A 118,083-nucleotide genomic window follows, 5' to 3' on the forward strand; every position below is an offset into this window, starting at 1 on the left:
ATGCTGGTGGGAGGGGGACTGTTGGACCAGATGACCTTGGAGGGCTTCCCCAGCCTTAACCATTCTGTGTCTCTGTCACCAGTTTGAAACACTCCAGCAGGTCCCATTTCACCGGAGGCTTACACCAGGAACCCACCCAGCCCTGCAAACAACAGCCTCATATCTTCAGCAGAGCACACCCCCTAAGCTTCCTATTTTTTTTTCCACACTACTTTTAAACTAACCCTTCAGTTTCCTTCCTCCTTAATGGCTCACTGCTCGAGCAAAGCCTGCAGCCAGCGGCTCCCCGGCTGCTCCAGCAGCAGGAGCGGCCGCAGGTGAGTCCCAGCGGGCGGAGCCGTGCGGTGCCGGGCCGCCCCCGGCCTTGTTCCCTCCCCTCTGCTCCGCTCCTTGCCGCTCGGCGGCGGCCGGCACTCGGGCGGCTGCGGGCAGTTGTCCCGCATGGCGGAGCGGCCCGGGCCGGGAGGCGGTGGCACAGGGACCGTGCTGGGGGAAGCGCCGCCGGGATGGCCCGCTGGATCCCCACCAAGCGGGAGAAGTACGGCGTCGGTGAGTGCCAGCCCCAGCTGCTCCCCCCTTTCCCTTTTCCCTTGCTCCCCCCTTTTCCTTGCTCCCCCCTTTCCCTTGCTCCCCCTTCCCAGCTCCCTGTGCCCCCCCCCAAGCCCTCCCCATGCAGCACCTCCCTTCGCTTCCCCTGCTCTGTGCCTTTTCTTCCTCCCCTGCTGCTCAGCCCCGCAGACCCTCGGTTCCTTTCTCCTCCCCACACTTCCTCCACTGCTACCTTCTTTTTTCCCAGTTTCTGCCCTCTTCCACTTTCAAGTTTCAGCCACCGGCATCCACTCTTTGGACCTGTGGGGATGGAGGCTGCGTTCAGCGCCTGCCCTTGGAGCTCTGGATTTGTGGGCTCAGGACTGACCTTTGTAGTTTTGCCTCTGCAGCATGTTTAACAGCACGGAGAGATCTAATGTAGCAGGAGAAATGCCTGCTGTTGTCCCCAAACGGAGCTGTGGATAGGAAAAGTAACGCCAGGATAAGAAGTTTGCAATGTGGGAATTGGGGATTCTGGGGGATGGCTTTGCAGGGGGGTGGAAATCTTGACAGTGATATTTTGAGGTGAGGGGAGGAGCAGAGAAGGCTTAACTGGCACCTTGTGCCTTCTGCCTTGTCCCGATAACAATTAAAAGGAGGGGGTTGGACACTGGCGTGCCTCTCTCTAGGCGGAACATAACCAGTGGTGCTGCCGATAAGTTCCCATTTTCTTGTGAGTGTGACAAATCAAAAACCACACAATTCTGAGGTTGATTGCAAGAATTGGACGGGAACGATATGCAGGAAGCCATGACTGACACACAGCTCCTTACAGTTTATTTTAATGCAGGGCGCTCTTTTGTGCCCTGTGGGTTCCTCGGTGGACTTTTTTTGATGCGAGGCAAATTTCTCATTTCATGCTTGCCAAGTGTCAGTTGCCCCAGCTCCCATGAGGTTGCTTGTTCAAGTTCAGTCCTTGGGCTGAAAAATGAGGGACCTCATCCAGCGCAGCTTTGCGTAGTGACTCTGAAAACCAACTCGATTGCAAAGTGGCTTTGCAGGGAGGCAGCCTCCTCCTTGCAGGACTGTGGCTTAAGTTTGGCTAAATAACTTCAGAGGTACCGTATGCAGCACGGCCTTATCTAGTTCTGCTCTGGTAACCGGGAGGGTGTGGAGTGCTGTACGCCCTGAACTTTGCTTCTTTCTGGGCAGCCAACAGCCCAGGCTGTTTGTACGTGGCAGCCCGTGTGTATGACTTAGTGAGATTACTCCAAGCGTCGGGAATTAAAAATGTTGGGTATTACAACCAAGTAAGCTACATAATCATAATTGAATGGCTGGGCTAGATCGTTGTGTGTTTTTTTTTTTTCTGTGCCCTTTTTTTTTTAAGCACAGCTTTGAGTAAGGCTCTGCTACCTGAAGAATGGCCTTGGGCAGCGGGATGAATCAGAGGCACTCCTCTAGTCAACATTTCATCTTGCTTCCGGGGTGATTTTTGTGTGCTGGCTTCAGCCAACTGCTGATTAGGACATCTCCTTTCCACAAAGGGCACTGGCTTGTGAGTAAGCAGGGTGGAGGAAAAATTATCTCTTCCCTTATGTTGCCGACCAAAAAGTGCTGGTGGGAAGCGTCCTTGTAGGTCTGTGCGTTCAGACAGCTGTGTGAAAAGGATGCTCACTTCCCCTGCCTGCAGACTCATGGACCAAACTGACCTAGAGGCTGTACTGCTTCCACTCTTGCTTTTATTTTGCAACACAGCTGATGGAGTTAATTCCCAGGCAGTAGACAGAATTATTTATGCAGTGACAAATTTTATCAGGCAGTGTCTGATAGGTGGTGTTAATGAATCTTAATTTGGTCAGTTTGATATTCGCAGAGCTGTCAGTTTCCCGTCTGCAGTTGCATCCTGTGCCCTGTTAAAGCTTTGCTCTCAGGTGCCAGTCCTCTCTGCATTCCTGCTTAATGTGACTGTCAGAAACAATAATCAGGCCTACTCGTCATAGGCAGACTAAGCGTGTTCATGGCTGTTTGTAGGATCTCGATTTCAGTCTGTAGGGGTACTAATGCTTAGGACAGAGTGTAGTCTGATCACATGAGATGGAAAAGGTCCACTTCTGTATGGAAAAGCGCAGAGCAGGGGCATTAAGCTTCTTCTCTTGGTGCCTCAGTCTCAAGAAGTTGACGTGGGTTGGAAGGAAATTGTGAGCCTCTTGCGCTGATAATGTCTGCTAGCCAGGGTGCCTGGTGCTACAAAATGTGAAGGTGGCTGCGATGAGGGCAGTGCCACTGGTTCTTGTAGTGTGGGTCCTTGGAGGGTAAGAACTTTACTCACTGGTAGCGTGGGCAATTTGATGGTTCTGAAGTGTAAAGCTAGAAGTTCATTCCTTTTAGAAACAACAAACACACACAGGGTTTGCTAGTAATCTGCAGTTTGGAAACTAACCCAGAGCTGCTTGCTTTTTTATTTATTTTTTAAACATACCCCCGTAAATCATACCAGCACAGTAGGAAATTCCGAGATGTTAACGGTGTGACTCAGTGTCACTTGTCTAATCTTTGCGGTTCGGTTCAGAATGGTTTATCTCCTGGGTTATATTCTACAGATTGAGGTTTCAAATGGATTTGCTGTCTTCCAGGAGTTTTGTTCTCAATTGGTTAAACCTATGAGTGCTACCTTTAGCATGGATACTGCTGATGGCATATGGACTGAGTTTGAAACTGGAAATTACAGCATCCTAAGGGAAACATACGTGAGAGGCAAATGACTTTCAGTTTCTCACTCTCGATGACTTTTCAACCCAGTAACAGATGTGAGTTTGGAACCTTCAGCCTTGTAAAGGGACAGAAACGCTGCTGATCATCTGCTGGGCAACATCATGCCTTTTGAAGCAGCAATTGGGGGCCTCCCTAAGCTTCCTTGCAATACGTTTCACCTCTAGGTTGGGAAGGAAAGATACTGAAGTTGGACGGTCTTTGCTCCAGACTCAATGCTCCTATTCTTGGAGCAGTGCTTTTCTCAAAAAGAAGTTGGCACTTGCAGAATGGCTTTCACACAGACTCTGTTCTGTCAAAAGAGTTTGCACTGGAGAAAAGAATACCTGAATGGCTCCCTGCAGCTTTTAACTTTTACTTTCTGCTTGTTTTAAAATGATTAACTTAGGGAATCCACAGTTATTTATTTTTTTTTTCCTGCTGGCAGTGACACAGGCTTGCATTAACTTTAGCTTAAGTATTCCACTTCAGTTGTAAAAGCAATTCTTTCTTCAGTCATCAACTGCTCTTAACCTGTAAGTGTTCTTTGTGGACTGGAAGAGACCGTGCTCTCGGTGCTTGGCTTCAGCATGAAGTATGAGAGAAATCTGGAGTTTGTGGAATGATAAGATCACAGAGTCACAGAACGCTAGGGATTGGAAGGGACCTTGAAAGATCGTCTAGTCCAATCCCCCTGATAAGATGTTCTGTTGCAGTGTATCCAGGCTGCTATCAGAAGTAGTTGGACCCCATTTTTTTGATTGCTGCCTCATGCAGTCTGAAAAAGCAGCAATGGCAGCGTGGTAAGCCAGGGCGGGGAACTGAGCCAGCCCAAAACCAGTTCAGAAATAAAAAGTGCTGGGTTTCCAGCCAGAGCAGTTTCCAGATGACAGCAGTGATGTGTCAGGTACGCATGCTTTCTATGTCTCCTCTGACTGTGAGCTAACAGGATGAGAAGTGTTTATTTACAGTTCTGTAGGTGATTTGTGTACGTATCTACCCTTCAATCCACAAATCTGGTCTCCCACAATGAGAATTCAACTGGAGTTCTGCTGAAAGAGTTAGAGGCGTGAGGTCCAGAACAGCTCGTGTTCAGGTGAGGTTGGTGGCTTGCACCTGGAGGCACTGCTGTGGTCACCTCTTGAAATGTCTCTTTACCCAGAATTTGGGGATAACAGCTGCTCACAGAGCTTGTGTGCTGGGACTGGGCAGGTTATCGTGCCTGAGCCTCTGCAGTTGAAGGCTGTAATGGAGCATTTGCTCCACACACCACGAAATGCTTCAACCCAACAGCAAACTTAGAGCTTGCAGCAAAAGGCTGAAAGCCACAAATTGCCATGTTCTGCTTGGAAGGAGCAGGAGAAACCAAAGGTATTATTTGTTGCCTATGGTCTTCCGAAATTGTTAGATATATAACTTCATATGTTATTATGAGCCCAGAAAGCTTCACTGGTCAATGAGGTGTATCAATGAATTGTTTGTATTTTAGTAATCTTTATAGACTCAAAGTAAAATCGGTTGTGTTTTGGGTAGAAAGTGTCGTAAAATGTTGGGCTCAAGGGAATCTAATTGAACAAAGCACTTCAAGTAGTTTAGTGGAAAGTATTTTGGTTCTTCTGGTACGTTTTTAAAGAAAAAAGTGGAGAAACTTTTGGGCAGCTCTAATTCCCAAGCTTTCTCTGCCTCTTCACATCCCATTCCAGGGATTTACATGTTGTATTCCAGCTATGCAAATACACGGGTGGCTGTTTGAAAGGGGCTGGCTTGTTTTGATCCAGTTCCAAAAGCAGCGGGGCCATTTGCTAGGGCTGAAATACCTCGGCCATGTTACCAAGAGCAGCTATTTGTTACAGGGGCATGTAGCAGCCCCCAAGTTTTCAATCTATCATCTTTTATTGGGTGGGGGGGGCGTTGAATAGATTTTTATTTTTTTAACAGACAGGTAATTACCCCTAATAGTTATTGGTGACCTTTTAAACCCATTATATTTTTCCCTGCTGGAGGGACCAGCACGTAGGACTATTCTTGTCTCAAAGAAGTATTTACTCTGCTGAAATACCATGTGGTGGTTGAGTTACAATCAGCTGCGTCATGTCTTAGGAATGGCAGTAATTTTTCAAATGTAAACCAGTCCCTGGCAGCTACATTTGTGATTTATGTGAGCAGAAATGCAAAGGATCAGAGAGGAAGAGAGAGTGCTGCAGAATAAGATTTTCTTACTAATGGTTTGATTTGTGATGACTTCTGATACGCTTGGCCATCAGGTCTTGGTTTCATGTTCAGACTTCATATATCTTCTGCAAAGTTGTCTCGAAATCCAGTCTGTGATCAAAGGAGGCTCACAGCACTGATAGCAGTACATCATGTCAAATTAGAGCAAATTTCATATTTGTTTCAACTTGCTGCTTGCCTTGTGCTCCCCTTCCTGCAGGCTGCTGCTAATTGGCAACGTTAAGTGCACTCTGGTGTGCTGCTTTCCTGCCCAGGCTCCAGAAGGATGCAAGAATCTGGCTGCATCTGGATGCAAGAGTACCTGGCTGTACGAGCAGCCCAGATTAAGTAAATTTTTCTTTGTCAGAAGAGTGTGCTTAAGGATATCAAATTAGACATTTAGACCTACATTAGGTTAGCTTCATGGGAGATGTTGCTTAAAAGGGGGGAAAATGGTATGATTATAATATATTTACCTAAATTGGTGCAAAACCCTGCATGAATGTTCTGCATTAGTTTAAGGTGGATTTATGTGGATTGCAGCTAATCAGTTAGGAATAAGTTCAGGGTGGATTGAAGGCCCATGTATTGCCATGTGGCCAGCAACAGATTTTTTTATTTCAGAAGGAAAACCTAAAACTCACTTCACTTCAGTAGACGTTTATGTATAGAAAAGCACTAAGTGGTTTTATGCACCTGGTTTGTCAATGCATTATCTTGTTAAGCATCCTCTTTTTTTTTTTTTCTTCTTTTTAATGTGATTTAACCTTTTCCTTTAAATTAGGGCAAAATACTGTAAGGACTGAAGAAAAAGCCATGTCATTCATGTCTTATTGCATCTTGATTCAGTTTTCATCTCCTGTTTTTATATAATGCTTTCAGCTGCATTAATACATCCTCATCCAAAAAGCACATTGCACTGCTTTTTGCTGACAGGCTGTTCTAAAACATGCACTTAACCTTTTTTCCTGCAAGCTCTCAGATTCAAGATTCCCACTCTCTCCTTGATTTCTAGCAAGTGAAGTTAGTCTCCTAGTGGCTTTCACTCAACACAAAATAAACTGGTCGTGTGCTTCAGAATTTGTTTGTACAAGCTTGCATCCTGTTCTTCTCCTCTGTGTGTTTCTGAAAGGAACTTCATCTGTGCTAAATCGGTAAAAGAGCAGTCCAAATGCATGTGTCCAGTAAGTGGAAAATTCTTTATTTAGAAGAGGCTGTGAGGGAGGGGCAGTGCTGGAGACCACAGAGGGGGAGCTCTCCTGAGCTATCTACCAGATTTTTTGTGCCTGTGTGTGTGTTCGTGCTTTTTTTTTCACTTTTATTTTGGTCAGGGTTGATAGAAATTCTGAGTTTTCACAACAGAACAGCTGAGCTGTGTTACTTTTTTCCAGGAATGGATGGAGAGAAGTACCTCTTAAGTCTTAGTGCAGCTGCTTAGCTTTTTTGTTTGCTTGTTTTTGTTTTCTGTTGTGTAAAGAATTATTGGATACTGCTCATTTCACTTGAAGAATGAGAAAGGAAAAAGAAAAAGAGATCTGATGAAGTGATTGCTTCCCAGCCCTCCTTCCCCTTACAGAAAGGAATGCGGAAAAGTGGCAGTAATGGAGTAATAGAAACAAGAAGCGTGCGGCCTTGAGGTGAAGCTGAATTACTGAACGAAGATGTAACAATGGAAATGGAGCATACGTGATAAAGATGAGCTGTGCCTGGCTGGATTTACGTGTGGGAGCAAATGTTAGGGAGAGGTTTTTTAAGAGCAGCGCTGTGTGTAGCCATTGGAACCAGGAAGGAAGGACCTGTGCCTGCAGCAGCCATGGATTGGGGCTTTTGTACCCGGATTTTAACTGGGAGCCAGGCAGAGTTAACACCCCAAACCAGGGACTGCTGAAAGCTGTATTTCATTCACATCCTTGGAAAATTCCAGTTGTGGCTTCTTATCCAATTTTTAGATGGATCCCAGATCATGCTTAGGCATGCTTTGCTGTACTATTTTCTTCTGACATGTTTCTTTGTCAAAGGTGCAGAAACTTCCAAGTGCTGAGTGTAGCTGCGTTGCTGCAAGGTCTCTTCCCACCCCTGCGTTTCCAGCATTCTTGTGCTCTCTCTCTTCATTCCTATCCATGTTACCAGTTTGTAACTTTCCAATTATTGCTGCCTGGGAACGAAGAGCTGACAGAGATTATTATGGGCAAGATTTGCCCAGTTGAAACTTTAAGGGCAGATAAGCGTTGTTGGGTGGGAACCCTGCCTGCCAAAATTTGCAGCTAGTCTCTCGAGTTACAGCCATTGTCTCGCCGGCAGCAGCTCAGATTTGCAGATCATATCATCATGGCAGAACATTAGGTCAAGCCTGCCAGCTGTTTTATGGGTGCTCTCTGTATGTCAGCAGAGTATAATGCATCCCATTATTAGTCTTCTATAGGATTACTCATTTTTGCAAGTGCCTTAAGTGTTTTTGAAGCTTATAACGCATAGCACAGAAGACCCTGTTGGGACAGCAAAAGAGCAACAACAAAATCAAACAATAAAAGTAAGGGGGGAGATTTAAATGTTTCTTTTAACTATGCATGGCCCAATACATGTTTTATTTGTGTTTACTTGCTGACAGCCAAATAAATCTCAACGTGTTTGGAATCATTATTTTAAATTATATAGAAACAGAAGCAGTGCTGGATTTCAGTTTGCAGCCAGAGAATGAATAAATCAGCAGTCTGCTCTGCAGCTACGAGCAACCCTGGCTTCTTGAAGCTTACTGCCTTCGTAGCCTGCGTTGTAGTAATGAAAGGGAAGGAGGCACAGGTGGGAAAGTTCTACAATCCATACGTAGTTATACTTTGTAGTAGATGTAGTAGATGTAAGATGTTAGCTCTGGGCAAACCTTCCTAAGTCTGTGATAAGGACAGTGAGTTTAGCTTTCAGAATGTAAAGTGAAGATAGAATTAAAAACCTTACCTGTTTGCTAACAACAGTTGTTATAAATCCAAAGTCTAGAATTTAATAGCCTTAGGATTTGCTCTCCACAGAGGCTAAACAGCACTGTCTGACTTTGACTGGAGTGTTTCCCTTACCAGTTTCCTAAAATTAGTTTTCTGATCTTTACTGTGTCTCAGTAAAAACAAAAAGCAACCTGTTGCTCCTTTCTTTCCATGATAGAAAATAAAAATAAAGTTAAATTAACCTCTTAGTTCTCATGTACCTACAGAATTTGTAGTGGAACCAATACAGGGAGATCTTGTAATTACAGAGCAAAATAGTTTGTCTGTTTTTATTTTCCAGAATATCTAGAGCCTTCCCAGCTCTGTTTTGTCCAGGGCAGAGAGAAGCTACCGTGAACCCATTCCTGGTATATAAGCAGCTGTCTTCCTCTCTAGTGCTACGCACATTTTCCATAACTACTCGTGTTCTTCCTCCATTTCCTTTATTATGATTTGTGTTTACCAGTTAATGTTGAAGGTAATAACTGCAAAGCTTTCAACAGGAAAGCTAAAAACCTTGGTGCTGTTGACAGCAAGAAGTTTGAACTCTTCAGAGCAATATATGATGTTTTCTTTCTGAGTTAACGGTGGCATTTATTCTCTAATTAATTCTTTATTTTATTTATTTTTATTCTTAATTATTTAATTAATTCTTTAAGTTTCTCAATTTATTGGCTGTGTCTAAAGTTTATTTGGTGTGTAAGTTGACCGTGCAACTTATTGCTCCCAGAGTCCTTTCTCTTTTTTTGCTAATCCGTATTAGCTTGAGTTTGTCTTCCCTTGCTTTTGGTGCTTACTCTATTTCTTAAGTAGTTCCCTGTGAAACTAATCCTCTGGACTTCAAAGGCACTGCTGACATGCAAAGGACTTGTACCTATTTTGTGGCTTATTCTTACTTTGCAAAGTAGAAGCAGTATTTCTGCAAGTGTCTTGTGACTTTTGGCTGCTTTAGTTCTGGGTATCGAGCTTGAGATGTGACGGTCTTGATTTTCAGGATCTCTCTCACTCCGTCTTCTTAACAGTGAAGCCTCTTTAGCTCTTGTGAAGCATCCAAAACTGCTGCTTGCATTCTGCAGCTTCTGCTGAGCTGTCTCCTGTTAATTAGATACCAGGCTAATTGTTCAGAGGTGTCAACAGGCTGGAAATACCAACCTCACTAGTACCAGCTGTGCCGACTGGTTCTGAATTTCACACTGGCCTCTTGCACATTCCTGTAGTTCTTTTGCCATGGGGTTGTATTTGCTAGCACAAATGCAGCTAGGAGCTATGGAAGTTACTGATGAAAGTTTATAAAAACTGGGAAAACTTCAACCAATTGCAGATTGATCGAGAAAGAATACAGATATAATAATCTCACCCTGTCATTAAAAAGTGGAAAAAATGTACAACAAAAGTTTGTCAGAGTTTCTTTTACATGCTAACAAGGTAAAGACACAAACATGGCCAAGCTTACAACTGTCTTAGTCCCAAATCATAAATGCATTTAGCCCCTTGCTACCAAGTGAGGACTGTGTTTTCTAGTCCAGTGCATTTAATTTGTGGTAGGAGGCCTAAAATATATCATGAATTTAGGTGCATTTGCCAGGAACATAAATAGGAATCACTGGACTGCTTTCTAGGTGGACAGTTCACAGCTGGCTTCAAAGACTGAGGGTGTTAGAGTCCTGGTTGGACCAGTTGCAAATACAATTTAAGTTTCCAGCTTAAATGATTTTAAAAAAAGGTCTTTTTGGTACAGTACAGACTGTACCTCCTAGGAAGATCTCCCAGGAGTAGAGGGGGGAGCATTGTTCAGAGGATGAATTGCTCTGGCAGCCTCTTGAAGCTTTCAGATAGGCGTCTGGCACATTGTCAGGATGTGTCTAAAAACAGTCGTGATGGTTCTGTGGAGAGTCTTTAGCCACTTGCACTCGCATTTTTGGAGGTGTTGCCGCAATAAAAGTGGGCCTTGGCCTGGAAAGTGCTGAATCTGGGCAAAAATTTCCCTGAGATACGAAGGCGGTAGTAATAATTTTTTGTTCTTGGGAAGGGTGCTGCTTTCATCTCCCTGGTAATAAACCAGGTTATAACTTCAGTTAGATAGTTCTAATGCTGTTATAAACTGTCACAGATAAACAGGGGCCAATTTGTTCGGAAAGAGGGTTTGTGTGTGTGTGTGGTTGTATTTATTTATTTATAGGAGCTTAAATATCGGAGGTCTTACTCTTGCAGCACTTACATTTTCAGTGCTTTGACAGTATAATGGGTGCTTCGAGCTGCGTGGAAGTGGAGTTTAATGTACAGGAATAAAATGAAACCACAGACATCCATTATGGAGAGCAATCCATTCCAAAGCCCGTGTGGAATAGGAGGCTCTAAAGGTCCAGAGGCCGACTGAAATCCCTCTGGTTATGCATATTAGAAATGCTACTGGTGTTAGTCCTGCCTGGATGAGTTATCTCAAGGGCGAGCTTCCACGGAGGGGCTGTCTGCTGGCGGCAGAGAAGCTTTTGGCAGCATATCCCGAGTTCCCTGAAATTAGAGTTGGCCAAGCCGTGCTATGGATTCATCTCATGCAAATTGTGAGAGCTCCTCTGTCTCTTTCCAAGCACATCGATGGAAAGGGGAAAGCATTGGAGGCCTGGGAACACTCGTACACAAATTTGTGTCTGTGTTTCTGGTGGGTTGGGGCTGCAGCTGGTGAAATGGGATCCCTTAGCTGTGTTTTCCCTGTGGGTCTGTCAGCTTGAGTTCAGGGTTGCTGCGTGTAGGTGTGATGCTAGCAGGAGACAATGCTGAAGTTTTAACTCAAGTGAACTTGATGGTGAAGACTAGCCTGTAGGCACACTTGGACTGCATGCTCAAGTGTTTTACTCATCAGACCTCCTCTCATCTCTGCCCTCTCTCCCTCTGGAAGCAATGCATACAGTGAAAACTTATTAGATAGTAGCACTCAGTTCTGTACAGTAGTATTTCCAAGTTTTCTTTTAATTTCCTTTGATGTTTTGCCCAGTAAGATCTAGGACAGTAATTTAAAGCCAGTGGCAAATTCACTTAATTCTTTTGAAAGTGCCATGCACTTTCAAGTTGGAAATTAGCTGAGTAGTCCAATTTATCAAGTGATGGCTGCTTTGGTGCGGTTTTTTGTTTTGGTTCGTTCTTTTGTTTCTACAAATCTGCTTGAAAATTTTGTTACAGAAGTTGCTCTTGTGCTATTTCTTTTTAGGCACAGAAAGTACACTTGCAGGATTGGAGGCAAAAGAAAGGGCGATTACACACTTTGTAAAATGCAGTAGTGATTGTGTGTGCTTTGTAAGTGAGCATCTGTTTCTTCACAGGCCATAAAAATGGGAACGTTCAAAATCGGAGGTTACTTTTGTGAAAACTGGATTGAAACCCTCTAATAGGTATGTGCAGTTGTCAACACTGGACTAGAAGCACTGCAGTATTCAGAAGGCTGTAGGTACGGACCCCTGTTCTTTAGGAAATAACCCACAGCGTTCATGTGCCAGTTCTCATCCAAGACTCTCCAAAACAGAAAGTGCAGAGAAGATGCATAATACTTCCAGGGTTTTTGAGTTCTCATGATACCAGTGGGCTAACCTGAATACAAACCAGATTCAGACATGGCTAAAGCCAGTGGTAAAGCTGTTGAATTCTGGGATCATGTGACAGATGAAAGTGTTTTGAGGTTAGAACATTGCTCTAAAGGACAAGGCTGTGATTTAATATATCTTTGGGATAATACTAGTCTTTCAGGCTAGGTGTTACTGCTCAGATTTCAAAGAGGCAAAATAAACCTGCAAGGCGTGGAATATACACACCTTACAATAATATCAGGCACCTATTAACCTAACGAGATCTGTAAGTCACCTGTCATTATGGTATCTAGTTCCTGTAGCCTCGCCAGTAGATGAAAAGGAGCAGTCTTGTGTTGTATCGTGTGTATTGGGAAGGTCGCTGTGTCACAGACAGTTAAATGTATGTCGTGGTGACTGAGTGAAATAATTAACACACCAGATTGATGTGTTTTGTGAAGTTAGAGCTGGTGAAGGATGCAGCTTTGATAGCACCAGGATCTGAGACCTTGCAGATTGCAGTAGTAATAACAACATCGGCAGCTGTTGCGGCACCTTTCCTCCCTGAGCCAGCTTCATGCTGCTCAGAATTGAGTACCACTCCGAATGACAGCTTAGTGTCATTGGTGGCTTTTCTCCTTTATCAACTAAAGGAAGGTTGGCTCGATTAAACAGCAAGATCTTCTGGCAGCTGGACTGTGAACCGTGAAGTCAAGGCAACCTTCCAGACCCAACAAGCAGTGCGTTGTCATCTTTATGGACTTAGGAGCTGCTTGTAGCATGTGAGTGCCAGATTGGCTGCTCCTGCACGTGTTCATTCCCCTTGAACACTGACATTGCACGTTGTTTGGTTTAAATCAACCAGACCTGGAATAGACCATGGCCAAGTGTCTTACACTGACATTAACACATGTAGATTTTATCTTTCCTTTGTACGTTTGCAGTTCGGTGGGCAGCACTATTGACTGCAGGAGGTAGACGGAGGCTGGTAGAGCAACAAGAACAAAGCCAAGGGCATTCCTCTTAAGTACAGTCTAGGTAAGCTTGCAGACATCCTTAAATGGTTGTAGAAAGAAGATGGATCAAGGCGGCCTGAAAAAAAGTTTACAAAAGTGTGAATCTTCAAGAAGAGAGAGGCCAGGCTATTTTCTTTTTCTGTGTATCTGCAAAAGGGAATATTTCATGATGTTCCAAGGAGGCTAGAATTGTATGGCTAGTAGAAGGAAATTCATTTTGATAAATCAAGCTCTGGGATACATTGTCTGTAGTGTAGGAGTTGGCTCCCACACTGGTTCTGATTTATTCCTCCATTGGCTCACAGCATTCCCTCTTACTCCAGACATAAGCTGAGACAGCTAATGTAGATTAATTCTTTATCTGAGCTTAAAACCCCTAAGGGCTCTTTAGAGTGAAAATAACAAAAGGAAGTAGAGAGCCTGGTGAAGAAAATTACACAGCTAACAATTGTGTGTGTATTACCTATATAAATACTACTTCCTACTATGTACTGTGACTCTGCTGTGCATTATTCTGGTACGTATTTCCAGGAAGATAGTTTAGAAAACTACCAGGCATGTAAAAACAGCAGATACACGTCTGTGTGAATGCCCAAGTGTGTTTGGCTAGACTTGGTTTCTGGTGGGTTTCCTACTGTAGGTTTTCTTTGCTGCTGGTTTCCATGGCCTCGTTTGAGGAGGAGGCAGCAAGAGAGGCTAAGACTTCAAGTTTCTTTTGTCTGGGCAAAATGTGGGACTAAGTGGTGAGATTTCAAGGCTTGTCTAAGTGTTGTATCTGCCCATACAGACATTGGTTTAGTATGTCAGTGCTATAACCAAAACGCTCCGTGGCCTTCCTCTGCTAGCCATCGATACAAAAGTAAGCCCAGAAAAGTCACTGCTCATCAGGAAAACTTACTGTACAGTCTTGTCAGCGTAACTGGGGTATCTGTGTGGCTCAGATCACTGAAGCAGCTGCAGTCTGGCTAATTCTACCCCAAGCATGCTTAGGAAGAGGCAGAGCAGTTTATGCTGAGATGATATTACTGATATCAATATTAGCATTATGGTTAGGACATGTATCTCTATCCTTTATTGCAGGATAGATGTACCGTGGGAACAGAATCTCCTTTATTTTCAGGCAGCTGCCACTGTGGTGTAAACGCTTTGCAATAAATAATTGAAGGGAAGATGACTAATGGGAATTCTGTAGGCATGAAAAGATGGAGATTATTTCTTTTTCCTTTATAACCAGTATGTCTTTTGCTTCAATAGTTCTGAATCATCTCAGCTTGCCTGATCCGAATCTACTAAGAATCTCTAATTAAAGCACAGGGGCTAATTTGTCATTGGGACTGCTGCTTGATGCAGAGCATTGTTGTGGAACCGACTGTGGTTTTCGTTGGTAGAGTGCAAAGCCATCAGAGACCATTAGATCATCTAGTTGGAACATTTATGTAATGCTTGTGAAGCCGTCCCTTTTCCCATGGGTGAGGTCGTTAAGTTGGGTTTCTCTAAAGCAATCCAGGCTTGGAGAGATTAAACCATTGATCCTAGCGTATGATCCACAGGCTGTGATGGAGAAGGATGGGAATATCCAAATCTTGGTGGTGGCGTGACTGAAGAGGAAATCTTTCCCAATCCCAAATCTGGCAATCAGAGCATTTGTGCAGGGCAGACTGTAAAACCTTAGATTATGAGCCTGTCCCATCTCCAGGATAGTACTCTGTTATTCAGAGGAAATCAGAAACATCTTAGCATGCTTTTTATCAGCTGGGTCTCTGGAATCACACTTGGCAGGTGAGCAGCTCCCATCCCTGTTTGGATTTGGTTATTGGCATAGTCTTAGGCTGGACTCTGAGCATTAGAAGCATGTTGAGGACAGTGTGAATCCTCCTGCTCTTCTCATGGTTCTTGGAAGGAATTAACCAAAACTGACAATTGTGAAATTCAAATTAGAAAAGCCATACTATATTTTCATGCATAGGCAGATTATCTAATTTCTCAGTTTGTTTTTAATGCTCATTTTTTAAGATAACTATGAATGATTTTAAGGATAAGTAAGAATCCTTCCAAATGTACTCCTGTGCAAGGAGTCTGCCTGAAACAGTAAGTATACAAAATGATCAAGGTCTACCTCTAGCTCATCAAATTATTGACTCTGAAGCTTAATAATGGCTGTTAATTAAGCCTTTTTATCCAAATAATGCCACTATTCTGCTTTACATTCAAAATACTGAGCATTCGCTTGGAAGTTTGTAAAATTGAGGCCGAATGTCAGCCTCAGCCATTTCAGAAGGGGTCATTTTTTGCCTAACGGCATGTATGTTTCCCAGTGTTGAACCACGACTTGCTTTTCTCTGAAGATATCTGCCACACAAATCTTAATTATGCTATTTTCAAATTTTCAGACACAAATTCCTGGGTAGTACAAGACAGTTTTTTGCTCAAACATCAAAAAGCCTTTGTTCCCATTAAGAATTAATTCCTTGGGCAGTTCCTTGTTTTTTAAATAAAGCCACTGTTTTTTTGGTTACGTCTTGGCAGCAGACGGCATACCAGGCTTCTCCGAATGGGCCTGTCCAGCCTAAATGCCATTTCTTAACACAGGGCTGTTGCAGCATGAAGGCACATACTTCTGGTTCCGTACAGAAGTTTTTGACTCCTCGCTTGAAAGATGTAATGAGATGAAGTCTGGTCGTTGCTGCAGCACTGAATGTGATTCTTTGTTCGGAGGAAGCAAGGCGCAGCCCTCTCCTATCAGATAGTGGCGAGGGCAGGCTTCAGAGAAGTGGGACGTGGTATTTGGAAGCTGTTATCGGGTCTCTGGGATGGGTGGAGGGGTGGTTATTTTGAGCCCAGTAAGAAATAGCGGATCTGGCAGTGGCTGTGTTTTCCAGGCTAGTAATCCACTTTTCAAATACGTTTAAGCAAGTTACTCTGCTTTGAATTAAACAGAAAATGGTAGGTGACAGTTTCTGCCTCATTCATTTTAGTTTCAGATGTTTTAGCTAAGCTTCCCTTTTCAAGCTGTCTTGAAAATGAATTACGCTCTTATGGCTAAAATGGCTCAAGGAATTAATATTTAGTTTTCATCTGAGTGTGCTGCCGGTGAAGTCTATGTGCCGTTCAGTTTTTCTGCCTCCAATTTCCCTGCACGTAAGAGAGAACAATCACTACCTTTCTGTCGTGTGTCAGTGCTGTTATGTGAAAGGTGCTGCATTAGTGCAGGAGGTCACTTCTCCAGGGATGTATGTGCTCAGCTGCACTCTGAAGAGCTGATACAAGTGGCACTGAAGCTGGTGGCACTGTCACCTTCCTCCCAAATGAATGGTGCCAATAGGAACTGAAGGAGTAAGCCTGACACTGCTTTCGTTGAAATATTTGCCAAAACTCCCACTGGTTTCACTAAAAGCCAGGTCAGGCTCAGTTTGTTGCTGACAGACCTCTGGTGAATCAGGAACGTGCTGTGATTAATCTTGTCCCTTCGTCCAGCTGGAGATTGACAACGAAAGCTGCTCTTCCCATCAGAACCCTGCCCTGTGCCAGCCTGCATCCAACTCTGCCTTCTCAGAAGCCTCCAGCTCACTGCTAGCTATTGCTCAGCACCCTGGAAAGCCCAGGCTGCCCCGGAGGTGTCCTTTGCCACACATTGCTCGTGGTGCTGACTGCTGGGTGATGCTTCAGACTGAGCCATGCACCCCCTGACATCCCCCTTGCTCACCCAGTTGTGCAATGCCTGGGGAGTTCCTCCGGATCTGTTTGAGGAGTCGCCTTCTGCCCTGAAGCATGAAAATTGCTTCTTATCTTCACCTACGTAACTCTGGCTGCTGTCATCGGCCATAAAGTTATCTGTTGCCCTCTTCAAACCACCTCCAGCGTTTACTTTGCTGACCTTCCCTGCCGGTGAAGTGCTCAGGCTGAATGCACAGCTGAGGAAAATACTTCCTAAACCTACTTGCTGCTAAACAAACTGGGGAGCCTCCTTCAAGCAAATCAAATTATATGACACATCGCCTGTAGTTATGCTTGAAGAATAAGTTCATTAGAACAAACCCAGTATCTCTTAAGGATCGGGGTTTTCTTCTCTGCCTCTTTGTTCAGAATAAATCTGTTAGACTTCAGTGCTGCTTTTCGTTCAGGGCAACAAAAGGAGCAGAAAGGCTGTTCTGAAGTGAATTTCAAAGGACAAAATCTCAATGGAAGTGTAACTTGAAGGGAAAAGACTTAACTTCACATATTCCTACAAATTCTGCGACAAAAGTCTTTATTTTCTTTTTCTTTTTTTCCTTCTTCCCTCCTTGCAGCACTGTCAGGTTTTCATAGGAAGGATTTTTATTTTTTCGTGCCGTGGCCGTGTTTGTTATGTGTGGCTTCCTTTTCCTTTTAAATTGGAAGGAGGTCAGATTAAATACACATGATGAAAAAGAGGCTAAACAGTTCAAATAACTGCGGACGGACAGTTTCAGACGGGGCTGACTTGGAGCAGCAGGAAGCATCGGTTGCAAACAGCAGAGCTCCCAGGGAAAATATGCCAGCAATTTGTCTTTTATAACCTTGCACATAACCGTTGGGTAGGAGACTTTATATACAGTGGCCCTCTGTTCTTGCTTCATTCAGTCTAGCAAAGCAAGATATTAACAAATCTCGCCTGCCTTTGATGTACGGTGGCAGAAGCGTGTGCCTTCAGCTTGTAAGTGCTACATTTTGGGATGAGAAATCTTCCCTATAAAGCAGGGAGGGCGAAAAGGGAGTAGTATAGTAACTTGTTTCTCTTGGGGCTGTTGTGCTTTTGGAGGGGAAGGGAGCTGCGTTCAGTGCTCCCTCTTCTCGGGGCTGTTGTGCTCTTGGCTTTTGAATGAGCTGCCTGTGCTCTCCGAAGAAAGGCTCGTCTGATGCCCGCCCACCTTTCTGTTGGGTGCTTGGTGCTGCTCAAACTGCTTTTGTCCGAAGCTAAAGCAGCAATTTTATGGAAAAATACAGGCTTGTGCTTATAGAATGTCTGTTTGTCCCAAAGAAACCCCAGGCAGCTAGAAATAATGTGTAGGAAACCCTACAGGGATAAGCACAAGTGCGTTCCCACAAGGCAGCCGTTCCTCGCGTCAAGCCCAGCCCTGAAACAATCATTTGAAGGCAGCAAATAAAGCAGGGAGCCTGCAACCACGGGAGGAAACTTTGGAAGACGCAATGTCATCAGCCAAGCTGGGAACAGGCTAAGATGCTGCTGTTTAAATCTCTTAAGTCTGGCAGCGCGATGGGATTAGTCGTGTTCGTCTGCACGCTGCTTGGTGCCTGGCTTCACCCAGGGAGCGACACCTTGTGTGCTGTGTCCCCGTGCTGGCACTCAAAAGGAAGCCCGGATGGTTTTATTGATCCAAACCCCTTCCTGCTCCACCTGGGGGAGATTTGGGGCTGCCCTATCCAAGCAGGGGCTCGCAGTGTCCCCGCTTAACTTCGGGATTTGGCAGGTTTACTGCCGCAGGAGGCACGGCCGCGGGGAGTTTGCTTTCCTTTGGGCCGGGCGCTGCACTTTTCTGCTGACCTCCACAGATCCTGGTGGAATTATTTGCTGCATCCAGCAGAATGGTTTCTTTTTAACCGACTCAAATCCAACATTAACTGGTTCTTCTCCCAGATGAATGCTCCCGGTGCCTGGCAATACACGGCGCTCCTCAGCACAACGCTCTGATTTCTGCGGTCATGTTTGTCTTCCCATAAACATTATACAAGTTTGTCTGCAAAAATATCAATGGAATTTTTTCCCTCTAGGGGCGTTCACAATGTCTGAGCCGACTGTCCAGCTCACCAGTCAGTTTTGAGTATCTTGGCTTAATACATTATGGTTGAATATTGAAGGGTATATATAGGATGCTGAAGCAGTGCCATATAAGCCTGGTACCATCCCTGTAACCTTCTTAAAAGCAGTGCAATAATTGCACACACACCCCATGAGGGTCTCTGCAGGCACTGGAAGTCACAGCAGGCATGAATTAGGGCCACGGCGGACATGCACTGCCCCTGCAGCTTAAAAAAATAAGTGCCTGTTAGCGATCAGGGGTTCCTGCAGATATTGCAGCGAACTGACACAGCCTGCCAGCCTCTGCTGGATTATTTATAGTTACGATATTTTAAAGAAAGTTAGTATATTTGAGATAATTTCCGGTGTGGTAAGCCACAGTCATTTGTTTGCCCTGGATCCTTGCCAGGAGGCGATATACCTCATCTTGCGGAAACGATAGGCATTTGATGCGAATTTCCTGACACAGGAGCTGGAGTTTTTATATTTAATTTTCAGAGTGTTCTTCAAATACAAACCCACTGAAGGCTGAGGAATTTTCCCAAAGCCCTCTGAAAAAGCGTGCCTGATTTATTTGCCTTGTTAAATATAAACATTGTGCTTGCTTCACTAATACATTTTCTTGGGAAAATGCTTTTTAGAGACGTAAATACGATATTTCTATATGAGAAGGTCACACTGCTATATTTAAGATGTGGATTTTATCATCCCTACTTACACCAGTGCTAACCAACTAACTAAGGTCATCTCATTTCGGTAAAGGATTGCTCTATTCTGATTTTGATTTATCAATTCATTGAACCATAGCAAAGCATTTTCCTGGCTGCTTGAGGCAGCTTTTTACTTGAATTGTTTTGAAAGCAAATTCAAAGGGAGCTTTCTCATCCTGCCAGGCAGCTCTGAGGAGGGCTCTGCACCCCAGGAAAGTTGCAGAGACCAGGCAGTTTACAAGTGTGGGCTTCTGGACTTAATCCTATTCCAACTGGAAATCCGATAAGCGTTCAGATTAGCTTTAGGGATTAAATTTGCGGAGAATCTCAAGTTTTCGTGCTAAGTTTGGTTGGTGGCTGGGAAGAGCCTTCAGTAGCAAACAGTCCGAGGCACTTGGTACAGAATAGTGGCATTTTTCTTACGGCAGACAACTGGTACTGTTTTGCGTGTTCTTGTGAATGCTACGGTGTAGTTAGCCCCGTGAAGCACTAATAAAAAAGGCAATTATCTAATTGATTCTCTGCCTGGGGTAGTAGTGACCTTTGCCGGGCAGGCTGTCAGTAAAGTGTGAAGTTGCAGCTTCTTCATCTGGTGTCATGGATCTGTGTTCATAGAGGTGAAAGAATAACTTTGGCTGCTGAGAATAATGTGACTTATCCTTGCAGGAACTGATGGTGGAATCTGGAAATAGATATGCTCCGTACTAAGCTACCTTGCAAATGACACTCTGAAAAAGTAACTTTATCATATTTTCCCAAAATCATATTCTGCCTCTGGCAGGTGACATGTTACTAGATTTCAAACTCTGAGTAGCTCTCAGCTTTTTTGATTGTTTAACTCTCTCTCCTTCCCTCTCCCTCTTTCCTAGCAATCTACAATTACGATGCTGTCCAAGATGTGGAGCTCTCCTTGCAAGTTGGTGATACGGTTCACATTTTGGAGATGTATGAAGGTAGGTTGCAGATCACTTCCAAGTACTTTGCAGTAGAGTTTGAAAGTAAATAAAACAAAGCAAGATTTTTTAAATGTAAACTTCAGATCGAGATTTTCAATTTCTAATAAGTATTCCATGACTAAAGCTTACTATGTCGTGCTTGCTGCATGCACCTGATTTTTTTTTTTAAAGAGTATAAAAATATGTGAAGCAGCAGTCACTTCTATGCTGTTCCTAGCAAAGGTTTGTCAAGGTAAGATTTTGCTGACAACTCAAAGCAGCACTGCTATAGAAAGAAACACTTTTACTTCTGGCTTTTCATTCTTGTTTTTACACCACACATTAACCTCGTGCCAGGCCAAGTAATGAACTGATCCAGATGGGAGGGAAAAAAAAAAAAGAAAAGCTTTTAGCCTGAATTAGTTCTTTGATCTGAGACAACGGAGGCTGTGGTTGAAAGAAAAGGAGGGGGCAGGTCTAATTGTTTAAAAGTAATGCTGGTTTAAGCAGTAATATCAAGAACTGGCATTATGTGCTTTTAAAAGATACCAGTGATGGAGCTTCTATGTGCTTTTTAGGCTGTCTCTCCTAATACTTTCCAGTAAAGATTTTCATAACACATACCTTAATGTAAAACATCAAAATTACTTCTTTACCCAAGATGAAAACGATACATGCTCATGTTTCCTACCTACTTATTAAACTAAACTGTTTAATGAGGATTTCAATATTGGGAATGGAGCACAGCCGTGTAATTATTTTAAAGATTGTACCTATCTATCCCTAGTTCAGTTGGAAGGTTGTGTCTACACTCTTCCAAAGCCTAAATGCTCTTTCCAAAATATAAATGCAATCATTTTCATAAGCAGCATCAGTTTGAAAGAGACTCGGTGTACAGTCTCTTCAGTATCTCTGCTGGGAACGGCACGCTGCTTGTTTAGCAGTTTGTTCTTAGCCAATTGTTCTCTTTCCATTCCTCTTTGGCCTTGACACTGGAAACAGCCAGCCGGTTCCTACATGTCAAAGCAGATTATGTTGCTGATGTGTGTTTTCACACTGATGTGTGCGATAGCAGGGAGTGTTGTTTTTTTGTTGTTTTTTTTTTGAGGGGGGGGGATTAGTGTGTAATACAACTAATTAATGAGCTGCTTTTGTCAGTGATAAAAACTGTCTTTATGAAGAGCATTCATTGCATAAATTCCAAAATGTTGGAGTATTTTATGTTTTTTTACAGCAAGTTTTTTGTTCAGTCCTACTCACTGGTAGCAGTCAGCTGTTTGTAACAGAGTGACAGCCAAGTACACAAAATGAATACCCCAGTGGCATTCCTTTTATTACCTGAAATGTCTCACTTTGGAACTTCAGCCTGAGAGGACTGATTTGTCAATTGTTTGGGAAAGCTAATGTGTTTTACTTGTTTTCATGCGCTGAGCTGTCGGTGTGCATCCTAGCTTGTGACTGAGGACCTAGGAATTACCACAACACAGCTAAGACGTTTTCCTGGAAATACAAGCCAAAAATTTGGGCCAGACATTTGTGAATCTGAAGGAAAAGGTGTAGATGTCTCTGAGATGGTAACTGCTGTGGGTCTAGTCTTGTTTCCCATAAAATATAATTAACCTTAAGAACTCTGATTCTTGCAATGTCTTATTTGGGCTTCAAGTGGGCTTTGAAACAGCATAGTATATTTATTACGTATGAAGTTGTGGAGGATATCAATTTTCTTAGACTCACCTTCCTTTAAAACAAAAATACTTGTGCCTAGGTGTCTTGGTCTTGATACTCTTCACATTTGTAAACTGCAAAGCAAGCTATTTTTCCCTTCTTTCTCTGGTTGGCTGTCTGATTGCTGAAGGGCATGAGGTCTTTGTACAGAATGACTTTTTCCACTCGATAATAAGATAAATGCCACTTATCCAGTTGTTTGCCAAATATTGGCAAAATTGGGCATATGCTGCAAAATCCAAGAGCTAAAAGAAATTTGCTGCCTTCAGAATTTTGAAGAATTCTTCAGTGCAGGCTTTACGTCCTCTCTCTGGGGACCTGTCCTTGAGTGGTGAGCTGGGGAGGATACGTTCCTGTTCAGGGGAATCATCTCTAATCTGCAATACGTGTTATTATTTTTTGCAAGCTGTGGGAAATGGCCACATTGTGGATAGAAGGAATGCGTGCCCACACGCTGGGATTCAGACCAGATTCTTCTCCCGATGCGAATAAGTTTGCATTGAATTTGTTCCTAGTTTGAGTCTTTATAATTCCTCTGACTGCTGCAAGTAAATGAGGCCATCCCTTGCCTTATTTCAGTACAGTGCAGTGGTGTACGTTGTGGCCCTGAGAGATGGGACAGTACCATGGGAAAGGATCAAAGGCCTTGTGGTTAAGCACATGAGCTGGGGCAGTCTCTGTTACTGCATCACTGGGTATAACTTGTAGCTGTCTAAACTACTTTAATTCGAATGCTTTTATTCATATTTCCTGTTGTTTTTTTTTTTTTTTTTCCATTTGGTTTTTGTGTTTTTTTACATGTTGCATAAAAAGATTTAATGAAAGGTAAAATTAAGGACCTGTGTTCCTTTCAAAACAACAACAAAAAGTCTTTATGGTGTTTTGTTGCAAGAGTCAGTCTGCTATCCTTGCTGTTTAGTGAGACTTCAGCTAAGAGACTGTTGTAGTAGCTGAAATTTGCAATGCAATCTTCAACTGAGGAGTTTTTCTCCTTTTAGCACATCTCTGCTTAGAGAAAATAGTTGAGAGAAACTCCTAAATAGTCAGCCATTCCTCTGAAGTTATAGGCAGGTGTTTTTCTTCAAAGAAGAAATCAGCCAGTTGGCCACTGCCAAATGCTTCCATTCTTTTTAAAATGAAGGAGAAGATTACTGAAAATTGGAGCAGAATTCTGACAGAAATGCATGAAATGTTTGCTGAAAGAGTTTTGCAGAATTATACACAACATGCTTCTTATGCAGTGACTGTAAAATATTTTACAGGAATATGGTTAATGGCAGGAGGCCATTTCAGACAGGGAAGCGTTGATATAAGAGGGCTGAGGAACTGTGTCAAAATGGAATTGAAATCACTGGGCAAAGATTTGTGTTAAATTCTGTCAGCTTTGTGTCACACCCTAAACAACTCATACTACACCATTCAATTAATTACCACATAGCTAAAAATAGAATCTAATTCTTCTCATCCCTAATCCAGTACATTACCCGTTGGTACATGATCAATGGATAGCCTTCATCCCGTGGAAGGAAAGGAATTTCTTCTTTCCTCCCGATTTACTGCTGGAATATTGGGGAATATTGACACATTATTGCTTGAGAAGGGGGCTAAATGTGTCTTTTTATAAAACAAAAACCAACACTCACCTAAATGGTAATTTGTGGGTGAGAGCTCTCATATCCATGGCTCTTCATGGAACCTTTGTGGCTGAAATATAGAAATATTGCTATTAAAAATAAATAAATAAAGCCCTTCCTCCCTCTATTCTCTGCCTGATTCTTGTCTTCAATCCCTTTGCCTTCTTGATGCTCCCTCTGCCAGTCAGAGCATAATCATCTTGGATCAGTAATGTTGTCTGCTTGATAGCTCTGAACACCATCCATGTACTGTGGACCATGACATATCCTGCATGTTTGCAGAGAGGTAGGGTCATTGTTTTCATGCAAGGACCTTCAGGAGAGGAGTCAAGAAGTGGTGCTCTGGCAGCGTGGTTGACCAAGACCTGTGGTTGCAGAGACCTTTAGAAGAGTGTTTATAGGGGCTGAATCGGTGCAGGTCTGCATCCTACCCCAGGGCAGCACAAGGCACCTTCCTGGCCGTACATCAGCATTTAAAATGGAACAGATCCTTCTGAAATGTTTAGTGTTGTTATTTCCAGAACATTAACTTCAAGAGGACTGAAGGTGATTGGAGACCATTGGAGAGGACAAGGAACAGGCACCCAGAGGCAAGAGTCCTTGATCACGCACGGCTCTGACACAGCCGAGACAAATGACGAAAGTGAGGGTGGAGAGGAAAAAGCCCTTTGCCTCCTACAGCTTGGAGGCAGCGGAAGAAGAGCCAAGCGACTTTCTCACAGCAGTGCTTCTCTTCTGTCTACTCATTAAGCAGGGCTTGCTGGAGGGCAGAAGGAAATACAGCCGTTCTTTCACACACATTTCAGTGACTTTGAAATCACAGTACTGGTTTAACCCCAGGTGCTGAAGAGTCGTGTACTCTGAAAGAGGCATGTGCTTCTGAGTCTGGGAGGTCACAGTGCAGGCTTTGCATTTTATACTTTGCTTCTTGATATTATCTTGAGGAGATCTAGCGATGTCTGTACCAGGGCAAGCAGATTTCTTTTTCCTTTATCTAACAGAACATTCTCTTTCAGTTTTCCTTTGAAGGAAGGCTTTCTTTTTCTATGACTCAGTCTAAAGAACCTAAATAATGTGAAGCTCAAGCACAATCTTTGTGATGATTTGGGTGAAAACGAACTTCATAGAAGACTTTAAAAGGGGTGAAGTGGAGTTGGACTTGGCATTCTTGAATGTACTTCCTTTTGCCATATACACACTATATGATCTTGGGCCAGTAGTTGTGTGTGCATGCCTGTATTTGACTCAGTCTAAAGAACCTAAATAATGTGAAGCTCAAGCACAATCTTTGTGATGATTTGGGTGACTCAGTCTAAAGAACCTAAATAATGTGAAGCTCAAGCACAATCTTTGTGATGATTTGGGTGAAAACGAACTTCATAGAAGACTTTAAAAGGGGTGAAGTGGAGTTGGACTTGGCATTCTTGAATGTACTTCCTTTTGCCATATACACACTATATGATCTTGGGCCAGTAGTTGTGTGTGCATGCCTGTATTTGCCTCTGTGCTTATCTGTCGGATGATCTGAGCAGTTATTCTTGTGCTGTGCAGATAATTTTTGAGCTTTATGGAACAAGGATTGTCACTCTTACCATGTAGCACGGAACAGCCTGATTTTGGTATTCAGCCCTATCAGTGTAACCCAAATGAACGAGATCAACAGATTTATGCTGTAGAATTGTGGTGGGAATGACAATGTGTACTTAATTTCATGTAGAGAGGAAAAAAAATACTTCTGTTTCTCTTTGACAGGCTGGTACCGAGGATACACACTCCGAAATAAATCTAAGAAGGTATGACCTCACTTCTCACTAATTTTTATTTCACACCTTGCCAGACCCCATGCAGTGCTGGAATTTGGCTATGCTCCTGCTGTATCTCTTGTCTTAATGCTATGCAGGTCTCCTGATCAATATGTCCTTTTCCTTAGTGATAGAAATAAATGCCCTTGAGCTAAACATTGCAGAACCATTAATGGGGTACTTCTCCAATGCAGGCACGCATAATTGCATTTGAACTGGGGGAATTGCCTGTTGTATATCTGCATACACTAGTTTATTGCCTTATTATTAGGGCCTTGGACCTGTACACATCCAACATTAGTTATATATAGTGGTGAGGTTAGGGCTTTGATTTGACTTGGAAAATATTCCAAAAATTATGCATGCATGGATCTCAGCCAGGCCTTCTGAGGTTTGTGAAACCAGTCTGAAAACTCCATGGAAATCTGGTTTCCCGTAGGAATCCTGCCACCTCTCATGTGGTAACATCCTTCACGAGCTCTATTTTTCAGGCCTAAAGGGGGATGAAAAGAAAATAGAAAAAGATTGCAGCATTCCTAGAAGGGTTGTTGCTCCTAAATAATACATAGTTGGGACTGGTGAATTCCTACAAACGCTGTCATGTGTTGTGAGCTTTTCTAGAGAACCGTAGGTCCACAGCATCTGAACAAATTACTCCAGAAAGGTTTTGTAGCGAGGGTGTATGACTGATAGTTTGCAAGGTTTTACGCTGTTTTGTATAGGAAGGTGAGTGTCATTACAGTGAAGCAAGGATTTCAGTTCTGAGATGTAGTAACATCAAATATAGTGTTCAAACATGCAACCTGACTCTCCTTACTTTGTTTTTCTGAGATACACTTACTGGCTGACCAAACACGCTTCTGTTGTGGGTAAACAGTATCGTCAGTCACAGCTACTGTGCTGCTGATCATGCTCTTACCCTCCTTCTCCTGCTTTTGGTTGAATGCACTTTTGTCATGTCATATGCTCTAGTGTGATTTATTTATTTACTCATTCTGTTTATTTATTTTAGGGCATTTTCCCAGAAACATATATCCATTTAAAAGAGGCAACCGTGAAAGACCGAGGGTAGGTTTGATCTTGTTGGGTTGTGTCATTGGTAGCAAAACCAATGATGGAGTCTGTTTCATTTAAAAGACAAACAAAAAACTTTGTGATTATTGTAGTGCGTGCTTCTGGTCTGTGTGTGCACCTGTGCTGGACTTCTGGAGCTGCATAATTTCTCCTTTGTACATCCCAAAACAGTTGTAGGCATAGATGTAAGAGAAATAGTACTTGTAAAAATAAGGAAGGTCTGCTAGACAAGTTAGTAGCAAGGCAGGTCGGTCAAGTTACGTTGAGATCCTCTGGGGAATCCTGTGAATCATAACACATTGCTGATCACAGCCAAGTAGCCAGCAGGAGTGTGGATTCCTTCCTGCCTTGGAAAACACTTTAGAAAATGATTCCTCATTTGATTCTTGCAGTGGATTCTGTGATCATTATGGTGTGAGGGGAAAACAGAAAGACTTGCAATAGAAAGAGACTTTAGAAAGTACTTTTTTTTTTTTTTCATTAAATAACTGTAGCTGAGTTAGCCTTGGAGGGGGATGAATATTCAAAACTTATTTTTCATTCATTTAGCATTGTGTTTCTGGAATGGATCCACTGAGAAGAACAAGGCAAAAAAAAAAACTTGAAACATTTTTGCATTAAAATTATATTTGCATGTTAAAGTTTGCATTAAAAATGGATAAAAATGTGTATGGATGGGTTGGAGAACCAATTGAACAACATAAAAATCATGGTATTGTGAGTGAATTGTATGAAAATCTAGGCTGCTCTTAACTTCTAATTACATATTTATGACAAAAGGAGGTTTTACTACTGGGTTTTGATCTTGAGTATAATGCCCTTTTTCTATTTTCTCCTTTTTTCTTTAGACAACATGAAACAGTGATTCCAGGTGAACTGCCCCTTGGGCAAGAGCTGACTTCCACCCTGAGGGAATGGGCAGTTATCTGGCACAAGCTTTATGTGGTAAGCTTGCTTCAGTGGTTGGTATTTAGCAAAAGAAGTGAGAGAAGGGCTACTTCATTCAGGTTGAAATGCAAACAGTGTGGAAGTCTTTCAAAGGCTCTTATTTCCTTCTGGGCAGCCAGAAATTTGTGTGTACATGGCAAGCAGTAAGGCTTGTTAAGAATGGGAGTTTCCAGAGTCCAGCTACGTTGATAAGAGACTTAGAGCTGCTGTGTTTCAAACCCCACGTTGTTGGGGCGGGGGGATTCGGCAGCAGTCGAGCGTATTTAGAAGCAGAATTATCTTCAGTTATTAAGAAGATAACTGTCTCATGCTTTGTTGTACTCTGTCCTGTAATTTTTTGTTTTGTTTTGTTTCAATTGTCTGGCAAATAAAATGAACAAAACATTAAATGATGTCAGATGAGATAAGACTGGGCCTTTTCCAGAGCACTTTAAGATCTCTAAATAGAACCTGATGCAGAATTGAAAAACTCTTATTCTTGTAAAACTGACCTTACAAGGGGCTAAAAAAGTTCAGCTCTCCTCTAAACAAATGTGCAAGCACAGACAGAGTGGCAGTTTAGCCCGTGCCACAAAGTGTTCGCTGTACTTGAATAATTTGTGATGATAGAGCACTGCTGAAGACTTGACTCTCAGCATCAGCTGCCACAAGTCACACTCAGCATCGTGTCAGCTGGTCGGGGTTGTGAGTGTGACTCACAGTTTGCTGTACGGTGAGGCTTCCTGCTTTGCATCCCTCCTGTGTGAGAGCAGGAGATCTCAGTGAAGTTGTGCGAGAAACCATAAAGCTTTAACAAAACGCTTAGCAAGGGTGAACCCTGTGTTTCTGGACATTGTGTAGGTATTTAGTGGAATGCCTGAGCCTCACCCCTGAGTGCACGTACAGGTCAGGTAGGCAAAGGAGAGGAAAAGAGCTAGGGCTGTGGGTGCTGGTAGGACATTTGACCTACCAAAGTCCCATAATATGTGGCATTCTTAGTAGAGAGAATGACAAAGAAACTCGACAAAGTTACTACAGAAAAATCAGCTCAAGGTAATGCACAGATTCAGTAGTTTTGCTGAAGTTGGTGAAATTCTCGCTCAAAGAAGCACAGCTGGAGTTCACAATGAACTGCCTTCTTTTAAAGGTGATTATTAATGCATGTTAGGAAGAGCCAAGTGATTTCTCTTTGGTCAGTAATGTGTTCAGACTGCGGAGTAGTATGTGCCCTGAGACTTTAATTAAGATGAGAAAATTGTTTTAAATTAGCTCTAACAATTCAGTTTATCCAGAGCAAGTTTTGCTATTGAAAATTTCATGGGGCCACAAATACGTTTTGTTTGTGAGCCACGAAACCACAAAAATTTGTTCCACCCTCTTAACTTAATGAGAAACCGAATGTGACGTTATTGCTGTGTGAAAAGAGAGTTTTATTCCTGACTTTTTTTTTCCTTGCTGAATAATTTTAAGATCATAGCCTCAGAATCTGTTTTTTTTTAAGAGCAAAAGTCTTTCATGTTCCTGTGCTTAACCAACATAACTCTTAAAATAGTCCTGGAAAATGTTGTGGTTTGAAATGGATTTGAGTTTATTTTATTTTCCCCCTGCAGTATGTATTAAAAGAAAAAAATAACAAAGGAGGAAGGAGATATTTGAGAGAAAGGGAATACAGAGGACTTCTTTATTTGGCAGCATTTCATTCCACTTTAATTTCTGTGCTTTCCAGCAGACATTGGGTATATCTCCACTGCAAAATAAATACGAAAATGAGCAGGGTTTTTAACTTGGGCTGGTTAATGGGAGTTAGCTAATGTAAACAGGTGCAGAGATAACTCAGGGTTAGCTCGTGCCAAATTAAGATATGCTCTGAAATTTCCCTGAAAGCTAACCCAAGTTTTCTTCCCTTTTTAACGCAGGTTAAGAGTACATTTATTTTTGCCTTTGTTTACTAAAAATGTCAGCACTATCTGCCTTGTATCAACTATAGGCTCGTCTAGCTTCCGCCAGCCCCTTGACATGGGTCCAAACTGAAGGAAGATGGCTATTTATAGTTCCCTTTACATTGATATTCTCAAGCATGAGTAGTTTTTATCATTCCTGTTCTTTGCAGGGCCCAGAACGGGGCAATAACTGAGGTGAGCCTCTCGTTCTGCCGTGTGGGAGCAGTTGGGGCTTGTGGTTAAACATTAACAGCCCTGATACAGCAAAGTGACACCAGTCAGCTGCCAACTGGATGAAGCAGCAATATGTAGTCGACCAATTCCCACTAGCTGTTGGGTGAGATGTAGTCAAAATTTAAAAAAAGATCATTTTGAAGCTGCATAGCCATCCACTGTGTCCCAGTTGATCAAAGCTATGGCACTTTCCCTCTGGAAATGAACTGCACTTGACTCTCAATGTAAGACAATTGTAGTAACTGGCAAACCATGCAAAGGAAAAAAAGGAATGAGGCCTGAATTCCTTCTTCAGACTTACAGCTGACACTTTTAAGGGCTTACTTACTTATCGAAGCATGTACTGCTGCAAGTATGGTGGCTTACTGCATAGCTAATCCACTTCTGAATTGCAGTGTCAGCCTTGGAATCTGGGGCTCTGTGAAAGAGGTGTACCGGTATGACTAATTTTATTAGGGTGGAACCAGTTAAGAGTATAAAAAATATTTAATTAGAGATGATAACAGTAGAAACAGGAGGAGGAAGCTCTTTAACAAAGCTGGTTTTGATGTCCTGCTCAGTCAGTGCCTTGTAATTACAGATGCTGAGTCCATAGCAAAAGATGAAAATGCAGTGACTGCAGCAGAGCGGAGCGAGGACTGGGGTAGATGAGGCAGATGGTGTCTGGGAAGCCTCCTTCAGCCACGTTATCTTTTAATTGCATGTTTGGACGATTCCTGGCGTGGTGGGTTCTAAACAGCTCCTGTTGGACTGATAAAATGAACTTTCAGGAGCCTCTGTTACCATTTTGCCTGGGTTAGTGCTTGAGAGCATGGAGTGAGTCAGGCCTGGGTTGCGCTAAGGTCTATGCAAATATAAACAAAAACGAGTGCTCTGAAGAGCAGACAAGCTTCAGCCTTATTTACTGATAGGCACCAGCCAGGGAGATGATTGCGTTTCTACAGAGCTGCTCTGATTTCCATGAACTCCTCTCTGGAGGTCAGGCATGGACGTGGCAATCCAGGTGTGAGTTACCATCGGGTACAGCGTGGACCTTGAAATATTATATGCTTATGAGCAGGGAAGTGTATCCCAAATATTGCTGCATTTTGTTACCATTCCTTTTTTTTTTTTTTTTTTTTTTTTTTTTTTACTGTAATGGATTTTGAGTGCCTGTCAGGACAGGATAAGGAGCAGGCAGTGATGAAAATGCATCCATGGACTCAGCTCCCTTAGCATTCTGGTTTTACAACATAGTTGCTAACACTGTAAACAGTGGTGGAGGCAGAATTTCAGTGAGTCAAGTTTTTCATCGTGTTAGCGTTGTATTTTGGTGGTGAGCTCTTTTTCATGTGTACCAAGTAGGTTGAAGAATTACTTTGGCTGGTAACAGCTGCAGGAAGGATAGGTGTGAGGAAAAAGCTTATGGGGACTTCAGTGTCATAAGTAGTTACATTTTGATACCACCTTTAGACTTTTAAAAGCAAATGAAGTGTTTGCTTTAAAGAGTTTTACCATCTAAACAAGCAAAACAAACAGGACATGCATAAAAACATCACACAACATCACACATTCTGAGTGTGGCAGACCCTAAATCTTAAGACACTTAAACCTTGGCAGTGCAAAGTGCTGGAGAATTTTCTCCATGGCCTAATCTTGTCTTGTCATATGGTGCCTCTTTTCTCAGATATTTTTAGTTAAATGCAACTTGTGTGGTAGATGCCGTTGAGTACCTTTCAGGAAGCTTACTGGGCTTATAGTTTTCAGGCTTTCACTGGCTTGAAATTGTCCCTTGTTTTCTGTAGGATAACAAGACAACACAGTTCCGTCATGTCCAGCAAATGACTTACAGTCTGATAGAATGGAGGTCGCAGATCCTGTCTGGGACTCTTCCCAAAGATGAACTGGCTGAACTCAAGAAGAAAGTCACTGCTAAAATTGACTACGGGAACAGGTAAACTACGAACACTGTCCCAGGGGCAGGAGAGAATCCCATATCCCACTGTAAGCTCTGGAACTGTGTTATGAGAATGGATGCAGATGTTTATTAATACAAAATGGTGTAAATAACTACACAAGGAGAACACTGAATCAGGCTCTCCATTTTCTCTTGGAAAGGGGATAATTACAGCCTTCAGTTCCCATCAGAACATGGCTAACCTGGCAGGTGGGCACGTAGCAGTTGGTTCTTCATATGCCAGCATTCTCTTTAACTTGGCAGGAAGCCTTACCTGTCTTAATTCTGCAAAACTGCTGGCACAGGGTGGCATTTCCCATGGAGCACAATTTGTGCCTGGCTATCTGGAGCCAGGATTTGGACACTGCTAATGAACTAAACTGCTTTATCAGCAACTGAGTAATGTGATTCTGTAGGCCACCAAAACTGCACCTTTCATTGGTTTATAAAGAACAGAGATTGTCTCCATAACTCATTTATCTACCTGTCAGACTTGATTCAGGTCAAATTAGTGAATTAAGAAAAAAGCTTATGGCAAAGAGTAATAATCAGCCATAACCCATAAGCTTTATAGTTATACCTACCTGTTTATTTTAAATACATTTAAGTGAGAACAGAGATGATGTCATCTTAGCATAAAGTTACCTAATTATTTTTCCCTTAATGGGAGAACTGCGGGTGGAGGGGGGGAATGAGGGAACAGCATTTCTAGGAAAACAAGCAATGTGATTACTGGAGTGAATTAATATTGGCTGCCTAGAGCTTGGTGAGTGGTTTGTGCTCTTTGTCACCTCTGCTTCCTGTATATTATGTCACTTCTGTCCTCTGATTTGCATGCTGCTCAGGATCCTAGGTTTGGATCTGGTTGTACGAGATGACAATGGGAACATCTTGGACCCTGATGAAACCAGCACGATCTCTCTCTTCAAGGCCCATGAAACCGCATCCAAAAGGATTGATGAAAGAATCCAGGAAGAGAAGGTATGTCCCTTGGTGCTGGCTTTGCCCTCTTCAAGTAACTAGTACCCACTGCATTTGTACATTCCTCTTAAGGATATTGTGCTACTTTTACAGCAGAATTAAATTCTTTTATGTAGATTTTAATGGGAGCACTGTCCTTCTTTGCAGTCCCTGCAACAGAATTTGGACCTCCGAGGGCAGCCGATATTCAACACAACCCACACGTATAGCTTGTATGTAAACTTCAAGAATTTTGTCTGCAATATTGGAGAAGATGCAGAGCTGTTAATGAGCCTCTATGATCCTGACCTCTCCAAATTCATCAGGTAGGCTTCTATTTGTATGTACAGAAGCACTTTAGTGCTTGTAAAAAAAGTCAATGCAAGTTAGAAAGGAAGAGCCAGCAGAGTAGTTTTTTTGGTTGCTGCCTCAGTGGTGATGCAGAAGGGGGTTATTTGACTTCTGATGAGAAGTCAAGGTTCTGAGCACATGCACTCCCCTTCATAAATCTGGGCGTTTCTGTTTTACATTAGTGAAATCCTAGATTGTCTATGTTCTTAAATTTTCCTAATGTTTTCACTAGACTTGAGGCAATGGATTCATTGCTTACCTTTTGCTCATGTATGGGCATGATATTTGCTGTCAAGTCAGTGCAATTTCACACCTAAGAGCTGCTTGTTTAGTACTGGTCAGGGAAGATATGAAGAACTTTATCAAGGAAACATGTAGGTGTCAGGCACCCTCTGTCTCCATCGTTGAGGTTATCGGGTGTGGAGATGCAGTCACAGTTGTAAGAGGCAGGAACTGAGAGTACCCCTTCACTCCATGCCTGGCTTCAGTGAAATGAGTCACCTCAGAATCATGTTGGCATAGAATATTTTGGCAGAGCTTTTCAGATACTCCTAAAAGATCAAAACACTTTTGAGCTTTTTCCCAGATAACGGGAATGTCAGGTTTTCATTTTTTTTATTTTTTTTTGCTTCTTTTATTTGTAGTGAAAATTACCTGGTTCGTTGGGGCAGTAATGGGATGCCTAAAGAAATTGAGAAGCTAAATAACCTTCAAGCAGTCTTCACTGTAAGTTACTGTATTTACATCCTGGAAATTCTTCCCCATGCTGCAGACATGAGTTCTGGATTCTTTCCATTTCCCCTCCTTTCCTTTCCTTCCCACCTCTGGCAGAGAGGAGCCACATGGGGCGTTTTAAGGTGTGGACACTTAAGATCTTAGAGGCAGCCGCAGAGGAACACTTCTGAGAAGTGTTTTGTGATGTGTCAGTCCAAAGCAGTAGTAAAGGTCTATTACTTTGAAATGGCACTGTCAGTGAGTGCTGCTGAATCCTGTTAGGTGCTTCTCTTCCGAAGCCTGTTATGAAAATCTAGGCTTGAGATTAGAATTGTTTTGGTTTTCAGCTCATTGCTCTGCTGATTCTCTTCTGTATTAGAATTTATTTGCCACAAGTTGTTAGTGGAATCATTTCTGACAAGTAGCAAAAGCGGCACAAACTAGCTGCCTTGTCAGTGGATCTAGTGCTGTGGCAGTTAACACTTCTTCCAGTACTGTTACTGGGGTACTCACAGAGTAGTAGGATATTTAGGAATTGCTGTGTGGAAATTACTACAGATACACTAGCATGTTGTTTTCCTTTTTTTAAAAGAGGAGAGTTCCTTTTAAACATATGTACAACCTAAGAAGTCTTTTACCCTCTGTCTTTTTCTCCTCCATTCATAAAGCAGATTGATGTAACTTTATTTTAAATGATTTCTAGGATTTAAGCAGTTCTGACCTGATCAGACCAAAAATCAGCTTGGTGTGTCAGATTGTGAGGGTGGGACATATGGAGCTAAAAGACGGGAAGAAACATACGTGTGGACTTCGGAGACCATTTGGTGTGGCAGGTACGACAAATTCAGTCACAGGACAAAAGAATATGGTCCAGTGGGTGGGACAGTGAGCTAAAAAACATGAGCTGTACACCAGCAAAGCCTATTAACCTCTTTGTGTCAGCATCTCTGTCTTCAGAATGGAGGTTCTGATACTGAGCTGTATATGGTGCTCCTTTGAGATCTTTCAATTAAAGTAGTAAATGAAGATGACATGGTGTCAGCATTCACTTTTTGGTTTGTCACCATCTGAAGAGATAACACACTGCTCTCAGTGCAGTAGACTTTTTCAGATCTTTGCTAAAGAGGGATTTGCTCCTCACAACGAGTAGGATAAAGGTGGATTTTTCCTAAAGGAGCTTTGGTGAATGAGACATCCAGTTCCCGTTCAGTTTGTGTGATCTCTTGTGAAGAGACTCGCTTGAGATTAGTGGGAAAAACAGTTTCAATAATCAGGATTTGAAACCTGGATCTATTTTTTTGCCTTGAAATACCTGAGTCACACCTGTGTTTTTTATCAGCGCGAATATTCACATTCACTACCATGTGCTGACTTCTGCATCAATGAAAAGATGCTTGCTAAAGTTTTAACGATGAGAGTGGCCTTCTGTATTGCTGTCATTAGTGGCACTGGACCAAACTAAGCAACTGTTTTTTTCCATTCTGATAGGGGAAAGCTCTCTGTAATCTCTTTAGCAACTTGGCAGAACTGTGTGTTGAATTTGTGTTGTTGCAGTGATGGACATAACTGATATCATACATGGAAAGGTGGATGATGAAGAAAAGCAACATTTTATTCCGTTTCAGCAGTAAGTACTGGACTTCAAAGTTCATCCCATATCTGGCTCATTTAAGCCAAGCTGTCCTTCAGAGAAGGACAAATTTGTATGGAACCTGGCAGCATACCAAGGGCTCTACAAATAGATTAGCTAATGGCAGTAGTCAGCTTTGTGAAGGAAAAGATTTTTGTCAGTCCTCTGACACTTTTGTTCCCCTTGATTTACATGTCTGTATGATAGGGTAAATTACTTAGGGAGTCTTGGCAATGCAGCTAGATACCCATATCATCTGAAGTAAGAAAGAATACAGTGCAAAATAATATTGTGGGGTTTTGGGGATGTGACCTTAAAAACTGTTATGAGACTGATGCAAGATTTTGAGTAACACCTGAGCACACAGGGAACACAGTCCTCATTGTCACTGCTGTGCAGCACCCAGTGTATTGTCAGCCTCTAACTTTCCAGATTGCCTTGTAAAGGTGGGTCAGAGAAGAATAAGAAAGGAATTTCTCCCTCTGTCTGGGAAAGAAATTCAAGCCCCACTGTCTTTTGAGTTTCTGTAATGCTAGAACTTGTGTGTTCAGCCTGCTCTCTGATTGCTCACTTTGTTAGCGCATTAAATTGCTTATGCTTAATTAAAATTAAGCTTGTTTGGGAAGAATCAGCTTGTTACAGGCCTAAATACAGCAGTCCATTTGGTGTAGCTATATGGTGTTGCAAGGTATTTTCAGGGGAGATTTTTGTATGTTTTTTTGCGTGTCTGTGTTTTTCCCCTACCCTCTCAGGACCTGAAAGGCTGCAAAGAAGGATGTTTTTTCATTTGCAGAATAATGGTAGTCTCCTACTTTTTTTTTTTCTTTCTTTTTTCCTCTATTTTCTAATGAGTTTAGATCCAAATCTGGACACCTCTAATGGGGTGGGGAGTCTGAGGAAATACTTGATTCATTATTGATGATGTTGGAACAGGAGTGAAATCTTGTTCTAGATCCAAGCCCACTAGATGTGTTTGTGATTAAGGACAGGTTCAATATGTTGTTTTTGTAGGACTCGAAGGACTTTGACTTTGTAGGACTCCTTAGAGTCATATTAATTGAAGACCAGCTAATCTACGTAATCTCTTAGGGACAACTCAGAGGCACACCTGAATTCAGGGCTCAATTCACCCGATGGGAGCACAGGGCCCTGCGTAGGGACATGGTGAGCTGTTCCTTCATGGTGACACTCAGCCAGACTTATTCTGCAAGGCAGCCTGTGGATGGAAGGAAGAACAAAAGAGAGCTGCCTGTGTTTATGGTTGTCCTGAAGGCTGCTATTTCAGCCTGATAAAACTGTTCATGGGGTCTTTTAGGAGGCCCATGTTACATATTCTAAGCCAGAGCTAGCACCGACGTAGCTCCTTGTTTGAGAGTTTAGATGTATTTCTATTGAGTTTAGGCAGGTGAAGGAAAAACATTTATTTAAAAATATATATATATATTTGGAAATTAGTCAGCTGTTGGCCAGCCCTTGTCTTGCAGAGCACATGCTTGATGTTGCTTCCATGTCTGCTTCCCAGTCTGTTGTTGTTCTTCGCAGGATTGCCATGGAAACATATATCAGACAGCGACAGCTAATTATGTCCCCACTGATAACTTCCCATGTGATCGGAGAAAATGAGCCCCTCACTTCTGTCTTCAACAAAGTCATCGCTGCAAAGGAAGTGAATCATAAAGGGCAAGGTACAGCAGTCAGGCGAGAAGCTGATGGGAAAACCTGGTGTGGGGAAAGGTTCCCCTTGCTTACAAAGGAAAGTAAATGGCTTATGAAAGTCCAGAGATCAATGCTTACTGGAGATTGCTGCCTACCCTGAGCCAAACCTATGGTCTTGGTAATGACTGCCATCCCAGAACGCTGGGAGTTAAAAATGATTAAAAATGAGCTGTTCTTACTCAGGTGAAAAAAATAAATCATCTTTCTAGCTGATGACTTACTTGCTACAAACGTAGTACTTTTTTTAATATGTGCATACAATATTTGGAAGTGAACATGGCTGATTGCTTATTCCAAATGCTTTCTTCTGGATTCTCCTGCAGTTGCTTGTGTATCTGGCTTTTACTTACTAGTGCGTTTTGATGTTTCATGTTCATATTCAAGAACAAGAAGCATAGTTTCATGTTTTCATACTATTTTTTTTCAGTAAGGTAAACATTACCCTTCTTATCTTAGGTCTTTGGGTCTCCCTGAAACTGCTTCCTGGCGATCTAGCACAGGTTCAGAAGGATTTTTCCCACCTTGTAGACAGATCAACTGCTGTGGCTCGCAAAATGGGATTCCCTGAGATAATTCTGCCTGGTAGGTCCCACGTGCTTCCATACTTCTGTGGGGTAAAAGAGGCGTGAAATTCTGGAATTTCTGCTATGAACAGATTTATTATAAAACTAGCTTAAAAACAATTGTTTTTCACTTTTCATGAAATTTCAAGCTGATCTCTTATTTTTTTGTGAAAAATCTTCCTTTGAGAAGCAAATGAAAAATGAGAGCATTTGTACTCTGGAGGAAAATATCTGTTTAGACAAAAAGATGATTTTTTTTTTTTTTGCATAAAGTTTTGACCCTGCTTTATTTAATCCATTCAAAATGGATTTAGACCTCACTGGTCTAAATGGATAGAGCTCACAGCATTCAAAATTGTTACATGAAGACATGGTACTTTTGTATTACTCGAGGTGAAGATGCAATGATGTTGCAATGATGTGATGTTGAATACTATCAATTAACTGGTATCAGCAAAGGCTATGAAGAAGAAAAGGATGCTGTGGTACCCTAGGATGTCGTCTTCTACAATTGTCCATGCAATGAAAAGAACTCATTTAGTGCTATGAATTTTAGGTGATGTTCGAAATGATATCTACGTCACCCTGGTACAAGGAGAGTTTGACAAAGGCAAGAAGAAGACTCCCAAGAATGTAGAAGTCACCATGTCAGTACATGATGAAGATGGCAATCTCCAAGAGGTATGATGGCTGTTGTGAGATATACCAAGGCTGCTCAGTTTGATAGATGATAGCTCTGCTGGCCAGGACCTTATTTATTCTTCAACTGTATGCAAGAACTGTATGATAATGAACAAGAGATATTATAGGTGACTAAATTTGAAGTCACTTTTTTTTTTTAACGTTAATAACAGAAGTGAGTGAAAAAAGAATCATAGAATGACTTGGGTTGGAAGGAACCTTCAACATATCTAGTTCAAAACCCCTGCCATAGGCAAGGATGCCACCCACTAGACCAGGTTGCACAGGGCCTCATCTGATCTGGTCTTTAACACCTCCAGGGATGAGGCGTCCACAACTTCTCTGGGCAACCTGTTCCAGTGCCTCACCACCCAAAATGGTGACATGGTTTCCTTGATCATGAAGCATAGACTTTGAGCAACTCTGCAAGCTACGTGCTTTGAAAATTTACAACCTAAGATACTTCTTTCTTTCATTCTAGACATTACCTTCTCTTTTTTTTTTTCTCCCCATACCCCTTGTCTTTTTGTCCAAAGAAAGCTATCCATCCTGGTGCTGGTTATGAAGGTGTCTCTGAATATAAGTCTGTTGTTTATTACCAAGTCAAACAACCTTGCTGGTATGAAACTGTAAAGGTAAGTGTGTGCAATTTAGTCTTGCTCTATTGTGTAGAAAAGGAACTAGCTTAACATTAGTAGGTGCATCATAATCTCTCTGGATAGACAGAATGCTGGTGCTGCATTTTTTTCTTTGTATTATCATGTGCAGGTGTCCATTGCAATAGAGGAAGTCAGTCGTTGCCATTTAAGGTTCACTTTTCGTCATCGGTCATCACAGGAATGTGAGTATCAGAAAAGACTGACCGAAGTATTGTACTTCAGCTGCTCATGTTGAGATTTTGAGTATCCACTAAAGGTGTAACACTTGCATTTCTACTTATTTCCAGTGCTGTGGATTTTATTGGAAGCAAAAACAAAACAAAGAAACCTGATGCTTCACAGCCTTAGGAAAGGGTTTGGGGTTGGTTTTGGTCTAAAATTTGTATGAGATAGGGAGCAATGACCCTCCTTAGAAGACAGTTGTCAATGCTTGTTGGTACTTGGCTTCTTAATGTATGGTGTTTTTTTGTTTGTTTTTAATTCCTTTTAAGTCCTTCACAAAATTCAGTGCAAGATTTGGTAGGACTCTAACGATCTTCTTATAGAAAGATTTCTGTTAACTTAATTAAGCAAATGAAAGGTAAATGAGAAAGTTTAGAGCCAGGAGACTTCTTCAGACTTCTTCATAACCCTGTGAAAAGTGATCGATAATGTTAGACTGATCCCTTGAAAGACTAAGGAAAAAAGTCTCTTAAGGCACCTGGAAGATGGAGCGACAAACTTTCACGTCCATAGCTTACAGGTAGATTTGCAAAATCCTAATCAAAATTTTTGTGTACAATTATATACGTCCAACCAGCAGGACAAGTAGCCACTGAAACTGTGTGGAGAGAAGCTTCAGAGAGGAAGTTTTTTTTCTGGGTAATTCCAGATACCTGCTAAAGGGAAGGGAAGAGAGCTCTTTCTGCTGTGGGTCACCAAGTATGCTGCTGCCATTGCATTTTCATGTGATGTTATTAAATAAAGAAGCTGCTGTAGTTACCCAGCTGCACTATGGACAGTATGGACATAAATAAGATAATTACTAATAAAGATATTTTTTTTCTGTTTACAGCTAGGGATAAGTCTGAGAGAGCATTTGGCATGGGCTTTGTGAAGTTGATGAATGCAGATGGAACAACACTCCAGGATGGCAAACACAACTTGATTGTTTATAAGGTAGCTTGGGTATTTGCACTCCTTAACTTCTGTTTAACTAATCAAGACAACTCTGCTGGCTGATATTTTTTTTTTCTTAGCAGTGTAAACACTGTTGTATTATTGCAGAGATTTTTAATAACCTCTTCCAGAGTAATAGGACAGTAACCTTTTTTTGTAAGGTACCACCAGCTCTGCTTTCACTGCTCAGTTTTCTAACTGCAAATCTGGTGCATCCTAGTATGTATCTGTAAATAGTGTTTTTCCTCTAACATCCTTCAGTTAGACAGCATGCAGTAAACAGGCCTGGTGAACACCTGCCTTAGAAGATCAGTGTGTGACAGGAAGAGGGTCCTGGTGCCTTTAATCCCAGTAAAAGGAAAAAGCTAATGCACTGCTATAGAAATCTACAAAGTGTGTGTGGGGGGTGTACCTCATAAATTCTGTGGTTTGTGTCACTCAGAATGGTCTTAGCTCATTGGCAGTGTATGGGCAGCTTCTGTTCCTTAAAGTTAGAAGCCCAAACAATGTAAGTGAACTGTAGGCATGAAAAAATGCTTAAAGCCTCCTGTGGCTGTCACTGTGTTGAGGTGTGTGTGGTGGTACGGTGTCTGCAGATGAGAAAGAGGTCAGATGAGGTGTTCTCAGCGTGTGAAATAACCCATTTCATTCTTGTGGTCAACCAACAGGGTGATAACAAGAAAATGGAAGATGCTAAATGCTATTTAACCCTTCCTTGTACAAAAATGGAGATGGAGGAGAAGGAGGCCCCTTCAGGGAAAAATCTGCACCATCTAGCCAACTTCACACCCACTAAAGATAGCACGAAAGACAGCTTCCAGATTGCCACTTTGATCTGCTCCACCAAACTCACCCAGAATGGTAGGTCTTGACACCACTGGGATACTAATACATGCTTTATATTTGAAATAAAGAAGGTAATTTCTGCAGATTTTTTGGTGTTGCAGCACATGTGAGCATCCTGTTTTACTTTCAATCTTGCTGCTTCATACATCAATGACAGCTTAGTCCCAGCATCAGTATTGCCCATACAAACTACAGAGATGTTTTTGCAGTCCCTAGTGATCATATCATGTGGATATTTCATCTAAATTACCAATGTTAAATCTAGTAGGTTTGTCAGCATATATAGAAATGGTACCTGTTAGTGACAGTGTAAATGTGCATTCAGAATCCTTTGTTAAACGTTAATTATCTTTTTTCTATTGTTTGTCAAAAATGTAGCCATTAAAACTAGTCTCTTCAGCGTGCTGTTGTGCAAAGTAGGCAAAATAAAGGTAGTTGTTTATATGTGAATCAATGCAGTACGTGCTGGTACATGTTGTGAGATTTAAATGAGTTAAGGAAGCTAGTACAGTTGGGGAGGGCTCTTGGTATAATATACTCGCTGACTTTGGGAAGGAGACGTGAAAAGACACCAGCTGTGACTCCATTGAGGTGTACACGAGCAGCTGCTGGGAGGTGGGCATGAGCTGCTCTCATGAGCCACGCCAGTTTGCTTAAGCTAAATGCCATACTGATCCATCCGTGTGCAAGAGGGCCGAATCTGAATTTCATTGTCTAGTTGTTGCTCTAGAGCAAACACAGAGCATTAGCAAGAAAAGTCACACGCTCTAATAAATGTCCTAGCTTGATGGATCTTCTCTTGAGTGAATGAGAAGCCTGCAAATTTGTTTGCCAAATGTTATTGAATTACACCAAGGTTTTCCATTAATAGCAAAATGAACTCTCTTGCCAAGACAGAAGAGCCACCTCAAGGTAATGTTCTGAACGTCAGTGTGAGTTTTCCTTGTAAGCTGATTCTAAAAATAACCTCTGGTACTTTTTCTGTATTGTTCTGCAGCCAGTAAGTCAGCTGTGTTGTTGTAATCTGTTCCTAATTGCTGATGTTTTGCCCTTGCTAGTTGACCTCCTGGGTTTGTTGAACTGGCGTTCCAATTCTCAGAACATAGCCCACAACCTAAGGAAGCTCATGGAAGTGGAAGGAGGAGAAATTGTAAAGGTATGCAAAGGTATATTGCGTTGCATCCAAAAGCTCTCTCTATGTGCTTAGATAGCTGTTTTTTCTAGCTGCTGAGTAACAGCAGAACAAAAATGTATTCTTTCTCCCAAGAGCTCTCATTAGTGGAATTCAGCAGAATTACGGAAGTTAAATGTTAAAAGAATCAAGGAGATGGTGGTGACTTTCTTTTCCCATGTGATGTTGCAAAAGAGAAGATACATGCAAAGCCTAGCTGTTAATTTCCAGTAGCCTAGCTGTTAATTTCCAGTAGTGGCTCTGCTCCTCCTTTGTGAATAGGGACCTGCTGTGTATCTAGAAACAGAATGCAGAAAAGGCTCAAAGACCCTCTAGTCAGAGTGGGTAACAGGTGGGGAAGCACCAGAGAAAATGACCTTCTGAGGGAGTTAGGAGGTGATGTTTCCTGTGGTTCTCAGTGTGGATCTTTTGGGATTATGCAAGGTCATGGCTTTACCTGTTTTAATTGCTGAGCAACTAAAGTAAGTGCTGTGTCATTGCACACCAGTCTCCATACGCTGTACATTCTGTAATTGGGGTTGATTTGGCCCAGTGCAAAGTGCAGCTACATGGATTTGGCCCAGTGCAAGCTGTATTCAGCAGCATGGACCTTTGCTCTTGCATGACAGGCTAGATAAAAAGGCAGTAGAACAGAAAAGAAAGTGGGGACAATCAAAGCTGATAAGAAAAATCCCCCTTTCTCCTCTTAGTAGGGATAATCGCATGATCATCACGAACAGCATGTGAATGAACACAGGACTAAGATCACTTTTTCAGTGTTCTTTTGTGTACAACTTTTACAGTTCAACTGAGCTAGGCTGGAAAGGGAAAAATGATCCAAAGGAACAGACTCCTGTGCAAGGATACAAAAGTAATACTCTTTTCTTAACCTTTCATTATTTGTTCCTCTAGTTTTTGCAAGACACCCTTGATGCACTTTTCAACATAATGATGGAAATGTCAGAAAATGAAACCTATGACTTCCTTGTGTTTGATGCACTGGTGAGTGACTTTTTTTTTTGGTGAATTTTGTATGTTTGTTTTCTGGCCATGTTTTCTTCAGTCTATTCATGATTCCTCCCTTGGGTGGACGATTGGTATTTCACTCCAAAGAGCTTAAAAGTGAATTGACTTGTTTGGAGTCACAGTGGTGTGGAATAGAGGCTGCGCACCCTAAATCCTAACCCAGTGCTTAATGCATTAAGGATGAATTCTGTTATGAAACTTTATAGAAGGGTTATAATAAATGAGTAAAAGACTTGACAGGAAGTTTCAGGATATTTGGAGAGGCTGTTTCATGTGAGTGTGAAAGGCAGTGGCTTTGGTGTGCAGTAACAAACTTGTGTACTCAGCGCTGATCAACAAGTTGACAGTTCAGAAAGAAAAGTGAAGCCAGATATATGCAGCTGACATTGGTTGGGGCTAGTGACTAAAGGGGGACAGAATGTCCTAGCTCTAACATGCCATTGTAGTAGCAGGACTGAGAAGTTCCAGCCTGCAAAGAATCATTTCTTAGCTTTGAAAAACAACCTTCAGCAGCTCTGTGCGTATTTCTACATTCTGACAGTGTCATAGCATGACAGCTTCACAGAGTACCTGCCCTTAGCCCTAAAATTTCCTATCTAAATGCTGATGTGACCTGCCTTCTCTCTGAGAAATGATGTAGTCACACACACACACACCAGTATTTAGTCAGAAAGTGAACAATGTGATGTGTAGTATTAATGTTATTTGAAAAACAAAGAAAAACTATGATCAAACAAAATAAATGTCGGGATTAGAGACTAAGTTGTGATGCAGGTAGTTAAAGGTGGTGCAGCTCTGTACATCTGTCTCCTTTTGAATTTTTGGCAGGTATTTATTATTTCTTTAATCGGAGACATCAAGTTCCAGCATTTCAACCCTGTACTTGAAACTTACATTTACAAGCACTTCAGTGCAACTCTGGCATACGTGTAAGTATTGGTAACCACAGACCCACAGGCTGTCACTCAGGCAGCATCTCTCAGATCCTTTCAGTAAATGACACTAATGTGATCAAAGTAGCATAGACCAGATGACTGGGTTTGTCCTTATTCTCTGCTTTCAGGAGAGAAAGAAACTCTGTAATTGCCCTTTTACCTTGTAAAAAGTTCCTATTATCAGATTTTTTCTGCAGGGGAAAGACATTACTATCATGGAAAACACTGCATCAGGACATGTGATTCAGACTCTTTTTTGACCTCTAGTCCTCCGTCTATTTTTATTTTTTATTATTTTGTGTGCGTTTTCAAAGGGTCTTTGTGTTTTTCAGCCTGCTTTACTATCAAAACCAGGTTTAATGCAGTCAGTGTGTATGGAAGATATTGTAAGTCGTTGTAGGGAGGGAAAATTTGATCAAGGAATACAAATTCATCAGAAATCTGGTCTAACAGGTATTGCTGCTTGATGGAACTGCTTTGTTTTGCCATTGTCTGCTCTGGTCCTTGCAATCCCCCCCAAAGTACTTTGAGCAGAAGACTGACATATTCTGTGTATTCTCTGCTGCAAACTTAGTGGTATGTTTGAATGGGGTCATAGGGAGCAGAAGCAGAACCGCACAGCTGAAATGATGCGAGTGACTTTGTGGTTGATGGTGGCAGAGGTAAGAAAGGCATTTGCCCCCACTGTCTGCCTGCAGCCAGGCAGGTCGAGGTGGCCACAGGCTTCAGAGAAGGGCTAAATGTTGTTATGGTGCTTAAACACGCTGATTGCACTCTAGTAGGCTGTCATTTGCTTAGATTTAAGCAATTTAAGTAGTAATGGATTTTCCAGATTCCTGAACCCTTCCTTGTAGGGAAAAAGGAACAAGTCAAAAAGCTGGAATTTTTAGAAAAACTTGGCAGCCACAGTTCAGGCTAGTTTACTGAAAATTCACGAACTGGTTGTAAAAATCTGGCACCCCAAGGAGCCAAAAGCTTCAGTAGAAAATAGGCTGTGAAGAGGAACTGCTGTTCGTTATGTAACTGTTAATTATAGTTCCTCTGCGGAATAAGGATGTTGGGCATACACAAATACTTAACCGTGTCCTTATTCCCCTTTTTGCTTTTCCAAAGGAAACTCACTAAAGTACTGAACTGCTACGTGGGAAATGCTGATGACTCCAGCAAAACAGAATTGCTGTTTGCTGCTCTGAAAGCCTTGAAGTACCTATTCCGGTTCATCGTTCAGTCGCGAATATTGTACCTGAGGTGAGGCTTTGTCATTGCCATCTTTATTACGTCTCTTTTGTAAGCCAGGGCTTCCAGTTAATATCACTGGAGAGGATATTCTTCAGCATGTCCTCAGGAGCTGTAAACCTCGAGTCATAAAGAAGAGTGTCTTTCTACACTTTGTCTACAGCTCAAAAAAAATAAGTTCAGTAAAAATTGAAATAAATAATTCGAAGAGGGTATTCCTTGTAGTTGTCTATACCATGCTAAAGGCAGCGTATGGTACTACTTGAAAAGAACCTATTATTTAATTTTTAAAAAAAAAGAAGCATGGAATGACTTCCTCATTTTAAGAAGCTTCTGCATTTTGAAGGACTCTTCAAGATGTGTTACGTATAATATGCAAAAATAATTTAGTGGTGTCAGAGAAAGCCCTGCACGGATTCCCTTTTAAAAAAGGAGGTACACATATTGCATGCAGTGGCTTTTCACATTTTCCTTGATTTTTGCTTAGGGAGGTGAGGTGATTGATGATTAAACATTGTGTAGGATATGGTCAATGACAGTGGTTTTACCATAGTCTTAAAATATATTTTGAAGAATTTACAGTGAAGGTTTGGAATCCTTTTCTTGTGTTCATTGTGGCACAATTAACAGAGAATAAACTGGATTCTTTTCTGATTTGGTTGTCATCAATAGGATTTGTAGGCTGTGTTGAAAGTCTTTTTATTTAAGACAGAAATGAGCTACTTGATTCTTGGAACCCAAACAAATTGTGAGGCAATGGCAGTTAGAAAAATACAGCTTTTCCCTTGTAACAAGTTTAATCAGGAAATTACTACCGTAGTAACTGCAGAATCCTCAGTGCCATTTTTGCACTCATTTTTTTTTTGTGGAAGGAGATTGATGCGAGAGATTCTTCCAAAGGATAAAATTATATTTCAAACACTGTGACACTATTAGCCTAGATTTATGTATATAACTAGCTCTTTCTGTTTTTTTGTAGATTTTATGGGAAAAGTGAAGAGGGGGATGAATTTAATGATGCGATACGCAAGCTGTTCCTCTCCTTCAACGTCCTCATGGACCGTCCTTTAGAGGAGGCTGTCAAGATTAAGGTATGCATGATTTGCAAGGAGAGGTATTATCTTCTATGAGATCATCTGATACAACTGGGGGAAGGCAAAAGAAGGGACAAGCTCTGAGCTGCATAAACCCATTCAGATGAGTCACACCAGAATCCTCTGAATGTCCGTTTTAGTGAATGAAATGTAAGAAAAGGAATATCTAAAGGAATATCTAAACTGCAAAGTTTATCAGATAAAGATGAGAGCTTTCTGTACATTCAAAAACTGTGGCTTTGCTGCTGAAAACCCTGCAGCAACTGCTAGGATGATAAATAACAAGTAACCAAGATAGAATATGGTACAGTGTGGAAGACACTTCAACCAGTAACACTGAGGTTGTGAGTAATGGAGATGGAAATGCTAGATCACTGCAAAAATCAACACATACTGGGAATGAAAGTGCTGAAAAAGCAGATGGTTCCTAAACATATCTTAGATCTTATACTTGATTTTCTGGTTTTGACTGGATTATGAACCTTGCGTTTGGGCTCTTAGAAGGAGCAGAGCAGCCATGTGATGAGGCTGGCTAAATTGCTGAAGGTGGTGAGGTCTTTAGATTCTTTTCTTCACAGACCTTCTAACCAACATGCCTTTCTCTGCTCAAAGGAAAGATTGATTCTAAACTTGTAATTAGCATTTGAGTCATTTGAATCCCAACTTTGATTCTTGTGTAACCAGAGTTACAGCTGGCAGCAGCCATGGAACTTCACCGAGAGACCTTAAGTTGCAGTTGCACCCAGGTGCCTGGATGCTACACCTATAAATGCCATACTGGGACCTAGATAATGTATTCCTGTCTATGTGGACATGCTAAAGTAAAGAGAACACTGAGTCTATTTATGTAGTGCTTTTCATGTCAGGCTATGAGGAGCTTAATCCCTGAAGCTGCAGGATGTTTGCAAAAACTGTACAACTTGGCTACAGATCCTTCCTCCTTTACCTTTTCTGCTCTGCACTGCAGATGTGTGGTTGCTGGAGGCTCTTTGGGTGCATTAATTTGATCTTAAGCCAGTTCTCTGCAGGTGTCCATGTATTTGCTCTTGCCAAAACTAGATTTGCCATGTGAACCATGGGCATTGTTGAGGTTGTGAATGAACTGGCTTTCAGAATGAACGAGCTAATCTAACTTAATCTAACTCAGTCTCCACGTGTGCTTTGTCTTTATTTTTTTTTTTTTTTTTCTTGCAGGGTGCAGCTTTAAAGTATTTGCCAAGCATCATAAATGATGTCAAACTAGTATTTGACCCTGTTGAGCTCAGGTAACCATTATTAAGTTTGTGTGTCCTCCAAACTCAATTCATCTATTGGGAAAATTTGGGAAACATTCCTAAAAACAGCAGCTGTGACTATGATGTGATAATGCACATACTGCATGATTTTTTAGGAAGCTCCTTGCAGGGCTTTAGAGGAAGTCAGTTTAGTTCAAAGGAATCTACGCAGTTCAACTGTTCTTTCTTAGGAACTTTTGTTTGAAACCAAAATTTGAGGACTGGAGAACCATGTGAGGAAATGCCATGCAAGTTCCCACCAAGTTTTAATGAATGCTTCTGAGGTAGAATGGAATATGTGACAAAACAGAAAACAGAAGTTATATTTATTCAAGAAATTCACAACACTGTGGATTTCTGTTCTTCAATATTCATAGCTTTATCCAGAACCTCCCTTTCATGCCTCCTTGTTCTGACACTAATAATTTGCTTGTAAACAGTAGACAGACAGCAAATGTACATGGGATTTAATTTAATGGAGTCTAAGATTAAAATGAGTCATCACTGTTGATGAAAGGGGCATCTGGAAGAATATGCTCTTGCTGTTGTATATAACAGTGTCTCAGGCTTCAGCAGTGCAAAATTGTGCTTTCATTTTGTATGATTATTTTATGCTGGCAATGAAGGGCATGTGGTATTCCTGTTTATAAGGGCATGTGGTATTTCTATTTATAAGCTTTTGTGGCATATATCTATTGTATCTTGGTATGCAAGCTTTTTATCGAGAGGCTTAACCCCATTCAGTTTGACTGAGAGCCCTGTGCTACCTTTCTAGAAAATGAGTTAAGTTAAAGCTCGGTAGTAATTTACCTGGAGACTGCTGCAGGTGACATGTCAACACAGTGACAACTGCTTGACTTGCCCAGGTGCAGGACAGTGTAAGGGTAGGTGGAATCACATTGGGTGAAAATGCTGACCATCTGCTTACTTTGGTTTGCACACTAGTGTCCTCTTCAGCAAGTTTATCCAAAGTATTCCTGACAACCAGTTAGTTCGACAGAAGCTAAACTGCATGACCAAGATAGTCGAGAGTGATCTGTTTAAACAGCTTGGTAAGTAGTGCATTGAAACCTCTGGTTTCTCCATGGAGCCATGTACCTTTACCAACAAAAATGTCTTTCAAGTTTATGTGTCATTTAAATCATCCATCAGTGGTAGTTTACAACTAAATCTATCTTTAGAAATATTCCTTGCCATAGTGGCTCTTAAAATGAACATCTGAAACTTTGTTGTTGTTACAAAAGTAGGATCCTGATTGAGTATGTTAATCTAGAAAGGGACAAGAGGAGAATGATCTGCTTGGTGTAATGCATATCATTACAGGTTATTTGTCTCTCTTAGTCTCAGTGGTAACTCAAGTGGATTTAGGTATATGTTTTTGTGTCCAAGATTAAGTTAAGAGCAGAAAGCTATAGTGTGGTACCTATATACTGAATGCTGAAGGACTTTGAGAGCAAGATATGGTGCTGTTTCATTTTCAGAATGCAGAGATGCTCTCCTGCCTCTACTGATAGACCAGCTAAGTGGCCAGCTGGATGACAATTCAAACAAGCCTGACCATGAGGCCTCCTCACAGCTCCTCAGCAGCGTTCTGGAAGTTCTGGATCGGAAAGATGTGGTGAGTTTATGAGCTGTCAAGGGCGCAAATTAAGATTAGTACTTTATTTTATTTTTTAAAGTTAGGGCAAAGGACTGTTCTCAACTTACGTTGTACTGCTCTGTATTTTTTTTCAGTCTCTTTGGACATAAAGTAGCTGCATTAGAATGAAAAGGGACTATGCGAAGATTGAATTGGTGGCTGTCACTGTAGTACAAAGAAAAATGTCTTTCCCTTCTAGGAACCAAAATGTTATTCCCAGCTACTCTGGTGACTTGTTGAATTATTTGGAGCAAGCCATCTAACTATTGGGTTTCTGGTTGAAGTAAGGCCCACAGTCATTATTCAGTTAGGGGAGTACAGTTATTTGCCACATTAGTCATGAAAATTGATTCAAAGGTGCCTTGAAAAGAATAATTTGAACTGAAGAATTGTTCAGGGAACAAATAGCAAATCACATTGCCTGGTTCAGTTTAGTTATGCCAGCATGAACAAGTGAAACTGGTACAAATGAATTTTGCCACCTCTTCACCAGGTATCTACCTGCAGTAGTTGAATCAACTGCTGTTGTGTAATAAGTCGTCTTTTTGCATCTTCAGATAACAATTAAGCACTGTCAGGGCAGTCCTCCCACTCAAGGAGCTCTCTATAGAACAGAATGCATCAAGAATTGTCTCAAATTTTCTTTATTAAATCCCCCAGGGACCTACTGCTGTCCACATCCAGCTGATCATGGAACGCCTGCTACGGAGAATAAACCGCACAGTGATTGGAATGAGCAGGCAGTCTCCACACATTGTGAGAGCCATTTACTTGCTTCCTTTACTACCTTACCCTTTGTTAGAGTGCAATTCTCCTGGGAGATTTCAGTGTGTAGAGTGGTTTATGAAATCATCTTTCCACTTCCTGCAGCACTTCTGTGCCACTACAACATGGCTTTGGGTGGCTTTCTGGGAGCTGGTATTAGGATACAAATTGTTCTATTCTAACAGCAATTTTAACTGAGTCACAGGTGGCTGTGTTTTCAAGTTCCTTTGGGCCCCTGTGCACAGAGAATTTGGTTTCAGCTCATTTCTAATACACAAAGAATCTCTGCTGAGAAGAAAATGTTCTTTTGCCACCTTCACTGAAAAGGATTAAATGCTGAAGGACCAGACAGCTCTGATTGTCAATGCTGACTACTCTGTGGCATCTTAGAAGGTGTATGAAAGTTTATATATTCTAATTTGCACTGTACTTAGTGTAGAGAAAGATGGAAAAATAAGGGGCTGAGCATGGATAGCAGTTATTTTTAATATCTCTAAAATCTAGTCGTTGCTATTACCAATATGTCACACATGAGAACTATATAGTTGTACATTTTAAATCTAAAAATGTAGTGGCTCATATATTTCCATATATATCATATTTATATATGTATAAAATTACATACATTCATATAGTCTTTTATTCTGCTGTTTGGAGGGTATGTTTTTCTTGCAAACTGATCTCTGGGGAAACAGATAGACCCTGACCTCAGACTTGACATTTAGGAAGTCTTAACTGGTTTGGGGTAGAGGAGAAAACAGTCACACAGAACGATGTCAGGACATAGATCAGCAGGATTGTGATTGGGAATACTTGATTAGATGGAACCTGAAGGCGCATGTCACACTTTGAGCTTATGTTGCTTAATACAGAAAAATAACAGTATGTCTTGTTTTTCGTATTCTAGGGTATTTTTGTGGCCTGCATGACAGCCATCCTGAGGCAGATGGATGATTTCCATTACAACCATTACATCAATACTTTCAAAACCAGGCAGGACATTATTGTAAGTCAGCCTGGCTGGGGGATTATCTCAGTCCATAAAGAATTATTTTCTGCTTCTGAAAGGTCATTTCAAGTTACTGTATTCAGTTTGGACTGATTATACTGCATTCATCAGCAATTACTTATGTGTACCTAATGCCGCAGCCACTGGGGATATATTTGCATCACCCCTGCTGGGTATGGACAGTGGATGTTGCTGACTCTGTGGAGCCTGAGATTAGCATTTGTAGCATGAGTTAAAATGTTTAATGACTGATGAAGTCTGTGCAAGTAAAAGGTCTGGAACCAAAAGAGTGAATGTAGATGAAACGGATAAGTGTTCCCCTTCCTCCATGCTCTCCCTGTGTCTCTTAGTGGTCGTGTTCTCTTTATCTCCTTCTTTCTGGTTCATCCCCATTTCAATTAAGAGATTGGAAAGCTTTAAAATGTATTTAAAGCAAAGAAAAGATAGCAAATTTGAACATACATCTATATTAATTTCTTAAAACAGGAAAGACATCTTTTAATGAAGTCTTACGGGATAATAGCCAAAACCCAAATACTGAATTCCCATCCAATCCAAAATGCTTTGCTTGCTTTAGTGGACAGCAACGCAAATAGTTCTCTCCACGTTAAAAACTGTGTACAATTCATGTTCTCAAAGACTTTCAAAGTAAAACCAAGTGGAACATTAGGCTTTTTTTTTTTTTTTTTTTTTGAGGCACTTAGAACAAACTGTCCTGTCCAGATTTGTCCCCAAACTGTCCTAGAAAAAGTCAGAACCAAACCCAGTATTCATGGACATCTCTGAAGCATGACACAGCAGCTGTTCTAGTTTTCTGTCCTAGTGCTCCTAGTTTTGCAATTTGAAGCGCTTGCTAATTTAAATACTGGCTGAGGAAGAGCCTGGAGTTGTGTTCTTCATGTACAAGCTAGATCAAAACCCACAAGAAAGTGTTTATAATTTATTTTGGATGGCAAGGTCATCCCTCTGGTTTCCTGTGCAATTGGAATCACTCACAATCTGTTGAGCAACATAGCCACCTACAGGACACGCACATTTCTGTCACTTCTGCATCTAAAGGGCCACTCAGTTGGATAGTCTGTAGAGATCATTCAGCATATTGTTTTAGAATTGTTTTTTATATTACACATTTTATTTTTTGGTGGAGGACTCATTAGAAAGTAAAACGTGAGTAGATTCAGGTATATTGCTAGTGTTCATTAAATGAATGTGCAAAAAGGTTTTCAGCAGGGTTGTGTAGAAATCCTGTGTCTGAGGAACGAGAGTACAAGGAAGACACCTCCGATGGATTTCAGACAAAGGTGCATTCAAGGCAGAATTGAAACTAATTTTGTGTTGAGGGAGCCTCAGTTCAGAAATGTTTCTCTTTCCTGAAGAGCAGTTGAGGTGGTAGGAGACCATCCTTACTTACAGTCAAGGTGAGATTAAGCGGGGGCTTTAAAGCTTTATTGTAATGCAAACTGAGCTTCAGCCTGAAGTTTACAAGTTGAAGGTGTATCTTGCTTTGCCCTTTTAGTTCTGCGTCTTCTGACTCAAATAGATTATTTCTTTTATGTTCCTATATGTGAATGTATACAGCTTCTGCACAGAGGCATGTCAAGAGGGTGAGTTTGTAAAATCATTAAAACTATGAATATCATTTAAAGAGATACTGACCCAAAATACCAATTTATAATCAAGTTCTTATCCCCTAATCAACAGAAGCAAGCCCATGCTTGTGGTGGTGTAGGAGTTACTAATACCAACAGAAAGTTTTATTGCAATAATTATTTTTATCTATTTTTATTGTTTATTGTTTTTTATGAGTTTTTGTATTTTCAGGCCTGGCATAGCATCATTACTTGGTTGGTTTAACACCATTACAAGTTAATTTTTACCTTCAAGGTGCCCCTTGTCAAGTCCAAACTTTTCGGTCAAGCTCTGATTTAATAATGCCTAAAGGATTTTTACTGAGGCAGCACCAAATGCCCATTTCTCTTTCCACATTAGTGTTGCTTGCCAATTTTTTAGAGCAAGCTGTTCAGCTTAACAGATCTTTTTTTGCTGGTGATCTTTGTAAGATGGTGATTTCTCATGTGACCTTCTTTGTATCCCTCTCATTTCTGAATGCTAATGTGCTGTCTTTGCAGAGAACAGTCTATTTAAATACTCAAAGGTTATCATTTATATCTGTAGAGACCACAGTATGGAGAGATCAATATTATTGATACATTCGTTCACTTGTCTCTTCTTTTTCTTTTTTTTATCCTGCAATTCAACCTTGTCTTGCCAAAGTCTTCAGGTGTGCTAGCTTTGCTTGGGGCACTTGTGCAGAAAGTCTCTTTCCTATGATAATATTCTAAACCATGTGTCTGAAGCCATGTTTGCTGCCTCTTTGTAAAAATACTTCTTAATCTAAACTAGAAAAGACTTAAAATAGTTGAGGAAGTGAAAAATATGTTTTAGATTTCCATCTTTGTAGAAGGTACTGCCTAGGGCTGTTATGCTGTCGTCACTCAGGCATTTGGAAAGTGCTTGAATATTGATTTTAGTTCTTCATCCATCTTGTGCACCAGAACTCCTTATAGTGTAGCTTAATTTGAAACAGTAAAGGTAGATTTAATTAAACAGATCAACATGTTCTGTGGAGTTATTTCTCCTTCTGAAGCTGAATGGATGAGATGTCAGAGATAATTTAGTTATTGGAATATGCTGCTGCAGTAAGACATCCTTCTTAGGAGGTGCGCTGTATTGATTGCTAATCGATGTAGTAGTTAATCAGTGCAATTGCAAATAGTGCAAATACTTCCAAATGCTTGCATTTCCTTACATTTTCATGCAGATAAAAAGATTATGCTGTTCAACCTGTGGTTTTTATTTTTTTTCTGACAGGATTTCCTGATGGAAACATTCATAATGTTTAAAGATCTGATTGGAAAAAATGTCTATGCAGCTGACTGGATGGTCATGAATATGATGCAGAGCAGGTAAATAGTTGCTGCTATTTTAAGTCTTGTTACTGCTTTGGAGTCTTTTTGGCTCGGAAAGGAGGGTGGTTCGCCCTGGCAGGCTTGCAAATCACTGGAGTTACATAAGCATATTTTCTTTTACAGATTCAGTGTAATTTCAGTTAGAGTTTGGTAAATTCTGGTGCCTGGCCATTTCTGTTAATGCAACTGAAAATCTATCTTCTCCTGCCCAAAGGCACACAACCAAAACCATGTTTTCTTCCAACCTGTTATTTATTTACCTGTTGGAGGGTGCAAGATAAATCAGGGAAGCCCTTTTGATTTCAAATCTGGGGGAATCAACTCACAGACATAAATGTGTAGTGGATGAAAGCGTGCTGGCCTGTGAACTAGAATTATCCAGGTTCGTTTCTGTCCTCTGATGTGGAGTTGTCATACGGGTGCATTAATGGAGAAGGACATGGAAGTGGCAAGTTATTTGAATGCTTTGGTGGTAAGAATAGGCTAAATTTAGGAGGAGCTGCCATGTGGAACAACACTGCGTGCTCACAGAGATTGACTTGAAATATGTTTGTTTATTTTTTTTTATCATCTGCTTCCAGTCAGGGTTTCTTTTGCATAGAAACAGGAGAATGACTTTTCCTGAATGTCCCTTTACTGTCCCAAATCTCATTTGGGAGCATCTGTTCTTGTTTCCTGAGCTTACATCATAAACCCCGAACTGCAGTGTTGTTTTTTTGTTTTGTTTTTTTGTTTGTTTGTGTTTTTTTTTCCTTCCTGGAGCCACCTTTTATTTGATGTTTTTACCTCTTTCAGGGTTTTCCTCCGGGCAGTGAACCAATTTACTTCTGTACTCAACCGTTTCTTTCTGGATCAAGCAAATTTTGAACTCCAGGTAACAGTTCTGTTATTTCTTTTGGAGCTCAGTGTTTCCTGAAAGGCCTGAAGAGCAAGCAAATCCCCGCATTACCAGACTTGTTGATATGGAGCATGCCAGTGATAAATATCTGTAGAGTTGTTGTAGAAAAGCAGATAAATGCAAAGCAGCTCTGAATTCCAGGACTGTGGTTAGTACAGCAAAGCAACTGCTGCAGTCTTTACAAAGTCAAGTTGAATGGGCCTGCTGGCCAAAGTTGACTTGAGTGTGACTAGTTGAGAACACAACACTTGTGGGTGGGGAACTCTGTTGTGCAGGTTGTTGCTTTTCCTTTGTCTTCTCCTATTTTGGATTTGTTTCTCTTCCACAGCTCTGGAATAACTATTTCCATTTGGCAGTGGCCTTTCTCACTCATGAATCCCTCCAGCTGGAGACCTTCTCGCAAGCCAAACGCAACAAAATTATCAAGAAGTGAGTTTAAAAAATTGCCAGACCTTTTTATTTTTAAGGAGCTTGATTTGTACTTTTGCAGACGTACCCTCTATGGTCTTAGAATGAGACGAAACATGCCATGGAAGAGCTTGCTTAATGAATGATGATAAAGGGAGGAGGGGTGACTAGCACACAAGTCAGGTCTTTGAAACTACAGATGTCTAAGTCTGGATACACAGGTCCTGAGCTGAACTTAAGCATCTTGCCAAAAGATTTTTTTCCACTGTAAGATCTGCAACAGAAGGTTTGCCATAGTTGCCAGAGCAATACTTTATGCGATTCCTCAGCCATTATATGAGTTAGGTAAGCAATGATCCTAAAAGCCCTGCAACCTCTTAGTCCCCAGTCTTTAGTTTTTTGATTTTGAAACCCAGAGCACTTCAGAGTCCTTAACCGTTTCAGAAGTAGTAAAATGAGCTTAACGCCTGTGCATAAAGTGCAACAAATGGTAGTAACTTGTTGGGGAATGTGTAATTTGTAGGAACTTGGCCAAATTCACAGAGAGATTGAACAGCTTTTACTCCTGCATTTAGCTGTTATCATGTGCCTAAAGATATTTGTAAATTTTGACGTAGAATTTTGTGGGGGCATGCATAGTTAATGTTTGCTGCCCTTTTTCTGCAATAATAAGGGCTTTATTGTGATTAAACCTTACCAATAAATGGTAATGGCCTGGTAATTAAACATTCCTCCATTCTGTTAATATCAGCAGTTGAAGCTTTAGAGGAAAGCATCAAATACAACAAACAAAATTTGGGGTAGAACTGTGTTGAGCAGCAGGGCTGCAGTTTTTATCTGCTCTTTGGGAATCTGCAGTCTCCTGCCAGACATGGCTTTTTTCTTCCTCTGAGCATTGAGCATCAGTGCTGGGCAGGATGATGAAGAAAAAAGATACGTTGAACATTTTAGCTATCCTTAACAGGAAAGTGTGTGGTATTGAGGAACTTCTTGGTAGATGCTTGGTAGGGAATACAGCTGGTAAGACCCCTTAGAATCATTACCCAGCATATTTAGGTTTGTATGGTGGTTCCTTGTGTTTTTTTTTTTGTTGTTGTTGTTGTTTGTTTGTTTATTTTAATGGGATGATAACAGCTTTTGTGGTTTTGCTGTTAAATTTCTTCAGCTTTGCAAAGGTAACATCAGCGAATAGGCCGCCTTCATCTTTTTCTTTCTAATACTTCTTTCTAGGTATGGGGACATGAGGAAAGAAATTGGCTTCAAAATAAGGGATATGTGGTATAATTTGGGTGAGTTTCAGCTGAAGAATTATCTTTATTCAAGCTGTTAAGCTGGACTTCTAATTATTTGTTTATATAAGCTGTTCGTGTTTAATGTGGGGAAATACTGAGCTGTTCAAGAGTACAAAGTTTCTTTCCCTTTTTTGGTAAATAACCTTCAAAAGCTACTCTTTTCTCATGTCAGATAATGAGATGATCTCTTAGAGGTTCCTCATAAAGGAAGTTCTACCATATGAAGGCCAACAGTAGAATTTTCCAGGGAGCCTTCGATTTGCAACATTCATGCAGTTCAGTTCTGTTCTATTTCTAGGACTATTACTGAATTTTGGAGTGGTGTTAAGTAGCCATTATCCACATCAAAAATGCATTCTAATCAAAATGTCTGTGGCTTATGGTTTTTATTTTATTTGACTAATGTGCTTGCACATTTGAATATCCACATACCATGCAACTTCAAGCAGCCATATTCCATTAGGATGTATCTGACTTTGACTTTCTTGCAGGTCCCCACAAAATAAAATTTATTCCAGCAATGGTAGGCCCAATCCTGGAGGTAACCCTGGTCCCAGAGCCTGAGCTACGGAAAGCCACCATTCCCATCTTCTTTGATATGATGCAGTGCGAGTTTAACTTCAGTGGGAACAGAAACTTCCACATGGTAAGGGAGCCTGGTATGTTCAGTGCAAATGTTGCAGTGTGCATTAGGCAAGAAGGAGAATTTGAACAAAAAAGATGTGAAGCACTTTTGAGACTGTAACAGGGTACTGAACAGAATAGTGTCTATTTACATTTATGATAACAACATAAATTCTCCCAAAGCAGATCTTTGAATGTAATGTAAGTTACTGTAAAGAAAATTGCTGTACAGTCAAGCATCTCACTTGAATTATTAATAGGTGTTCTGCCTAATCCCTCAATTTTAAATCGGAGGACAGAGCAGAGAACAGGATCTCTGAGATCCAACCCTGTGCTAATTCCTCTGACTTAACTTTTATTGCTACTGAGAAAGCACCAGACAAGAAGAAGAAAAAGAGGGTCTTCTTTTGTTCTAAGGTTAACTTTTTCTCTGTGGTTTCTCAGGACTTTTTCTTCCAGCTTTTCTCTGGGGATATCAGACATTAACATTTCAACTGGCAGGCAGGGGACGCTCAGTTATGCTGTAGACAGTCTTCTCCCTGGAGGATGAGTAGGAGACATCCATCCAAGAGGCAGCCACCTTGGCATTTCAGACTGTTGTCAAATGTGACTTGTATTTCCCAAAGCTCCATCCTCACACTAGCTTGGACCCCAACTTCAGTGTGTATATGGGATCTTTCTTCCCGTGGGGTCATCAGTCTTTGGTGTGGTTGGCCCCAAGGTCTCAGGGGTTCTTGGAATCATTAGAAAGAAACTGGATGGGTGGCATGGATTTTCCATCCCAGTGATATTTATATCATAGTTACAGTGTCCCTCATATTTTGGAACATGAATATTTATATCTTTGTAACTGAGTTATAGCTAAAACTATGTACTTGCCCTGCTTGCACGTAACAGGGCGTATACTCATAGCTGAACAAATAATCTCAGAGGACTTGGTTCTTGTCACATGAGAAATTGCTTTAATTAGCAGTCACAACCATTTACACTGGTCAGAGAGCTGAGACTGGTCCTTAACTGGTGGTAGTAATTCAGTTGCTGTAGGGTGAGTGAATGACCATTACCATCCATAGGATGGTTGTTAAAGATGCTTCTTCATCCCAGCAAATCTGAACTGGTAATGGATGGGGGAAAAAAAAATGCTTCTCCTAAAAAGGAGAAGCACTACTCCAGAGCATCACCTTCCAGGTGTTGTAGGACGAGACATATTTCTTTGCTCCGTCCTTCTCATCTTGGCACCTTACCACTTTTGTTCTGGTCAATAATGAAAGCATCCTCTAGCTTAGCTTGTAGAACCAGTGTCTGATGGTGTGGCAGTTCAGAAATACCATCCACAAGCATTACTGATCATGCTGGTGAGAGCTGCTGTGTATTTGACGTGTCTTTTGCCTTTTCAGTTTGAAAATGAGTTGATAACCAAGTTGGACCAGGAAGTCGAGGGTGGCCGAGGGGACGAACAGTACAAGATTTTGCTGGAGAAACTGTAAGTTTTATAGTGAACATGGATGCTCTTTGTTTACAGCATAGTTGGCTATTTTTGTGATGCAAAGAAACCCTAATTTGTTGCTCCAGTGAGTAGGGAGATAATGCAGCTGACAGTGATTTAATGCTATGAAGGAGCTCTCAGACTGGCTGATTGCCTTAAAATAATGCTTTTTTACTGGAGCAGCAACTTGCACAATTATCCTAACCTTGGGGATACAAGCTTAAAGACATGCGCTGATCTGGCAAGGGGCTTTTAAGTGGAAAAGCTTGGGAACAGCAGGATCAAAGCTAAACCCATCAGAGCCTTGTTTTAGTACCAGGAGTAGAGCTGAGGCTTTTGATTGCCAAGGCAAGCTTTGGCCTGTCTGATGTGGATATCTGAGGTCTGTGGATGTGCTGTGCTGTTCTGCTCTGAGAGTCTTTGTTCAGGGAATGTATTTGACTCTCTTAGCTGAGTGGGTAATTACACTGAAATCCTACTTACTAGCACTCAGAGCTGTGGCTGAGTATTCCCTTACACCTCTTTGGATTTTGTCTACAGCCTCCTGGAGCACTGTCGGAAGCATAAATATCTGTCTGCTTCTGGAGAAGTGTTTGCTTTGCTGGTCAGCAGCTTGCTAGAGAACCTGCTGGACTACAGAACAATCATGCATGATGAAAGCAAGGAGAACCGCATGAGCTGCACTGTCAACGTGCTGGTATGGGGCAGGCTGGAGGTGGATGTGGGTGCTTCTTTTCTGACCTCTCTTTTGCGATGTGGTCCTGGGGTGGATCAGGTGACCCAGAATAAATTTGAAGGCCTTATTTTGCCATGCGAAACGATTCACTGGAAAAGTAATTTCTTCGTGTACCTCCATCCAGGAAGAAAACCATCAAATAGGAGGCCACTAATTTTTTTTTTTTTTAAGGATTTTAAGTAATTCTTTATGCTCTTACTGGTTAATTGGTCCAAATCAGGTTACTGGCTATTGACAGCTATAAAACATAAAGTTGTATAGTCCAAAATCAATTCATGTGGCTGATACTTGCCTATACAATAACCTGAGGTCCTGAAATACAGACTGGAAAGGTGGCTAGCTGATAGTTTGGGAAGTGTGGGCTTAAGTCCCTGTTCCACTGCAAAGAGTAGCTGTAACTTTGAACAAGCTGCTTTCTGTCTTTCCCTTAACCTTCTTCTAGAGATGATGGTAGCCCCATCTTACGTCAAAGGGATGGTTTTAGGCCTACATGCGTCTGAGTGGCCAAAGTGATAGCAAATGTCTTTTAAGGATCAGCCTCGGATATTTCAGTTACTTGTCTAGCATTGATTATACAAGTCCATGCTGGCTTACATCAGTTTGACTATTTTTTTCTACTTTTGGCAGAATTTTTATAAGGAGAAGAAACGAGAGGACATTTATATCAGGTAGGTTGTCTCCTTCCATAGATGTGTGTAGAAGCCTTTATTTCCCTTCCTGTTGTGTACACTGATGGAGGAGTCCGTCACATAAAGTAACAATGACTTTTCATTCATTTAGATACCTCTATAAACTCCGGGACCTGCACACAGACTGTGAGAACTTCACAGAGGCAGCATACACTCTCCTCCTCCATGCAGAGCTGCTCCAGGTAATACACTAAAGGCAGTTTTAGTTTTCATTCTCAGAGTGTGGCCTTTAAATTAAATGTAATCAGAGTCTAACTGAAATGTGAACCTTCATCCATGTAGAAGGTTAGTCTATCCACTGTAAGGATTTCTTTATCTGTGGATGCTCTAGTTCTTTCAATTTTGCTTGTTTTCCTCCATGCTAGTGGTCTGAGAAGCCATGCGTCCCTCATCTGCTTCAGAGGGACAGCTACTACGTCTACTCGCAACAGGAACTCAAGGAAAAGCTCTACCAAGAAATTATCTCCTTCTTCGACAGGGGCAAAGTGAGTGTCTCTGTGGTGTTCTTACTGTTCACTGGTAAATACTTAACTGGTGGCTGTAGCTAGCAGAAGTTGGTTTTAAAGAGAAGAAGAGATGTAGTTCCATAACAGGCCTTGATGCTTGAGGCTTGGCTTCTTAACAAAGACAGGAGTACTAGTATGAGCAGGGCATCCATTTGTCTTGGAGATGTTTGAATCCTTCAATTTCCTTGTATAGAGATTCTGTAGAAATAACTCTGCTCAAGATACTAGCTAGGTGAGAATCTGCAGTGTTTGTTTTGTTTTTTTTCCTGGTTAATGGGTTTTGTTAGTTCTTTTTGCATGGCAATAAATAGGGCTTGTCTGGCTGAAACAGAACTTGTGTCAATTGCACTTGGGATAGATGGTTCTAAGAAGGCTAAATGAGACAAACCCAAGGAAGCCTGATAAAAGGGATGACTTATTGGTGTAGAAAGAGACCACGTGAGCTTCTCTGTTTTGCTGTTTATAGGCATGTCCTTCCACTTCTTCATGACTCAGTTTTCCCTATCAGGAGTAACAATAGTAACTTTGCATTGTAAATCACTCTCAGATCTACAAGTGAAAAAATGTGTCACTGTGATTTCTGCAAAGAAATACACAGCGCGGAGTCTAACAAGAAGTTGGCAGTACTGCCTGAAGTGCTGCCTGAATTGAAATCAGATGAGTTTTTGTGTTACCTACCTGTGGTAATGAATGCTTTTAACGGAGTCTTTTGTTTTGTGCTCTTCTTCCCCCACCTGCCTCGCTTCGTCCTTCATGGAGATGTGGGAAAAAGCCATTCAGCTAAGCAAAGAGTTGGCTGACATGTATGAAAACAAGGTCTTTGATTATGAGGGACTTGGTAATCTCCTGGTAAGTTTGTTTTCTCAATTTTCAGCAGGCTGTTGACTGCTTAAATTAATATTTTTGAGCAGGATAAGCGCAAAATACACTTATGTTAAACAAACTACCATAGCCCCCTTGTTTTTTTAAGGGTTAATACTAGAAAAATGTTTCCATAACTTCTTCATTTTTAAAAGTGTATAATTTTGACCTTGTAATCTGTACGACAATATTGTGTGAAGATGTTTAGCATTGTTAGTGCTAATCAAATAAGCTAACATTTGCATAGTATATTACCAGGCTCCATAAATTTCATCACCTTGTTGTTCCTGTGGTAAAATTACCGTGTGTGAACACAGAACTATAGAATGGGCTTGATTCTGAATGACTTTTTTTCATGGCTAAAAGATGTAACCAGATGGTCTTTATGTTCTTTCATATGAGAATCATCTGCCCAGTTTTATTTCTGCCAGTTCTCTGACATTTGTCACCATTTGTGTCTGCTTTGCTTCAGAATATGTTTACTTTTAATTTGTGTTGCAATAGTTAAGGATTTCAAGTATCCTCCTGGAATCCCAAAAAACATGACATTGTTCACATGTCTGCAGACGAGGAAATGAAGTTGATTCTGGCCTAGACAAACCAAATATTTAACCAAGTAAATGGATAAATAAGAGATACTGTATCCAAAAAAAAAAAAAAAAAAAAAGATAATAGAAAGTATTCTGCAGGGGAGAAGTAATATATCAGGAATTGTCACTGGGAATGTGAGCTGCAGTCTGGCAGTGTCCTTGAGCACTAAGAAGTGAAAATGCTAGTGACATTTTTTCTTTTTCAGAAAAAACGAGCTACTTTTTATGAAAATATTATGAAGGCAATGAGACCTCAACCAGAGTACTTTGCAGTTGGATACTATGGTCAGGGTTTCCCCTCTTTCCTCCGGGTAAGAATTCTTCAGTACTCAAGATCTGGAGTGGTGGGTACCCTAAAAAGCCTGAACTCGCAGAGCCTCCAAGAAAATTCAGATGATCCTTTTTCATTTGAATGCTACTGAGACATATAAATCCCTTAAGTATTGCAAAAAGCTCAGCATAGAAAAAAGATGAGTAAGAGGTGATTTTTTTTTTTGTATTTCCAACTCTGTTAAAGTTAGTGTGGTGCAAGTGAGTTTGTTAGATGATTATGTTTTCATATGGACTTAAAACAGAATATACCTTTGGTATTAGTGCTCTATAAACTGCTTCAGAAATACGATTTCCAAGCAAAATACATTGTTGTTGTAATGATGATTTGTTAGAAAATGTTTAGATTGTAAAGAACTTATCCCATCTCTTTTCAGTCTGAACCTAATTTTCAGAGCATGGATCGTTGCAATGCTAAAGCATATTAGTGAAAGTCTGGTCCCACACAGAAGAATTAAAATGCAAAGATGCTTCCTGTTTGAGATTGCTGCTAAGCACTGCTGGATCTGTGCTAGCTGTAATACGAGAACCTAGCCAAAGTGAGTCAGATGGGCAGGGTGCAGCATAGTAGAAAATATTCCCAACTATTATTTAAAATCAAGAAACATTTACATTTTCAGACTGGAGTTGTTTGAAGCTGCTGTCCTTAAATCAAAGCCAAGTTTAATAAAAAGGAAAAATGTCAACTTAGAACTGTGGAACTGGATGGCATCAAGAGCTTTCTCCACTAGGTCATGTTTTTGAATCCAGTCCTTCCAGAAACTACCACTGCTTGTTGGCCAGCATGAAAAAATCGTCTGTTGTCTACTTTTTAAGTCTATAGTGCAGAACTGTCATAGCTGTTTATTTTGTTAGGGGTAGCTGAAGAGGGCTGGGGTAAAACTCATGCTTTTGCCGAGTCCTACCCTTTAAAACCCATTGCAGCATCTTTGCTGTTTGTTTAGGACACCCCAAAGCTGTCTTGCTGTCAGACAAACCTGCAGCGTGACTTGAGGCATGGAGGAAAACGTGCACACTACAAAACACATGATCTCACGTGCCCAGACATCCCTGAACATGTCCCTGTCGGCTTGTCAGTGGGGCAGTCTGTGTCCATCAGTCAAGCAAGCTGATGAAAACTGATGGCTAAATTAAACAAGCCCAGGGTGATAACATGAGCAGTGCTTGCTGACCTGTTGTGGCAGTGGCTGACCAACAGCACGTGTATCCAGTACACGTGCTGGATAAGTATACAACAGCTCACAGCAAGTGGGATAAAGCAAAATTGCTAGAAGCATGAGCATGTCAGTAACACTTGTATGTGAAATAATCACTTTCTGGGCAGCTGTGAGGATGCTGTTGCAGTGCCTTGCCGCTGCGAGTTGCTGTGTTGTCACTCCAGCCTGTGATGCTTCTCCCACGTGTTCTGTTTGTCAGGCTAGGAGACAGCCCTTCGTGTAAACCAGACCTCTGAGACTAGTGTGTGTACATTGGAAAAGGTATTTCTCCTTGCTTTTATTGCTAATTCTCCTTTTCTTCTGCTACCCACAGAACAAAATTTTTATCTACCGTGGCAAGGAGTATGAACGAAGGGAAGACTTCAACCTGAAGCTACTGACCCAGTTCCCTAGTGCTGAGAAGATGACCAGCACTGCCCCTCCAGGAGAGGAGATCAAGTCTTCTCCTAAACAGTGTATCTTTTGGTTCTAAAAGGTTTTGGCACATTCAGGATCTGTTTCCTTCTTAGAATGACAGGATTAGGAAATAACAGATTAATAAGCAATGAACTTAATGGTCTAGGAGAGCTTTGAAGCAGACACTGTGTATGAAATAAGACTATCCAGAACCATAAAAGTGAAGTTAAATGTATAGAAAAAGAGAGAGAATTTGATGTTGTAAGAGTTAAATGAGTTGCTGCTAGGATGAAACCTTAGTGGGTTGCAGGTCAGGATTTTTTTTGTACCTTGCTCTCAAGCAGGTGGTGCTAACTGCTGTGCTGTGCACGTGATCCAGTCTGGTATTTCCAGGTGAATGAGGTAAAACACAGGCAGTGAAGGTGGGAGGAAGTATGCTGTCTTCTTGCTTGCAGATAACTAGCATTTATGAAATGCCTGCTTTTTATTTTCCCTAGAAATTACATTGTAAGAAGTGTAAAATGATTATTTATGTTGACAAAAGCTGTTGGGTGAACAGCCTTCTTTTTTTTTTCTCTTCTTTGTCCTGGTAAAACTCCGTACTGTGTGACAGCACCCCACTAGGCTTAAGATCCTTTTCTTAATCATGAGCACGACCAAGTGCAATCAAGTGAAGATGCCTCAGATACTTATTTGTGACTTCCATCAGTATCAGACATGCTCCTGAAAGATGTACGTTAGTTAACACCAAGTTTATTAGGTTTCTGGCCTGTGTTATACAGGCCAGGATAGAGAATCTGGTGGTCTATTTTGGCTTTAAAAGTCCATGTACAAAGGCGCAACTCAAGCAGTGATACCAGATGCTTCCCTTGCAATGAGCCTGCCAAGCACTAAATCCACATAGGAAATTAAAATTCATTCAAGACCAAACTTGGTATCAAAAAATGCCTCCTCTGTTGCTGCTTTGTTTCAGCTACTTCCTTTGCATCTGTTTGTGTTTGTTTTAATGTTTTTGGCTCAAGATGAACCTGAACTGCAAAATTTGGATCCAGATCTGAACTCTTCCAAAACTTTGGGGGTGTTTGGTTCCGGGTCTTTGGCATAGCCCCATTATAAAGGGGAGCAGCTGCATAGCTTGGATTTGGTACAGGTCCTTCTCGGACTCGTACAAACACCTTCTGAAAAGATGAGAAGTTTGAGTGCCCAAATCACTGTTGTATTAGGCAGGGGTTGGTGGTTCTGTAGTTTGTTTTAATTTCATGCTTTTTTTTCTTTCTGAAAACCTCCTTTGTGTTGGGTTCTTTTGACTTTTGCTTGGAACCAGTTCCCTTGCTCTTGCATGATATAATGTCTTGTGCTTCCTTTGGTTGTTTCATAATAGTGTACTGCAGATACTAATTAATCAGTTCACCATTTCGGGGAATGCCTGCATTATAAACTGGCCAGTCTTGCACCAGTTCTGAGCTGGAAGCTATATAGAATGCTTAGCATGGCACAAAGCCCAAGCTAATAAGATCTCCTGAGAGAAGGAGTGTATTAGCTTGGGCTCGGTGCTTGATCTGCTCTAGCCATGAGGTTTTGGGTTCAGACTTGGCAGGTATCCAGCTGGCTCTTCAATGCGGGCAGAATGACCTTGCCTTTAGCTACATAGGGTTTTGAAAGAAATAGCCATAGTGAAATCAAGGATGTATGGGGTACCCACCAGTAAAACTTCACCACTTCAGGGTAAAATTGGCAGGTGGTTCATGGAAATAATCTATTCATGTGAGTCAAACTATTTATGCTTTGCTTTTCCATACAGATTTTTACTTAAATAAGGCATTTTATGCAGTCCTTAAAACAGAATGAAAAGGAACAATGTAGTATCTCCAAGCACAACATCATACAGTGACTGATTTTTCTTGAATTTCTGTTAAGGTTCACAGGCGCAAAAGATGAAGACAGTGTAGATGATTGCTGATAAAAATAGCCTACATTCTTTAGCTAGTTTTATTGATCTAAAGATTCGGGGGGCAATTTCACTGCACTGGGAGAATCTGGCAAATAACCAGGCAGAGAGGTGGGGAGAGAAGAGAGGAGAAGGATGCACGCGTTAAGAACCTAGTACAGAGTTTTGTTTTCGTGTCCCTGAGGTAAAAATCTTTAGCACCCAGGCTCCCATGCATTTCACCAGGGAATTTGAGTAGTTGGAAGGATTCGTATAGGGCTTATCTTTTTGGGCTTTTAGTTCACCAGTAGCATGCCAGCCACATCAAGCAATATAATGTCTGTGATTGTTGATGAACAACTAAGTATTTCTCTTCAAACATGACAAGAGCACAGGGAATTGTTGAGAAGTCTGACATTTGATGAAAACAGGAAGGGAATTTATTTCCCTCTTCGGTTTTCCCAGAAGAATTCATGGTTTTTCATCCTTAACTATAGCTGCCTCAGATGTGCAGTGCTTTATAGTGAAGCCTGTGATGAACCTGCCACCTAATTATAAAGACAAACCTGTTCCTGAACAGATCTTAAAGTAATTTGTTTTCCCTTTTCTCTCAACATTTCCTCTATATTTTTCTTAACTAATCTAGTTATATTCGGAGTGCCTATATGTCCCATGTAAATTCGCTTCCCAGTCCAGTTTAAAGCTGGACATTTTGAGAGGAAATAAAAGAACATTGATGTAATGAAGATAAGTCAGTATTATTATACTCACCGTTTTATCTGCTTCTTTCTAGCTACTACAGGGCAAACGAGGTACAACAGTTCACACACTCACGACCATTCAGGAAAGGAGAAAAAGATCCAGAGAATGAATTTGCTGTGAGTCTTCTGCTTTTAATGTCAGCTGCCTTGGTTGTCTGTTCGGTGCAAAAACTGTTCTATGCTTTTTTTTCTTTATTTTTTTTTTTATTTTGCCAGTGGCATTTTGAACAGCACTGTCACAATTTTTCTTCCACCTGTGGCAGTGGAGTTTTGTTATTAAAATGTAGGAGTAGCAGAGGGCTACACTTTATCTTTGCATAAAGATTGCAATATCAAGTGATGTATTGAGGGGCTCCTTAGCTGAAGTTGTAATGCTCGAAGTCCTTGATGCAGGCATACGTAAATACTGTGCTGTCTAGCTGCAACATCCTAGAGAGTGTAATCTGCTGCCTGCTAAATTGTGTGTGATGTAGCCATCCTTAAGGAAGCTTAACATCTGACTATGAAAGATCAGCTCAACTTTAGGCCAAATTTTAAGATTTGCAATGGAGAGTGAGCTTTGGGTGTAGTGTAATAGCATGTTTCCTTGCTGCCTGTGAGGCATACTGTTGCTCACATGCAGTGGTTGGACATACTGCATATAACTCTGGCTAAATGCGCCATAATCACACTCCTGGAAGTGGTTTACATGAAGGACCACAGCCTTCTGCTGCTTATATTGATACCACTTAAGTTACAGAAGTGGTATTTGTTGCCAAAAACACTGGGTTCCATCCCAGTTAATGAAAGCGAAAGTCTTTGTGCAAATCCTGCCAGCTAGTGCTGGAAACCTGGTTCCATATTCTAGTGCAGAAAAGAATTATATTGCAATATCAATATTTTACTTATTTTTTGTTCCTTCTCTAACTAGACTATGTGGATAGAAAGGACAACCTACACAACAGCATACTCATTTCCAGGCATCCTCAAGTGGTTTGAAGTCAAGCAGATTACAACGGTAAGTTTTGCATGTGAATTGCATTTCATCCTCTGTGATCTTTTGTCAAATAAAGAGTTTTGTAAAGTTTAGGACTAGCTGTTCCACCATAGGATGTGGCACACCAATAAGTTCTGCTTCAGATAAAAGCAAATGTGTGTCTGCTTTGATGTGCTTGTCTTTTGTTGTTCTTCAGGCAGCTGTACCACAGGCAGCCAAGTTCTGTGTTGTCTGTGTAAAGCTTGGGAAGGTGGCTACTTAACACTCTACTCAGTGGCTAATTGTTAAACTGTTATTACCTTCAGGATTAGGTGTGATGTCATTCTTGTATTCCTCTCTGTGGCAAAATAATTAGCACAGGTGGTCTGAAATCCTCTGCTGTCAATCGTCAAGCTGCCATTCGTATATAGGGAGTTGCTTCATATTCAGTGGAGGAGAATGAAGGTTTCCTCTTTTCTTTATCTCAGGAGGAGATCAGCCCCTTGGAGAACGCCATAGAAACGATGGAGCTAACCAACGAGAAAATCAGCAACATTGTCCAGCAGCACGTCTGGGATCGGAGTCTTCCAGTACATCCTCTCTCTATGCTCCTGAACGGGATCGTGGACCCAGCAGTCATGGGGGGATATACCAACTACGAAAAGGTGGGCTTGCCATTTCACTGTAGCTGTTTGACCTCCACAGTGTTGCAGATCTGGATTGAAACACGGGAGATGGAAGTTCAGTTCTCAGGTGTTAGTCAGGTGTATCGCAGTATATAGCTTTCATTCAGAGCTTAAAGAAGAAGAGAAAAGAAAGTGAGATATTTCCAGTAGGCTGAAAGGTGGAAAAATTCCACATTCTTAGTGTTTAAGTGTTAAGTTTTAGTGCTGTGCCGTACTGGAGTTAAAGAGTGATCCATGCACCTCTTTTGGGCCTCATTTACAGTGGTGATAATAGCATGGCCCTACCTCATGGGGGCATTGTGAGGTGCTTAGTTAGCCCAGCGAACAGTGCAAGTATCAGAAATAGAAGCAAAATAGCTAACATTTCTCCGTTGCTTTAAAATAGAATGGTAAGGCAAATGAAGATTTTTCTTTCCAGCAAATCTATCTTTGCAATGTCGCAGAAAAGAGCATGAATTTCAGGGGAGGGGGGAAAAAAAGAATGTTTCAGTGTTTCCTATCCAGGTGTATTCAGTTGACACAGTGTGTGTTCTTTCTTTGTGATGTTTAACTTAGGCTGTTTATTCCCAGTATCTTAATTATTGTTTCCCCAGCACAAAATATATTGCTGATTTCCATAAACTGAATGGATGGTGTTAAAACATCTTTAATTCTTCTCAGATGTGTTGCAGTCACATGAAGTGAAGTGAAAAAGTTAAATAGGAGAGGGTCTGATATATCTGGGGTATAACTCTTCTGATTCCAGAGGAGCTGCATACTTTGCCAGGGGTGAATTTGGCCCCAAATCCTCCCGTTTCATGAATTAAGGTTGACATAAAGTTTAGAATTACGAAAGTGGGAAAGCAGTTAAAACTAGGAAACACAATGTATCTGCAACCACATCTGGAAATACTCATTTCTGGTTCATATTTTCCTATTTCAACTAAAGATCAGTACAGAACATTTGGCTTTTGTGGGCGGCTAAAATCTTGAGTTTTTTAATTGTTTCATTGTAGCCAAAAGCCGAAGTCTGCATTTTTAACATGGGCTTTTTTCTTGCAATAATTAAACACTTTAAAGAAAAAGCCATTGGGACATACTCGGCAGTCCTTTCACAGGCTAACCTCCTCTTGACATCAGCCTTTTTCAGAATCATACCACTAGGCCTATAAACACTTGTATGTACAGTCCAGTTAATGGAATGCAGGGCTAGAATATATGCAGAGGCTGAAATAGATCAGAGACCACGTTTTAAAACAAAATGAAAAATTATTAGGGATTTTATCTAGGAAAAGAAAAATTAAATTCTTCTGACTGGGAATTGTGATACATTTCAATGCAATGTTCTGCAGAACATAATGTGAATTGGCACAATTTTAAGACTTCAGTCCAGGAAGGCGTACATGTGTTTGTTCAACTCTTAAACCAGTACCAGATTCTGTTGATTTAAAGGTAAACCGATAAGAAGTGTAGACTAAAGGCGCTTTGTTGAACCAAACTACAAGTCTAAATCTTGACACAGGTCTTATTTCTATTGAATCTTCACATCAAGCCCCATGTAAAAATGCTGTACTTAAGAACTTAATGGTAGATCTCAAGGAGACTGCAGGCAAGAGAAGGTCTGTTCGCCTTCCAGAGGCTGAGAGTATTTGCATGTCATTACGTACTGCAGGTCATTGAATGCTAAAATGAGAGAAATCTCCTGAAGCGAGAGCTCCAAGACTCATTTTTCTGCTCATGTTTGGGTAACAAATATTATAGCCCTGATTATTCAAGTCAGTACTTTGAGAAGGGAGTTGGAATTGAAGAAAACCCTTCTGATGAAGTAACTGTTTATTAACGTACCAGGTTTTCATTGAAAATATAGTTTTAAAAAATAGAAAAAAGACATCTTTTTCCTTTTTCTGGATGAATAATCAAAATTCTTTGTCCTTCAGCTTTGTGTCAGGGAGGTATTAAAGACAGTTTTGCTATGAGAAGTAACGACAGTCAATTGCTTTTAAAGTACAGGGATCTTCACCTTAGAGCTAGCTGTGGAAGCAGCATAGTGGCTATATAATCTTCTCTCTTCGCTTTTAGGCCTTCTTCACAGAGAAGTATCTTCAAGAGCATCCTGAAGATCAAGATAAAATTGAACTGCTTAAGCAATTGATTGCTCTACAGGTATCACACTGGGGAAGATGGGGATGTACTATGTGTGACTGAAGGTTTTTTTCCAGCATCATTATTTTGGAGGGATAAAATGCAGATTAATACTAGAAGAACAATCTGAATATGTGTAGAATTTTATTTTGAGGAGAAATATCATATTCTAAATTTGTGGTTTAGAATGTTGCACATACAATACCACGTCCTGGTGTTGCTCTGAAATGTTATTGTGGAATATTTGCCAAAACAGCATATATTTTTTTCCTCTCAGGAGTTTAACAAAATATCTGTGAACTTTTCATGAAAGCATCAGATCCAATGTTTTGTCAGTCTGACCATTAAAGTTGTCTATTTTGATCTGCATAGCAATGAAAAATGGCTGTGTTTTCGTAAAAGAGCAAATTTCACATTTGCGGATTGCATCCCTGCAGACCAGTTTTTACATATTTCTATACAACAGAGCCTGATTAAAGCCACTTCACAACAACTTCAACAGCTCTGGAGGCTAAGTTGTGATATTTAATGTTTAACATCCCATGTTTTTCAAAGCAGAATGTGGAATCTGAGTATGGAAGCAGGAACCATAGGTATGGATGTGGATCATATTTATTTGTAATACACACACACAGCTCAAATAGACAGTCAAGTTACTACAGTGTCATAAGTTATGAGTCAGTAGCTGAGTATGTTATGATTACTTTTTTCCTCTGCAAACTTAAAACACACTGATGCCAGTCCTTAGATTGTATCTGAGATGTATAACATGCAGAGAAAATTCCTCCCTGGAGCAGATGATCTGGTTTGTCTTCATAACTTTATTTTGTTCCTCCTTTCAGATGCCGTTGTTGGCAGAGGGGATCAGGATCCATGGCGAGAAGCTGACAGAACAGCTGAAGCCTCTACACGACAGACTGACAGCCTGTTTCAAAGAGCTGAAGAAGAAGGTGGAGAAGCAGTATGGTGTGATAACTTTGGTAAGCTTATCTTGTTGTCTGGTGTTTGGCCTTGAAGTAACACAAATCTCCTCTTCCAGCTTGTGAATGAGTTTGTGTTAAGTGGTTTGTGACAAGTGTGTTTGTTTGCAGCCTCCCTCCCTCACCGAAAGGAAACCGAGCAGGTCGGGCTCTGTCGTGTTGCCCTATATCATGTCTTCCACGCTGAGACGCCTTTCTGTCACATCCGTGGCATCTTCTGTGGTGTCTACATCCTCCACATCATCTGACAGCACTTCCTCCAGGCCAGGTTCAGACGGGTTAGTAATCACCTTTTGCACATGACTTAAAAGAGTTGGGGATATGCCTTTGCTAGAATGGGTTTATGTTATTTTCCAAAAAAAAAAAAAAAAAAAAAAAAGACTTTTCTAATCTAATTAGTTACTCACAAAGATTCATTTTATGAACAGCTATAACACCTACACTTTAAGTGGTGATTAATATTACTTCAAATTTACAGAGTGGAGCAGAATTTGAAGAACAGGTAGGGATAGTTTTGGGAACTGAATCTATGAATGTCTGCCTCGTGAGTCCCAGTTCTATATATGACACTGAAGAGGAGTAGAGGCACAGCATATTTCAGATATACACTATTTCTGTTTCCCAGGAATCATAGAAAACAGAATTGTAAGATACTACAGTGTAACTTAGTTTGATGTGGTCTGCAGAGGTGTTACAGTCACGTGGTAATCATTTCACCTGTTTGCAGCTGCATGTGTGTCATTAAAAGGAGCTGCAATACATGGAACCACTTCCTTATGTTACTTCTCTTTACATCTGCTTTGCATCTGTGGTAAGCAGGGGAGTCAAGGTGATGTGCTCAGAGGCACACAGCAGACTCAGTGGCAGGGTTTGGCATAAAATGCAGATTAATTCAGGCTTCCTCTGAAAGTAGTTCACGCTTCACCTTGTATAAAAGATGTAATACTCAAAATTGGTGAAGTAACTTAGGAGCACAAATCTCATTGAAAGTTCGCTGATCCTAATTCAGTTTTCATGATAACTTCTGCAAAGTAAGAGATCACAGCTTTTTGACAGCACATGAAATGTCTGATGGACTAAGATTTTGTGTTTTTTCTCTCTTCTGGTGTGGGTTGCAGATCTATTCTGGAGCCTCTCTTGGAGAGAAGAATATCAACAGCCTCGAGAGCTGAGGATATGCCCTTCAAAGAAGATGGCGATAACAGGATTTGCAAACTCAAGCGGAAGGAGTGGAGTATTAGCAAGTCTCAGGTTATTGTGGAGAAGGAGCCAGAAATGGAACTGACTTTAAAAATGGTAACACACATACATGCAATAATAAAATCCCAGCAGGAGATTTTAGTGTTTCCGTTGCTTTCAGCCATGCTTGTCATTGGGAACTTCATTAAATTGTGGGAGGGAGGGGTTCAAATACCAAAAGCCTTGGTCATCTGAGTAATTCTTGCTTTTTTATTTGGAAAACTTGTGTCACAGATCAAACTGCAGCTTGACTTAAAGTACAGACTGGAAGCATGAGGCACTGATGTTTCATCTAGGTGCTCAGTGCCCTCATTTCTTCTAGGAGTGGATGACTCTGTGATGCACTTAGCACTGTGTAGAATTGTTCTGTTTGTGTTGGAGCAAGTAGATATTGCTAGCCCACACAAAAATCCAGCTGGCAAGCCAGATGTTCAGCTGCTATCAGTCAGCATCACTGCACAAATCAAATATGCTGCAAGGTGAAGATCAGTTTGATAGATTGGGGAGTTGAAAAAAAATGGTCTGGTAGTTAGGTCACCAGCTTGGGACTTTGAAAAACTCATTTTCCAAATCTGCACTCTGCTCCAAACCGCCTGCATACGGGCAGGAGTGTTTATTCCTTGAGCATTATTTGCAAAAGAGGAAAAAAAGAGAATATATACCCCCACGGGAGTGTTGTAAAAAGGAATATATTGGAGACTGTTGGGCATTCAAGTTAACAATGCGATTCAGAATAATTGCCTAATACAAACATAAAAGCTTGAGCCCAAAAGTAGAGTTGTGTGAGCTTGCAGTGTTGGGGATATTGAGATTTATGCTGTGTTATGCTGTCAGAGAATATGCGATAATTAGGTACCTTAGTATTTAAGCTGGTGGCTCAGTGGTACTAATTTGACCTAACACGTTGTGTAAATAATGAAAAAAGATCAGCTCTTTTATTTTCCTTTCCCTCCCCAGATCTCGGTTGAATCTGGCAGGAATAGGTTATGTTGCTATAGATTCAGGAATTCTCATCAAATCTGAGTGATGCTGCCAGCACTTGGAGTCCACAGAATATTTCTATAAAAGGGGAGCTGTGGCTCTAGAATCCTGACATTTGGTACTGACAGCCTTTCCACCCAGGAGGAAAATCTGGGGTTGTAAATATTAGTGATTCAGGAGGCCTGGCCCTCTGCCTTTGGAAATGCGTTGAATTTGAATTCAGTTGAATTAAATGGATTTAACCCACAAACTGTGATGTCAGCTGCTGATCACTTCATTAAGGAAAGCTAGAGGGAAAAGAGCTGGGAGAAGGCCCGCTTTTATCGACCAGTTCCCTGTGACAGCACGGCACATCTGTCCAAGGCTTTGCTTTGCAGAGAGTCGAGAGATGCAAAACAGAACCCCCACCCTCCCTTCTCCCCCCAGATCTCCGAGGGCACGTTGCTTGTGTGATCAGCTTACTGAAGTATACGAGCAGTTTAGGGTTATACTTCTGCTTAAGAACATTGCAAAGTACACAGAAAGCTGTTTTTTTATAGCTGCTCTGTTCCGTAGCTGCACAGTGCAGCACGAGAATGAAGCAGAGTGATTTTATGCAGCTCTTGAATAAGCTGCTTGGGAGCTAGAAAGCCAGAGGGAACCAAAGGCTCGCTGTATGTCCAGCAGCTTTGGGCTTTATTTGGTTTATATTCACTGCACACCACTGTGTGGTCCCTTCTGTGCAGGGAGAAATACTAAATTGCTCAGTGGTGGAGAATTGATCTCTAAAAGAGCTTGGTGAGTTTAATTACATCTGTAAGCATGACAGCCTTCTCTGTAAAGCATATTAAGGGGACCTTAATATGCCCTGGGCTCTTGGGTCCATATTTAGAAGGACTAAATTCCACCTTTGTCTGCTTGGCTGTAATGTCCTTTTGGCTGCCTTTGTATCTTCAGGCACGTGGTGCTAGTGGGAAACCCCAGGCACTGGGATTGAGGTGGAATTTCGATGTCTGAGTGAAGCTTTTGATGACTCTTGTACTGCTGACATCTTTAATAGCACTGGCAGGAGGAAGGTTTGCTGGAGGAAGGCACACTGAATATTGCAGTCCCCAAATCAGATGGTTACCACCAGGCTGAATGTGATGTTTGATTAACCACCCAAGGACCTCCTGGTGACGACAAAGCCTTTCAGTTAACCCCCATGGTGTCTCAGGAAATAAATGAGAGCTGTTTGACAGATTATTGCCTGAGGCTATGGGATTGGGATTTTCAGAGCTGCTCAAAGATGTTGGGTGCTAGCTGTTCTTCAAAAGGGGCTGTAGGTTTCCAAGCCCATGTATGTTGGTGAGTCTTCAAAGTAGGGAAGCCAAACGGTTTGAATGCAGAATACACAGCATACAAGCAACACTGGAAGCAACATCTCCTGAGTCCCAGATGCAAGGGGTGTGTTCAATGAGCCTGACATGAACTTGTCTTACAGCCCTAAGGAGCTGGATGACACTGGCAGTCCTGACTTGCACCTAAAAGTTGATATTCTGTCTCTTTGGAAAGGCTTTTTTCTCAAGTTTGTTCACAGAACTGCTAGTCAAATGCAGCAATTTTTCAGCCTCACCCCTTTCCCTGACCTCTTCCCTTCTTAGTTAAACTGTTTTTTAATGACCTCAGTCTATTATTGTTACTACCTCGTTAGTAAGGTCCCAGGGACAACTGAAGGTGTCACAGGAGCACAGTGTGTGCCTTTTGCTATAGCTTACTCAGCGCTGTGGTTTCACCCTTGTGTTTCACCTGAATGCACCTTCCTCTCTTAACAAGCTCTAAAGAGCCATGTAGGATGCCTTTGTGACAAGTCTCATTATGGGATATGCATGCCACAACTTTGCTGACTTCTAAAGGTTTTGTTTACTCTTTGTTTTAACCAGAGCTTGTCTGGAAAAGCACAAAGGCCAAAGAGTCTTCAGTTAGGAGACAACAAACTGACTTTGCTTCAGAGTTCTTCACTCCAGCAGTCGTCGCCTCTCAGCCCACCACCCATCACTCCCAAAACGCCAAGAACCCACAGTAAGTTCTGTAATGGCAGCAACTGAGTAGTAGGAGTTAGGATAAATCTGCTGAGGTAACCTCACTGGGGAGGCAGGGAGAAGGGTGCTGCTCTGAAGTACACAGAAAGTGACTCTGGGCTATTAATGTTTGTAGGAATCTTTGTCTGATAACAGCATTTGGCAGTGTTATCAAAGGCACTGTGATTATACACATGACTTAGATATCACTTGATAAATCAAATGAATTTCAGCGGACATTATCTGTGTTTTTCAATTTTTTTCTTTGTTTTCTCCTGTATTGACTTGTGGAGAGGAATATTAAATCTCAAGGTGAACACAATGTGCAGCTAGTGTAGGTGCTTGGTTGTGTTTTTTTTTTTTTTTATTTGTTTGCTTTAGTACATACTAGGCATACCCCTAGTGAATTCACTAGTGGAAGTTGCATCAGGCCTGCATGGTAGTTAGGTCTGGTTTCTGAAGAGGCCTCTGGTTAAATTTTCTGGGCAAGTCTTGCCCAGAAAATAATAATTTTGTTAATAATTTTAGAAGGAGCTACTGCTCTGCAGTTTGGAAATTCAGCTACTAAGTGTTACACCTGAAGGAGGAGGAATTTGTCTTGAAGAATTAGTGAAGTGAGTAATTTGCAGTTACCTCCCATGCATATCCAGTAGTGTCTGTAATTAATTCTGAAACAACATGTGACCAAGGTGAAAATGCACCTGTATTCTCACCATTGATGGCTTCCTTTCTAGTTGCGCTGTTATGTTTCTCAGCCTTACTGAATGTGAAGCCTCACTCTTTTACTTAGCAAGCAGTTTTAATTATCATTAGTAGCAGGACAGCTTCCCAGGAATTATCCTGAAGTTTGGGTACTTATCTGCTCCATCAACTAGAGTTAAAATCAAAGTGAATTCTCAGGTTGAGGCCCTGGCTGAAAGGAAATCCCAGTGAACATTGCAGATGTGATAATGGATTCAATTCTCTATTCTCTCAGGCATGCATTTTTCACATAAGCTTAGACTCATTTGTTGAAGGTAGAACTCTTCTGGGCATCGTGAGCTTAAGGGAGATAAAACTGTGACTCTGGTTTGACATAGCTGAAAAGGTTTAGCTACTAAAACAGATCTAAAGTGCAAGATAATAAATGATTCTCCCTTAAAGTCATACATGGTCAATTCCTTTTCTCACTCCTTTTCCGCCTGCTTTAATGTCTTTTCTTACTGGTTTTGCTTCTAGGTTTTCCCTCATTGCAAGCTGATGGTTTGTCAACTGCTAGCTTGCAGAGTACCCCGCCTCCACCTCCGCCTAAAAACAAACCCTACGAGAATAGCAACCCAAGGAATTCTGTGGAGGTAAGGAAATGAGAGCTGACATTTTTCTGGAAGCCAGCGTTCGAGCAGGACACCACTGGAATTTTCCGAGCTGCTTCTAGGGTGGTGCTGCTTGAAACTTGTCTAATCATTTTACTGGTTCCCTCCCTGAAACCACAAAAGAATAAGAAGATTCTTGTTTTGAGAGAGGGCTATCAAGTGCAGTCCCTGTTTCAAGTGGAGGTTGTGTTGCCTTTGGTTAGGCAAACTGGGGGGCGGCGCAGGGAAGTATATTGAAAACAAACATGCGCAGTGATTGAAAAGGTTCAATAACACGGTCAACATGTAAAATAGTACAGTAACCTGATCCCGAAAAAGAAGTTCAAATGTTTTCAGAAATGTTTGTCTCGTTTTGAATCCTTAGCTCAGAAGAAACTAATTTTTCAAAGTGTCTATCATTACTCACTTAAAAGTTCGCCTGTATTACATCACTATCTTGGCCGTAGTCTTTTTTTTCTTAATTTCATGAAGTTGATTGCCTTCTAGGAACATCATATTGACACTTCTTATGCTGTATCACTAACGCTGCTCTTCCCCTACAGTATCTCAAATGATTTGTGGATACTTACTTAACATGCAAATACCATGGTGGTTATGTCAGAATCATCTGCCCCTAAAATGTAGGTGATTCTAATGTGACACTGTTGTTGCTTACCATTGTACAGTGTCAGAAAGCATCCTTTTGGAACTGTGATGAGAATGTCTTCACCAGTACAATTTACAGAGGGGATTTATGGAGTACCTTAGTAAAAGAGCTGGAATTTAATGAAAAATACTGAATGATCACACTTCACAAAAGATGTTAACTCTGACAGCACAGAAAGACAATACAGCAGTTGATTATTTACTTCAGTAAGAGCGAAATGACAATGGCATGAAGTCCTGAAACATGGGACAAATTGGAAGTTTTCTACTCGGGCCTTCACTTGGTCTGAATTAACTGTTCTTCTGAGCAGGGGCAGTATGGCTGATGTAGGTGGTGTGGGTGGAAGAAACATGCCAGCCTTAGAGATGCTGTGGGAGTCGCTGGTTCAAGAGGATTAATAAAAAAGCCTCCTTCCCTTGGGTCTTGTAAGAAAACTAATTACTAACATGCTCTGGCTTGTAACATTGACCCTGGCTTATAGCCAAATGGAACGGATTCAAAGGCCCATAAAGAGAGGTTGTAAAAGTACTTTCTGAAGGGTTTTGCTACTTTTGTTGTTGTTGTAAAGTTGAGTCTGTCCTCCTTTAGTTAAAATAGTCAGGAAATCTTGGCAGTTTCAGCTAAGCATGAGGTAAGCCACATAAGCTTCTTGTTCACCTGGCCTTTCACTTTTCATTAGTTTATAGGATGCCCCTTAAAACAAGCAAAGGGACAACTTGAAAGGACCTACCAGTGCAGTTTTCTGCAAGAACAACAAACACTGTACAAGCCCATGAGTTGGGCGGGAAGGCTGTGACTTGTTTTAGCAGAATTTCTGCTTTGCTGCCATTTTATGGAATCAGTTGCACCATTCTGATTTGGAAACATTTTATGTGGTGCAACTCACTGAGCCAGCAAGATAAAAATAGTTGAATTTTGAAACCATGAGAGAAGTGGGTTTATTTCCATTTTACTGGTGAATCTGTTACTGGTCAAGTGACTGCCTGGCTCAGTCAGGCTGTAGGTCAGAAGCAACTGAAGCATATCTGCAACTAAAGATGATTCTACCAACTGAAAAATACGTGTTTCTATTAAATCCTGTGTCCTTGTTTGCCCCTCTCATTGAGTGCATGGAGCACTGAGAGGAAGAATTTAAAGATTTTTTCCTGAAAGAAGAATTAAGAAGTGTAGGAACTTCTGGATTTCTTCTGTTTGATAAGCAAAATGTTTTTGTTTTATTTTCTCAGGCTGCTCCACCACTACCCAACAGACGTGAAGCCAAACCTCCCCCTCCTCCTCCAAAAACCAGAAAATCCAGCGTTGTCTCTTCAGAGCAAGGATTGCAGTGAGGATTGTTACTTGCTTGGCTCACAGCAAGTGCCTAGAGTGAAATGGCTGCTTTCTTTTCACCGACATGCTGGGCCTTTCTGACCCTAAAGACCTAGTGATCTCACTTGCCATTCCAGTCACGTCCCTTGGAGTTCTCCCTGGGAAATACCAAAAGGAACTTAGTTGTAACTATTCCTAACCTCTGGTTTACCTTTCCAATCATGAGACACTAATCACATGTGGGAAGAAGTCAGCCTACTGGAACTCCTGTTTGTCTTAGTCTTGTCTGTCCTGAACTCGGTCACTGATGCAATTTCAGCAGCTCATTCCTAGCGTAAATCTGTCACTGTAGTGATTTGCACCAGTGCTTGAACCAAGGTAAGCCACACCAGTATGAGATGTGTTCTACAGTATTTTCACATGGGTTCGGTGCAGCTTTGTGGCTGTACTAGTGCACAGATCCCTCCATCTGCCCCTGTAGCATTGCCAAGCCCTGCTTTGCATGAAGCGAGACGATCACAGCCATGCCTAAGCTGTGAAATGTCTGCTCCTGAGATGTCAGGTGCTGGCATATGATATGTGGTCTCCTAAGATTCTTGATTGCAGGCAGAGACCTGAGCATTGTTAGCAGAAAAAGAAACCTCTTTTCTGCTCGTCGTCATAGGTACTTAAGATGAAGTGCAGACATTCTGCCTTACGCCACCTCTGCTCAAGTAGTGGCAGTCGCTCGCTCCCAGTGGAGAGTTTAGGTTCACCAGTACTTTGTCACAGTTTTGCTGTTGATTCTGGTTTTGACACTACAGAGCAGTCAATATTCCTTCCTTTGTTGTGTTACTACTTTGTTTTGCGTCTGGGACTTGGTACAATATCTCATCTTTGTGTGCTTTTTTAATAGGGTGTAAAAAGTTATTTTTCTCCTGTGAATGTCTTAGAGCGGATAGAAGTTTCATCAAACCAGTACTGTATTGAGAGCAGCAACCTGGAGAGGATGGAGTGGGTAAAACTGGTCACATGCACCTCAGAAACAAAGTTTGGTAGTTAATGTAGCCTTTACTTTGGCTGGCCAATTCCACGTAAATAATTCTCATCTCCCCCCTGGTTTGTGGCAGTACTTGCACTTTGTTTTGTAGCCTCCCTTGATCTAAGTTGCTAAAAGCCACTTGGGTTTTAAGGAGCCGTTCAGATCTGGGAGGCACGTGGAAGATTTGACACTTACCCACCAAGTTTCCTGTTGCTTGGATTATTCCAGCTCTGCAGCTTTTCTTTCCTTGGAGGATGGGATAATAATATTATTTATAAGTATTTTGTTAATCTGTTTAGTTTTTTTTTCTTTTAGTTATTTATTCCCTGCTGTCTCTGAATGTTAACATCAGTCTGTTTTATTTATTTTAGAGAAAAAAAATGACATGATCTTGGGTTTTAATGTTTTTAAATTCATGCAATCCATGCAGAAAAAGGCTGTTGCACAGTTAGAATACCCTATCCTCACAGTTACGTAGTGACCAAACATAGAACACAAATACCATTGTTATTTATGAACCAGATGGGCCTTAGACTCATTCATCATTCCTCTGTGCCTGAGCTGCCACCAGAAGATGGCTGTTTAAAAAAAAAAAAATCAAAAAAAACACACACAACAAGACAAAAATACTCCATAGTATTAGTGTTGGCAGTTGCATTTTGCACCTTGTAGGGCTGCTGGTCTCTGAGCTCAGGCAGCATTAGATCGGCAGCTCCCCTGGGGTGGGGAACTTGCTTGGCTGCACCAGGCTTACAGGGAGTTTGTACAACACTTAGGCAAGAAGAAAATTCAGTTTGAAATTGTCTTGCAAAATGTATTTCTACTCTCTTCTACTATTAAATAATCTAGATCACTCCAGAAATAGTCACAGCACCTCTTTTTTGCTTTGTGGAAGTGGACTTTCCTAAACTCCCTGTTCCAGAAGCAATGCACTGTGGAGAACTTCCCTGTTTACTTCTCAAGCTACATGTCCTAACTTTCATGTATTTCCCCCCAAAGTTGCTGCTGCCAGCTGGTGCCACATTTACTGGCAGCTGCAAAGTCTGTCAGGTTTGTTATTTTCTTGGTTTGTAAGAATTGTTCTCTTCTATCACAGACGAGATATTTTGCCGTGCTGTTCTGCCTGTGTGACTGGCCTATTTATAAACGTAGCTTCCATAGTGGCTGTTATTTTCACTGATGTTTTCTAGGGAAGGGAAAAAATCGCTCATTGTTATTGTTCCCTTTCACTGTGAATCTCAGGAAACACGGGAGTTTGCCTGCAAAGTTTAGATCCAAACTGTTTCATTAGCTAGAAGTTTTCTTAGAGTTCATCATAAAGAGGGACCAGCTGAAGTATGTGCATCCAAGTTCGTTTGAACTTGGATCAAATTTTGGATATTTGGTTGCCTCTTGTGGCCTATTCCTTTATCATCATGTTGATGAAGATTCTTCTGTGTGCTCTTTCTTCCAGGAAATGATTTTGCTCTGCTATTACTGTCATTTAGCTTCTGATTACCTGGCATAATTCGTGGAGAGGTGTTAAAAACCCTGCTGAGGATGTTGCTCACAACAGTAAATAGACACTTGTTTGGTTTGAGGTTTTTTTTTTGCAGGCACTACATCACTATTCTCACATGACTTCATGAGTTTCATCACAGTAGTGAAAACTTATTTGGGAAAGGCTTTAATTAGACTTCAATCTTTTTCAGAGGAAAACAAAATCTTGCTCTTAGAAGTTCCTTTGGCTTCTGTGTTAACTCGAGTTAAAGAAACCTGCAGAAGTTGCATTTATTTTGCTGCCTATCAACTTATTTATTTATTTTTTCTGTCTGCTTTTATTTTGCTGGCCCTCTAAGCAGATTGCATTCATTAAAGGGTCATATCAGATTCACATCACAGAGCAGGATGGAGACATTTTGGAAGCAGCACTGCAGTCACAATCATGCTCACTATAGCTCACATGCGACTGTCTTCTGGGTTGTCACCTTCTCTTGGGAAATCCTTGAAACCTTTCTGGACAACTTGAATGTGTCTCAAAGCCTCTCTGGTGCATTGTAGGACTTGTCCAAGAACATAATGTGGAGCTGACATAGACACTGCTTGACTTGAAAACCACAGGGCTTTCTTGTCTTTGGCTTTTTTTGTCCACTTCTTCCTCTTCATGTAGCTACTGTCTTCCTTCTGCTGCTGTTGCACACGTAAACTGAAGGATCCTCTGGAACTCCACGTGAAGAACTTTTGTGTCTTCAGTGAGAACTTTGTTTAAGGCAGAGCAGCAGGATGTAGTGTGAATTGTAGAAACCTGAAGCTCTCCATCATCTCCTTGTCCAGTCTACATCCATGTATACATTAGCACCACCTATTGTTAATTCGGTGCCTTGCCCCATCCTGTATCTGCCTGTTGCCTCATTCCTTGGTGCTCTTCCATTTCAGAGGAGGTTTGCTTTTAATTCCTTGGGTAAGTCAGCAGAAATACGAGACTGCGGGAATCTCAGCTAATGGGTTGTCTGTCATGGGAAAACACAATAGACAGAAGGTTTGGGTATTTCAATACCAAGTGACTTCTGAGTCTTGTTTCCCTGCCTTTCTGATCTGCTTTACTGACTTGCAGGTGCACCTTGTGCATTCACCAGGTATTTTCCTGGAGGATGGAACTGGTCTGTGCAAAAAGACCTCGCTGGGGGAAGTGTGACCTTGGGCAGTTCTTCAGCTGATCTTCAATGACCCTTTACATGATGCTTTGTAGCTTTGAGGAGTCAGTTCTGACTGTGCTTCTTGCAGCCTGAGTCCGTTGCTAGTAATCTCCCTGTCTTTTTTCTTCCCTTTGTTTCCTATTCCTGTGAGTACAGACAGGAATGAATGGAGTACTTGATGTGTAAATGGTTAATTATCCTTTCCCTTCCTTTTCCCCTTGGATCATTCATCTGGCAGTCATTGGGAACACGGTCCTGTCCCACGTGTGCTGGTCCTAGGTGCTGGTAGCCGAACTAACCCTCAATGCCCAAGTCAGCTGCCTCACTTGGCAGGTTCCTTGACGTTTTTTTGGTCTGCTCTCTGCACAGTTGAGGCCTTTCTTCTTGCTGCCTCTGTTGCCTGGCCGGTTGGAGATGGTTGTAGCTGAGACATCACCCTTAATGCAAGGAAAGGAACAGCTGATGCCTAAAGACAGCAGGGCAAGGAGATCTCCATTCCCACAATGTTTGGGGCATTTTCATTGGCAGATTTTCTATGCCAAGAGTTTAAAGTTGAACACTTCTTTTTTTCTTTGTTAGCATTATTTTTGTTCTAAGAGCCTGTTTGAAGTGCTGTAAACTCTTCCCTCTTCTTCTTGCCTTTGGACAGCCTAACTGACAGGTAGGAGTTCAGTTTTCTTAAGCATTACTGACTGTGAGGTTTGAAGAGTTGCATTCTTCGCTGATACAAGTCAGCATCGTTTCCTTAGAGGTACAAGATGGAATTTCTGTACTGTGCCTAAGTGACTTAGGGCTTCACGCCAGTTTTGGAAAAAAGTATCATCTTCAAGTGTCAGATTTTTAAAGCAATTGGGCTTTTAAGTGTGTGAAAAACCGTGGGGCCTGGTTGATTTTAATTAAGCCGAATTTAGTGCCCACACTCTTGTGAGAAACCCCACTAGACCTCTGATTTTTAATTTTTTTTTAACTTAAGTTATGAGATCTAATCTTCAGAGACAATTTAAGGTCTCACTGCTTCATTTTCATCTTTCCATGTTTCTTAGATGATCTTGTAAATGTCATCCAATGTCTTTTAACCTGTAGTACTGAAAATGGGAGTAGGGGAACAATCCATAATGGTGGCTTCTCTGCATGCCAGAAATGAAAAGCAAGCAGCAGCATTTCTACCAAGTTCATAGTTCTGAATAAAACAAATCTCAGAGTTAAATATCCAGTCTGCAGAGAAGACAAAATCTTAATCCCATTTCATAGCCATGCTGTTCAAAGCTAGTGTTAAATTTCAAGTCTTAGAGGATTTTTTTTTTCTCTTTGGAGAAATATGCTCAACACTTGTTTTCTGGAGCTTTTAATTAAAATTTGTCATGCTGTGATAAATTCCTTTAAAAATGTTACAGGCTCTAATCCATATCAGGGGAAGAGAGAAACAGACAGCTTTCCATTTCAGTGGATTAGGAAAGGACACCGATTCCAGTGAGGACAGCTCTGTGATCTGCAGTGGCAGAAATACTGTGATGTGTATGTAGCAGTTGTTGGGAACCTTCACACTGTGCAGCCCGGCGTACGTTCCACGATGAACAGTGAGTTAGGCTTGTAGGAATAATGGCTCAGATTTTCTCTCCTTATTTATTTTTATAATTGTAAATGGAAATAATAATAAGTTTAAGATGTCTGTAGCTTAACTGTAATCTTTTTTTTTTTAATGTAAAAACATTCCTGACCATTACTGCTACCCCTTTTTCAATTCCTTAATTAAAAATCTATCTTATATTTACTGTTGCAGACTGTTATCTAGTGGACCAAGGTGAGCTTTTCCAAGATTATATTAGAAAGAAAAAATACACAAATAAATATGATTCATTTATTGTGTGGTAGGAGGTGGGCTTTTCAAAAGCACACGAGGTTCACTTAATTCTGCTCCTATTAACGTTCTTCCTAATCTTTTGAGTATATCACAGTGTTTATTTAACTGATTATGATGTAAAAAGATCCCAGTTGGAGCAGAGCTAAGTTCCTGGTGCGTGCTCTGCCCCCAGTAGATAAATAAAACCAGGTCATGTTAATGTCTGTGCCTGCCCAGCACAGTCCCTGAGGGGTACAGTGTGAAAATCAGGTGTGGAAAGCACCTTCAGGGCACTGTGTGTGTGTACACAAAGGAGTCACGGCTGTTGGGAAATGGAGGAGCTTAACAAAAGTGAACAACATCTGTTTGTGCAGCCTTGGCCTGAGCTGGTTTAAGGCTGTCACTGAACTCACGGGACACGCCTGACTGCACACATTGGACCTGCATTTCGGAAGAAGAGTGCAGTTTTTGTGTGTGTGCACAGAGGTGCAAGTCCTCAGCAGCTCTGAAATTCAGCCCCAGCGTGCCTGGTGTTCACTGATGTAGTCAGTCACTGTTGGTATTACGAGGGTTTAATGACATGGTAAACTGCGGGACGTGTTTGTCTGGAATTCAGGAGAATGTGGATGTTGTGTAATGTGTTTTTGTGAGTGCTTTGAGATGCTGGGTGTGATGGTTCAGTTACAAAACCCACCTCTACAGACTGCAAATTCTTTTTTTTTTTTTTAATCCTCTGCAGTTGAATCAGCAAAATATACAGCTTTTAAACTGGCTCTGGAGAAAGAGTAGGAGCCAAGCTTTGGAAATGGAGTCTGCATCTCTTTGGGTAAATGGCGCGTGATTCACCAAGTCTGTAAAGCAAGGTGTATAAATTCATGTGTTTTTTTTTTAAATGTATTAACTATTGTAAAGTTTGTAAATACCTTTTTAATATAAATGTAGTTTTTATGAGTGAACCAGTAAAAAAAAAAAAAAAGCATATAAAAGTCTTTCATGTGTTGCCTACTGACGTGTGAGAGGAATTGCCTTCCAACAGTAAATTTATTCCTAATTTTTAATGTTGTATTGCTGTTGCATCCAGAGACGGGGGAGATCAGACAGTGCCCTTGCCCAGGCATTGCCCATGTGTGTGAAACAAAAGCTGTCGTGTCCAAGTTTTCATTGCAGAAAAAGCCAACCCTATGGTGCTGATTCCCCACCACCAGACTAGAATGTGTGCTCTTTTAAGCAGGTAATCTATACAACAGCATCTTTCACTTAAATACAACTTCACAGAATTTATTCACATAATGAAATCTAATCCATTTTAGGAGGAACTGGTTTTAACGTTGCTTTGAAATTTTATTCTGGGTCCGTTGTTCCTTTGGCTTTGTGGGTTTAAATCTTCTTTCGTCTGGCTTCTCCTTCAATCAGACTTGCCTGTAAGCACACACATACACCAGTTTTAAAGAAAAGAAAGAACTTTGATGATGGAATTTTAAAGCCTAGTCAGATGCTAACATATTCATAGTGTGGTTTGCATTGGAAGGAGGATTAGAATGACATAAATCTGACCCGACATGATCTCTCCACCACCTGCCCGGGGATCTGATCAGACAGTATAATGTAACTGACACTCATAATAGCCCTTTTCATCCCAAAGTCCATGACCAGCTTTACATCTGTTAATGGGCCCACCACTGCAGCAGTTCTTGGAGTGCAACCCGACAGCTGTTGAACACTACATTTTGACAGCAGTGTAGGAAAAGCAGCATGAACTTACACAAAGCATCAGTATGTCAAATGTCCGTGAACTTAAGCAGTTGGCCAAGACACAAGAAAGCAAAAGTGTTCTGGGGTGGGATTGTTGCCCTGTTACCTTTCTCTCTATACCTTAGTACTGTTAGAATGGCATGTGCTGTGTCACACCCTGCTGGATCTGGTCTCCTACTTCAGTATTTATTTATGTCGTTACCTCTGAGTTGAAAGCCTGAAGTTGTTTTGGATCGACATGCTGAATGTGTTATTGTTTTCCCTTCTGTATCTTAGCTAGGTGTATCTTTGTTTGCGCTCAGTTCCAGCTGCTCCAGGAAATGATGAAGGTAACTTGAAAAGTTTTTTCCACGGGGTGGGCCATTTCCTGACACCTCCCCTCGCATTGCGTAATATTCCTGTATCAACTCCAGGAATGTGTCACATTGGAAAACCTGCATCTGGAAAAGTTTTAATTTGTTTTCAAAGTCATTAAGCAGCGAGAAGTAAGGCCGCATAATTCAGGCTATGTTACAGGAATAAGTATGCAAAGTAACCACTAGATGCAGAGGCTTAAAAGTTTTTGCACATATTGTGTAAGATTACCAGCAGTTTCCAAGCAAACCTCAGAATTTGACTGCAATGGAAGGCCAAGTTTCCCTCAGTGAGCAAAAAGCATCAAAGAACTCATTTCATATATCCTGATAATTTTTCTGCTATCAGTCCGTGCCTAATATAGTCTTTTGTAGGCCAAAAAAAAAAGTATAAACATACTAAGTTAGTGTTGGCTCTTGGTACTGAAAGTAGTGCTATTGGAAGCCAGAGTCACAGGCATAGATCCCATTTTATGTTCTGTACAAATAGGATTGATGATGACCTAAAAGAAACCCTGGAATTTAGGAGATTTCCGCGTGAGAAGCGAACAGAAGTTGGACTGACCTGTCTGCATCGCTCTTACTGAGTTTCTGAGGGATTCAGACCAGCTTCCTCAGTGAAAGGCAAGAGTATGCAGTTGAAACTTTTGGTCTTTGATTCAAAAATGAAGTAGAGATTGAGCGTTTCCTCTCCTAGGACAGCTCAGAGATGTTCCCCAGAAAGTGGTGGCCATCTGGCCTGACCAAGGTTGCTGTATGATTTGAAGAGCATGGTTTTGCTTGAGAGTGTTCTTTCTGTGGCAGTTAGTGTGAAGTCTCTGCTGTCACTGCATTAGAGCATCTCATGGAAAATACATTTCCCAGCCTGGGGACCTTGGGAGCAGCAGCTTCCATATGGCTCCATCCTTCAGTTGCAAAGTGCACCCCTGAAGTTAAGCATCTGTGAATGCTGCGTGGATTTGTATTAAGGGAGATAGAATGGATTTGACTTTGGTTTTTGTTTTAGTTTAGTGAGTAACGACACTGCTACAATGGGAACAGCAAGAATCATGTAGTTCCAGGACTGTAGACTGAAGGTACTTGAGAATGATGCAGATAATAAGGGTTCAGCCAGTATCACCATATGCAAACTAAGCTGACATGCCTCTTCTTTCATCACTCCTACCCCACCCCTGCCCTGTGTTTTCCCAGCCTGGACTAGTCCCCTGTATTCCACAGTGATAAAAGAAAAAACACGTTACTTACCATGGCTTCCTTCAGATCACTAAACTGGGGATGCTGATATGAGCCAGGGCATTCCGTCTTCTGCACTTCCCCTATTTTTTCCATGTCATTTGCAATCTGAATTGGGAACGGACACAGCCTTCATGAGGAGATATCTCTACTAAGGCAACCATGCCCTAGTTGCAGATAAAGATGAAACTGTTCCACTGCACAATTTAAACTCTCCCCTTCCCTAGGTGCTCGCTTGTGCTATAGCAAACTTTAAATCAGAATGTTACAACTGTGGTTAAAAGAGCCTACACATGAAATATTAGAAAGCATGGGAAAAGCATCGGTGGACAGAACTTTTCACATCTGCTTTGTGGTTTGAATCCTTCATTTAAGTGCTTGCCATCTAATCCCACAACAGCCGCCTGTTGCCACGTTCTCACTGAAGTGGATGAAAGTTGTCATAAAGCAGCTGATCAGAATATTGGCTGAAGCTAGGGACGGGATGAGATCAGGTTTAACCTGGAAGTCAAATTTCAATCTCTGCTTCAGAGAAGACTGCCCAAGCTTTGTGTATGCAATAGACGGTATTGTTCTTTATGCAAGGCTGTCGAATGTCTTACCCTTATGCCACATCACGGTCAGCTCTCCAATTACTACTTTAAGTCTTATGAATGTGTGTTTCTATAATATATACACATGGAAAGAGAGACAGTAATGCCTGAGTCTCCTCTGATCCCATCCCATGGCTTTTTTTGCTTGCATCTGGTGCAGGTGAGGGATCCAAGCAAAAATGAGTTGCTTTACAATCCTGAACCTACCTCTTGAAACAATTCTCCCAGATTGTCCGCGTTCCTTTTTCCTCCTGGTTGCAGGCCATAAGACCAGTGCTGAGCCAAGCAGATTTCCACAGACACAATAAACAGGAGGATACCAACAAAGGCCTTCCTGGACTTCTGCATTCTGTGAGAGAAAAAAACATCTTTTTGATCATAATGACATTTAAAGCTCAATTTTCATCTTACAGAGTCATGGAAATGTTACATTTTGTGAGTGAATCTTCGGTTCTGATCCTCTGCACCCCAGTGGCACTGTGCCTACACACGAGTCACAGCTGGATTTGGAGTCCCTCAAAGTGTGGCTTAGCTCATTAGAAAGAGATTTGACATCTGAGGAATTTGGATGGAGATCTAAATTAGGATTTTTGAGTGCCCTCTCAGAATTTTAGGAATGCCTGGATCTCCAAGGTTCACTGAAACTCCCTGTTGATATTTGACAGATGTATTCAGTTCAGCCAATTTCTGTTCTAGCAGTCTTTAAAAATTGCTCTTTGCGGTATCTTCTAATGCAAATTTCTTCCAATACAAGCATCTCTAAGGACTGAATAAATGAAATAGGACGTGGTGTGTTGTTCAAGCACATTACCTGCTTGCTGAGAGAGGTTGCAGAATCACTCCACCTCTTCCCCGTTGGAAAATGTCCTGCGAGTTTGCTTGTTGCCTTGCTTTTATATAAAACCACCCCAACACCAAACTTTTCACAGCAGGTGACTTCATCTAATTCCATCTTGGGGACTGCAATTTTGTTCTTAATGTTTCTGTCATGTAAAGAAATAAAGCACATAATTGGGACGCCCCGGTGTAGCTATTAAATTCAGCTGTTTTCGCTAAGAGCCGCGATGGTAACAGCCTTTCTTTTAAGAGGCTGTAAATCTGACATTCAGATCTAGCTGGCTGTGGTTGCCCAGTGGAAAACAGTCGTTCCTTTCAGTAGCTCCTAAATATATATACTTCTTTTAAGTAAAATCTCTGAATTTGATGTGTGTGCCTTACAGGAGTTGAAATGGATGACGAATTCAGTTTAGTCTCTATCTCAGACCTGAAGAAAAGGGACCTGTGTTGCATAAGCAAAAGCCTAAGATTGCACAAGCGCACAGAGCATTTTGCGTGCTCCTTTGAAAGTCCCCCTCCTTCATATTTGAATTAAAATACCTTCATATTCTTTGCTCTATAAAGTGCAAAGCAGTACTACACTGATCAAATAGACACGTTTATTAGATTGGAAATATGGGGAAGGAACCCTCTCTGTTGCAAGATGGGATCTTCCCTAAATAGGACTCCCCAGGCACTTTATTTTCTATATATATATAAAATATAATGTGCATATATATATTTATATATATATATAATAGAAGTGCACATGTGTCTGTGTGTGTGACTGTATACATTGAAATACTTTGGAGTTTTGGGCTCTTGAAACGTTACGCACTGCAGTTTTATAAAGTTGGTTGGTAGCCATTTGCAGTCAGCACTTAAACTCGGTAATTTTAACTGCAGAAATATTTTTATTTATTTATTTTTTAATCCACCTGGCTGCTCTTTGGACTTGCTGTGCACCGTTTTGTGTGCAATTGAGTGTATCACATTTCGCAGTCTTCAAACATCCTCTGTTCCTGCCCCCACAACCTCTTTGAGATTAATGGATTAAATGTAATTTAGTAAGTAAATAATGTGAGGAGGGTTTAGTGACTTCAGCAAAGAGTAATTCTTCCTGCTCTAATGCACACACACAGCGCGAGTAGCCAGCGTTTGGCTTCAGCTGATGAGCTGATCAAGCTGCGAAAATTGTTTCTATGGGGGAAAGGTTACCTTAGCGTGGGCAGAGCACTTGAAAAGGGAGATTTTCCTTTAACTGTTTTAAGAGTGTTCCCTTTTCTGATCAGCCTAGCAACAATTAAGGTTATTTCAAATTAAACGTAAGATTTTGCACATCCTGAAGGATGGCATTTAAAGAGGGGAGCACAATAACTGCTTAGTCCAATAATTGCACCTCTTATTAACCTACCAATTAAAGCTAAATCTAACAACAGCCTGCTTTTAATATTTTTCAGCAGCTGTTTCACAGCAGGTTTCCTATAGCTGCAGAGCTGCCCTCCTGAAGCAAGTCAGAAGGAGCACCAGGAGCTGCACTGGCAAGTGAGCTGTTCTCATGTCTTCTGCTCAACTCCAGACCGCAGCCACACGTTATATAAAGGAGGTGGGAGGTTAGGAAAAAGAGTTCAGCTGGTTTTGTTTGCCCACAAATAGTTTTACAGCCCTGCGTAATGGAAACCAACAAACAAAACTGATTCTGGCAGAGGCAAAGCCTGAATGGGGACTGCTCCAAGGGCTGGGACTGCTTCGCTCTGGCTTTGTCAGGCGGGTGCCAGCTTCATGCTGGCAAAAGAAATCAAAGCATGGAGCTGGGGCTAGCGTGTGACCTCTCTTTAGTTTTTGGACACTGGAAAATAGGGTTGACACAGCCTTCAAAACAGCTCCCAGACCTTCACGTGCATGAATATTCTGGTTTGTGAAGGGAAGTGTGAACGTCTGTCACTGCAGTTAAGTGCCTATGTGGAAGGCTAGGACTTGCCTGGACAATCTGGGTTTTCTGGGTTTGTGAATTCTCATTCCAAGAATTAAGACCTCTTCTATCAGAAGTGCTGGAAAGGTGTTTCTGAACCTATTTAGATACTAACAGGCCTAAGACACTCACAAGTTTTGACATTTGTAACCGAAAGAAGTGTGCTGTAGCTGAGAAACTGCATTAAGAATGGCATTTTTCCAAATTTTGCTCTCAGGGTGATCTGCAACACCCATACAGATGCCTTGTATTTGTGTTGTTACTGTTGTACCATGTAGTTTATTAGACTGAAATTGTGAGCCCTTTACAGACCAAAGCCAAGCAGTTTTGTTTTTTCATCCAGAAATGCTTTAGCACTTCCTTATTAAAGTAACGCAGCGGAGCTGCTTGTACTGTGTGATGATAATCTCTGATGTGGGAAGTGGGCCTTAAGTAGCATACATACCTATGGAAATTGCCGTTAATGACTTCTGATTCCAGCTATTTTATTAAACAAATATGATGGGTGGGGACAAAGCAGATGAATGACAAGTTAAGAAAATGAAAAGAGACATGGGAAAGTTCTTAGAGTGCATTGGAAAGTGCAGCAGTCCCCCCCAAGGGCTCATGAAAGGCAAAAATCAACTTCAGCTGCACTATTTTTAAATTTGTATACGAGGAACTATCAAATTTAAAGTTTGGCATCTTTTATATCTTATCTTTCCAAGTTAGAGTCATGTAAGGTTGAGTTTATGTTGTGTGTGGTTGTTTTTTTTTAAATAAAGACCAAGACACACTTATATTTCACACTTTTATTAATGCAATTTAAATTAGGCTGGAACCTTTAATTACTGAATATGCCACTTTGGGCTATTCATACAGCTTTGTTGTAGCAAAAGAGGTACCTTAAATTCATCTGTGAATGAATGATGCCACATGCTGTGATTATTTAAAACATAGTGCTTCAGTGAAAGTTCAAATATATTTTATACACAGTGATTATGAAAATATATTTTTTCCATACAATATTTTACTTTTGCTAGCTAGAAAATAAGATAAAGAAAAATAATTCATTTATTTCTCTAGCCCTAGGAATCTTCTTCTGCAACATACACATCACTCAAAGGAAGCGATGAGGTGGGAGACAGGACTCCACAATCAAAGTATTTCCCTACAGCTGTATTTCACCAAGGCTATAGTGTTGTCCTAGAGACAGCTCAAGAAGCCAGGAAATCCTGAAGGAAAAGAAATCCTAATTCCAAACCACGTGGCTGTAGGATTTTGAGTCCTGGAAGTTCATGTAATATGCCTGAGTCAACCCAACTTGAAAATAAGGGAGAATCCTGCACTTCTCCCCAAACAAATCATAAACCTTTCCATAAACTAACCTTTATAGATTGACGGCAAAGCAGCATTTTCATAGCAACTACTGAGACAGTATGACTTCTGTTCAGAGGACAGCAAAATCTGCACCTAAAAGGCAACACACTGAAGTAACTGCAACTCAAACCACTGCTAACAGTATTCCATTCTTTAAGTTTTAGGATACATTTGTTCTTAGCTTCCAGTAACGGTTGCATTTCCTTAAATTCAATGTTAGCTGTAACTTTGGGGTATTTTTAGTAAGCATCTGAGGTATGAGTTCTTGATGCACCTTTTTTTTTTTTTGGTATAGTTTCTTCATGTGCTTTTTGATTGTATAGAAAATAAATGTTTTGTTAGATGAGAACTAGATTGATACTACAGCAGAAACAGCTTATTAAACGAAGTGCACCACCACTTAAAGAAATGCTGAGAGGCTTTCTGCACTGCAGAAGTCATAGTTCCATATTTGCTCACAGGTAAAGCAGTTGTGGAAAGGGCGCTGTGCCCCATGCAAGAGGCTTTTACAGCCACTTCAAGCAGGCCCAAAGTGGTATATTAAGATCTGGCTGGGGAAAGGATTATGCTCATGCTTTCAAGGATTCAGTGTACAATAGTATTTGCATAGTACATTGAGGCGAAAGGGGTGCCATTTATTCATATACTGGAGTCACGACAGAGGAGAAAGGAGTAAGTGCTGTGGCCCCAATGCCTATCTCTACTTTGGTGAGAGTGGATTGTATTTTCTTACACACATTTAAGTTCCCACAAAGAATGAAACATCGACAGGTACTCCAGGTTGGGAGCGGATAGGACAATTAAAAGCAACAGCATGTTTCTTAGCAGCTGTGATTGATAGTGCAATTTTATACTAACACAGAAAGGATTAAGTAAGCCATACAACTTCTGATGGGGGCATTTTTGTTATAACTCGATCTGCTGCATACGCAGATCCCTTCAGTGGAAGGCTTCCACAGCACATTTTAGATGATGATAAAGCTGTTCAATACCTGAATTCTAACTACTACAAGGCAATATGTTACCTATGATGACAGTTAACTACTGTTTTCACCCCAAAAGAAAAGAGTACCTGAAAACAGCCTGTGGACATTGTCTAAACCACATCAGTCATTTAATACACTGTGCATGAATGAAGAAACTAACTGTAAATACACTAACTGTAATAACTGTAAACCTGAACTTCGTTGCTACTATACATGAATAACATTTTCTATTCATATTGCAGCTACAGATTTAATAAATAGAATTGCATATATTGTGCTTTATAAATTAAAACGCATTCCAAAGTGAGGCAATGCTAAACAATGAATCTTTAAAAAAAACAAAAACAAAACACAAACATTCTGGTCCTAGAACCAGCCCCCTTCCTCACTCTGTTCAGAAGCAGAAACAGTACCTGTTTCTACCTCTTCAGTTAAAGCTCCCTCCCCAAAAAGTGATCAAAGAGTTTACTTAGGCACTACTGCAAATATAAGTCATCTAATAACCATTACTTCTAACTTAACAAGGGGAGGAGGTGAAGAAAGTCACAAATGTTCTGATTCCTTCCTCTTCAGCATATTCTCTTCCCTATCTGACGCTCTGAGACATGTGCAAAGGTGTCAGCATCTCTTCAAAAATAGCTCCTTTTACATTAGATCCCCTCAAATTAGCTTCTTGTAGATCACAACCTGAAAGATCACAATTCTAAAGAACAAAAGAAAGATTAAGTATTAGTTGAACATGTACAGAACTTTGATCAAAACCTTAACTTTATTTATAAAGAAGCCATGTCCACTTCTTTAATTTCAACTTCCTTTAGTGTATCACTCTAGTGTAGTTTGAGTTATTTCTTTTAAGAAAGTCGTTGCTTCTCATAGTAGGAACTGGATTTATTTTTAAGTTGTTAGACTTACACTCTTTACATCAAATTACCTTCCAGGAATTACCACTGCTTGTTAAGCAATGGTAGAAGAAAGCTGCCTCTCGAGATCTCATCATATACTGCACTGAATGCTTCTCTAGAACTTCAGGAAGAACTGCTACTGTACATAGCTTGAAACAAGCTAGTTTGTTTTTCTACAGCAACAGTGAGAGGAGTGTACAATGTGCCAACAGTTGGGTAAGATTCCATTATTACTCTACAAATGACATACCAGGAGAAAATACAAACAGAACATGCACCTGCACTTCTCCTCAGTGTTGGCATGACCTCACACTAAGAGTTAAGTTTAGCAGTATTTCCAGGCTTCACTTTGGAGAAGATGCAAGCCATTCCTGTGGCTTTGAGACACTGCAAAGCCAAGTCTTCAGACACATCTTCCAAACAGAGGCAAGAATGAAATAGGATTTTCTAGATGATCCATATCTAAGACTAATGAAAAGACTACTACATTCTGTCTTGTATGGAGGTGGAGAATCAGCCAAAAGCCAACAATCCCCCAAATTTTATCAGTATATAGAATTAATGATAACTCACTTCCAAATCAGTTCCTGCCAAAGTTGCTCCTCTAAGATTACAGTTTTTTAGTTTTGCGTTTTTCAGTGTTGCCACTCTGAGATTAATTCCTGTCATTTGACTGCCTTCCATGTCAACACCTTTCAAGTTAGCACCTAGAATGCAAAAAAAAAGAAAGTCATTTTTACCAAGAAGAAGAGTCAGAAATGCAGCAACTCCAGAAAGATGCTTGCTCAGAGCCATGTAAATTGATAGAGGTCAAGGCAGAACTTGGAGTTTAATAGTTGCATACTCAGTCCTGCATACACATGTAAGGATGCGTTGCACAAACTACAGCTCAATCTGTCATATGGAACTTAAAACACATGTGGTTCAGTTTCCAAACAGGCAGAACTCCTTACCTTCCAAATTAGCTTTAAGGCCTGATGGATCTTCAAAATTGCACCCTTTTAGAGATGCTCCTTCTGCGTTGGAACACAGCATCTTTACCCCTTGGAGGTTTGCACACTGATGGAGATAAACGCATCAATGATATTCATGAACAATGCCAAAAATGGTCACCTTATAGTCTTAATTTCTGTTTAGGAAGTTAGTCTATTAAAGTACAACAGCCTTGTTACTGTGAGACAGTGTGAAAGCTTGCCATAATATTACTTCATCATCAGGAAGGCAGGTTGTCTCTTCTTCCCTACAGAGGGGTAGGATTTTCATTTTTTTTTGCTTATTAAGATAGCTTCTAAATGCTTTTGAAGTGATCTAACTAGAATATCAGAAATATCGAAGAACTATGTTTTACATCTATCTGCTTGTTTCCCCTTTCCTTAAAATAAAGGAATGATATCCCAGACTTTCCAAGACATAACAATTCTTACTTACATCGAGCACCGATCCAGAGAGGTCAGCTCTTTCAAGATTGGCACAGCATAAGTTGGCATGCGCTAGGTTGCAACGGCTTAGGTTGGCCATCTTGAAGTTTATATAGCGAAGATCTAGTCGAGAAAGATCTGCTCCACTGAAATTGAGACCCTAAAAACAAAAACCCCCAAAATTACAGAAAATGAGGTGCAGCTCAGACCACAAGTTGTTAAAAGACTCACACACAGAGATATATGTACACACAGACATACACAACAGGACCACCTATTCTAGTACATAAGACTAATGCAAATGCAAAACTCTAAAGCATTGGCTTAGGTTATTCAAGCCCGTCTTACAGTTATGTAGAACAACTTAAATCGCTCCTCAAGAAAACCTTCAACCTCAAGAAGGAAAGTGGTCCAAACACAGCATTCAAATTTCCTATTACAGTCACTCTGCCACAGCTTGGACTCAAAATTCAATTAAAAAGAGAAGGTGGGGAACCATTTGAACTTTGTGTTATCTATCACATGATGATGCAGGATATTTCACCACCTGACACCAACACCACAGAACAAGACAAAGTCTGCATTTTCGTACCTGACATCGCAGCTCAGACTTGGTTGGGGTTGCCAGCAGGAATCGCACAAACTCTTTTCGAGATATAGGAGAATGATCCTCTGCTGGCTGTGAATTCTGTTGAGAGAATTGTTTAAGAGCTAATACAGATAGGACTAAGTTATATATTGCCTGGAAGAACAGGAGATGCACGTTCATGTATAAAAGCAAGCAACTTACCTTAATAGCTATTTCTAGGTGCTCAATTAGTGAATCGATACCGAAAAACCTGGCTTCTTCCAAAACACCTAACAAAACAAAGCAGTACTTGTTAATTACAAGGAGCTATTAAACAAGATACCATTCTTCCCTTACTGGCCAAGCAGCACACAGCCACACCAACAACAGACCAGAAACTTTGCTAATCCATCCTTAGTATTGGAAGAGCATCAGTTCTGTCTAATTTCCCCACTTGTTAGAACTCTATTATTTTAGCTACACTAAAAGAGAAACAGATCACTTGCTGAAGTTGAAGGAATCTTTAACAAATGCATGAACTAATAAAACTGTCAGCCACACACAGTATGCTACAAATAAGCAGACAGAGGAAAAGCGAGCTTGCTTGTGCTAAAAGGAAAAAATGAATCAGAGAGGATGTTTCCAACACCAGCATTAAGTTAAAGATATCAAATCCGAGATTATGGCCAGATATTAATTAAGTATGGAATGTTTAATCCTCTCAAGGTAAGCTTAAACAATTTCTTAAACCAAAGGTGTGGAACTGTGCTCCTCGAGAGTAAAGTCACCATAGAAAAATCCCAAACATTTAGATAATCATATAAAAAGTGCCAGTGATTTCATCATGTTTACCAGAGGGCATAGTTTGACTTCTAAAGAGTAATAATTGAGGAGATGCCATCCAGGTAATACTTACCTAGCAAATTGATGCCATCATTTACAATGAGCTGTCCATGACGCAAATAGTTCAAAATTGGTTCAAAATACTCTGGACTGCGGTCAATTAGGAATGCTCCTCTATGATCTTGCTTATTTCCCCAAGCATCTGTTTCCACAAAACACGTATCATTAAGCTTGATACATTAATAGAAAAGCATTTGCTTCAGTTTCATATTGTTACTGCCAAGGGGGTACTTTCCAGTTGCAAGGGTGTTTTTTAGAGAAAAGGAAGGAAAGTAAGAGTGAGGGGACAATATCCCCTTACCTCTAACTCTCTCCTGCTATAAATAACTAAATATTTCACCACATGCATAAGAACCATTGCTAGAATAAAAGCAGCATTAAGATTTTACTCTGCCCCTGCTTCATACAGTGTTTGCCCATTGATCCTGGTGACAAAACATCAAGACACAACACAAATAGGAAAACCTAAAATAAAAATAAAAAGACCCCAAACATATGAACAAGAGCTTCAACCTTGACAGTGCCTTTTACCTACTTTGCTGATTTGTTAGCTTAAAAGGTGAATTTTATTTCAAGACACTAACCTTTATCTTTAAACATGTGGGCCAACATACTGTCAGGTTCTTTATTCACCAAAGTGCTCCTAGAAAATAAAGGCAGTGCAATTTTACTTTCACAGTGGAAAGTTTAGCTGAAGAGACACACTTGCTGGTTGCAACGTATTTCCTGCCTTTGGCAGCTTGAGGGTAGTAATGGTGTGCAATATAAATTCCAACAGCTACAACACTAAACTGATTTAATTTCATACAGTGCAATAACAAAATACATTTCTGACCTCAAAGGTATCTCAAACGTATTTTAAATACAAAGCACTTAGTTATCTGAAATATTCCAGGGATAAATCCAGGCCCATTCAGGCTTTCTGCCAGTTTTACCATGTGTAAACTGTTGAATTATTGCAAAACTGCAGTAGCAAATGCCTAATACCAAAAAAGCTGCAGAAGTCAAAGGCCTCTTACTAAATAGTCAATGATTTTTGTAGCTCTTTCTCAAGAGCATCCAGAGCCTCACCACCTAAGCCAGCTGCTGTAACCACTGAAATCAAGTCCTTCAGGAGCCAAACTAGTCCCATTTTTACCGTGTTGTGGTGAAGTATCGGCCTCCAACATTGAGCGTTAACCAGTCTGTGTGCGACCCAGTTAGTTCCTCGTGAGGTCTCGCATCAGTCTGAGGATCTACACAGGTAAGGAGAACACAACAATTATTAGAAAAATGGTAACTATTTCAAAATCCTTCATGTGATAACAGATATCTCCTGAAAACTGCAGAAAACTATTTTTTTTAATTTACCTAAAGCAAACCAAACCCTCTTTCCATTAAAGAAGAGGTCAAACAAGAATTACAGAGACTTACCAATGAATGGTTCCCCTTCACAGACAAAGAGAACATCATCATCCCTGAAAGAGGGAAGAGAAAGATAAGAAAAAAAGATTAAGCATAGATCTTTTTTCATCTAAATGACAGTAAGACCCCTTCCTGATTACTTTCAGGTAAATGATAACCAGTGGCCATTAATTAGAACTTCAGTATCTGATTTTTGTCCTGATTTTGCAGATTCCAGGGAACTGCACTACTGTCAACTTCACTAGAGATGCTACCAATAGATACCTGTCTCCATCAGGTAGGAATCACTTTTGTTACTCAACAAGTTTAATTTTACAAGAGTTACTTTTCTCCCCACTCTGGGTGGATTATACCAAACCAAAACAATGCTACAGTTTGTCTCCTTTTCAAAAAAAAAAACTCATCCCACTGCTGAATGAACAGTGGGACTTTGCTGGTGCATTCATTGCACTCTGAATCAACACAGAGGGACGTTAAAAGGCATAAAATGCAGCTCGTATCAAATTCTGATTCACCAAAATAGAAACGCTTTGAAGTTCCACAGAGAGCATTATTTTGCCTGGAGGTGAAAGCACCTTTGAGGATACTGGCTGGAAATGGTGAGATCTGTTTTGACAGAAAGCTCTTGTTATTGATTAAGGTCAGAGCATTGACAGGCTATTAAGTCTCTTAGTCCACATCCACGATTTGAGTTTTACTGGATAAACCTTACCTAATCAACGCGATATCATCAATGAGTCCGCCTTTTCCATTGTAAACACTGGTCGCCTTTATTCCCAGCTTATTACTAGCCACAGACAGCAAATCTGACAAAGTGCCATACACGGCCACGACCTGGGGAGGAGAGAGGCAGCTGGAGACCCTCTTTTGCCCAGCTCTGCCCTTTCAGGGCCCTCACCCCCTTCCGACGGGGGAAGGAAGGTGTTCCCATGCTAGTTGTGTGCAGGTTGGGCTCAACCTGCACTGTGATCACTCAGGAGACATTACTACCACAAAGCTTTTAAAGAAACCAGCAAAATTTCACAGAATCATTAAGGTTGGAGAAGACCTCCAAGATCACCCGGTCTAACCATCCCCCTACCACCACTGTCACCACTAAACCACGTCCCCAAGCACCCGGCCCAACCTCTCCTTGAACACCCCCAGGGACGGTGATGCCACCACCTCCCTGGGCACCCTGTCCCAGTGCCTGACTGCTCTTTCTGAGCAGAAATGGCTCCTCATTTCCAACCTAAACCTCCCCTGGCACAACTGGAGGCCATTCCCTCTAGTCCTGTCACAGTTACCTAGGAGAAAAGGCCGACCCCCAGCTCCCCACAGCTTCCTTTCAGGTACCCGTAGAGAGCAATGAGGTCCCCCTGAGCCTCCTCTTCCCCAGACCAAACACCGCAGTTCCCTCAGCTGCTCCTCACAGCCCTTGTGCTCCAGGCCCTTTGCAGCCCTTCTCTGGACACACTCCAGCACCTCCACATCCTTGTGTCAAGGACCCAGCACAGCACAGCACTGCAGGCGCAGCCATTCCGGGGCAGGTAGAGCAGCTTCCCCCCACTACCAGCAGGACCTTGGAGCTCTTCTCCAACCCCAGTTACTCCCTGGTACCTTGACTCCCTTATTCCAAGGTTCCCTGGTTCCTTGGCTCCCATATTTTGTGGTTCCTTAACTCCCTTATTCCCTGGCTCCTTTATTCCACAGCTCCCTGGCACCTTGGTCCCTTATTCCATGTTTCCCTAGTTTCCTGACTCCTTTATTCCCTGGCTCCTTGGCTGCCTTACTCCATGGTTCCCAGGCTTCTTGACTGCCTTATTCCCTGGCTCCTTGGTCCCTTATTCCCTGGATGCCTTACTCCATGGTTTCCTGACCCCTTGGCTCTCTTATTCCATAAATCCCTGGCTCCTTGGTCCCTTATTCCCTGGTTCCTTGACTGCCTTATCCCCTGGTTCCCTGGCACGTTGGTCCCTTATTCCATGGTTCCCTGGCTACATGACTCCCTTATTCCTTGGCTCCCTTACTCCATGGTTCCCAGGCTCCTTGGCTCCCTTATTCCATAGACCCCTGGCTCTTTGGTCTCTTATTCCCTGGTTCCTCGACTGCCTTATTCCCTGGCTCCCTTATCCCCTGGTACCCTGGCACCTTGGTCCCTTATCCCCTGGCTCCCTTACTCCATGGTCCCCTGGCTTCCTGACTCCCTTATTCCCTGGCTCCTTGGTTCCTTGACTGCCTTATTCCCTGGCTCCCTGGCTCTTTAGCTCCCTTATCCCCTGGCTCCCTGACTCCCTTACTCCACAGCCCCCTGCCTCCTCAGCCCCCTGGCTCCCCACGGCCCCCCAGTCCCCTATCCCCTGGCTCCCTGCAGCCACAGTCCCCTGGTCCCCCGACCCCAGGGCTCCTCATCCCCTCACCCCCTCATCCCCCCGGCCCGCTGCCCGCCCCCCCCCCGGCCGCACCTTCCCGTTCCGGGGGCTGCCGTTGACGAACAGCGTCACCCGCCGCATGCCGCCCGCCCGCTCCTCCCGCTGCACGAACCCGGAAGCGCGGCGCCCGAGCGACAGCGGCCGCGCCCAATCGGCGCCCCGCCCCGCCCCGCCCGACGGCCAATCGGAGGCGGGGAGGCGGGGCGGAGCGCTGCCGGCTGCCAATCAGCGGAGGAGAGAGCTGTGGTATTTGCATACAGTGGCTCGACGCCGAGCGTGGACTGTGATTGGCTCGCCAGGTCACGTGGGGTGCGTCAGAGGGGCGGTTATTTCAAAGCGGTGCTGCGTCCCGGCTGTAACGGTTCTTGATCCTTCCGCGCTCGGGTTGTCAAAGAGTCCCCAACCCCTCCCCCCACTACCGGCTCCGGGGGGCGGTGACAGGGGCTCGACCGCGTCTCGGGGTGGTCGCTTTATCCCCGAGAACCTTGGGCCGCGGTGGCTGCGGGCTGTGAGGGAGGGGAGCCGAAGGAAGGGAAAGCGCGGAGGGATACGCGGCGGGGCGGCCCGGTTTGAACGCGAGAGGCGGGCGGCGGCGGCGGTGAGGCGGCTGTGAGGGGGGCGAGGCGCTGAGGGGACGCTGAGGGGAACGGGGGGCGCTGAGGGGATCCGCTGGTGCTAAGGGGCCCCTGAGGGGTTGGGGGACTCAGAGGGGACCGGGACGAGGGGTTTTGTCCCTGCAAGGGTCGCCAGGGACTCCTCGCCCAGCCCCGTCTCTGTACAACCCCAGGGAGGGGGTGTCAGGTCTTGCTGTGACTTGAGCACATGCGGGGTTTAACGGCTTAATTCCTGCTCCGCAGTATACAGAAAAAGCATGCCTTCGTGGGGATGAAGTTTCTGTCATGTTTTCCTGGATTCTATACGTTTAATCTTAAAATGCAGGAAACCAAGCATAAAAGGCATTAGCGTCTTTAACTTCACCAAGTTAGCCTTTACTAATGCTAACTAATACTTATTGCAACATTTATTATAACAAAGCAATCACAGTGTGGTTGTGGTTCACATATTTGATGCTAACGTTAAGTTTGTCATAGGGTAAAAGTGCAGCCTCCTAGTTACTTGTGAAACATCTGTGGTGAGGTGACAGGTGTGTATTTTTATTTTTCTTCTCAGCCTTTTTATGCCTTTTCTGTGTAGCTTTCTGGAGATGCACCTTTCCTTTTCCACCCACGCTGATAAACCCCTCACTATAGAAAAGTCCGGGAAATTCTGAGGTTTGGTAGTAGTTTGTGAATCGTAGTGGGTTCTTACTGAATGCCTATTAACATTTCTTATTCTCTTTGATAGGGAGCTGTCATTATGGGAGAGCAAAGAATGACTCAGTGTTTCATTTGCCTCAAAATCCCTCAGTAACACTGCACAGACTGTCAAAGCTTGTAAATGTTATCCTGGAAGTTAGAGGTAATGAGAGTAGAAACACTGAAGAGAAGGAAGAGACCTCTTTTTCTGATCTATCAAAAGACCAGAAGATTTGCAAAGTGACTGAATCAAAAGCCACAATGGCATCTGAGAAGGAGAATTTAAGCGATGGGAACCAACTGTGGTTGCAAAAACAAGCGCTGAAATACTCCAAAGTCCTAGAGAAGGAATCATCCCACAGCAGAAAGGATGCTAGCTGTCCGCTTGCTGAATGCTCTGTTGATACGCTGAAAGGGGATGTGCTTGGTGAACCTTCCTGGTCTTTGAACAGTAAGGAAAATTTTTCAAGAAGTGGACCCGGTTCTTTGGGGGATGAATGCTGCTTGCCACCCAACAGGGATAAAGCCGAAGAAAAATCCTATTGTGGAATAGTGGAGAAACCAAGGAGAAATATGGTTGACTTCGCAACTGTAACAACTGCTGAATTTGGGATTACTCAAGAAAGTTTTACTAGTCCACCTATGGGTAAGGCCAGAATGATTCATGTCCTGTTGTCCTTCTCAGAGGGACATCTGGAGGTCATCTAGTGCAATCCCTATTAAAAGCTTCAAAGTTTGGCCAGGTTGAGATTGTCTGGCTGAGTTTGGATATATTCAAGGACAGGAATTTGATTCAATTCTCTATTTGCGCTCATTCCCTGTTCTATTTTTTTCTGTCTTGGTGACAGAAACTTTCACAAAGGAGTTGAGTAGCAGGACAAATTCTGCAAGTATTGTGTGTGGTTCCTTAACCTGCACTTGAAAAAGTTGAAAAAATTGAAAAACAGCTGAATTTCTCACTTATGTAGTTTAGTTAAATGTAAATCTTGCTTTTTGTCCTCTTTTTTCTTACGTAGAAAAAGAATGTTCTACGTCTTATTTTTCTGATAGTTGAGCAGAGTTTTAGAATCTGTTTTGATTTAGTTGAAAGCATGAAAGAGAAGGAAGGTTTCCTAAGCTGAGCAGTTAAATATGACTGTTTCCATAAATAACACAAACAAATCTTTAAAAAAACAAAACAACAAAAAAAAATCTGCCATGAAAAAGCCGTAAGTATTCTGCTGTAATTTTTCTTTTTTTTTTTTTCCTCCTGTGTCATTTCAGGGAAGTCTCCAAATGCATTAAAGTTAAGGCGAAGATCAGCAATTGGAGTACGAGGGTCACCAGAAAATAATGCCCTTATTCAATACCTTGCTCAGCAGAGAAGCAATCGGCAAAAAGAAACTTTTACACAAGTGAGTCTTGCTCCAATGTCAAACGTGTTACTTTAGTTTCCCTTTGAATCGATGGGTAAGACTTCAAATTTAATGTATGCTGGCAGAAGGAGAGTACAAGTCTAAGGAAGAAGTCAGTAGAAGAAATAACAGCGGCTTGAATTTTGTTCACTTCCTTAGGCACCTTGTTTTAAAATAAGGAGATGTTGCAGGTTTTGATTCTGTAGAGTCTAGTCTCCCCCATGCCTGATTTGCTCGTATATTTTAAATTTTGTTTACCTACATTTTGCTGCATTTGCCATACTTGATATCTGACTAATTAAAGCATTGGTAGTCCAAGATAAAGTAAATACTAACACGACTTTTTTTTTTTTTTTAAATCAGACTTTTAAAGTTATCTTTTATTATTTCAAACTAGCATAGACCGTCAGAAAACTAATTCTGGAAATGGCCTAGAAGGAAACAGCAGATTACTTGATATGATTCATTTTTACTTTTTTACCATGTAACTAAAGCAGCAGCCAGATAAAATAAAATATTCTCTTCTTCCCTGGGTATGTTTTATGCTGAAGTATAAATACAAAGTAAAAAAGCTCATGTCATCTTAGAAAAAGTATCTCATGACATTAATTTTCTTTTAGCCTGCTAGTCCTTTTAAATTCGCCAAGTCATCGAAGAACAAAATCACTGTCTTTCAAACACCTTTGAAATCAGTGCAAGAAGCTGAAGGGCAGAAGAACTTCCCTGGACTCTCACAAGCGTCTGGTACTTCTCAGGAAGCAGACTGTTGTAAGTTAATTGTATTTCTGGTACATGATTTATCTTAAACATTAGGTCTTTCTTTAAAACAAAACCTATTAAGCAACACAATATAAACAAAAATGTTTTCCTTTACAAGGGTAGACAATGGTTTTGTTATGTCTGTTTGTTTTTGGTTTGAGGGTTTTTAAGTCTGTCTTATTTCTTAGTGCATCCTGAACAGTGATTTCTCAACAAATCTTGAAGAACATTGAAGACTGTTTTTCATGGTTGTTCTCTTAACCTTACTTTCCAGATTTATGCCTTTTCATGTACTTTTCACAAATTATTAGTATTTTCATACTTCCAGGAACGTGGGAATGGTTTTAAGGATTGTAATAACTGGTTTTAGCTCTTCTTACTCTTACTCGTCTTGTTTGTGGAGGCTTCTGTTCAGTAGCTTTAGGTGCAGTAACTTAGAAATCACGATGCATTACTGCGTGTTGTGAATTTCATTATTTCCTAATGGAAATAGCAAATATTGCGAAAGTAGGTCACAACAGTACTGTGCCAACTAAAAACAAACTAAAATTCATTACTTCTCTGGTACTGCTGGTATTCATACATTTATATAAAAGGAAGAACTTGCTTTGTTTTGAAGATTTGGTAATGTTATTTTCAAAGTTGAAGTCAAAATTGGATGATTTTTTTCCTAGCTAGAAAAGTACCTAACATACTGAATCTTACATTCTTTTGGTGAAGAAACACCAAAATAGCATTGCCTGAAAGATTTGAAGTTTGCTGTTGAATTGTCGTTTTTTTTTTTTATCACTGTAGCTGAGAACCAAGTACCATTCACAACAAAGCGCAGTCTGGATCAGCAGAGTGAGATGCCTGTGTCTGACTGCAGTGGAGCTGATTTGAAAGAAAATTTAAAACAGAACTTGAGCTATGGCAGTAAGCCTGATTCCAAGATGTGCACCAGCTTGTCTTCACACCAGGATGTGACTGTCACTGAACCTGCTCTTTCTAAGGTACTTACACAAATGTGGGCAAAGAAAAATAGCGCAGCAAATCTCCCTTGAAAGAATTATTTTGTCTTATTATGACAGGCCAAGGAAAGCAAAATCTGGTGTGGACACTGATGTTACGGACAATGGGGATGCTACAAGCTGTCCTAGTTAGCAAGATTATTCTGATAATTATATGGAAGTTATTCTATTAATAAGATTTAAATATTTATTAATTTATTTTGAATACAAAACTGGCACTGTGGGATGTCAAGTGCACAGATCTGGCAAGTTGCTTTTTGCAGATGTCAAAACCAACCCTACTGCTCATTGGGATGGTTTTGAATGCGATTTTAAATCTCTGCCTTGTACGTCTTTGGCAGTTGTTTGATATTCCATGTAAATTAATTCATCCTCATTTCCATTTATGGTACCTAATCCTTTTAAGTTTTCAGCCTTGTTATCTTGGGAAAACTAATACAACTCAAGTAATGGATGTCTGAGGAAGCTGCAATCCTTGTTTCTGCTGAGATTAAAAACTAGTTAATGTTTTTACAAGGCACCATTTGCAAGTAGTTCCTTCTGTCTTTGGCCATTGAGACTGATTTGAAGAACTTCAGGTTCTTTGGCCAGATAGGTGTGATCTGTGCTATTTGGATTGAAAGGTTCAGCATGCAGGTGAAAAGTATTTTCTGCTATATTCAACAACTGTATTCAGTTGAGGATTGAGAAACCTCAGTGTGTTTTAAGAATGCCAGTTGATACTTCCGGTGCTAATGGATGAAGCAGTCCTTTGGCAAGTATCCCTTGTATACATTAGGAATGAGTTAGTGAGCATACAGACAAAAACAGATAGATGTCAAGTACTTCACAAAACTCAGCAGATTATTTTATCTCTTTATCATGTCGTGGGAGTGTATATGTATCTTTGTATTCTTGTAACTTTTTCTAGGAATGGGCTTATAAGCAACACAATCCTATTGAATATTCGGATGCAATTCTCATTAGAGATATCTTAGAAATGAGCCATGGTAAGAAGTTTTGTTGTTATTATAATCTTGTTATATTCTTACTAGAAACTAACATATATATTTGGAAGGTGGAGCAGGTCCTCTTGGGTGGTATGTTAGCTATGTGATACAAAAAGCAAGTTCAAGCAGATACAGGGTGGCAATAAGTGTTTAAGAATTTCCCTTGATTTTGCTAGGCCGTGCTTAAGGAAAAGTGTCACTGAGCACTTCATGTCTGCGAAGCAGAATGTGCAGACTCATGGGCAGAGAGAAATCCCAATGTGAAATCTTACCCTTTACGTAACACTCCCATTTCATTTCTGTTTTTAATAAATTGCTCAAAGTATGAAAAAAATCTGGCATAACAGTAGCAGAAATTCAGAAAATAATTGATTTTTCTTGATATACCAAGTGAAATTGCTGAGAAAATCTATTGATGTGTGTACATCTATAGTTAAGATTGCTAATACTAAAGCCTTCTCAATTTTACTTCAGTCTTCAATTTTCACATCTGTGTACTTGCTCTAAAGATTTCAGTCCTGACCATATCAGTAAAGTCAGAAGTAATATCATATCAGACCTATACAGAAAGAATGCTAATTTTGCAGAACTGAGCCTGGAAATCCATGATGAAAGCAAGCCACCTGTCACACCACTACGAGTGGGAAGTGCTTCATTAAATGAACGTACAAAGAGTGGCTCCCAGCTGCGATCTGTGCTGAAGAAAACACCACCAAAAGAACTGACGGATTGCATTAAGGTTGGTCTACTTAGGTGGTGGTGGGAATGCTAAGGCTAGGCTTAGCATTTGATTTGAAAAAGGACAATCTTTAATTATGTAGTACTGATTAGATGATTTTATCACTTAAATTTTTATAGGTATACTCAGCTGATACTGTTGGCAGTGGAGGAAGAGAATCTCTCACAGTCTCTGAAGTAAAAATCTATGAAGCATTGCAAACAGGTCTGACTCCATTTTTATGGGTTTTCTTATTTATTTACTTTGGTGGTGGTGGTGGTGTAAATAGAGTATTCCTTAGGATGATAGGGTCTTGCCTTTTTTGCAAAATATGAAGAATGTTTTGCATTAACCACCACTGAAGGAAGTAGCTCACACATAAGGTCCTATCGAGTAAAGTCGAAAATAAAGTTGTCAAGGAAAAAAAAGTCACTTCAGAAACCCTTTAATAGCAGGATTGATAGTATTGCTTACATTTCAAGAAATTTTACACTTGTCTAGTTGACAAGTGAACTTGCAGAATAGTTGAACTTTTCTAGGTTTCTATTTTTTCCTTAATTCTTGATAATATAATAAAGCTAAACTGAAAATCCCCGTTGAATCCACAGGGCATCTAAGGGTGGTATTTTGCTGTTTGGTTGGGGGTGATTTTTCAGAGGATGTTAAGTCCTGTGAAAAGACCTTGTAAAGTCTCTGCTCTCTAAATACTCTGCTTTGAGTTCACTAAGCAGTTGGTGTCTTTTGCTACAGTAGAGAAAACTGAACAATATAGCTCTGAAAGGCCAAAGAAGAAAAAAGTTACTTTTGGAGAAGATCTCAGCCCAGAAATATTTGATAAAACTTTGCCTGCAAATACTCCCTTGCGCAAAGGAGCAACACCAGGCCGTCATCCGGGATCACAAAGCAATAGCCTTTTTACAAGGTCAAGACTCATTGAGGAGCCATTACCCCAGCCAAACTTTGATTGCGATGATGTAAGTTGGTTTAAACTACAAAAATAGCTTCTTACAGTCTCCATGAGCATTCAGTATTTTAACTTTTGTTTGCTCATCTTAAAGCAATGCGTTGAGCCTCTTGAAGAGTTACGAGAGGATTCTGTTGCTGCAGAAGACCTCTCACCTGTTGAAAATACCACAGGTAACCTTGAGTTGTGTTTTTGTCATTAGATAATGCAGCTTTCTGAAAATTGAAAGGTGACGGTTGTGGTTTTTTGTTTTATAGAGGTGATATTAGTACTAAAAGTTAAATGTTCTTGCTTTCTTCCAGAGGTCACTGGTGTAGCTGCAGAGTCTGCCTGTTGTTTAGGTAAAGTGGATGTTATTTCAGCTATTATTCTGTGCGAGTGGCTGATCTAATTAGACTTACTGCTTTAAATAATTTGGTTTACTATCTTAATTAAGATATTGCAATTTTGATGTTTTTAAAATAGCAAGCAACGCAACAAGAAAATGGAAAGGGGAATATACATTTGTGTGTATGTCTCTCAATGAAAGCTTTACAAGCACTAATTTTGTTAACCAAATCCTCCCAAGTTTTGTGTTCTTCTGTTCTGATTTATATTGTAAGGCAAGCTGTTTTTTCTTTAATCTTTCCATGTTTGATAGTCCTTTATGCATAAAATCTTACTTAAGACTAAGATCTAAACATGCTGTGCATGATGTTTAAAAACTGTGTGAATAATTTCCTCAATGTGTTTGGCCTTTTTTGTTGAACTGAACCAATATTTCTTTTTTCTTCATATACAGTAAAAGAATCTGACAAATCTTACACAATGACAACTCGTTCCTCTACTAAAAGGAAGGTAAGTTTCTTTAATGTTTTTTTTTTATCATCTTCAAATAGGTATGTTCTGTATACCTCTCGAACGTATATCAGAGCTTTTGCAGCCTCAGATAAAAGGATTGTATAGATCCAGGTATATGGAAATATCTCCCCTTAGCGCAGCTAAGGAAATCTCATTTAAGTTATTAAAAACAGCTTTGCTTACAGTCTGATATTTTAAATTTACGATTTCCATTTAATTTTGCTGGAACTTTCCCAAATAGTCTAGCCACAGCAGAAAGTTAGAGATACTCATATGCTTTAATTTCATTTTCCTGCTTATGGGCTTCAGTCATGGAAATCTAGGAAGTTGCATTCATTGAACATTTAGGAGAACAGAAACAAAGTTTTCTGTCTAATTTTTCTGTTAGGTTTAACTTTTTTGAGATATTGGAGAGTGTGTGGGAGAGGCTAGTAACTTCAAATTTGTTCTGCAGCCTCTGATGATTCTCTCACTATTACTGAAAATGTGATTTGTGTTCCCAAGTCCAGTGCTGAAGATCTTCACTGTAACAGTGAATTGTCCACTAGCCATAAAACAAACAGACATCATCCTACCTGTATCTCTTCTGGTTGCTGGAATTTTAAGGTGCATAGAATTTCTTGTACAATTCCCATAAGAAATGCTTTCAGACATGCTCCAGTGTTGTACAGTTCTAGAATGATTTATTGGAGGGGGAAGGAGGGGAAAAAAAAAAAAAAAGAAAGGCAATTAGAAAAGTAGCCCATCTTGTCAGAAAGAACTAACTGAAGATGAAAATTTACTATATTCTTATTAGAATATCCTTTTTTCTTAAAAGAGAGCTCTATTGTGAAGAGACAACCTCTGTAAATCTTAACTGCTGAGCGTCCAGCTTTTATGACTTCATATATGAAATAACAGACTATTTGCAGCGGGGTTCTTATGGCTGTTGGACTGTGTGGCTTTTTAGAAAAAGCAAACATGCACCTGCACAGATGCACATACACGTGTGCCCCAGCAACTTAAAATTTCACGTTCCTCAACAGTGTAGCACCACTTCAGATGAGGTTGATCTTAGTATCCCAAGAGCCACAAGTGCTAAGAATGTTAAAGATACCAAAAATCCAAGGAAAAACAAACTTCAAAGACCAAAGAGTATTACCACATCTGCTGCCAAAAAGACACAAGTAAGTGACAGCCTGGTGAATAATAAATTTTATTTCTCTATCCAGATGTCTCATGCAGTTAATTTTTTCTTGTGTGTGTTTTTTTTGTGATTATTTTGATGTTTGTAGTAAAGATTTTCTAAAGAGTGTTTTGTTTCCTGTTGCTGCTGATATTCTCTTCTTCATGTCTGCCTTGTTTTCCTGGACTTACTGGCATGCCTGCATTGCTTGTTAGGGCTGACTAGCAGGGCTTTAAACACTTGCAGGGCAGAAAGGGTACTTCAGAGACAAAGAGCAGAACCATTGCAAATTCAGGGACACAAGATGAGTTTGTGGTGCTTCTCTTATGAACTGTGGACAGTTGATAATTCTTTGAACTTCCCCCCTTGTATGCCAGTTTGTTTTAAGTGTTATAAAAGTGTGAGACTTCTGAAGGATTTGAGCTTTTCGTATATTGGAAGGGAAAGCAAGTAATCCTTTTCAAACCGGGAAGATACAAATAAGCACGGAAGAAGAATCTGTAGTTTTGAACTGAAAGACTCATTTTTTTGATTTCCAGATTTGGTTAAATGAAACAAACAGAACTCTAGTATCTAAGAAGTAATCCTTCTTTGTATTGTAGCTTTTAAATGAATGTGTAGATAGCAGAATAAGAAGGACCTTAATTTGAGAGAAACAATTGTTTTCTCTCAAAATCTAGTAACAAAAGTTATTTGTTGGAAAATGTTGCAAAGGATCATCGTAATTGCATTGTGCTCTGCTTGGTCTTCTGCATCTCTTCAGAGAACAAAACATGCAAGCTCTGGGAAAAGAAGAAAGAGAAAAGTTAAAAAATCTTTGTATGGGGAAAGAGAAATGGCTTCTAAGAAGCCTCTTCTGAGCCCTATCCCTGAGATTCCAGAAGTTCTCTCTTCTGCCTCATCTCCAAGCTCACCAAAGGCAAATGCACTTCCAGGTAATGTGTTTGTAGTTTTGTTTTGCCTTACTCATTCTTTTTGCTTCAGTAGTTAGTTACAATGCTGTTGATAGTTATCTTCAGTTCTGTACATAGGTAAAGAGCACAGTATGCATTTTTCAGTTTTAATGGCTTCTGGAGTGGAATGAAGGAGAAATAAATGTTAGTCTGTAATAAGGCCCAAAGCATCCACTAGATTATTAGTCTCCAAGCGCATCACTTCAACTCTTACAGGACTCCAGTGTAAAGCAGACAACAAAAGAGACTCTGTCTTAACTGCAGACTGATGTTTTCATAGGCTTTAAAAATGCTAAGTGATGTGCAATAGCACTGTGGAGAGGCTTTTTTGATGCTGATTGTGTTCTGGAATGCTCATTTAAGAGGTTACTGTTTTGTGAGTTTGTTTCAGTACTCTAGAAATTGATTTCATACATTCACAAGGAGAGTCAGGTAACCATGTGTTATTCTGATTCAGAGGATGCATTTTTAGATTGGAAATCCAGCAGTGGTCAAAAGGATGTTCAATGGAAGCAAGCAATAGAAGGAATGAGAGAGGAAAACATCCCTGATGCTCACGTGTGTCCAATCTCTGAGGACCGGGATGTTGTAGAAACCAGCAGCCCTGACATTACGGTGTTTCAGGTGTCAGATGGTGATCTGAAGTCAGTTTCTGGCCCTGATCATAAGGTAAGTCATCTACTTCAGCATACTACTTGAAAATAAGTTTTGTTCTTGGTGTTGTTACATCCAAAAAAGTAATGTTTCTGGGAAGGAAAAAAAAAGCTAGCTGTTAGTGGTTAAACATTGGAACAGGCTGCGTGAAGAGGCCATGGCATCTGCATTCTTGGAAGGAAGTGTTCAGAACTTGACTGAACAAGTCCTCAGGCAGAATAAGGTGGCCCTGTTTTGGATCAGGTTCCTCCCAACGTGCAGGGCTGTGTTTTTTTTTTGTTTTGTTGGGTTTTATTTTTGAGAATGACTAGACTTAATGAGGAAATCTGTAGAAGTTGTTTAATTGTCAGCTGTTTTAAACAAGTTTTATGTGGATTGTATCTGCCTATAATTTTTTTTTTCAGTTTCCAAGCATTGTACCAGACACAAACTATGTTTCTGACACATATCACTGTTTCCAGCAAGCTGAAGAGACTGAGTGTTTAAAAGAGGAAAAAGGAGGTGATTGCTTGATAGAAAATGATAACTTACAGGGAAATTTCCCAAATACGGAAGAGTGGCTAACAGGGCTAGAATTTCCAGAACAGCAGCACACTGGCATACATGAGATTGCCCAAAGAACTGGCCGGCCACCAAAAAAATCTTCAAGAGGTAGAGCAAGAAGGAGAAGCAGTACTGTCTATACTCCTCCTGTTGAAAAGTTTGATTTTGAAACAATTGGAAATGATCTTCCACTTCCTTTTAATGTGGAGGAAGTCTTATCTGCTCCTCAGCTGAAAAATGACTCCTCAGAAGGGCAAAGGAAGAAGGGGAGCAGCAGTGAAATGAGCAGGGTGAGACGCAGCATGAGGCTACACAAAGATGCAGAAACGGAAGGACTGGCGTGGATTCAAGTGCCCAGTGAGATTCTAAAGAACCCTCCTCTGGTAGCTTCTGGTTGCAAAACCAGGAGAACGATAAGCACATGTGTCCTTACAGAATCTGAGAACATTCACGACAGAGAAGAAAATCCCATACAGTTTGCAGCACCAGGGAAGGAGAACAGTGACCCTGTTAATCCTGCTGATGGTTCTTGCAGAAGATGGAGGAGGAAGAGCATGTGTGTACCAACGCCTCAGGAAACAAGAACTTGGTCTCAAACCCGGAAAAGGAGCATAACAAATTCTGTACACAGCAAGGACAGAAGGAACCAAAGACTCTCTGAAGAAGCAGAAATACCTGTTGAAAATAAGGCCAACACTTAGTGAGGTTTCAGATACCTCCCATTTTCTAAAGTGAAGGTCAGTATTAGATTCTTATATTCTCTGGTGGGAGTACTATTTAGATATAAGAAGTTCCTTTTATCTTCTACTTGCTTCCTTACTCACTATTTACTCACTAATTTCCTGGGCAACTTAGAACTGATTTTCCTTGTTTTGATGACTAAAATGCTTGAAGATCAGAACTTTGTGGAAGTCCTAGCTTGGCTCAGTGCCTTGGTCTGGTAGATAGTCACAACAGGTAACCAAGATGACAAAGTCTTTTTCTCCACGATGAACTGGGTTCTGATAACCTCCTCACCATTGCCTACCTGCTTGCTTACATGTTTTCATACTTTAGTTCCATCTACAGAGCAATTCCAATTAAACACTGTAAATGTTATTAAAAACTCAACAAATGACTGACTTTCTCTGCAGTCACCAAGCTCAGTCATCTCACGAAGGCAGAGATTAATTTCTGTTGTGTACAAGGATTGCTGTAGGGACTAGTGATTTATTTTTTTTTTCAATATACAGCTGTAAGACGAAATAAAAACTTGTAGATGGATGCATAAACATTACTTATGCAATGTGCTTATAGTTGTGGCACCTGCACAGCAGTGTGGGTTTTCTGCTTGTGAAACTGAACTGTGATTGTTAGTCTGGTTTGTCTCGCGGATAATCTTGGCACATTTGCCCTATTCACAAACGCACAATCAATATATGAAGTTGGTAAATGGAGAGAAATCAGAAAACACGTGACATTTGGCAATTTTGAGTAACAAGGTTGATAACTAAAAAATATTCTTATAGTGGAAAGTTACTTTTTCTATGAATGGGAGTTGATACTAATCCATACTTTGGTAGAAAGGTCTTTTTTCTTGAAAGAGCAGGACTCGAGCTTTGAAGTCTAATCAATGTACATAAAATCTGAATTTGTCTTGAGTAATCAAACCATATTCTAAGAGATCCCCTTTTAGCCAGAATTGTTCAATGTCTTGGTATTTCCCTTGGGCTAGATCATTTTTATAAATTATTTTTGAAATCTGTGTTCTACATTTTAAAAGTGCCATAAAAAAAACTTTAGATGTTTGGGGAAAAAAAAGAAAAAGAAAGAAACAGAGTTTGGCTTGAAGGGGAGGAGTGTAAAGCAGCGAAGCTGTTACCTTATGCTGTAGAAACTTAGCTTTGCCTTGTCATACCAGAAGGGCAGAGTTTCTACAACTAAGGGCTAGGAAAGACCAGAAGGCTGGTCTTTTTAAAAGAAATAAAGAAATCAGTAAATTTGGCAAAACATTTTTTAAAACTTCATTGTTATATACAATTTTTTAAAATGAAATTGGCTAAGGGAAGTGAAATATTCATCATGCAATAAAGCTGCATTTAATTTGTGATCTTCGCTGTGTGTGTTTTATTTACACTGCATAATGTTCGGTAGTTGACCTGTCATCTTACTGTTTCAATTTTTCTAGTTTGAACAATAATAAAGCACGATGACTGTAGGTGGTCTACTTAAACATTTGCTGTAGCTTTTGTTTTTCATACTGCTCTGTTTCCGCCCTAGTGAAATACCTGTGCCAGCTTTCAGGAAATAATTTCTCTTGAAAATTTTCTCTTCTGTGACCTTGTTTTTACCATTAGTGGTGTGAAATAAAATATTTTATGTACTTGACTGCTTTTATAAAACTTAAAAACAAACAGAACAATTTCATGTTTATGCATGTTTTACTTTTTCTCTACAGACATCATCAGTTTTTCCCAAGACAAGAACTCCTAAGTCAACTTGAAAGGAACTCCGCTAATTAAATGCTGTTCATCTTGTACTGCTATAGAAATATTTTGGAATTTATCAAAACAGTCTCCTTCAGGTTTTATTTTGGCATTTGTGTCACAATGAAAATTTTCGGTTTGGAAACAGGATGGCAACAAACAAGTTACTTGGGTTAAATTTTGTGGTGATAGCAGTATGTTGGCTTGCCAGGAGAGGGCAGTCTGACATGAGTTTTTGTGGTTATCACTGAATTATCTTGAAAATGTACAAAACTGAACAAATGTTAGCTGAAATTATAATCTAAAGTTATGTGTGATCAAAATTGACTAATAATAGCTGCTACTTCTAACATTCAAAAAAATCAGAACAGCAAGTGCACTAAGTACTAAAACTTATGCTAGAGAGGTGAAATGCTTATGCACTGTATTCAGATATGGCTTTCTATGTGGAAATCACATAGCACTCTTAAACGCAGGTGGGCTCTGCAGTTGCTGCGGAGATGTTAGGGTTTACCTGTAACATCACATCAGTGTTTACCTGTTACATCACATCAAGCAGTGAGGGAAACCTCTGGAGACTGTGGGTGTCAGATTCTGAGTATCAGACTCAAACGGACAGGTCAAGTACAGAGACATCCTGGAGGAAGGAGGCAATAAACTAGCATATGGACACGAGAGGGCTGAATCTCCAAAGTGCTGCCTACAGCCTGCTTTTTGTGGTGCTGCTGTCCTATGCGTCAGTCACGGCAGCAGTGGAAGTGTGTTCTCCCTCGAGGTTCCTTGAGTGGATGTGTTAAGTGCACTTTAGATGTGGAGTGTAAGTAAAATCAGAAATAGACGAGCAAGGGTAAGGAGAAGGAAAAACGAAGCTTGCATTTGCCTCCTGGCACAACTTGGTTGAAAAAGGTTGAATTACGTATAGATGCTCGGTGGCAGTTCGCGTGGCTTGTGTGAGGGTGAGGTTCAAACCTGCAGAGAAATAAAGGTTGCAGTAACTGGGTTGAATCTGGAGAGGACTTGAGAGGAGGCGAGTCTTCAATTATGCAGGGCCTTGTTGGAGGAGGAGGTTAATGATCAGTTCTCCATATCTGTACTGGAGGGGACAATAAACAATGTTTGTAAATTAGAAAAAAAAATCTTTTTAAGCAGTAAGAAGCAGCTCCAGCACCAGAGATGGCTGAGCACAAGAATACATTGCCTCAGGAAGTTGTGAATCTCCAGCACTGGAGGCTTTTAAGAAAGATTAAGCAAACATCTGTAAGGAATATCTGCCTGTGACTTGCTCTTCTGAGGAAAAGCATCTCTTGACTCCTGGAATAGTGTAACCAGCAATTTGATGGTGGTGCTGCTTTGCAGGAAGGGTGACCAGCACTGTTCCCTTTCCAGTTTTGCTTTTCTAAAACTGAGTTTCCATAAACCTTTGAATGACAGCAGCTTCACTCTCCCCATTCAGTGAACAGAAGTACTTTGAGTTGGTCTCTTGTCTTTGTTGCTGGGTGAGGGTATAGGAATTAAAATTCAGGTATACGTGCAGTAAGTCCCAAGGTTCAAGAGATTTTGCAGTTGTAGTTGAGTTTTCAGCTGGTAATTGCAGCACTACCTGGAGCAGCCTTTCCTGGTGTTCTGTCAGGTTGGATTAGTCACTAATACCACTGCCAGTTTTACTTGTGACGTGGTCGTTGGACAAGAATGCCCCAAATCAGCATTGTACAACTGAGCTGTGTTTTAGTTTGATCAGTCAAGCATCACTACACAATATGTTAGACCAGGAGCTATGCAGTCTCCTGTTTTGAAGGCTAGCCTTTGTAGCCTTCAGTTTAAGTCACCGTTTCAACTATTTTTAACTAAGTTCTGTGTCAAGTTTGTGTATTTTAGTGGCGTCAGAGGAAATTTGTGGTACTGGATGTTTTTACCTCTCATTCACTTTCACTACTATTCTAAGGGGAAGCTTTTCTCTCTTTAGAGGGTTATTATAAAGACAGGTCTGTGTATTCAGTAATGATATAGCTAGTAATATATTACCAATATATTGCTTTGTTTGTGCTTTCCCATGAAGTGCAGTCTTAAAGTATTCTTGGCTATTCAGGCAGCTGAATATGTGGAAGCAAGAAGGAGTACATCGCAGCTGGGATGGTCTTCCCATAGACTTGCATTCTATTAGTCAGTTGAGAATACAAAGAGCAGTAATACTTCACGTCCTGACTTCAGAAAGTGTTAAAGGGACAGATTAGGGTCTCTATTTCTATTTTCCAGCAGTTATTTTATGCCAGTGTTTTGCCATAGTGAAGATGCTGACTGATTACAGAAGTGGAGACTGCATGACCGAGTTTTCTCCCATGTGATTTAAGAGAGTTCAAACAACTTTCTCAACCTGGCACTCACTGTAAGCAGTGGAAAGAAAATAAGGAGAATAGTATGTACTATTTTTATCATTTGCTGATAAGCTCTATTTGAAAATAATTGTAAATAAAGAGCTGAAGACATGAAGGTTTTTCTCTACTTGCTATTGACCAATTTGGCAATGGAAAGGGGAATTGAAATGCCTGAGTGTTGCATATAAATTTCACTACTGTATGTTTATTTACTTGTGATAATGATGTAGTTGTTTAGAACTCCACTAAAATGTTTTGTGCTTTAGCTCCTCTTCCTGACTCTGAATCCTCTAGCACTCTTATAGTTTACTTAGACCTGGAAAGAATTTAGCAATGAAGTGATCTATGCACGAGGAAGCAAACAGAAAATCATTGTTAGATCTGTATACAAGGAAATGGAGAGAGGAAAAAAAAAAGCCATTGATGTATGCCAAGTATAGTTTAAGCCTATAGAAACAGGAGCGGGCAGTGAAGAAATTTAATTTTCAAGCTGCTAACAGGTATGTAAGTGATGGAAATCATTTCAAAAACAAACTAACGTGTGGTTGAATATTCCTTCCAATGGCACAATTTTTAAATTAGGAGGTAAACACTGCAAATC

At 41.0% G+C, this 118,083-nt stretch overlaps 4 protein-coding genes across 11 annotated transcripts; 2 read left to right on the forward strand and 2 right to left on the reverse strand.

Annotated features, from left to right (window-relative positions):
• The first annotated feature begins 297 nt into the window (after window positions 1-297).
• On the forward strand, window positions 298-79,419 carry DOCK5 (dedicator of cytokinesis 5). Its single transcript, XM_068662461.1, has 52 exons — window positions 298-549; window positions 20,394-20,477; window positions 25,571-25,611; window positions 26,633-26,688; window positions 27,543-27,639; window positions 31,580-31,728; window positions 32,577-32,712; window positions 32,860-33,017; window positions 33,687-33,768; window positions 34,460-34,589; window positions 35,311-35,383; window positions 36,929-37,071; window positions 37,559-37,684; window positions 38,222-38,346; window positions 38,883-38,981; window positions 39,115-39,187; window positions 40,060-40,163; window positions 40,832-41,024; window positions 42,068-42,165; window positions 43,093-43,182; window positions 44,035-44,135; window positions 45,255-45,389; window positions 46,357-46,468; window positions 47,666-47,736; window positions 48,691-48,797; window positions 49,227-49,363; window positions 50,045-50,140; window positions 51,057-51,155; window positions 54,030-54,124; window positions 54,923-55,001; window positions 55,354-55,454; window positions 56,664-56,722; window positions 57,217-57,371; window positions 58,747-58,832; window positions 59,376-59,532; window positions 60,199-60,239; window positions 60,352-60,442; window positions 60,626-60,745; window positions 61,526-61,615; window positions 62,424-62,528; window positions 64,078-64,219; window positions 66,594-66,675; window positions 66,881-66,965; window positions 67,759-67,845; window positions 68,292-68,468; window positions 70,548-70,631; window positions 71,453-71,590; window positions 71,702-71,868; window positions 72,709-72,886; window positions 75,712-75,850; window positions 77,068-77,183; window positions 79,074-79,419. Exons 1-52 carry the CDS (start codon window positions 507-509, stop codon window positions 79,173-79,175), a joined length of 5,634 nt encoding a protein of 1,877 aa, XP_068518562.1. The 5' UTR covers window positions 298-506; the 3' UTR covers window positions 79,176-79,419.
• Window positions 79,420-85,659: 6,240 nt separating this feature from the next.
• Window positions 85,660-90,327, reverse strand: GNRH1 (gonadotropin releasing hormone 1). Of its 2 annotated transcripts, none has more exons than XM_068662474.1 (4): window positions 89,434-90,327; window positions 88,830-88,971; window positions 88,042-88,137; window positions 85,660-86,110 (listed from the first exon to the last, which is right to left on the reverse strand). In XM_068662474.1, the coding sequence occupies exons 1-4, from the start codon at window positions 89,562-89,564 to the stop codon at window positions 86,069-86,071; spliced, it is 411 nt and encodes a 136-aa protein (XP_068518575.1). In that variant the 5' UTR covers window positions 89,565-90,327; the 3' UTR covers window positions 85,660-86,068. The 2 variants fall into 2 exon arrangements, with proteins under 2 accessions (XP_068518575.1, XP_068518576.1); XM_068662475.1 differs by lacking the exon at window positions 89,434-90,327 and adding an exon at window positions 89,053-89,154 and having other exon boundaries at window positions 85,670-86,110.
• A 1,859-nt stretch (window positions 90,328-92,186) lies between these two features.
• KCTD9 (potassium channel tetramerization domain containing 9) lies at window positions 92,187-101,547 on the reverse strand. The gene is made up of 12 exons (XM_068662473.1): window positions 101,395-101,547; window positions 99,663-99,784; window positions 98,960-99,003; window positions 98,685-98,781; window positions 98,131-98,189; window positions 97,560-97,688; window positions 96,866-96,933; window positions 96,668-96,763; window positions 96,086-96,235; window positions 95,611-95,716; window positions 95,231-95,364; window positions 92,187-94,458 (listed from the first exon to the last, which is right to left on the reverse strand). Exons 1-12 carry the CDS (start codon window positions 101,440-101,442, stop codon window positions 94,342-94,344), a joined length of 1,170 nt encoding a protein of 389 aa, XP_068518574.1. The 5' UTR covers window positions 101,443-101,547; the 3' UTR covers window positions 92,187-94,341.
• Window positions 101,548-101,700: 153 nt separating this feature from the next.
• CDCA2 (cell division cycle associated 2) lies at window positions 101,701-117,597 on the forward strand. 7 transcript variants are annotated; one of them, XM_068662463.1, is made up of 19 exons: window positions 101,701-101,959; window positions 102,453-102,505; window positions 102,706-103,302; window positions 103,920-104,050; window positions 104,671-104,818; window positions 105,605-105,801; window positions 106,730-106,808; window positions 107,396-107,547; window positions 107,667-107,751; window positions 108,277-108,500; window positions 108,585-108,663; window positions 108,793-108,831; window positions 109,272-109,327; window positions 109,835-109,936; window positions 110,356-110,496; window positions 111,259-111,430; window positions 111,906-112,117; window positions 112,507-113,382; window positions 115,083-117,597. In XM_068662463.1, the coding sequence occupies exons 3-18, from the start codon at window positions 102,918-102,920 to the stop codon at window positions 113,344-113,346; spliced, it is 3,042 nt and encodes a 1,013-aa protein (XP_068518564.1). In that variant the 5' UTR covers window positions 101,701-101,959; window positions 102,453-102,505; window positions 102,706-102,917; the 3' UTR covers window positions 113,347-113,382; window positions 115,083-117,597. The 7 variants fall into 7 exon arrangements, with proteins under 7 accessions (XP_068518564.1, XP_068518565.1, XP_068518567.1 ...); XM_068662464.1 differs by lacking the exon at window positions 102,453-102,505; XM_068662466.1 differs by lacking the exon at window positions 101,701-101,959 and having other exon boundaries at window positions 102,024-102,505; window positions 111,921-112,117.
• Window positions 117,598-118,083: the final 486 nt, after the last annotated feature.

This window comes from Anas acuta, chromosome 27, assembly GCF_963932015.1.
Source record: "Anas acuta chromosome 27, bAnaAcu1.1, whole genome shotgun sequence".
Taxonomy (NCBI): Eukaryota; Metazoa; Chordata; class Aves; order Anseriformes; family Anatidae; genus Anas; species Anas acuta.

What these genes read in the sequence shown, in the direction of transcription:
- KCTD9 (XM_068662473.1), bottom strand. Translation starts at nt 101,442, where the DNA reads ATGCGGCGGGTGACGCTGTTCGTCAACGGCAGCCCCCGGAACGGGAAG. An exon ending in AGTCTGAGCTGCGATGTCAG is followed by an intron (nt 96,236 to 96,667) that starts GTACGAAAATGC and finishes TTTTGTTTTTAG; the next exon opens with GGTCTCAATTTCAGTGGAGC. An exon ending in CCTTAAAGCTAATTTGGAAG is followed by an intron (nt 95,365 to 95,610) that starts GTAAGGAGTTCT and finishes TTTGCATTCTAG; the next exon opens with GTGCTAACTTGAAAGGTGTT.
- CDCA2 (XM_068662463.1), top strand. Translation starts at nt 102,918, where the DNA reads ATGGCATCTGAGAAGGAGAATTTAAGCGATGGGAACCAACTGTGGTTG. An exon ending in TTCTCAGGAAGCAGACTGTT is followed by an intron (nt 104,819 to 105,604) that starts GTAAGTTAATTG and finishes TTATCACTGTAG; the next exon opens with CTGAGAACCAAGTACCATTC. An exon ending in AAAGGCAAATGCACTTCCAG is followed by an intron (nt 111,431 to 111,905) that starts GTAATGTGTTTG and finishes ATTCTGATTCAG; the next exon opens with AGGATGCATTTTTAGATTGG.
- DOCK5 (XM_068662461.1), top strand. Translation starts at nt 507, where the DNA reads ATGGCCCGCTGGATCCCCACCAAGCGGGAGAAGTACGGCGTCG. An exon ending in ATGAATATGATGCAGAGCAG is followed by an intron (nt 54,125 to 54,922) that starts GTAAATAGTTGC and finishes TACCTCTTTCAG; the next exon opens with GGTTTTCCTCCGGGCAGTGA. An exon ending in AGCAATTGATTGCTCTACAG is followed by an intron (nt 70,632 to 71,452) that starts GTATCACACTGG and finishes TCCTCCTTTCAG; the next exon opens with ATGCCGTTGTTGGCAGAGGG.
- GNRH1 (XM_068662474.1), bottom strand. Translation starts at nt 89,564, where the DNA reads ATGAAGTCACCTGCTGTGAAAAGTTTGGTGTTGGGGTGGTTTTATATA. An exon ending in CAACCTCTCTCAGCAAGCAG is followed by an intron (nt 88,972 to 89,433) that starts GTAATGTGCTTG and finishes TTTCTCTCACAG; the next exon opens with AATGCAGAAGTCCAGGAAGG. An exon ending in TGGGAGAATTGTTTCAAGAG is followed by an intron (nt 88,138 to 88,829) that starts GTAGGTTCAGGA and finishes TTCCCAATTCAG; the next exon opens with ATTGCAAATGACATGGAAAA.